The 144,179-nt window shown below is 40.6% G+C and overlaps 1 protein-coding gene and 1 long non-coding RNA gene across 8 annotated transcripts; one reads left to right on the top strand and one right to left on the bottom strand.

Moving 5' to 3' along the window:
- Positions 1-25,718: 25,718 nt before the first annotated feature.
- On the top strand, positions 25,719-30,290 carry LOC141747312 (uncharacterized). Of its 2 annotated transcripts, none has more exons than XR_012588667.1 (2): positions 25,719-26,028; positions 28,591-30,290. It is a non-coding gene; the product is annotated as an uncharacterized LOC141747312 (long non-coding RNA). The 2 variants fall into 2 exon arrangements; XR_012588668.1 differs by having other exon boundaries at positions 25,808-26,024.
- A 38,754-nt stretch (positions 30,291-69,044) lies between these two features.
- Positions 69,045-136,184, bottom strand: NECTIN3 (nectin cell adhesion molecule 3). 6 transcript variants are annotated; one of them, XM_074597360.1, is made up of 10 exons: positions 135,685-136,154; positions 108,636-108,974; positions 103,803-104,099; positions 100,921-101,038; positions 97,905-98,056; positions 84,953-85,091; positions 83,601-83,682; positions 72,637-72,699; positions 71,916-72,086; positions 69,045-71,007 (listed from the first exon to the last, which is right to left on the bottom strand). In XM_074597360.1, the coding sequence occupies exons 1-10, from the start codon at positions 135,908-135,910 to the stop codon at positions 70,945-70,947; spliced, it is 1,650 nt and encodes a 549-aa protein (XP_074453461.1). In that variant the 5' UTR covers positions 135,911-136,154; the 3' UTR covers positions 69,045-70,944. The 6 variants fall into 6 exon arrangements, with proteins under 6 accessions (XP_074453461.1, XP_074453469.1, XP_074453478.1 ...); XM_074597368.1 differs by having other exon boundaries at positions 84,953-85,052; XM_074597377.1 differs by having other exon boundaries at positions 69,045-72,086.
- Positions 136,185-144,179: the final 7,995 nt, after the last annotated feature.

Below are 144,179 nucleotides of genomic sequence, written 5' to 3'. Positions count from 1 at the left end.
TTGTTCAGTAGCAAACCCGCAACAAAATTTTAGCAAGAAATAGCTTAGTTCTATGTAAAGAATTGAACACTAGAAATTCAGATAATAGATTTGAAACACTGTTGCTTTGCTGTTACCTTTTCAAGTGAAAAAAATAATGCTATAGCAACAAAACCTAGACATTTAGAGACAAGAAAAGGGGAAATCATGTGAGAGAAAAATCAGAGATAAAGAGAAAATCAGCTTATATTAAAGCTTAGCAGTCCCTACGGGTATCGTGAAGGCTTCTGAATGGATGAAGCATTTCTAGTCATTACAATGAATCAAACAAATGTTGTCAACTTCAGATATGCTGCAAAATATCTTTTAAAAAAGGACAACAGAATTTTTAATGTTTTATTTTTACTGAAACTAAGTTGTTGTCTCATTTAAGTGGTTAGGATCTGCCTACCACAAAAGCTTTTTGCATGGGATTTTCAACACTTAAAAAAATAAAACTGTTTTTTTTTGGGGGGGGGGGCTGGGGGGGTGGGTTTTTTTGGGTTTCTTTGGTTTTGGTTTGGTTTTTTTTAAACACAAAGCAACCTATTCCCTTCCTCCTCAATCAACACAGATGAGAAGTTTTGTAGATGAGCCACAGAGCACCAGAAAAACCAATATCAATATTGAAACTACCTTCTTTAAAAGCAAATCCACCGGAGGAGGTCAGATAGAGTTCAAAGACTCATCATTCTTGGACAAGTTCAAATTTCCCTCTAAGGTTCACAGTAAGACTTAAACACTGTCCCTGCAGAGGGGTCCAGACTCCACTTCCCCTTTGTTTCTCTTTAACCACATATTTTAGCAATTAATTGATGCTGAGGCATCAGACTTCTTCCTGCTCTTCCAGCAGAGGTCACTGAACAGCTGTGATGGTTTTGGCTGAGATAGAGTTGACTGTCTTACTGGCAGGTGGCATAGTGCTGTATTTTGGATTTGGGATGAGACTAGTAAACACTGCTGGTTTTGGTTGTTGCTAAGCACTCAAGGCCTTTTCTGCTCCTCATGCCGCCAGCAATTAGGCTGGGAGTGGACAAAAAGTTGGGAGGAGATATGGCTGGGACAGCTGACCCCAGCTGACCAAAGGGATATTCCATACCGAATGACGTCATGCTCAGTGTAGAAAGCTGGTGGAAGAAAAAGGAAGGGGGACATGTTCAGAGTGATGGCATTTGTCTTCCCAAGGCACCATTACGCGTGATGGAGCCCTGCTTTCCTGGGGACGGCTGAACACCCGCCTGCCGATGGGAAGCAGTGAATGAATTCCTGTTTTGCTTTGCCTGCGCATACGGCTTTTGCTTTACTTATTAAATTGCCTTTATCTCAACCCATGAGTTCTCTCACTTTTACTCTTCTGATTCTCTACCCCATCTTGCCATGGGGGAGTGAGCGAGCGGCTGCGTGATGCTTTGTTGCTGTCTGGGGTTAAACCACAACAAGAGCCCAGGGACACAAAGGCCTACAGGACGCTATGGCTGTAGAGGTCCCAAATCCACAAAACAAAGATTGTACAGATAAAAGGCATAGATGGGACCAGAGAAGGCAATGATAAAGTTGGGACCCTCCTCCTTATCCAACACCACAGAGCAGCTCTAGACTTCAACTTGCCTGACTTCTTGCCCACCTTCCAGAAAACATGGTCATAGCTGAAGGTATCTCCTCAATGTACTTAACTACTCCAATGTTTGGTTTTGTTCTGGTCTGAAAAAGAACTGAATTAAGAATTATAAATCATGGCAAAAAGGACATTTGAAAGCAGCACTTACCAAAATTTCAAAAGCGCAAAGGACGCATCTTGAATTAAGGCCACAACACCAATCCTTCCAGGAGATAATCCAAAGCAGCCTTCAGCTTCTTCATATCAATGCAATATGAGAAACTTATTCATAAGTGGCACAGGACTAGTTAATTTTGCAGTTGTGTTTTCCTCAAATGAGGGTTTGAGGAACCCAGAGGTCAAAGATTTATCTGACCGAGAAGCCATCAAGCTGGTGACAGCTTTACAAAGGAAAATGCTGAATTTTCTGTTAAAAACTGACTCCATCACAGGAGGAAAAAAAAAATCAAGTCAAGAGTCTTATTATATGACTCCATTAAGATTTTTTAATCAATACATGGTATACAGTCCACATAACTCAATTTGAGAACATTTTAACTAAATTATATCTTGGCAAGAAGACCTTATAGGTCACTTTAAACTCAATTTTTATCTGTCCAAATAATGAACTCTAGAAGGTTAAGAGATTAGCACTTCAGAGTATGTTTTAGTGCAATCAAAGCTTTCCTGAGAGAAGGCTATTGTACTGAAATTGTCAAAATCTTGTCTGGATTATCATATAGACAAGAAAAACCCCAAGAATTAATATCTGCCAGTTTCCCCTGGCAAGATAAACTAAAGCACAGACAAGGTGCTAAAATAAATGCAGCAGTCATTTCCATTAATGAAAGAGCTTACCCCAAAGTGGCTGAAGGAATCCTAAAAGAAAAAAAAAAAGTAACCAATCCCCCAATACAAAACTATGAAGTAAAGATGATATAAATGTGTAAGATGTTATTTAAAATGTAATTAAATATCTTCTTTTCCACAAGTAATTCTTGACTCTTCATTCTTTTCAGTCCTAAATGACTGCTACCTTCCTTTGGATTTTATTCTTTTCTGTGTACATCAAAACCATGCCCCAAGTTTTACTCTGCTTTTTTGTTTTCAGCTTTTGGGCACACTAGCACGTGTAAATTCCAGCATTTTGTTCCCTTTTGTACTTCCACGCACAGAAAGCAGGGGGAGGAAGAGAATTAAGAGGCAGCCTGACATCCTGCCCTGCCAGAAGGGAGGCTCCCATCATATCTGCATCATGTTTGACAGACTTGTGTCTCACACCCTCTTTGGGAACCACCAGCAGCTGAAATGCCACCAGGTCCCCAGGCCGTCTGTCCCCAAGCTTCACCACCTTTCAGCACAGAAGTTTTTTTCTTACTTCCAGACCAGGGAAACCCATTACATTTTGTCCCTTCCCAGGAGGATGGGGAGAATTGAGCATCTTCTCACCGCCGCTGTCCTTCACCAACCGACAGGCCACCGTGTCCCCACTTTCAGTAATCCATGCCGGCTTCTTCCAGCCCTTCCCAATGCTCTCCAGTTCCTGATCACTCCATAGACACAGGAAAAGCTGCCTTGCATAATGCTGCCCCACCTCTGAGGCCCCACGCCCATGGTGTGAGCCCAGGGACACACGCAGAAGCCAGGCTGCTGGCTTCAACAGGCGTGTTGGGCAGGGAGCAGCTGCTGCGACAGGACCACCAGCGCCTTGTCCCAGTGGGAGACAGGGCATCCTGGCTGTGCACTTCACGTGAGCTGGGTAGTGCTGCAGCTCACAGCTCTGACCCCAGAGGAGACTGCTGTCCGTCACTGCAGCAAAACGACATCATTCGTCAGCCCTGCCCATCAGTGACGACTGAAGGCTGATGGACACACCAGCTGCTGGGGAACAGCCTCATAGGGCTCCTCGGAGAGCCACAGCCCTGCGGCTTACGCTCAAGTCAGCAAGAACTAAGATCCAAGAGCCCTTAACAGAGATAAAATACCACCCATGAACTGTCTGGCTTTATCTGGCACTTGAGAAATGCAAGCTGCTCCAGAGCTGGCATGCTGGATAAGGAAATGCCTACAGGAGCCTGGGGAGAAAGATGGCTGTATTTCTGCAGGGACTCTGGAAGGAAAACTCAAAAAACATTAAAAAGAAGAAATGGTGGTATAATCCCTCTCTGTTATGGAAAGCACTACAGCCTGCATTTACTATGAATGTTGGATCCAGCTGCAATAAGTCTCTTTTGCTAGTGCCAAGAGATGAAGGCTTGCCTATGTGTCATCTTTGGCCATCAGCCTCATTACTGTTTCTGGAGGGTATGTTTTCTTACTGCCTGGTACAGTTGCATGTGACATGCTTACATTTTCTATACTTTGGTTATCGGGGTAATTAAAAATAACATGAGGCTAACCAGACAGAGATAAGTGAATACTAAAGCATCTGACCAGGCCAGGTGCTTGAAGATATCACTGAAAAGGTCTTCAAGTAAAAAAAACAAATTACCACCCTGACAGATTATTAAATGTTTAAAGCTTCTGGCAATAAGAGCTGCTAATAAAGAAACAGTGTAAACCAGAAGACAACAGCAGCAATAGTAATTATGCAGCAGAATGATTAAAAAGCATGCAGCTATAATGACTCTAATCTATTTTATGAGAGGAAGTCAAAGATTCAGCATTCAAAAAAAAATCAATTAGGGAGCAAGAGAGACGTAAAAAAACCCACCTATTCAAACCGATTTTCTACAATCAAGTGATAAATCAGTCATGGGTAATTGTAGGAATCGCTGCAGCTCACTGTGTTTTGATAACACTGGCTACTCCACCAGAGACTGAAGAAGAACTGCTCAGTTTCTCAGCATCCAAAGGGAACTCCGCAGAGTAATCTGTGAGAAATTGTTGTGCCTGACAAATTGTGCTGCTTGGCTGGAAGAATATCCAGAACGACCGAAATTAAGAAGCTTGCTTTGGACAACTTTTCTCATATCCATAGCAGCAAAGCTAATTTCAGTTCGGTGGCACCTAGGAGGCTCCTTGAGTCTTAACTACTTATAGATATTGTGTTTCATTTCCTTTTCCAGCTCTTCCTTTACGTTTTTCCTCTCCCAGATATGAGGTTTTCAGCTATCAGCTTCTCACAGTGATGCTTGCCAAGAAAAAGTCATTCTTGGACATCTGCCATGCCCTCCCCTCCTCTGTAGAAGCCAGAGAGTTGAAGGGAAGAACAGGACGAAGACGTGTGGGAAAACCTGAGGCGATTCCCCTTCTCTCAAAAAGCCTCGTTTCCTTACAATGGGACCCATGTGCTTGGACGTGATGTTTTACACGCTCCCTCATGTTCATGGCCAGGCAGGATCCTACCCCTCATCACCTCCTCTCTCCTTATCTGATAAACGTGGACAGCTTCTGGCTGGGGGCCCGGTTCCTCCAGGGGACCCTTGTGTGCCTGGGTCTGAGAGGTCCCAGAAGTCAAAAGCCAGCTCTTCCCCAGCCGCCTGTTCACACTCTCAAGCAGCGATGCTCCTTGTTGGATAAAGGAAGAGTTTCAGGTCATACACCCTGGGATCCAGCATGGGGTGGTCACTGAGTGGCACAAGCCCAGTGCCCTCACCAGCCAGAGAAGACCTGACAGCTTCCTTGCATCACATCAGTCCCGCTCCCCCATAACTGCACTGACATTCATGGTCACCTACCGCTCTGAAAAACTGCCTTCAGCAAGGAGATTGTTTTCACCATGCTCTTGCCGGATCCTGGACCTATTGGCAGGGAAGCTGTGGGAAAGAGAGTCAAGGACTGGCATTGGCAACAGCCTGGATTTGTGTCAGATTGAGTGTGCAAATTAAAAAAACAACTTGTATGGAAAACTTTCTACACCAGATTAAACAGGCCTGCGTTATTCTAAAGGTAAAATTACGTTAGCCCGTTCCTCTATTTATCTCTTCCTTGCTCATTCTAGTGAGATTATTTTACATATTAAAAATCAGGACCTTTCTAAAGCTTTTGTTTTCATTCCTGTAGCTCTTTCCTTCACCCTCCCATTTGCAAAAATATTTTTGAAACATAGAAAACAAAACTTGATGCTGTTAGATATCCACCTTACAAATATCAGAGAAAAAAACCCCAACAGCTCCCACCCACCAAACGTCGGTATGTCTATATGAAAGAGATCTTTCACACGGGCTTATTTTGTCAGGGTGGTGTTAGACACTTGGTCTGACGCACCTTGTTTGCTATAACCCCATTCAAGGTCTGTGTGTGCCAGGACGAGGTCCTTGCCCCTCCACCTCACTCAGAAGATGCAGAAGTGCCTCTGAGAGCAGAGGACTGGATTGGACTAAGCACTCCAGACGCAAGGGCTAAATTTGAATGATAACTAGCGAGAAAGTGGATCAGGACACAGGAAAAAAACCTGTCTGTGTGCTCAGATAAAATGTAATTTCTCATTTACTGCTTTTCTATGTAATTCCTCTTTTTAAATTTAAAACGCATCCATTAAAAAACATTAATATCACAATTGCATGCCTCTACTTTCTGTAGAGTAAGTATTATACCCTCAACTATCAAATATAAAACAAAGTCAATTTTCAGCAGAATGTGGGCGATAAACTCCAGTAAGGATTTACTTGTGCCAAAGCGGCTTTGCTTCTCAACATTTCCCTGGAAAAAATAAGCATTGCTCATTGTCACTATACCATCCCTCTCAACATGCTTACTGCTCAAATTTCAGAGTGGGATGCAATTAATTAATATGGGTTTACATGTGTTATGTTTTTAGACTTAGACATTATTGACAGCCACTTGACATTAATTATTTGTAATATTGATGTCTTCACACTGTTAAAAGCTCGCTGGAGAAGAGCTTGGGAACATGGCAGAGGTGGGGAGGAACCGTTGTCGAAGGCAGGTAGGGAGACGGTGCTGTTACACATGTGCAGACCAGGGAAGCAGGTTTTGCAGCACACCGAGCTCAGGGTGCTTTAGGTATTGCTATTGTTTCCATTAGTGCGGCTCGCAATGGAAGAAAAGCAGCCTCGGTTGTTTTAAATCCTCGCTTCAAAATGTTTAGGCCCAGCGTGACCCTACCTAGCTTTGGGATGTGACGGTGGCACAACAACAGTCAGAAAGAGACCTCCCCTCGCCACATACACACACGTGAAAAAGCAATTTAGCTGACCCCAGCTAGGCGCTCATGGGCAGGCCACCTGAAAGTTAAGCCAGTCCCTGAGGTTTCCAACAGAGAAGCATATGCATAAAATTGGCGAATAAAGGAGTCAAGTTCTATGCAGAGCATTAAACTTCAGAAACGGCACCAGAGAGGCGAAGCTCATATTGTATGGGTGCTTTGCTAGTGTTTTGTTAATGTCTAGGATTGTGGTTTATATTATTGATATTGACCCTGAACATGTATTTCACTTATTGTTCTTTAATTACATTTTTAAAAATTGTAAATCAAATTATTTGGTCCTGATTTGATTTAACCACGTAATTTGGACAGCTTTTTTCCTGAGAGAGTGAGCAAAATAAATGACACACATTACGTAGTGAGGAATGACGGTGTCAGAGAAACGAACTGCCCAGAGGAAAGATTTCCTGCCCACCTGTAGGTGTTGAAGTTGGGGTGAGCACCCACCTGATGCGCAGACGCTGCTGAGAGCTTGTGAGGTGAAGGCAAGTAGGATGGCCACGTGTTTTTCCCTTTTGCCCAGAGCAGGCAATAGTCCAAAAAGAAGATTCAAATAAGAGAGGATTAAAACATTTCCACTCAGGGAAAAGTTCTCCCCTTAATTACATGAGCAACAATAAAGAATTTAGCTTTTTTTACCTCTCTATGATGTGCTTTATATCATATAGGAATTTTTAGGGAGGTACAAACAGAGGAGACATAATACCAGTATGGGGTGCTGCTTCACAGCCAGCAGCACATCCCCAGAGGTCACCAGCCACGACTGCGGGTACCACCGCGCTCCAGGTTAGAGGAAGACACACCCATATTTTCAGAACTGGCGGCTTCTTCTGCGAGTCTACAGCAGAAAACAGGAAGCAAATGCAGCTCAAATGGGTATTTCATGATACATTACCTTATTAGCAATCACTAGAACAGATTTAAAAGCTTCATGCTTCAACAACTGCCCTTAATCATTTATCAATTACATCCCAAGAAACGCAGCAGCAGAGCTTTTGTCTCCTCCCCACCAGACGACTCTCACTTTGTAGGTGTTTTTTCCTCATCATGGTTGGATCACAGCTCCCTCCTCCTCCTCTTGTTTTGTTTTAAACGCAGGATACAGCTCCCAGAGGTCTGCTGTTATCCTCTGTACCCCAAAGACGACCTCAAAAGCTCCCTCTAAGATTGAAACCCATGTTCGTCTCTGGTGGCCTCGCTCCATTTTGCAGCGTGCTCCGATTGCTAGAGCAGCCAACTGGGGCAGTAAGTCAGAGAAAGATGTTGTTCCCATAGTAACTCATTTCCTCTACCCACTCATTAGATTAACACATTTCAGATCAAAGGTAGAAATGAAAATATCTAAGAAACGATAGTCTGAGGCGTTACTTAAATATAAGCTAAATCCTCCACGCTATCTCAGAAAGAGCACTGTTTAATATCAGAACATACATCTATAGCTGCAATGCTTGATACGCTGTCTGCCTGAAAGTCATCAAAAGCATCTTGGGTAGTTCATTTTGTTGCTAGTTTGCAGAAAATTTCTTAAGTACTGAAACAAATGGGAACTCCCCATGATCAGCTCAGAGGTCTGCAACAAAGCAGAGAAGTTCACCGTCTCTGTGAGCAGCGCTTTCGGTGCACTCAACATTCGGGTAACATTTGCAACTTTGCCGCAGAAAAGGTCTGATCCACGCTCCCAGTAGCAGCAAATCTCTTATCAGTTTCACCTTCCCCAAATTAAATTTTGTTACATTTCTAGTGCTCCAGCATGAGTTGACTTAATGGAAGTTTGAGCCGAAGGAAGAAATTCGTGCATTGACCCCCTGTGTCCAGAAAATATGAAAAGCCTTCAGGCTGCTGCTGCTCCATCATCATCATACAGGAACTGGGCCATGCACAGAAAGCGCAAGAGAAGCCCTGAAAACTGCACAGACCCTTTGCCACTGAAGGTTTCCAAGAACACCTTCTGGTAAAGCACGCAGGACAAGGGTGCAAGGGACAAGAAACTTTTCCCGGCTTTTGTCACGCTTTCCCTGGAGCTTTAGATAAGTGTTTCATTTTTCTTAAGGATAGCTCCCCATATGGAAAATGAGCCATTTCTTTTGATTCCCTTCTCTCGCCATTTGTCTCTCCGAACTGATTATAAGGTTCTCAGAGGGTCTTACTACATCTATTTACACACATATATATACACATACACCATACCTTCGATGCCTGTGAAAACTGCAGTTGATAGAAGAGGTCCTGAACATGCCTCTAAATGCTACTGTAATGCAAGCAGTAACAGTGAGCTTGCTAAAAACCCTACTCCCAACCCTTTGCCAAGACCTGGGAAAAGCCTATTTGCACCTAACAACATAATTCAGAGACTGACTCTCGCTGGCATTTTCATGTCAGTGTCCCCTGTCCATTTATACCTGAGAAACAGGATTTTCCCAGTGGCAGACTGCAATTTCACCAGTCTGTTAGAATTACCAGGAATTGAACTTTGTTCTTTTAGTTTTTCCTCTACACCTCTCCTTGTCAGAAATCTCATTTGTCGGCGCACAGCCTTCCTGCGCCAGCTCACCCCACCAACACCTCGCCTATCTTTTCCTCAGCACAGGTCCTCACAAAAGTGCAATTTGCAGGTGGCAAAAAATAATTCTCATCTCAGAAAATTGCCCTAGAGTTCCTGCAAAAATTCATACAAAAGGTGTGATGTATATTAAGAACTTAGAAGAGCCAATGCTGTTCATAATTTCTGATGGCAGAGTCAGTGCAACCCTTTGTTCAGTGAGGTGGGGGAAACACATTATGTGTGTCCCAATTAAGCTCTCTCACATCAGATATTGTAATACCCTCTTCTAATAGCTTCACGGTATCGACTCCTTTTAATTCTTTCTTCATTTTCATTTCCTTTTGTCTCATTGGCTCTCTGACTGTCCTGCCCTTCTCTGTTTTACTCCTACAAAGAAAGATATCACTGGATTCTTGCAAAATAACTCGTGTTGACTCCACAGTGCCAGATGGTGCATGACTGGGTCTTTGCTTTTGTATTGGAGACTCTCCGCTGTTTTCTGTTACCTGGGGAGACAGAAATTTGGTCCTAGTTTTGAAGTAAACCACAGATGAAAGAGACACTGCCTGCTTTGTTGTGCTATAACCTTAGGCTACAGCTTTAAAATATATATGATTTTGGTCATTAAAAAACCTGTTGCCTTTTTCCTGTCATTTATGTTCTCTATACTTCGTGCCTCATTAGAAACATGAGAGGAATACAGGCACTCGAACATGATGGCAAGGCCAGACAGCAGCTAGTACATTTTGAGCGTTAAAATGCACACAGTAAAATGGTAACTGAATGTAAAGAACAATCCGTTTTTCTCTTAACTTCTATTATTTTCTGCACTTAAAGTATAGTAGTCAGAATAAAATCACAGACTTTAAAATCAACAAAAGGCAGCTGAATGGTAAAGCTGGCCATGAATTTCCTAAATTACTGCTACTTAATAACTGTAGCCCACTGTGATTCTTCACAACAAAATACATGTCGGTCACGTCGCTACCCAGGGAATAATCATTCTCTGACACTCATCTCCTTACTTCGTTTTATTGGCAGAGGATAACGGGTTAAGCTGCCTTGTTTCTACAGGGAAAAATTAAATCCTCTGCTCTCCAAAGGCAGGCAGGCAGCCCCAGGTCTGTGTGGCCACATGGGGAGCCAAGGGGCATTTCCAGCTCTGAACTAAGTGCCGTTCACTTGGGAAATGGTTGCTGCCTTTCTCAGGGGACAGGAGAGGGGGAACATAGCTTTGATCGTCGGATACCAAGGTAACATTGACTGGTTTTCCCCTTTCTCAACTCCGATATGTTGTTTTCCTCATTTTAAGCACCTGAAAGCGAGAGAAGAAAGACGATTGGTTTCCCCAGAAGAGAAGTCTGCAAGCACTTGCGCTCGTGTGAACTGCTTCCCTTACCTCTTCTCACGAAAGGAGATGGCCAGCAATTAGAAGGCAGGCAGCACTTCGGGAATAATTTTGCAATTCTCTTTCTTTTGGCATTTCAGAAGCTTCTGCTCAGTTAAATTCCCCACAAACAGCAGATGATTATCCTTTCAAGTCTACCTCTGGACCAGACTTGGTGTCATTCATGCCTGTGAATAAGTGGTGCTTTGTATTTTGCAGTTAGGAAGTAACCTACTATGTAGACTTTCAAGGTTAACAGAGCTCTTCTGGAACCCTGAGATTTTACCACAGAAGGCTGAAGTCCTCTGCTATACGGCACGTTACAGACTGAGAGGGAGGATAACCTTCCCTGGTGTTTCTGGGGTGGTCATCTTTCAACTCTTGCCCAAGATGCTAGTGGGGCAAGCTGGCACTCCAACCCCATAAGAGCTCCATCTTCCTCACTACTCCATACCACTGCAAATACAAAGAAAACTCCAGCCACCTTCTCCTTTTAAGTCTCTTGCCCCAACTCCTGCAGCAGGGACACCTTTCTATCCTGTGAGCCAAGTGATTTTAGAGCTGACAGGAGCAATGTTCCCGGTGGGAATGGTGCTGCGCTGAGCAGGCTGCACTGCGTAGCCATGGTGTTTGCAAAAACTTACTTGAGTGTCTAGCTTGTACTACCACTTTGCATTTACTAGAACTTTACTTCAAAGTGCTCTCAGTCCTCTCACAGGCTACTAATTTGTACCCTACATTTAAACCACATATAACTTCTAAGCAATAACCAGCATATGGGTTTTTTTTGGGTGCAATTTTCTTTTTAAGTAGACATTACCCCAGCTGCTCCCAATAGTTAAACCTGTCTCTGATTAAAATGTCATACTCTGGTACACGATGTTCATGTTCACCCCCTGGGATCCATCCACAAAGCCGATCAATGCGCCGTGCAGAGCACAGATTACAAGAGGTGCCACCCAGCCACCTTTGTGCACGCAGTTGCTCTCTCTCTCTCGCTGGCAGCTTTCCCAGCAGCGCTGCAGCCGGCAGGCACAGCACAACGGAGAGCAAAAGTAGTTTGTTGGCAGAGATGCGCACTGTCACACAAATTGCAGGCAGCTGCCCTAACACATCCTGACAAGGAAGCTCTGATTGGGCTTGACAGCGACATGATATACAACTCTGCGACTTGTATACAGGTCCTAGGGGAGCCCACTGGAGACCTGTTCCCCAGGAGAGACGTGGGCTAACATGCCAGGATTTAGCCGGCGCTGCTGTTCCCTTGTTAAGGTAAGCAGCGGCAACTTGCTTTCAGGAAGAAGGCACAAATTGACCTTCACTGTCTGGCAGTCGGCGGTGTTAAATCCAGCAAGAAGCACGGCACAATACCTTACAAGACTCAGAAGGGTTTTTAAAAAGGGCTGGAATGTAACAGCTGCCTCCCCACCGATATCTCAATTCAGCCTGCGTCTGTGGCTGTTACGTGTTTCCTCGCTAACCTTCTGTGGCAATTGCTCCAGCTGCTCGATGCCTGAGGGCTGTGTCAACTGCACAGCGAGGGCCCCGGAGGCACACGCGAAGTACGAAGTGACGCCACACAACAGGGCACACAGCAGCGCTCCTTGAACGTACGTGTGTCCACTGCCCAGCTGAATGCCTTCGCTTCCCTGATGCTGCCAAGCGTTGCTTAGCCAAAGGGCTCAGCAAACTGTTACTCTCGTAAGAGAGCAGCCAAGCGCAACACGAGGGAGCTAGCCCTGCAGATCAAGCAGAAAGATGCTGGTGGCTTCAGCGAGGCAAGGATTGCAGCAGAGCAGGTGGCACTGGTAGCAGTAAATGCCTGGCTGACAGCCTGCCAGCGTGTTGAGCTGCTCACCAAGCATCGTCGCAAAGGAGTGAAGCAATCCTGGAAGAATACACTCCCAGCGAACTTTCAGACAGTGATTCACTTCTCTGAACTCAAAAAAACTTTATAAAGGAAGCGCTTAAATTTTAGTTACCCACTTATTAAAAGCGGTTCGAGCAGGGTGAGTGGTTTCAGGAGATTTCAGGTCGTTGCAGTGGTTGCAGCATCTGAAGGTGTTCCGGACCTTGGCGTTGCTTCCCTCCCCTCTTCTGACAACCAGCATTTCCTCTGTAAAGGTTAGCTCTAACCTATCAGCTGGTTTTCGTCTTTGTCTGCTAGCAGTCATGACATAAGAAAACATATTCATAGGTTTTGACATTTCTTCTCCAAACAGCCAACTGCTGACCCATCCCTGCTCCTCCACAATTTTTTTGGATGAGACTGGGCTTCTTAGAATGTTGCAGATCAGCTTCATCAGCTGATACCAGCCTTCTTCTCAAGCAACAGATTAAGATATTTTTTTTAAGCTGTAAATCAATAGCGCACAATGCGTGACAGTGCCAGGTATTGTAATAATACTGTAATAATTCTCCAAACCGCTCTCCCATCTTGGAGACTATTTCTGAGTTGGCTGGTGAGAAGTGCCCCATTAGGGACCTCGACCAGTGCAGCGGGCTGCAAGGCTCTGCTCTGGCCACGTCTCCTCAGAGGAGCCTGGCCTCTGTCCACCACAGAAAAATGCAGCATCCCCACCCTGTGACCCAGCTGACAGAACAGCTTCCTCCGGTGAGATACCTTAATCGCGCTTCTCAAGTTCGGTTTAACAGCTGGTAACACATGCAGGCACATTTTACATTCACCTTCCACTTAGGGCTGAGAGAAACCTGAAGTTTGATACAAACTACAGGTACCACCAGCACAAGCCATCAGCCAGACAGTGTTTTTATTCCAAGTTACCCAACACACAGCACCTTAGAAAAAGCCTGTGGTTTAGGTCTAAATACTTATACAGAAAAGCAGTCACTTCAGTCAAGTACCCGGTTGGAGTTTTGTTTAGTTTAATTTCGATTTTTGGGTGAATGGAGGGAAAAAGGGATAGACAGGCACACGTAAAAAGAGTATTAGGAAGCTGTCAGCTTCCCTTCACTACCGTTCATGTCATTCTGAGACACAAGGTAAAATCTTACACTGAAGAGTAATACAGCAAACCAAGATCTGCTGTACAAAGTCATATATTTTTGCTCTTCTGCTGCTTCTCAAGTGACAGTCACTTAATAAAGAAAATCTCTGGGAGCTCTCTGAACACGTGCACTAAATGTGCAATTATGTTTCATTTTATTTCCAGTCCGGTCACATCCACGCCATTGTTCTCAAGGCTACTCATCACAACGGGAACAAGCAACTTCAGGTATGTGCTAATATGTTATCATTGGCTACCTGTTAAATAAATCATACATAGGAAGGCAGCTTTTGGGTCAGATTCAGTCATTCAACTTCAGAACAGGAAATTCCATTACCTAAAATACATTTCAAGGTAAAGCTAAGGTTGAAAAAATATAAATTATTTTGATGGTCACTTGGCCAGGTCTGCAGTACATTTTTAAACTAAAGTCAGGGGACCTATCAATCTTCACAACTTATTGTATATCAATCACCAGAAAGAATATATATGTGATCCAAAAAGCACTTATTCAGCCTTAACCCTGCGGTTTGCCATAATTAAACTTTTGGAAAGCATCCTGAAGAAACCACCCAGGGAATCTGGAATAAATACTTTGAAAGAAGGAACTCACTGTAGCCTCATTAAACGTTTTAAAACCCCATTTTCAATTGAGTACATTTAAATAGGATTTTACCCAGCTGAAAGAGTAAATTTTAATTGGCTACTGAAGACTCACTGCCTTAGACCAGTTTCATGACTCCTCTATTTCAGGTACAGCATACATTTGCATGTTGTGGCATTGGAGGTTTCAGAAGAGCACCTAAAATGCCGCAGGAGACTGAAATTTTTGTCAGGTAGGTTAGACTTTTGAAGTTCTCCACTATACTATGGAACCATCCAGATAAACTGCAGTGGAGAACAAGATCGTTCCTTCCCCCGCCCCCTGCCCTTCAAAATGTGCAAACACAAACACCAAATATCCCCCTGACCCTTAACAAAAGACAAACAGTAAGAAAACCCTCGACTGCCGTTGCCCCCATGGAAAGGGAGGAGAGCCCAGTTATATTCCACATGGGGAGCTGCCTCTCGACGGCATGGCTGTGGGGCTGTGCATCTCCATTTCACACCCGGCTCAGCCCCTGACCTTCGGGGCAGCCTGGGACACACAGCTCGCTCTCAAGTTTTCAAAGCAATGTAGGAGTTGATGTCCCTTACTAGAGAAGCAACTTTTAGTCGGTTCTCAAAGAGTGTCTGTTTCAGCATTTGGAAAACAAGAGTTCGCATCTCTGCCAGGCTGATAAGCCCTGCCAGGCTAAACTCTTTAAAGAGACCGAGGTGTTCGCTGCAATAAAGGCTGCTATATAACATAAGACAGAAAAAGCCCCTCTCTACCACCAACTGCCTTTTCAGGGCCAACCTGCCACACTCAAGAAGCCCAGCTGCCACTTACCACTGCTCGAGCGCAGTGCTGAGCCTGTACCTTCGCCTGCGCCTGGACCTACCTTCTGCAAGGGAATATGGGGAAAGCTGCGATCTCAGGCTGTCGCTGAAAGGTTAAGGAATTGTCATTGCTCCAAATCAACTCTTGCCCCATCTGCTTCCCTAGCATCTGTTCCCATAGCAGTTCCTGACTCCCCCCAGCAAAGGAAATTGCTCTGCTGCACGCTGTCAGTACTGAAAGGATAGGAAAGGAAGAGGCAAAATTGGCGCCATACCAAGCCCGTAAGTATTGCGCAGGCCCTGTTGCACAAATCTGTTCTGCACAGGGAACAAATCACTGGCAATGATGGAATTTTTGCCTGCCTCCAAGATCCCTCTGGAAGTGCCAAGCATGATTCTCACTTCTCCGGTTCCTGGATAGGGTAGCAATGATACGTGACTAAGTTGGGAGGAATAGTCATCTACTGTCATTTGAGAATAGAGTTATATGTGACTTACTAAAGAGCTTGAGACGTTTTGATAAGGTCTAATACCCTAACTACCTTAGCAGATGCCATAAGTACGTCTGTAGGGAAAAAGGGCAGAAATGTGGGGATGTATATGAACGGCAATAAAGGGCAGGGTGGAAAATGTAGGAAGAAGCAACTAATTTACTAGGAATGGAAATGAAGGAAATAATAGGGAAGAATTTAAAATATAAAATTGAACAACTCAATTGTAATCAGAAGCCAGATCATGTTTTTCAAAGGTAGGCAAATTTACAAATGCAGACATGGATTAATAGCGTCAAGATTGCACTATGAGAATGACAAGAAAGCGCAGAACAAAGTCCAAGTCCCACACTTCCATTCTGCTCACCAGAGCAAATATAATGTCCTGACACTCACTAGGAAGCTCAGGTGAGTGGGATCACAGCGATGCCCTTGCAAAGCCAGGGGATCAACTGAGACATTCAGAGAAGTAGGCAGCAGCAGCAGTAGCAGACAGAGTTCAAACATCTGAGCAACCCCCTCTTTCTTATTAGTCTGCTGGAGGTCTGGACCTGTAATTCGCCAAATCACCATTAAATAATTTAGTCTTTCCTTTGAATCCTGAACGAGGAGTCCAGGCACAGCATTTAATTAGTGTCTCAATTATCATTTAAATGTTTGCTCATCAGGTTCAATAAAGATCAAGCGGCTGAATTTTGAGACAAGTAGCTGTGTCATCAATGAACTCCCAAGGGGTGACTTATTTGAAGGTTCGCAATTCAAGCAGAGGGTTCTAAAAAAGCAGTTAATCGGTATAAATACTTTTGGCTGCAGACGCTGCCCCTGCGAGCAAGTGCCCAATTCATTTGATCTTAATGGACTAGGATGTATTTTACATGACACAGCAACAGACCGGTCCTAAGCTGCAGTCACCAGGTTCAGAGAGGTCATATCCCTCTAAACAGTATTTTCTATCTAGTAAGTCACAACTGAGCTGTAGAAAATTAGCAAGTGATTCCCTAAAATAGCCTAACTACACCAGATGCCGAAAGAAAGAGGTAGAAAGGTGTGCAGTTGTGACTTCAAGTAAGTGTTCTAGTGGCTAGAAGTCTGCTTCTCAAAAGAAACAGTCTTAGATTTGCACCATCTCCTTTCAGCCATCTGTCATCAGCCTGTTTCATGAAACATTTGTTTCTGATCGCTGGAAGGGAAGGAGAAAAGAGAGCAATTAAAAAAAAATCCCCAAACTTATCACGTCTTTTTAGACAAAGCTGCATCATCTTTGTTTCTCTCTCTTGTCGGGCTGCAAAGTCTCCAGCTTGCAGAAAATGTAAGAATTTTCCTTCAGCTTAGGCATTTGCAGGGGCTTTGGAGATGAAGAGAGCAGAGTTTTGATCTTGGATGTCACAAGCAAAATACATAAGTAAGTCTTCCCACAAAGCAGACACTTTATTTGTAAACCAAGCAAGTGCTAGAAGGACAATGTCAAAATATTCCAAAAGGTTGCCTAGAAGTGAAATCTGTAAAAAAACCCTCTTCTCTGCTCTGTACATCCCTCAACAGACTCCCGGACAATAGTCACACTTGATGAGCAAATATAGGTAAGCCTTCCAGAACATTTTTCCATGCAAGGAGGGGAAGGGAGGACTAAAATCATTAGTCAGTCCACAAGACTGAATCGCTGGAGGTCAGAGGCAAAGGCAGGACATGGCACAGGGCCAACAATGAGTAGATCAAACACTCCCATCTGATCCCAATGCAGGAGACATACCATGCCGCAGAAGAAATCAATAACCCCAAAGATGACTGTCAGGCCAGCCTAGCAGGAAACCCCTCCGTAGCCCTAGTCTCTCAGTCTGACGCAGAGTCCCTGAGCTGCAGTTTATTCTGGGTACAGCTGCAGAACTGAAGGGAAGGGATACTTTGCAGTTTGAAGCCACTATTTTTCTCGACAGCATCCCATCTCCAGCCACAGCCAATGCATAGTGTTTCAGCGGAAGGTCTACATTGGGGAATTACCTCCTGAAGGCAAGTACTTGAAACCCTGAGCTTGGGACACCTGACCCTCACCTTAATGAAGTGATCCAATAGGTAAAAACATAAGAAAGTGCAACCATAAAAGCCTGCTCCACTTGCAGCCATGAAATAAAGGGACCTTCAGCCGCTGGATTTCCTTGCACTCTGACATCAGACCTCTCACCATCTTCCAATGATGGCACTGAATGACTTGTCAAGTCTCATTGGGAAGTTTATCATGCCACCCTAAGTTATCTACAGCACTGTTGGGCTGTCTAATACAACCAGAACACTGAACCACAGTCTGGCTAGCTGGGCAAAAAGCCTTCCTTTTTCTTTCAGAAGGTGGAACCATCTTCCTCGGTGTTTCTCTTTCTTTTTATAAATCCTTCCAGCCTCTAGTTGTCACAGACATTCCTCAAGAGCTCCAGCTAGGAAAGCACTCTCCAAGCTCCTTCTGTCTTCTAGCCAACTGCTTTCCAAGAAAGTTAAGCTGTTAAACAAAACCTTGCTCTCAGTTCCTACATGTACATATCACCTTGCTTTTGGCTAAATTTAGAGGTGCATCACCAGAGCACAACCATACAAGTAGGCAATCTTGATTAGTGCCTCAGTAACCTCATCTTTAATGTTTGTTACTCTGCCATTTACAAGTTATATATTGCTCAGATTTCAAATCATTGGCAAAATGTCAGAAATATTCAGCAACACTGAATCAGGAAAATATCCATCGCTAAGAACTCACAAACGTCCTCCCATTGACAAGTACGTTGAGGTATGCCAGTAAACAGATCAGTTCTGAATTTATCCTTTTTCTGTTAACACGGTATATAGAATATAAATCATAAAATTGCTTAGGTTGGAAAAGACCTTTAAGACCATCAAGTACAACTGTTAATCTAGCATTGCCAAGTTCACCACTAAACCATGTCCCTGAGCAGGGACCTGCTCTGAGAAGGTTATTTTTGTTCTGGAGTTTTTTGTTGAGGACAAAAGTCCAATAGTATATGGCATTCATGGCCAAATGTCTCAGAGGAACCCAAGAAAACTGTATCAGTTAAATTTCTTCTGTTCATCAGATATGCAATCCTACAAAGAGACAAACTTTGTGTGACCAAGGCCATCAATGCATGCAGAGTTGCTATGATGGTTTTTATCCAAGCCTTTGTGAACAGAGTTCTAAATTAACTGTTTCATTAAATTGTTCATCTGCTGAACTAGCCAATCTACAGTTTCCACTCACCATTTTAAATTCATTTACTATTACAAGCTTTACCTGTTACAGGCAGAGATTTGTTTAGCTGTCTGCAATCAATTAAATTTATTGGAAGCTTCTGTCATAGTCTTTTTCCGCAGACCTTTGCCAATTACAAAAGAGGTTTAAAAATCAGCAAACCCTAGACTAATATAGCTAAGATTGCACTCTGTGCTAATGAAATTGATCTAAAACTGCTTGGCAGCAACAGTAATGATGATATGAAATAGGGCTACACAAATAATTGATTTCTCAGTTTGGTTACTAATTTAAGGAAAAATATTTTTTTTTGCCCTAATTAGAATGATTATTGTTTTGGTTTTTTGTTGTTTGGGTTTTTGGTTGGTTTTGGTTTTTTGGTTTTTTTTAAATAAGACAAACAAGTTAGTTCTGTTTGCGCTGAAACACACTGCTCTGTTTCCATGTTTCGAAACCCATACAATGCAATTAAAATTCCATGAGCATTATTCAACAAAGAAAGGAAAGAGAAGAAGTTGAAGCCTGATGCCCTTTCTCCCCTCTCCAGTCAGGCTTTGAAGGACTCAGTGGGAAACATGGGAGCCCTTCTGCTGCATGCTGAAGAGGATATGAATTGAGGCCTCCCCTTGACAAGGGAGCCAGAGCTAGAGCTATCGCTCAATCCCCACGGATGATTACAGCACCCTGCTCCATCAGCACTGCCTCCTCCTTCCCCAAGGCTCTGGGCTGGGAAGGGACCATGTCCTTGTTTCGGCTGGGGTAGAGTTAATTTTCTTACTAGCAGCTGGAATAGTGCTGTGTTTTGGATTTAGGATGAGAATAATGTTGATAACACACTAATATTTTAGTTGTTGCTAAGCAGTCACAGACTTTTCAGCTTCTTATACTGGCCTGCCAACAAGAAGGTGGGGGGGGACACCCATGAAGCTGGGACGGGACACAGCTGGGACAGCTGACCCCAACTCACCAAAGGGATATTCCATGCCATATGACATCATGCTTAGCATGGAAAACTGAGGGAAGAAGGAAGGGCAGACATTCGGAGTGATGGTGTTTGTCTTCCCAAGTGAGCATTACGCGTGGTTTCCTGCTTTCCTGGAGATGGCTGAACACCTGCCTGCTGATGGGATGTAGTGAATGAATTCCTTCTTTTGTTTTGCTTGTGTGCGCAGCTTTGGCTTTACCTATTAAACTGTCTTTATCTCAACCCACAGGTTCTCTCACTTTTCTGATTCACTGCCCCATCCCACGGAGGGGTGGGGGGTGCAGGATGGGGACTGGGGGAGGGGCCGTGTGGTGCTTAATTGCCAGCTGGGGTTAAACCATGACAGAATGTTTTGCTACCGCGGCACTTTGTTGCATTGTCTGCTCTAATTTCTAGGAGACTCGGTTCGGGATCAGTAACTTCTGAACTGGATGAAGGACTGTGAAGTGATGGGCTATGGCACATCTCCAGCTCAGGCAATTTTTACCAGCTGGCATAAGTGTGTATGGGGGAGGAGAGGAAGCTTTTCCAAGGTGAAAAGCAGCACATCAGGGCTCTCAACGTCATCTCACGGAACAGCCTGGGTCTCCAACTCTTTTTTTTTTTTGTGTTTGTTTGTCCAGTGATTTGAGTCATGGATCCATCACGAGTCGGTTCCCAAACATTTCAGGTCAAGGTTATCATTGAATCATAGCCATTGTGAAATGCCTTGTCTCATTTTTTATGCGGCATTTTTCTTTCCTACTGTTGTTTGTATTGTTGCCTGAGTGTTGCAAGCAAGCCATACAATACAGGAGCGGTTTAACTTTCCCACCTCTCACTGCATATAAATAATTCCGCCTCCCCTCATCCCCAGGCTTAGTGCATTAACTTACAGCTCATTCAAGACTGACAGCTTCCCACTTTAAGTCAGGGAGTACTGCAGAGTTGGTGGAAATATACAGTGCAGTAGTTAGAAGGGAAGGAATACAGGCAGCATGAGCTAACCCCTGCAAGGCAAATATTCTGACATCACAATCCTTAACGCTGTCAGAGATGGCATTTGAAAATGAAATAAAATAATTGTGGTAAGAAAACAGGGTGAAACGCTCTTCTCAGCTTCCCCATGCTACCTCTTACCTCTCCGCCTACCCCTTGAAAAATGCTCTTACCTAAGCAGACATGCCACAAAGAAACTCCCAGAAGCCAAAATCAATCTGCAGCCTGCGGGAGGGGAGAAAAGGAGTGCTCTGTTTGGGTGCAGCCTGGCTTTCCCTTATCAAATGGTCTATGCACACAGTCCTCTCATTGCTTTTGTTTTGCATCTGGGTAATTAAGCCTATTACCCCCACATAACAATGCAGGAGTAGGTATGCAAACTATCCAACACCTCTTTAGCAAGAGAAGAGGCTTATCTTTGCTGTATTTGCTCTAAGGGCCGGCAACAGAGTTTCAGTGGTAGCCATGAGATATTTCCATCTCACCCTGGCATCAACTGTGAAGCATTTTTGTCATCACAGTCCAGCCAGGTTCAAGCCTTTAAACTATGTTTAAGAAGGAAGATAAGAAATAGTGCAACATCCACACCTGCAACTCTCTGTAATTCAACTGCTAGAAGAATATGTGTGTTTAGGAGTTGAAACCAGCATCAGGGAGACTTAACTCCTATGAAGACCTTTAACGTGGGGTACTGGCATTTTGTGATAACAGACACTAAACTCCTAAAGGAAAAGGCAAAGTGCAGGCATGCCAACCCACCTGTTCATTCAAAATTACTTTTGAACAGAAGACTGACTGCCACAAAAATCTCACCCTAAATCAGGAGGAAAATAATTATCTTGATTAGACACACATTGGAAGGGTGAATACTGGTCTCTAGTTTAATGCATCCTCCCTGTCATTATTGTTCTGTACTACTGAAATTACTTTGGTCCTCTATCTTTTATATGTGCATGTATTACCAATGAATAGCTCTGACCTTAGCACATTTCATTCAGTAGAGCTCAAAATATTTGTTCAAATTACGTTGGTTTCAATATCCTCATTTTATGTGTAAGGAAACAGAGCCAGAAGGAAGGGATTACCTCCAGATCTCTCAGCAAATCAGCAGCAAACGTGAAAGAGGGCTTTGGGTCACTCAGCTCTACCCCAGCACTAACCAGGAGGCCAACCCAGTGCTGCCTCAGCCCCAGGGCTGGATGGAGACACCTCTGCCTGTCCACCCACCCTGGGGCAGGGGCCACCCTATGGGCAACAGTAGAGAGCCCTTTCCCAGGCTCCCACCAACCTCATCTGACAGCAGCAGCCCACAGCTGAAAAAGCCAAATATTAGTCTTTGAAAGCAATATAATTTAAAGGGTAGAGAGAACAGATGTCCATGTGTTACAGTTCTAATATAAATATCAAGCCCATTGCTTCTGTTGCCAGGCGTTCGGATTGTGACTTCAGTTTTCCCACAAAGGGAGCACATGAGCAAAGCACAGATGGGGAATTATTAGTTAAACTACAAAAAAAAAAAAAAAAGAGAAGTTATTGCTTTTTTTTTTTTGCAAAAAGAAACAGCATTTCTAGAAAACACAAGTCTAGTTACAAGATAACTGATTAGTATTTTTTTTTACATTCAAATGGAGTGCTGGATCAAATTTGTAATTAGGATTTCAAAGGATGCAAAGTCAAGGCAGCAATCCTTCTGGCTTCTGCAAGGATAATTACTTTTTTTTTTTTAATCTATATATACTTCTACATTCATTAAATATGATGTAATTCCTAGAATTAGCGCTGAACCTGTTCCCACTTTTCTAGAAATATTTAGCACATTACAGAATCACTCTAATAAAATCTAAAGTTCTAAGATTTTTATTTTTTTTTTACTCCATTCCAAGAATGGACAACTGTTTTCCAAAAGATCTCAAGAGAAAAAGTAGGATTTTTCCAGGTACTTTTTTAAACTGATTTTTTTTTTTTTTCTTAACATGAGAATAAGTTCTCTGGAATGCTCAGTCTTCAGGGTGATCTATGTACTGTTAGAAGTCTTCTCAAAATACATCTGGCCACATATAGAAAACTTAAAGGTGGACCCCACAGTACTAGTGAGAATTAAAATCTCTTCTAGTCTGAAGAAAAAAAATGGGACCGTCATACACAAAGGTCTAATCATAGGTAACACAGAGAGATAAGCACTAAAGAAAAAAAAAAAGTAAAAACATGGGGCAAACAACAACACAGTGGCAAAGAAGCAGCTTTAATGAGTTTAACCAAGACAGCTATTTCCTGTATGCTACCAACTCATTTGCAGCCACCAGGCCTTCGAGTTCTGTTTCTCATACATGGAAAAAGTTAAGTTTTACTGTTTCTGTTACCCTACGGCCCTTACCTCACAGAGCAAGAAATGCCCAGCAAAACAAAGGAAATTTATAGCTGTAAGACTGCAGCCCTCAAAGAACAAGTGGAATCAGCAAGCACAGCAACCAAATAAAAGGTTAGGAGTGCAAGGAGAAAAAAAAAAATAAATTTAAAAAAAGCGCCTTTTAAAAGCAAATCAGATCTAAAAAAAAAAAAAAAAGAAAAAATAGCCTCAGCAGTTGCATCAGAATATGTAAGAAGTTTTCAAGATTTTTCACCAAGAGGCAATGAGTGCAAACTGAAATACAGGAGATTACACTTGAACAGAAGAAACAAAATGGCTTTACTGTGAGGGTGGTCAAACACTGGAGCATGTTGCCCAGAGAAGCTGTGGAGTCTCCATCCTTGGAGTTACAGTCCAGGACAACCTTCTCTAACTGACCCTCCATGGGCAGTGGAGTGGACTAAATGGTCTCCAGAGGACCCTTCCAACCTCAACCTTTCCCTGTGTGATTTTGTGTAATGGGCAAAATCATATCCACGTGGCAGCACTGTCGCAGGCTGCCTGCCTTAGTCCAGTGACTCTGGTCCAAGCAACGGAAAGCTACAGCTTTCAAAGCTCATTTGAAGTGCAGCGACTCCCTCCTCATCCCTTGAAAAAGCAGCAAGAAAAGTAACCTTTTACTCACAGATTGCTTAGCAAGGACCTAGAATGACACACAAAACCTCCAATTTCTTCTCAGAGAAGGAATCAAACAGATTTGCAGCACTACCCCTTCCCAAGTCTGGGGCAATGAGCTTTCAAGTCATCAATGTGACAGTTTTACTTCACTAGTCACTAAAAAGCCTTTGTCTACTCTGTGAGATTGCTCAGGAGCAGATTTACTATCACAAAATATAACAATGTTGAAGAGTTTTCACATCACCCCTTAAAAACTTAGCTGGGGCTACAACAGATCACAGGGGTAAAGCAGTAATTACTGTATTTTTCTGCTGACTTGAGCTAGTTTTGGATCACTGACCAACTTGTCATTATTTCCTTTCACAAGCACTAAAAAAAAGAATTAAAAAATAATGGAGTGAAAGGAATCACAAATCACTCTGAAGGTGAAGATAGAACCTGTAAACTATGTTTATCTGAATGTCAAAGATCAGCCACTAGCAGCACATTTTATATCTAGATTTCCTTCAAAAAACTGCCCTCTATTTAAATATGTCCTTGATACCCTAAAGAAATCAACTGATAATATTGTCTGTCTCAGTGGGGAAAAAAATAATGTCAAGAAAACAAAATGTATGTCGTCTAATGATTAAACACTAAAGTCTACAAAAACACAAAAGGGATCCCTTGTCAAATGTCCAGGAGAGAAAATTTTGTTCCTTTAAAACCTTGCTTTTTTATCTAAATAATGGTTTGATGAGTGGGATTTCAAAATACATATCAATTCTCTTATTTCAAGTTTACTTCTAAACATATGAACCGCCAGCAGAAAGGCAGCTCAAGAGGTTTTAAGGATCGGAGCTGAAGCAACTGAGGCAATGACAGCCCATTGCAAATGGGAGCAGTAAAATCAAAGCCTTTGCTTTCTGCTTCATAGCTTGATTGACTTGGCAATTACACAGGCCATTGCTCTGATCTGCTGCAAACTTTCTCCCATAGCATAAAGTCTTATTCTTTAAGGAGTCACGTTCCTGATCAGACTTTTGTTTCAATAAGTACCCCCTTTCAAGGGATGCTTGACATGTAGTAGAATGGGTTAGAAGCAAAGAAAGAGAAATTACGCAGAAGCAAATTAAACGTGTCCAAGAGCAAAACGGCAGTATTTGTTCAGGTGGAAGAAAATCGTACTAAACACTTAGTGTGTTTCAGAACATCAAGGAGTGATGCATTAACATGTTTTATCAAGGTGTTACATCCTATTCGAATCAAAACCATTGACTTCCCATTGTTCATAAACTCAACAGGCAAAATAAGGCATTAGTGGCTAGCTTGGACTGAAAAGCCAGTGACTCGTTTCTGCTGAATTCCTCTGTACGTAGTCCATCTCACCATTCCCTTGGATTGCTATAGCTCCTTTGAAATGACAACTTCTGTATAGATCTTGGATGCCACATATTTGTAATAGATATCTAAGGGTAATTTGCTGAAAGATAGAAACCGAGCAGGGCCGTGACATGATAGAACTACCTTGTGAATTAGAACATCCTGTTTGGCAAGACCTGGCCAGACCACAAGACGCCGAGAAGAAAATTTCTCGACCATTGATGTGGCAACAACTCTAGCTCGCGATAACCTTAGGCCTTATATGGGGTAAACTAAGGGTTTAGAGAACAATGTTGCCATAGAGATAGGGGCCCTTGTGCGACCACATGTGAGCCTAAGAAATTGTTTTGCAAGAAGGAGTGTGTTCAACCTATATCTTCATGTAAATATTAACTAACTTTGTGCTTTAGAAAGAGACACGTACGCGGAAAAGCTAGATGTGCTCAGCAGCCGCGACGTCCGCCCCTGCGAAGATAAAAGGAGGACCCGTGTGCTTTGCAATTTGCGAGCCTGGCGGAGCTGCGACTCCCCGGCCGCCCAGCGCTGCTTTTGCTTTCTTATTCAATAAAAATTGATTAAACTTTTGATTGACTCGACGTGTTTATAACAAATTTGGTGCAGTGACTCGGATCCAGACACCTGGTTTGGAGTGGACTCTGGGAAGGCGCCCCATCTTCGGATGGTCCCAGGGAAAACCCCAGGCTAGATATCTTGGATTTTCCGAACCTGGATAAGAAAGCAAAAAGAATAAAAAAGGACTGCAGTAACCCCGTAATTTTTGTGCACGAAGAGCCGGACGAAGACTCGGGTGTGAGTGAGTATATTGCGGTTCCGTTCGGTCGGGGTTGGGTACCCGGAGTGTGAGTGACTGAGACGTCCACTGGGCGTAGTAGTCCACCGGATGAAGTGAATGTGGACCTCCTAATAGTGCGGTTCCCATTGTCCGCGAGGGCGTGGGCCACGAACGGAGGGAAGTGAGTGAATTTTGAGTGAAAGAAGGCACTTTCGGAAGATGGGACAGAAGAAAAGTAGGACTTCTGGTTCCATGCAGGAGATACGGGGTGGGGGTGGGCTCCCCGATATACCCCAAGATAGCCCATTAGGCCTAATGATTAGATATTGGGATAGTTCCCCTTTTTGAAAAGGAAAGTCCAAGGAGAAATTGGTCTATTATTGTATGGAGATATGGGGAAGAAAACATATAAGAAAAGATTTATATTGGCCAATTCATAGATCCTTAGAGGATTGGATATGTCAACAATTAAAACGTATATGTTAATGGCAAACGACCATTTGATAAGGAGGAGAGTGAATACGCCTTTTTATAGATCCTGAACACGGCTCAGGCCGCTAATTTGTTTCCATTAAAAGAAAAGAAAAAAAATGATAGGAAGAAAAAGTGGGATGTAGACGAACCTTCAGTGTCTCTCCCACTCTATGTCCCCCCCTCCGCAAGGTCCTGAGCAAGATCTCCCTCCAACAGCCCCCACAGAACCTGGGGAAGAGGCTCCTCCTTCTAATCGAAGAATAACTAGAAGTCAAAATAGAGAAAGGAGGAAGGGAAATTTATTGTATCCCTTAAGGGAGACTGCTATGGGGGAACCACAACCCGGAGTTGGATTTGTATCTGTACCCCTCAGCTCCAGGGATGTGAGGGAATTTAAGAAAGAAATGGGACACCTGTTAGAAGACCCATTAGGGGTAGCAGAACGTTTTGATCAATTCCTCGGGCCTAACATTTATACTTGGGACGAGATGGAGTCTATTTTAAAGATCTTGTTCACAAACGAAGAACAAGGAATGATCAGAACGGCAGGCATGAAGCATTGGGATCAGAGGCATCAGCATGGTCCCCCCGGAGATGTAAATTGGCCCTTACAGCGGCCCATTTGGGACAATCAGGACCCGGCGCATAGAAATAACATGGTGAACCTCCGGGAAATGACAATCCAGGGAATACGTGTACTCTGGACTAGACCCCGAAAGCCAGGTGGGCCAGGCATTACTAAAAACACAATTTGTTGCTAAGTCATAGAACGATATCAGGAGAAAGCTAGAAAGAATAGAAGACTGGCAATAAAGGGGGCCAGATGAATTATTAAGAGAGCCAAAAGAAACAGGCTAGAATTCTGCTGGCGGCTGTCAGAGAAGGGCAAAATCAAATCAGACGAGAAAACCCCAGAAGGGGCCCAACCGACCCTAGGAGGAAAGAGCATAACACCCAGGCCGTAGAGTGTTGTTACTGCCATAAGCGGGGACACTTAAAGCGTAACTGCCGAAAAAGGATGCAAGACGAGCAGATTTTTAAAGAAGACTAGGGGGTCAGGGGCTTTATTTGCTGGGGACCCCTAAAATTGCAGAGCCCTTGATAAAACTTAAACTAGGTCCCCAGCATGAGGTATTCGAGTTTCTAGTGGACTTGGGTGCCGAAAGATCAACGGTGCAGAGATTGCCATTAGGGTGTAGTGAGTCGAAAGAGAAACTCCAAGTCATCAGGGCGAAAGGGGAACCGTTTAAGGTCCCAGTAATAAAAGAAGTAGTGATAGAAGCCCCTAATAGAAATGGGATAGGAACGTTTTTACTAGTCCCAGAAGCGGAATATAACCTCCTAGGTAGAGATTTGATGACCGAATTGGGAATCAGTTTGGAAGCAAGAGTTGGTAAATTAACTGTTAAACTATGCGTCCTAACCACAGAAGATGAGACAAAAATCAATCCGGAAGTTTGGTATAACCCTGAATCAGTAGGGAAATTAAATATTAAGCCAATCACTATTTCAATCAAGGAACCTGATCAACCAATTCGGGTAAAGCAATACCCGATTTCGAAAGAAGGCCGGGAGGGCCTGCGGCCAGTTAGTAACCCCCTCATAGCCAAAGGTCTCTTAGAGCCTTGTATGTCACCACACAACACCCCTATATTACCAGTTAAGAAATCAGATGGGTCTTTCCGTCTGGTACAAGACCTACGAGTGGTAAATGCTTGGACGGTTACTCGCTTTTCCGTGGTGGCAAACCCACATACAATCCTAAACCAACTAAGCCCTGAATATAAATGGTACAGTGTTATTGATTTGAAAGATGCCTTCTAGGCCTGTCCTTTAGCAGAAGAATGTAGAGATTACTTTGCCTTTGAATGGAAAGACTCTGTAACGCATAGGAAACAGCAACTACGATGGACGGTCCTGCCACATGACTTTACAGAGTCTCCCAATTTGTTTGGAAGTTACGGAGGAAAGAACTAGCGACACAGAGACCTCCGTTAGGTATCTCTCTCCATCAAATCCAACCTGGGGACCAGGTATTAGTCAAAACTTAGAAAGAAGCTTCTCTGACACCCCGTTGGGAAGGACCTTTTGTTGTTTTACTCACCACAGAAACAGCCATCCGGACAGCAGAGAGGCTGGACTCATGCAAGCCGCGTAAAAGGACCATTAAAAGACTATTCTTGAGAAGTGACAAGCCCACCTAGAGATCTGAAGATTGCCTTCAGGACATTATAAATGGACACATATAACTGTAGTACAAGTGAGCGACTACAGCATATCGGCAGAGTACGGTTACGGTGATACGGGGGGCATAAGAATCAAGTGTGACATTCTGAGCTGTAATTGTTATCCTTTTTATTTGTTTTATTTGTAAAGGGTGTCGAGAACGGAGGAGGACCCATTGCCATTACGAGATACCCCCTCGAGGGGTTTGCCAACCTTGTGGAGACAAAGAGCGTGAGCTCACCAAATTGGCTCTAGACAAAAAAATATTTAATGGTAAAATCCAGGAGCAATCTGGTGAATGGCGGGAGATATTTGCACGGGGTATTAAACCCGAGTATGATTGCTATCACCCTAGCGAACCTGCTCCATTTGTAATTGACATCATTATTAAAGTGTGTTGTCACAAGACACCTAAAGGGGTTCAGTGTGATTCACCTGAAATGCACAGAAGCAAGCGACTAAAAATTGCATTTATTCTCCTGAAGACTACCCCTGCTGCCGAGAAGATGATACCCCTCGTGGCTCGAAGCAACCGGGTCGACGAGCGAGGCAGAGGAGTAAAAAGCTGTGGAGAACAGAACCCAAAAAGTGGGACTGTACAAAGACACTGGGAGGACTGCCTCAGTGTTAACCAAGGGAATCGCACGAAATGCCCCGGGAGGAGTGATAGCACTGAAAAGGACTGGGTAACTGGAGTGAGTGTTCAAACTAAACTTATCAACCGGCCGGGTTTCCACCCTTCTCGCCACATTCTAATTTTAATTTTACTAAATTTTGTAAGTGTACACAGATACTCTCACCAACCATTTAAATGGACATTAAGTAGGTGGGAGGATAATCGCATGATTCAAACTGTCACGAGTCCTGGGGCACGGAACTATAGGTCCATGCGTTCTTAATAAGTTTGTGAGCTTTGTTAAAAGCAGGATGGAAAAAGTACAGTTAATGGTTATAAGGCAGTCAGGATTAGAAATGGAAAATGTTTCCGGAGATCAGTTAGAGCTAGGGAAGGCCTGTGAAGCACTAGCTAGGTTTAATCAGCAAATTACTGATGAACAGAAAAAGAGGGGAGTTGTAATAGATATCTAAGGGTAATTTGCTGAAAGATAGAAACCGAGCAGGGCCGTGACATGATAGAACTACCTTGTGAATTAGAACATCCTGTTTGGCAAGACCTGGCCAGACCACAAGACGCCGAGAAGAAAATTTCTCGACCATTGATGTGGCAACAACTCTAGCTCGCGATAACCTTAGGCCTTATATGGGGTAAACTAAGGGTTTAGAGAACAATGTTGCCATAGAGATAGGGGCCCTTGTGCGACCACGTGTGAGCCTAAGAAATTGTTTTGCAAGAAGGAGTGTGTTCAACCTGTATCTTCATGTAAATATTAACTAACTTTGTGCTTTAGAAAGAGACACGTACGTGGAAAAGCTAGATGTGCTCAGCAGCCGCGACATCCGCCCCTGCGAAGATAAAAGGAGGACCCGTGTGCTTTGCAATTTGCCAGCCTGGCGGAGCTGCGACTCCCCGGCCGCCCAGCGCTGCTTTTGCTTTCTTATTCAATAAAAATTGATCAAACTTTTGATTGACTCGACGTGTTTATAACATATTCAAATGACTGTGCTGCAAGTGAAAAGAGATATACGGAGGCTTTAGCAGCCCAAGTATTGAGGACTGTAGAAATATATTTTTATTCTGCTCATATCGGTGAGGAAAAAAGTTCCTGAGATTCTCCAATAAGAATTGGCAACAAAAATACTCCAAAATTTTGCAACGGTCTACAAAAGAACACATATTTTTTAATGAATCCTACTCATTCACAGCCAAAAGGAATGCCAAAGGATGGGTTTTTTATCAACAAATGAAACAATAGTAGCACCAGGAATAGATAACTTTCACCTTCCCTTGTGGTCCAAGTTGAAGCAATTAGACACCAATGCTTTCTAATAGTGCCTACAATCTCTATACACTCACTGCTCTTGCATGCTTTCACAGCTTGGGATAGGCAGAGTTGAATTTTTTCCTCACTGGGTGAATAAGGAAGGTTTTAATTGCTATGAATGAGATGCCAACTCTTGTTGTAAAGAATAGAATTTAAATTCTCTTCTCAGGAAGAAGAAAAATGAGATGATTCCTGACAATATTTTTCCAATTCCCCCAGTGAGTGAGGAAAGACGCTTCTCAGTTCTAGTTCAGAGGCAGAAATTACTTGGAGCAGTCCACCGGCCGTGACCAGGTTGGCCACTGGCTTTATGCATTTGGACGCACGGGTGGGAGGCCGGAGGCAGGGTGAGGGGCGGAGGGTGAGGCGGGCGCTGTCCGAGGTGCTGAGAGGCCCCGTGCCACCGCCGGCAGCCGCAGCGCTGGCAGGGGCTTGACTCTAGATAAGGCTTAACTTGCAGGGACAGTCTGACAAGACTGTCCCCTCTTCACCTCACACACAGCACACGTACTAGTTTTGTTGCAGGGACCAGCGAAATAAGTGTATGTAATGGACACTTACACCCCTCCTCTCTGTATTCAGGCTGCTTTGTTAACCATCGCACAAGATAAGCGAGAAGGGCAGGAGGGGAAAAGAATCTTGATCCTTGCTTAAAACTAAAACACAAGCATCCAAGCCAGAAACAGTGTTTTTGCTGACTCAAAGGCCGTGGCAGTCAATCCATGCCCAAGAAGGCTGAATATTGTCAGAGTCAGAGGTATGAGTAAGGAACTCCTGAGAGCTCAATGGCCCAGTGACTTGCTGACCTACAGATCCAGTCTATTGCTCAGTTCTGTTCCCATCCAGCTGCAGTGTAGGCAGCCGTGCTGCAGCAGCAGTCGTCTGGCACAGTAGCATCTGGTTTTGGCACACACGTTCTCCCTGTACTTTGTTATTCATAACCACGTCCTGGAGCTGGCTTCTCAAAATCATTTGCTATTTAGGCAGCACCAGGGGAAAAACAGAGGAAAAGCCGGCCTCAGGAGAAAAAAAAAAAAAAAAAAAAAAAAAAAAAAAGGAAAGACAACGTACTATGTAGTTGTGGGTCACATTTACTGCTAAAAGTCTGACTCCATTTTAACTCTTCCTATCATAAGATAGGGTCAACCCTGTCAGACTGCAGGAGCACTGACAAACATTAATTTCTGTGACCTGCCTTTCATCCCTACCCTGGTCCCCATCATGCCCCTAGTCCCCTGCTCTTTTCAAGCCCAGGGACACAATTTTGGTTTGGCCAGGCCCCCAGGCTTGCCCCAAACAGTGCCATGTGGATGCCGGTGCCTGGCCCTGGGCCCTGCTGCCCTGACCAGGCTCCCTGGGCATCATCTTGGGGCCACTGAAGAACCCCACCACTACCCCCAGCTCAGGATCCCCCTCACACTGGGGCAACCCTGCTCCTGCTGCACCCTCAGAGCAAAGTCACTGGTGCTCTCTATGCCTGCCACCAGGTCACTGCATCAGGAGCAGACCATCAGCAGAGAGGGAGACAGCTACTGCTAGACTTCAGGAAGCCCATTTCACTGTCTGGAACATCACACCTTAACATAACTTACTCATCTAGCTGAAATGGGCAGCCTCCCTACGAAAAAATACTTTTTGCTCTTCTGTCACATCAGCCACAACTGATACCACTGTCAGCACATGGCTTTGTTCTGCTTCCAAAATAGTCCCAACCACCTGTCATTTCACATTCTTCTTCCTTCACCTTCCTCGTCTCCCTATTATTTCTTTTGCATCTGACATCTTGTCTTCTTCCTTTATAAAAAAGTACAGCCAAATTGCATAAGCCTATTGCATAAATCCCAACTGTGAAGACCCCAAGATGCCTGTCATGACATTTTGTTTCTGGTATTCCTCTTCCTCACCACTCCCCAGCTCCCTGATATTCTCTAGATTTCTAAGTCTTCAGACAAGAGCTATCTTACTATCTTTTTGCCCTGATGTAATGCTAAAGGACAACTACCTTGCTGGGTTATTAATGGCAATTATTACAATAACAAATTCAAGAATAATTATTTTTCAACTAAATTAAATATCTAAAGTAAGAGCAAGTACAAGTGATTAATGCCTAAGAGCTGTCAGATCCCTGCAATTAGTACCCTATTCAGAGCTAAAAGAAAAGCATCTGAAGCAACACTGAATTCCAGATTTTTATTTTTTTATTACTATTTTTCATTGCAGAATTGGAGAGAGGAAATATCACACCAGAATGACTGACTCCAAGGCTTCTGTGTTCATTCATTACCCAAAATCTGAAACTTCAAAAAAACTTCTTGCAGATTTACTGACCACATTAGAAAACAAGAGTCAGTTTTCATTTCCATTTTGGTCAATTTGTCGGAAAAATCAAAGCAATAAAACCATACAACTCTGCTGCAACCAAATCTGCTTTGTTTTTCCCATCTTCTGTTCCCTTCACCATGTTTAAAGGAAGAACAAAAGGCTTTCAATCCAAGGCTTCATCGTGCACGCCCAACCATGAAAGACAAATACTTCTTTCATCAGCAATGTATTGATGAGAAGACAAAACTATTGTTATATTTCTCCTGCTAAGATGAACTTAAAGCAGTATTTTCATCATGACTGCATACAAGCTCTAAACGGTCAAGGAAGTGGGACCAAAAGCAGCAGCAGACAGGACTCTCCATCTTACGACAAATAGTTAATCCTCAATGATAAAATATTTGTTCAAAATCACATTTGTTTTCTTCCTCCATAGAGGACTTAATAAAAATGTGTTTCAGAGGTTAGTCTTTGCTGAAAGTGCAGCAAGGCAAGTAAACTGAGTTAACAAGAAAGCTCCACGGGCAAGGTCATCCCTACTCAGCAATCTTTACTCCCCTGTTTCACAGTTAAGGCTTTGGAGCTGCACCAGATGGGATGGAAATTTCCCCCCTGGGATGAGAGACATTTGTTCATCAGATGTTTGTGCCAGCACAGAGGAAGCTGTGCCAAGGGAAGACACCATGAGCATTTCATTCTAGCTGCAGTGTTTGTCTCAAGTACAGGCTGCATTTCTTTACCCTCCTGCAAGTACTGTTCAGCAGCACTGTAAGGACTTGCAAATTAGGCAAATACTTCCTATTAAAGGTTGTGCTAATTTTCACACACATCCTTCTGAGCTGGAATCTCAAGCACTGAAAGAGAATTTAAGAGGAGGAGCTGGGATCCCAGATTCTAAGTGTCATCTTTTTAATTCACTTTTCTATACAGTGAAAGAATCATAGAGTATCTTGAGCTGGAATGCACCCATAAAAATTGTCAAATTGAACTATATTTGATATTTCCATTTGATAGATTCAATGCATGTGTACACGCATTTGTACACAAAGAGTTAAGCATATAGTAAAATAAACTATCATCTAAATGATTTTCTGTCTGCAGGGATCTCCTCTGGCTAGCCAGTGTTGGCCATAGTTGGAAAATACACATGCCAGGAAGAAACTAAACAAGAGTATTTAATTAAAAGCAATCCTAAAAGCATAGCTTTTATAATTAAGATGTTATAAAGGAAGCCCAAATCCTTCAGAGATATCAGAAATACTTAAAACTCCAGTGCTGTTTGTCTGCTAGTCAGCTCTCAGCAGAGAATTTTCCTGTCAGCCGGGTTTAAAGGCTCGGGCTCCAGACAAATTGATTGCTCATAAAAAGAATATCAGTTACAACAGAACTTTTGCTGTATGCTGAGCTTTGACAGGTTGGAGAATGGTGTCCCCCACAGAGCCAAAACACGTGTAAGCACAAAGCCCATATGGCTGAGTTACATTGTTCTCTTTCTCACACGCTAAGAGAAAAATCTCCTTTCTCTCATCTCTCTCAACAGATAATTTCTGAGCTCAGGTTTGCTAAGATTTTTAAGCTATAATCAGCCACTAAACAGAAAGAAACCCTGTAAGACTTACCATCTCCAGCCTCACTAGAAGTTCCCTCCACTCACAAACAGCAAATTGGTACCTGGACTCAAAAGACATCTTTCAGGTCACATCTTTTTAACGGAAACTTGGCCTTCTGCAAAAATTATTATACGCTGTCTCATGTTTTTCACCTGTTTATTGTTCAGGTTGTAGGCTTGTTAGCATGAGGACTTCCTACAGGCTTTTATAGCCTGCTAAAACTCCCAGTATGCATTATGGTCTTCACATATTAGAGCTGCATAATACTATTACTAACAGAACATGGAAGGGTAATTTACTGACAAATGACTGTAATTGAACACACACAATCTACTAACAACTTTCTAACAGAAAAAATACATTATATATAACACAGACGTATCATATAAAATTTTAAGAAGGGACTGAAGGCAGCAAGGCAGAGTTAACAACACCTATTAATTATAGATATTCCAGACAGACTCCTTCCTGGTTTGTTTTTTAACTTTCATTAATGTAGACTCCACAGCTATGCCACTGCATGCCACCTTCGCTGAGGCTTTGTTGTCTTTATCATTAGCAAGCTTTACTCAAGTCCATCCCGAATCTCCTGTGTTCAGTATATGTTCCCACCTATCCACTAAGGACACAAAGAAAAAATTACGTATCCCTTTATATGGCAAGATCTTCTTACATATTTGAAGACTACTGTTACATTTCCTCTCAGTCTATTCTTTGAGGTGCTTGTGGGTGACCACAAGTTTCCTAGACCTTGTCTTCTCATTTTCCTCTTCAAGGCTCAATTGGTCCTTCTCTTTCTCAATGTATGATGTTCAAATCTGGATATAGTACTCTTGCTGCACAGCAAGCGGAGAGAGGAGCTAACATCAAACACCTTTATAAATAATACTTCTGGTTACACCATTGAATATTGCACCTTTGTCGCCATTAGTGCAAGTGAAGATACAACAGATGTGTGTAAACTGAAATCAGATCTCACATTATAAAGAGGTAGATTAAAAAGCTTTTACCCTCACACTTTAAAAGGACTCCTGGTATTTCCACAAGCTGATTCATTAATGCTATCTCTTTGTGTTGGAGAGAGATGACTTACAACAGTGAAGACTTCCCAAATTTTGTTCCCACTGGTTGTCACACTATTGGGAGGGAGTTATAAGACGTATGTCTAATTTTTTAATAGTGTGTTCAGCAACTATTTTGAAAGGAAATCCATGTTTTCAAGCATATCTCTGATTTAGCACATCCCCAGAGGTCTCCAAGAATCACAACTATTGCTTGTTTGGCATCTTTATCTTCAGAAAATGAAGTAGGAAAGAGGAGCAGGCACAGAGCGGCTAAGCAAAGCGGTTTCTATTACAATAACAGAATAGTGATTGCTGGAGGAGTAGCAATTGAACTGCGGATAACCAAACTACGCATGTATCACAGACCAGAAGGAATGAATGACAAAAAATGGACAAAGAGCAGAACAGATAACCTCACGTGATCCAGCTTCTCAACAAAAGACCAGGATGTTTAAAAATATCAAAGCTACTTCTATAAAGAACGTCAAAGGCATTTCTGTTAATCCCACCCACCCCTTAGTTACAGCTTCCTCTGACTTCTTGCAGAGTTTGCTACTGAACTCAAACAGACGACACAGCTTCACAGTGATTATGCCGGCACAGCATGCCAGTTTCCCTCTGTCCCCTCACTGATGTGCCAGTAACTGTCATCTGCTGGAATTTAAAGCCAAGGGTCATCCACGTAGTGGAGTGCACTTCATTTCATGTCTTCCAAAACATCATTAGAACATAATCAGTCATCATCCCCAAATAAATCAATGACACCTCCAGGCTGAAGACTTAATGCTATACTTTATGCCTAACCGCCTCCATCTGAAATAGACTCTCTTTCTCCAAGAAAATATCTGCAGGAGGAATATATACCTATATCACACCAGCCTCCAAGTAGTACCAAGCTCATTATTTCCTTTATATTTCCCCATCGTGTTAAACTCCTTCCCCTTGTTTAAATTCACTACACAGCTTATCACGACTCAAAGATTTAAGATATAACCCCCCAAATCATTATGAGAATATATACTGACTTTTCACTTTGGAGTAGAGGCAAGTTTTTTTGTTGTTTCCTGGTTTTTATGTTTGTTTCAATCATTCGTCTCATCTGGGTACAGAAGAATCATTCAATGTCTACCTATAAATTCTAAAAAAATCTGTGAATAATTCATGCAGTGGAGGAGACCAAATTACCACCTACCTGCACCTGTGGATGCCAAAGGATTAATAATCATTTATGAGGTCCCTTTTCTCTTAAACTGCATTCCTGTAGCACCAAATAATGCACTCAATCAGCGTGGCTGTCAACTTTGGAAAGCGAAACAGATGCATTGCTGGAAAGCGAAAGTTCTTTTCTAGATTAAAGAAAATTCATGAGGAGGCCATTCTGCAGATCGTCTCTCCCCAGACTTTGAGGTCAGCACTTCATTTCATAGCAGAAGAAGAGCATGCACTTACTTCACAGCTTTGACCTGAGAGTCCCTCTCTACATTAGGGGAAAAAACAACCAAACAAATAAAAAAATGCATCACCCCCACACCCTCCACCAATGTCATGGAGCTTGGTATAAGGTAAAGGCAAAACAGTATTTTCTTTTTTTGTTACCCGTCACCGAAGCAGGTCTGCCTGACCATGTTCCACACACACTGACCAAAGACTTCTGCGGTCTAGCACAAGGAAGTGCCGGCTCCTGCTGCCAGATCGGATCAATTCCTTTGTGCCTCAGAAAAACGCCTGCTTTGTAGGCAAAGGGGAAAATCTTACATCCTAGCAGCCCTCCTGCTCCAAGAACAGAGCCTGAAGTGTTGTCACAGTTGGGTCTGTGGAGTTCAGGTCACTCTGGCATGCAGGGTGCTGGGACCTGCACGATGCAGAACTCTATCACAGCACAAGGGTCTTTGCCATGTTTTTGTACTAATCACCATTATTCCCGTATGCTCCAGCATACAAATGTTGCGTTTGATCCTGCAGGCTCAGTGTTCAGAAGCACACCAAGATGGCTCCACCCCTCCTGGGTGGACACTGGCATCCCCCATCCCAGGGGAAGTGATGCTCCTGGGGTGTCCCTGCCCTGCCCCAAGCTCAGGGGCTGCCGCTGCAGCCAAGAGAGGGTCTCAGCCCTCCCACCAGCTCCCCAAAGAGACAGACCCAGCTCAGTACTTGGAGTTGCTGCACCCGTCCCTCCTTCTGCATCTCATCCTTCGCCTTGAGCCTTCCTGGCTCAAGATGATACCATGGGAAAGGCCCGGGGACGCTGCCTGCAGCACTATGGCACAGGATTTATCCCGCCCCAGCCTGACATGTGTCCCTGAAACCAAGCTGCTGCCCACCGCGGGACAGCTGAGCGTTGCTCCTCCAGGTCACTCCCAGCTGCACGTGTGGCTTGTCCAACAGTAGCAATGGGGTCTTTTACATCCTGCCCAATGCGCTGCTCGAGAAGAGGCCACCAATGTCTGGAGCATGAGCCTCCCAGGCCAGCACTGAAGCGGGGTCTGAAGCAGTGCTCATGAAGAACATGATCTCAACTTGTTCCCTCTGCACTGACATGCTGTGGAAGAGCCACGGGAGTTTTCTGTACTGTTTCCAATCTCATTTCTCTTCCTGCTTGGCAGCTAGGTCACAGCTTGCTGTTATGCCTCTAGTTTTGCTAACCTTTACTGAAAGCTTGAAGCTGTCAACGCTACTGCACTGCCGTGTGGTTCCTATCCCTGGTAACACGGACAATATTTTCCTGGGGTGAACACAGAAAATGCAGACTGAGCAAATCAAATCATTTAACTTCCCCCCCAAAAAATTGTTTCAAAAGAAACTAAAACAATTAGATACACAAAAAAGCTTTCTTCATGTCACTATGAGGAAAAAACCCTAAAATTTAATTTTAGTTTAACACTTTTTAGAACTGCTAAGATTTTTAGAGAGACAGTATGGAATATATTTTTTTTAACTACGAGCAGCAAGAAAGCGTCCGAGTGTTGATGCAAGTTACAGTCCCAAATTTACCTTTTTCACTTACCAGCAGATTCATTCTCATTAGTTGTCAGGTTATATATGTTTAGTTGTTTACTTTGTCCTTGTTTGAGGTTTGTTTTTGTTGTTGCGTTTATTTAAGTTTATATTCTATGCATGAAACACTCCTCAAATTCCAGATCAGATATTGAGAATATAAGGAATAATTAGTTTCCAAATTTTCCAATGTAAGCAAGTAATCTTTCACCCCCTCTGGCCTTAAGTAACAATCATCAGTTTCCATTAGGCGTCTCAGAGAAAGCCAGTAAAGCTATATAGCATAAAACTAGCTTCTCTGAGAAGCCCAAGGCATTATATTACCTCCAAATAACACGACAGGCTTTGATTGCTGCTTAGGAATTATCACAATACATAGCAATAAATTGTTTGACATAATCGTTTACTCAGTAATTTCAGGTGCCAGCGCTAGGTAAAGACAGATATGTATGACCTAAATCGTTCTAAAATATCATGGCTGCTGGAAGCTGTTTACGATAGGGCTTTCATGAGAAAGATGCACGGCCTGAGAGTTGGAGCACTTCTCAAGGAGGTCAGAAACAACATGTACTGTGCTGGATTGAGTCTCCTTCACATCTCCTTACTGTCTTATTACAGTGTTGTACCTAATCTGTCAGTTGCCTTTGATTAAATTTGTAGCTGGCTCGAGTTGATGCCAGCTTCATGGCAATTTCCCAATTCCATCACATTGCAGAAATTATCCAGCTGGAAAAAAAAATTACCAAGAATAAACTGGGAACGTTAAAGAATCAGACCTTTAGTGCTTCCCCTCCCTGAAAACGGTATGAAGCAAATCAACTGTGAACTAAAGTAAGAGCAGAAATTGGCATGAATTACACAAGCTATCTCAGCTGAACATTTTTTTCCCCTCATCATACCCCTGCTTTACCTAACGCAGGAAAATTCTTTCAGACAGCTGTTACTTTTCTTGGCTTCTTTCATACATCACCAGGAACACCTCCCGCTGGGTTTCTCAGGAGATTGCTAAAATAACAGAAGTAATACAGTGCAAGTATTCTATCATTAGTCATCGGGACAAAGATCATTCTGGCTTTGTCTCTTCCTCTCTGTGATTTCTTTCAGTGCATCAGCACAGTCCTTTGTTTGTTCTCTGCGAACACACTTGTCATTCTTCAATCCTTGCAATACCTACGTGACAAGTTATTACACTCAAAGTCTAATTATGGGCAAAAGGGGAAACCCTTCGTTTCGGAAGCCAAGAATTTATTGTTGGACTAATTAAAATCTTAACAGCCTAACTAAAATACAATAAACTGTTATTACAGAGCAGTTACAACGATGCTAACCTTTGGAGTCCAAATTATCCAAACAATACAATGCACAGCTCAGTCATTCAGTCAAAGATTGCTATACAAAAGCGTTCTCTGGTGTTCTGCTCTCCCTCACCCTGCCCCTCTGGCTCTCAAGCGTGACAGTGAGTCAGCCTCAAGAATCAGCTGGTGGGGGAGAACAGGGAACCAGGGTGGCAACAAGTTGTTAGCATCCCCAGCCTTTTGCTAGGAGGAGCATCTTGCTCCTTGATGGGGTTTCTTCCTCCCGTTTGCTGAGGAGGATGTTGCCAATGGTTTCTTCCTTTTCCCTCCAGGGCCCGCGTTTGAGTGTCTTCATACATTTTCTAACACAATTTTACACTGTAATCTTTCTTCATTGATATGCAATTTGATATTACATTTGATTTGCTATAGGTAAGAGACTCTCTCTCTACATAAGTCTGATACCTGTTGTCTTTGCTCCCACTAAAGATGTTTTTGTCCAACTCTGCAGTTCTTTAACTGAGCGTGGTTAAACTGTCAATAGCCCCAAGGCCTCCAGTATTATCCTTTGCCCCCTTCTGTTATCGTCCCGTGCCTCTACTCCTCTCCACCACATCCCGTGATCTCTTTGGTGTCCTCTACTGTCATACCACGTCTGCATTACCCCACGTTATGTAACGCTATGGCTGTAAATGTTTCATTACAATAACTACGTTACAATTGCCTGTATAAAATTATGGTTATGCAAAATGGAGCAAGAGCAAAAGAAATTAGGCAATAGACTCCTTATCATTAAAAAAAACATTATGATTGCAGCTAAACCAACAAAACTAAAACTCTAGGCTGGCTAAGAGAAATTCAGGCAAAGCCTAATAAGAATCAGTCCTGGGGCCTTACAAAGCGGTTGAGCTCACAAAATAAGCAGGTTACAGGGCTAAAATGACCAAGAGACCCCACTCTTTCCAAAGCTTCAAAACACAAGTCTCAGTGTCCTCAAGTTTTGTGCACAGTTGCAACCACTGAAAAGTAGCGTGCATTTCCCTGTGTTGCTTGCAGTCCCATAAGACCAATTAGATTCCTTCATAGGCAAGGAAAATGCTTGGGAGGTAATTAAAAAATGATTTAGGAAAAAAACCCAACCACTCCACATCTAGCTATAAACAAATGCGAAGGCACCAGGTTTCTTAATTAGCAACATTTGCTCCAGAGAATCATTCGGTTTGGTTTTGTTTCTACAGATGTAGATCCGATTGAAAGTGATGGAGATTGTGAGTTTAGCAGCTGGAAATGGGGAAATTGTGCAACTCCTCAAAAGTAGGTGATCTAGAAACACGGAGTACAAGCCAGTCAGATGTATGCTATTCCTGACTGCGCACCTACTACACTTGTTTGTGAGCCAATTGCACTTTTTTTTTTTTCCTGATGATGGCTGGATTCAAGATCTTGGAAGTTATCGATGCATTTATCATTTGTGCTCATTATGACAAGGATTCATCTACTTCGGTTTTATCACCTCATTGTGGCCTCACTTCACACATGTTTGCAGCCAAATTTCAGTCAAAATTGTCATCAGTTCTGTTGCAATACGCCATGAAAAACTAAACTTCAGCTTTAGTAGAGCACAAAACCAGCCTATGCCTCTTTTCAAGCATCCCCTCAATGTCCATCTTCAAGTTTGAGTGGGAGGGGAAACTGCTGGTACACTTTCCTCTCCTGAATACAACACTTCATGGACAGTAACTGAAGTACGGAAAGTACTTGCAGATTTTTCTCTCTTTTGCCTAGACTAACTGGCTTTCACAGAGACTAAATATAGTGGATTTTAATCTACTAGGCTGTGAAAAAATCAGTCAAGTCCTGACAGCATAAACCAAATGAAACAGGGTTTCTTTTTTCCAAGTATAATGTAGTTTAGAGAAGCAGATGTTACCACCTTCTGGCAGAGAAAAAAACCCACATTTTCAGGCAAAACAGCCCCTTAATACACATTGAAAGGCCTGCACAGTGGAATACTTGGTGAAATCCAGAAAAGTCCAATTTGTGAAAGCAAGTAATTGCCTAAGGCTGTCTTTTGAGACCTCCAAAGAAAGAAAGCCATTGAAGAACATACCCTTCAATGCCCAGCAGGGTCTGCAGTGACACATCCTCATTACGCCAAGCAGCACACAGAGCGCAGCCTGTAGAAGACTGAAGATCACAAGGAGATCCTCTACTGTTACATATATTCACAAACCCAGAACAGTTGCTCTGTTTTGAGCTAATCCGCCTTAATCCAAATTCTACTTGAAGCTGTCCTCATTCAAGCTTAATCCAAATTCTACTTGAAGCTGTCCTCATTCAAGCTTCCATGTCTGACACAACTCAACTCCATTTTCACAGAATTGTTGAGGTGTGAAGGAGGATTTAAGGACCATTTAGTCCAACCCTGCTCAAGCAGGGTCAGCTCGACCAGGTTGCAAAGGACTGTGTCCAGTCAGGGTTTGAATATCTCCAAGAATGGTAACTCCACAGTCCCTCTGAGCAGCCTGTGTCAGTGCTCAGTCACCCAAGCAGTAAAAAAAATTTTCTTATGGAATTGGATGGAATTTTCAGCGTTTCAGTTTGTGCCCACTGCTTCTTGTCCTGCCACTAGGCACCACCGAGAAGTTTGGCTCTGTCTTCTTTACTCCCCCCATCAGATGCAGGAAAGTGAGTCCTCATTCCTGTGAGCACGTGCAGTGAACATCTATACCCAGAAGATTTGCAAATGTCCCATCCAGTTGATGGCACACCATAGCTGGATTAGCAAGTACGTTGTGCTGCAACTGACATTCATTGATCGCCCTTGAGACATTCTGTATAATTTACTTTCCTCCAAAGAGTTGGAAAGCTCTTCAGCACAACTAACTGGCTCAGCCTCCCTTACACCTGACACACTATTCCTATAGTATTCTGTATAATGTTTCCAGTGAGCCTGAAAACACCTGGCTGCCGGCACAGTAGGTTTGTGTGCAATGAATGATTTAGCCTCTTGATCCAGAAGCCGAGAACATGTCTTGAAATTTCCAACAGCAATTGAAACTACCTTGAATCTTGACCTAAGAACCCCCAAGGCCTGGTTTCAGCCAATAACTTACCCGGCTGGTATGGCCTTATGCCGACACTATGCTTATTTCCCGTGCGTCAGGCTCAGATACAACACCAGGCTGACAACATCCATTGCAGACAAAGGACAAAAAACAGGATTACTCACATTTGAACATGCATTTCCATCACTTCTTCAACCTTAAGAACTTTTGAGTACTTGACAAGTTAATTCTCTTTTCTTTTTTATGCAAGTCTTTGCTGAGTCACAGAGGTGGAGGAGGAAAGTAATGAGGGAGACACACATGTTGCAATACTAAAAAGGAGATCCTAGTGCAAACAGCCCAGCTGGAAAAAGAAAACAACAGAAAAGTTATGAAACAGTTTGATCTTAAGTTTCCAGTCGAGCTGTGTGGACCCTCCCACACACAGACAATACTCACCCTCCAAGACTGCTTGCAACCAAGCTGCAATCCACCACATCCCATGAGGTGAGTCCATGCTCCCTGACCCGTGTGCCAGCAGTACCACTCAACAGCAGTCCTTTTTTCAGTTTATCTATCTGAGAGAAAAAAATATCTGTGCTTTCTCTGCATACTGGTTGTGCTGAATCAGAGACACGCAAGGTGGAGCGTTTTAGAGTGGCTTCCTGCTGATGAGCTAACATTTCCAAAGTGGGCTCAGGCAGATGCAGCTATAAAAGTACTGTAATTCCAATTCATTGGCCCCTAGTGGAAATGAAGCAATGAATAAGACAGCTGCTTAACAGTGATCCAAGAAAGACAATTATGATTAACGTTTGTCTTATTGCCTTAACGTCTTCCTTTTTTCTTTATATAAGGCGATGTTTGCTGAATGTAACATTCAAAGGAAGTGGTTTAGTAGTAATTTTTCTTCCTTCTATCTACAAAGCTAAACATCATCTACACCCAACAAATATGCTTCTGACCTATTGAGGCATGTGGCTATCCAATGAGCATGTTTTCTCTCCCTTCAGTGGAGCTCTGGTGTTGAAATTATCACACTTTCCTCCACCCGCAAGTCCTCTGAACCTTTACATTCATATGACATCGAAAGTAATTCCTCCATGGTCTAAAACAATTTGGTAGAAGATGTCATTACTCCTCATCTTCCTCATATAACCCAGTGGTTTGAACGACATGCTATGAAACAGCTACAATAAACCATTGACCCACTTGGTATGTAACCAGTGGGCTGAGCAAGGAAACCTCCCATGGCTTTAGTGCCTACAGTCCTGCTCCATCTGCTGTTTACAGTCACATGTAACGTTTTTTCAAGACTTCAGTCATCATCTATACTGGGGCTACAAGTTCTTCAGGGAATCTTCTCTGCCTTTCAGGAGTGCCAACCTGCGAGCACCAGCCAGCTAATTGCACTCCATGACATCCTCCAGAGCACCCACACTCACATAACTGAGTCATGCTGCTGTGCAGCAGTCAGTGCACAGACACACGCTCTTTCCACAGACAGTTCTTCTGGGATCCTGCCCAAATTCTTCAGCTGCTATAGCTGAGGGAAGAAAGGCTTGGAAATACCACTCTCCAGCAGTAGAAATGGAAGGACAAATTCAGGCAAGTCCCATTCTCTAAACAGAGCTTAAAGGGATGCAACTCTTTTTTCTAGAGTTAAAAGAATCATTGTTCTGTCAAACACTTACCTTGGAATATTTCCTTAAAGCAGAGAGGCTGCTCCGAGCCCTCTTTGAGTCGGGCTGCAGGAATCCTGAGCCCGTGCTAGATAACCTGGGCTAACACATGCTCACAGCAAAGTTTTTCCGCAGCCAAATATTTCTCTTGTAGTCACATAAGCAAAAGTGTGAAGCTACTGTTTGGCAACATTTCCACTTGCCAAGACAGATACAGACACTCACAAGAAACATCATCATATTTTGCAAAGTTTTTAACATTTTCTCTCAGGCACTTCTCACGTACTTTTTAAAGCCCTAAATCTATGTGGAAACCAACCTTCTACTTTACTTTGTTGTCCTTTACAAAGCTGTTGGGTGTAGGCATCTCTTCAAGAATTTGAAATAGAAGTATTTACATGGCTGTTTCTCTTGTGAAATTCACTACGGCTGCAGGGCACTCACCTGATTCTTCTTCCCTCCCCCCACCCCCATTATAACACTTACACATCTATCAGCAGAGCAGCTTGCACAAGGAATAAAATAGGGAACTTGAGAGCTGAAGGCATGACTCCAGGACAGAGCTGTAAGCCATCTTACATCGTTTGTAGATAAGGATCTAAAAGGACACTCCTAATGAATCAAACCACCAAGTTGCAATAGCCTGTAGGAGATATAAACTCAGGTGAATCCAATGAAGGATACCTTATGATTTGAGTAGTTGCCACTCTTTAAATTATTATTTTAAAAAGCCCAGAAAAAACACACTCACGCATTGAGGGTTGGTAAATCACCAAACAAATCATAAGCAGATCTTGTCTTGAAAAGAAAAAGAACTCCTGAAAATGAGATTTGTCTTCACTAGTCATATGGCACCTAGAATGTTGTCTCTGCTGCAATAATGCTGAGGGTTGACAGACAGTAGGAGCATCCAAAGGAACTACGTAACTAACTTTAAGGGCCATTTATTCACTCTGAGTTTCAAGGAAAAAAAAAAAAAAAAGGTTTCCATATAAAGTCCTTAGCTTTTTTGTAAAACATAAAAGAACTGTCACCAAAGGCATCATCTGGATCCACACAACACCCTCACTTAAAATATCGGTAGATAGAGCAAAGTGAATAGATACAGCCCTTTTAGATATATTGATTCCCCTAATGCTTGGTCAGGTTGGCAAATAGAGGTTTTGTTAGAGGAAGGTGCGCATTTCTGTGTTCTAGCCTCTTTCACCAGTTACGGTCCTCCCAGACATGCCCCCCCCTGCCCCCCTGCGTATCTCCCAGCTGGCCCAGCAGTTCAGCTGCTCCTTCTCTCTTAACCAAATTAACATCTGGATTTTGCTTCTTCCAGGCTTCTCCCTTGAATCTTTGCAGCTGGCATTTCTTTCTTCCTCTTTAGCAAGAGACTATCAGGTGGTGCGCAACAGATCCACCAGCAGCCTCCATCTGTAGGACTGTGACCTACAACAGCTGCCTAAGACATCTGTGTACCTGAGTCTTGTCCCTCTGCCACTCTAGGGAGCTGCTGGCCAGATGCAGTGCCCCTTTTAAACATCTAAACCACGCCAAAGCCAATGAGCCCTCCTACAAACTGCTCTTGGCTCTACATCAGATACCATGATAGTGATACGTGCTCTGAGGCTGAGAAGTCTCCGGAAAGAGCCTTCATGCCCCCTTCTATTAATGGACAAAATGAAATAGAAAAGGAGAAGGGGAAGACGACAACTGATTTTTTAAGAATCCAATCTGACCTTCCGCAGTAAAAATAAAACTTCACACACAATAAATACCCTGGCACTAGTGTGCACTGCACAGGTAAAAGAATGCTTGAGTAAGAAGTTCCCAAGTTATTTGTCAGATCAATCACTGCAAGAGGCAACAACAGGGTTTTACTGACATTTTCATATTGCAAACAATTTTTATTACGTTCCCTCATGTATTCCAACAGCTGTGCTAGCAATGCCCTTGGTAATAGCCTTCAGTTTCTCCAATTTCTTTTTATCTGCTATATTTAGATTTGTTGTTCAAACCTCTTGATCTGACTATTGGCATGACTCGTCAATTGTTGGCAGCACATTATTATAACTAATCAGCATCTTACAACTAGAGACAATGGCTTCTGAATAGAATTAGTTGACTGGAACCGTTTTTGAGCCAGTCAGCAGTAGCCATTAGAAAAAAAGCTTTACCATTTCTAATTTTGTGTTATTGATCCAAAAATGCTGGAGATAAAACACTGCTGGAAAACTTCCTGGAGATTATGTCAATACATGCTGAGTATTAATATAATAATTTTTAAGAAGCCAGACACAATGATTCATCCCTTTTAACATGTGCCTGGACTTTGGAATTGCCTGTTATGATTTCCATGTCATTATTTACACTAACTGAAAAGCTTACATTTCTCCCAGAAAATGAGTTCTAAGGTTTAGCAGGAAGATTCATCCTGACCTGAGCAACAGTTCTCTGAATAGTTTCTTTAAGTGTCCAGATCTATTTGACTTTGCAACCACAGAGGCAGCTGCACATATGAACTCCGAGATCTGCATTTTTGGCAAGTTCCCCCACGCTGCACTTTTTGTTCTTGATATAGCTTCGCAACAGAGATCGGTCAAAGCGGTCTCTGGGCTTTGCTGCCTTGGGCACCTCTGCCCAACATGGCCTGTGAGGAGATCAGGGTGACACGCTACACCTGTGGAAGCTGTAGCATTTGGGGAGAGGCAGCAGCCCCCAGCTTTGGTCATGCTCTGAACTCAGGTTAGCTGGGAGCCCTGCCTTCGTTTAGAGGCAACGCAGTGCTCGTTGGCTGCTGAGTGACATTTTGCCTCCCAGAGGCAATCTTTCAGCTTCCAGCGTGGTTCATGGGCATGTTTCACCTATAATTTGGCAAAGCAAAATTTTATCTGGCACACCAAAAAGGTTGCTATCTCCAGGTAGAAGCTATTTTTAGATGCTTTTATGCCAGTATAATTTTCCCTCATTTACACTTCTACCGGGGAATAATTTTTAGCTCAATGAAAAGAAAAATATATCGCTCTGCTATCTTTACAAAATAAGATTATTGAAATGGGAACTAAACCAGCATCTCTATGAAAAAATCGTTGTTTGCAAGCCCAGCATACCAAGCAGTACCTTCTTAGTGCCAGTGAAGTTTAACTGATGGCACCACTTTTCCCAACAAGGCAGGAAACCTTCACAAAAACCGTAGGAAGTCTGAAATATCTCATCTTCCAACAGCTCACATTCGACAGTGTTGATTATTAATGCCCTCCTTTTAACTCCTATTCCTATACTCCAAATTCTCCTAAACGAGGAGAATTTGCTGTTAGCCAGCACTTCATCTACAAGTGTTGCTGTCACTCTCTGGTACCACGACAACCCAGGGCCATCCACAGTCTCCACGCCAACGTGGGTTGTCAGTCTGCAGATCAGCCTCCCCACACCAGTGTCCTGAGACCACATGACTTTTAAATGCCTGCAATAATCAGTCACACTCAAATAACAGCACAGGAGCAACAAGAATATGAAGCCAATGGAGAATACGAATTGCTTTTTTCTTCTTCCCCCTTCAAACTATGTCATTTAAGCTCTTTTTTTCACTCTAGCCTTTGATGGTGCTACAGAACTCAGCAGCAGGGTGATGAAAAAAAGGTATAGCACAATCCTTGACATACCTTGCTGCAATACACAGGAGTACAGAGTACTCCACATTACTCAGCAGGACACCTTCTTGGGGGTTTTACACTGCAATGCCACTTCTGTGAGAGGCTGAACATCTTCCTATTTCGGGAGACCCCTGTCCTCAGAGACTTACCTATACACTACGGAAAATCTATCCCTCCCTTCCCCGCATGCTGACTTAGAAAAAGGAAACAGAATGGACATGGCTGATGCGCGGGGAAAATACATCGCATTAGTCTTAACAAATGGCAGATTCTGAAACAGGCACTTGGGCTGTTAAGATAGTGTTTAAATGAAGAATGAAAAATAAGTCCAGAAAGGCAGTAAATGGACCTATATCAAGTCATAAACAAGCAGAAAACTAGAAAGCAGGTTCAACATTTAGACCAAAAATCGTTTTAACAACTTCACAGTAATAAAGCACCAGACAGCAGGATTCACAACAGCAGCATCAATTTTACCCTGAAAGGCTTTCCTGTCACTCAGTTACCACCAGTACCAGCCAAACCCCAAGCCACGATTGCAAGTATGATCCCAGGGTGAGTTTTCACGCGTCAGGCTTGATCTTTGATAGATACTCTTCTCCTGGCATTTCCATGTAACCATCATAACCATTTTACAAGAATACTGATGCACATGAATTTAGCAAAGCCTCAGTCTTTTGCAGGATCCAACACTTGTAAAATTGGTATTTCCGTTCTGAACCCGACTCTATCGCTCTTCCACGTCATATTTTCCACTTGCTTTACTTATTGGTTCCAAATCTAAGAGGCCAAAGGGGGTGGGAGGGAGAAGACCACCTCTTCCAAAACATCTCCTTTCCAAAGAAGAGCAAGCTGCTTGGATATGGACAATCCGAGCAGTTGCTCAAACTAAACAAAGACAGCTTCCTTGCCTACACGACGGCGCAGGATTTCAAATGGGCAAGTCAGTGCTGGAAGTGAATTGATAATTCGACAGGAGAGATGACAAGCGTGCCATTCAGCTAAATTTTATTTTATCATAAAAGAGAAAGGCGTCACTGGAGATTATGGGAAAACTTTTTGGAGGACAGCTATGCTAGCAGCCAATGATTTGCGCAAGGACTGAGTTAGTTAACCTGTATTTCAGTGCTGTTGACAAAAAGCACCTGTTTACATGCACAGCTGCATGTTCTAAAATGCTGCACTGTTGCCATGAGCACCATCCATGTGGTCCACTATGTCCTGTACAACAGCAATCACGTTCTGGGTTCCCTTGAGTTCAGTGGAGATCGTTCTGCTAAGCTTTGGGAGAGGTAACAACTCTTACAGATTCAAGCCTAAACAAATCAAGTTAATAGATTTGCTTCCTTGGTAGGGAAGGATATTTTAAATCAAACTCACACAGGTAGCAGGCTTATGTTCAAACCCAACGTCTATGCAGCAGAATACATCATCTGGTGACACTACTGTCCTCTAAAGAGCTTTTCTGCAGTTTACAGTGAGCTATTAACAGCTTCTTCATGGGGAATAAATCTCAGCCACTGACATATGCTTAGCTTTTCTGCCACTGACCCCCTATGAGGAAATGAACCAGAACTTCTGAAAGGGTTCAGAACTGCCCATGGAAACTTGTTTTTTCTCTCCATTTCATCATCTTGTTTCCATCTGTCTGTGTGTTGTGCAGTCTCTTCTGTCACTCAGTACAAGGCCTTGTGTTTCCTGGCCAGATTCTCCTCTTGGGTACAGCAACACAAATCCAAACAAACTATTATATCAATGAAGTTTGTTCACTTTGACAAGTGGATCCACTTTTAGCCCCCTAAAGAATTTGCAAAGTATGGAGTATTTTCAAATTCTGTCAGAAATAGAGATTAACTCCTGAAAACTTAACTAAATTAACTAACTAGATTAACTCTATAGACATTTATTGCTCAAGCCCATACTCCACCTCTTTCTATCAATAATTACTGGTCTCCCTAGAAGAAAGATTTCAAGGGCCAGCCGTTCCAATGAGGAGCAATTAATTTGTGTCTGATCTTTGTCAAGAAGCAGCAATGAAATCTCTGCATTTATCCCATTGAAATGATTCTACTAAGCATATATTTTAATTTCCAGGTGAATACAAGGCAGTAGGTTTCAATGGTTAGAGATTTCGGACTGAATATGCCTAATCCAACCCAACAGGAGGCTACTGCCACATGGGTGATCTGTCTCCCCCACTATACCCTTTCCTACTTAAATACTCCCACCGTTTCCCATTGACAGGATTGAGCAACCGTGTGGCTGCAGTGCAAATCTCTGGTCCAGCCAAAAAAACTACATCCCCAAAAAGCAAGCACAATTAGATTGGAGTTGACTCATCTGTCGCTTTTCTGACAGCAATATAAGACGAACATTTGGATTTGACGCATGGTGGAAGCAAGCAGTTGTGAAACTGGTACAGCCTCTTTCAAAAATCAGCCGCTATAGGGTTGAGTTAAAACTATGATTTCGTATTGTCCTAAGTCACCAAATGGAGAGGAAGGGGAAGAGGTTTACAGCTGCTTGTCATAAGGAATTGAGGTCTGGCCGTAGGATTAGTAAAACTATAACCTGATGAAGAAGTTTGCTTGGGTTTTTTTGCTAGGACAGGGAAAGTGGTAGGGTGGAGGCAGAGCAGGAGGATGAAAGAATTTATAACAAGGTGGTTAGTTACAGGGAGAGATGAGCCTGTTAGTTTTAATTTTCGTCTAAGATGTTTACATGAAGTAAAAACAGTGGAGAATACACCTTAGTCCTGAGTGTTTCCATGGAGCTGATCACAATTACATTTGACATATGAGAAATTCTATATTAGAAAACACGGCATTTTTTAAACTTAAAAAATAGCAACTTCTGTATCCCACAGTCAAATGAGATGAAGGTATCTTGTCTTAAATATGCAGAATTTGGAAACAGGATAGACGCATTAATGGGTGAGCATCAGAACTCAGAAATCCGCACTTCATCACAAAGACCTCAGTGCTTCAGATTCAAACTTATTCCCACAACACCTGAGTACCTTTCTTCTCTCTATTGAAGAAGCTTTTTTGATTTTCTTGAAAAGGGGTGAGAAAAAGGTCAATTATACTTAAATTAAAGATGTTACTTGACTATGAAAATGATGTCAAGAACCAAAATAAATCATCTGTTAACGAGGCGGGGGGACAGAAACATCTTTACCTTAACATCTGCATGACTCCACCTGTTCCTGTGAAGAATTTCTTTCTGCTAATACAAACCGGCCCACGATTGTCTTCAGGTTTTCCTACCTGCTGGTACAAATCTACTCTGTGCAGAGAACAATCTTTTAAGAGCATATATGATGCAAGGCCAGATCTAAAGCATACCGGAGGACTTTCAGTTCCCATGGAAGATTTTTGTGAGTGTGCCAGCTGTCTGGACTGCTCTGAGGCAGAAGGTCTCCAGGAGATCTCTCTGGTGTGCAGTGAGACAGCGATGAACTTGTTTTAACCTCAAGAAATCACAGTAGTACAAACCTCTCCGTCTTGTTGGGCAAGACAACAGCAGGGTGTCGTGGATGAAATGTTTGACAAAGTTATGATTTAGCAGCAATTCAAGATTTATTAAGGGTTTGGAGTAGATCAAAAGGTTGAATTTTAGCAGCACTTAATCATTAACCAATTTAAGGGCTAACATGGTGATTTGGTAGTATATGTTATAATTAAAATAGCGACTTAATTACAGGTTCAAAAAATGACAAGATTCACACTAACTTACTTAAAGGGCATCCTCAATCAAAATATATGTATGCACATATATATGACCACAAAACACACACACCCCCCCATTCAAGGAGTTGCACACACACCACCTGAGTCTTTAACTACTGGAACCAATGTCCCTTTGCAGTGGGTGACTCCAGTGAGACGATGGGTGGCCGCTTTCAACTCCACATACACAAAGACAGAAATATTTGGACCCTGTGAAATATATAGGCGCCCACACTTGGGAGGCAATGTGTATATTCAAAAACATAGCTAGGTAGAGAGGTGGATGAGAGAGCCTATCCTATAGCTAAAATTTCCCTCTTCTTGAGTTTAAAGTAAACACAAGGAATCTGCATTCCTCAACGGGAGCTAATTGAGCCTGGAGAAGTTTGACTTCTCCCTGGCCCTTCATTATGCCTGAGGGGCATCACAACTCAGGGCAGATGCTGGTTACAGCCCACTGTGATCCAGGAGAGCTCAAAGGGTCTTGCTTAGGGTTGTTGTTTATAGGGTCTGAGATAATTGACTTTTGTCAGGTACTTTTTCCATTCTGGACCAACTTGGACAATGAAATATTCTGGTACATTCCACCAGCTGTGCAAGCCCAGAACTTGCTTGATTTTGAAGTTCTAGTATCATCCCCCTTTGGTCCACAATCCAGGGATGGGTGTACTGGGCTGTCAGAGGGCAATCGATTGCCATTACTGTTTCCAAGCCACAGGCGATGCGGGAGCCAGGTGCATTAAGGGTAAGCCGTAACAATCTGGTCCATTGCCTTTCACGATTCATGCCTGACTTATGTTAGGTTGGTACGTGACCCAGCTTGGGGGGGAAATTGTGCCAAGCACCAAGTAGCCCAGGAGAGGGTTGTGCCACTGCACAGGGACTGCGACCTCCCTTTGTTACTGTATTATCATGTGGTGCTGTATGACTTTTGGGGCAAGGTTGTGTTCAGCATTTCTATTGCATTTCTATTGCTCTTCTCTATAAGGAGCTCATCTAGGGCAGCTAGCTTTTCCTAGCTTTGAATTCAACAGAGCTATTCTGGCAGCACAAAGGCTATGTTCTCCTCTAGGTACGTGTTTTTCAACACCACCTTATTTGGAACTCTGATTTATTTATTTCATGGTCAACAGAAACACTCGACCCTACCAATTTGGTTTAGCACAGGTGCAACTCTAGTTTCCTCCTTTCCTTATATCTATTAACTTTCATTTCTATGCTAATTTGACTTTTCACTGTTCTTTAACCACAAGCAGCAGCCTCTTGCAGATTTCTTGTGCTGTTATTTATTTATCTGCATAAAAGTGTTGTCTGTGACTAAAACACCCTCAAAGCGTTTCAGTGACTCCACTAGTTTTTTCACTTATTCCCAAGCATCATCCTTCTCGATTTATCATTCTCATTCTCCATTAGGAATGGATACTCTAATACACAAGCTCATGGCTATAGAAGATAAGGACCAGGAATCCTGTGTAAATGAGCTCCCTTTGGCAGGGTTCTCTGCGGCATTGCTGCAACAACTGGGCAAAATAACCAGACAACTATGAGAAACAGGCATCTGCTTTTCTTTTTTTTCTTTTTTTCAATGTCAATGTGATTTATTAGAAGATGACCTACAAAGAGGAAGGTCTGCTGCTCTGCAAATGCCAGCTCTCCTCAAATGCCCCCTTAGCTCGACTTCACTACAAATCCACCAGTTTTTCAAGCCCTGGTATGATGAACAGGCTTGACAAAGCAGCGTTTGCTTCACCAGTTCGAACTGGTGGTTAATCCAGCCCAGTAACTTCACTGCAACAACAGCCAGGTCTTCCCACTGCAGATACGTGCAGAAGCACAACAGGTTTGCCCCCTGAAGCCAGTCACTCTGTGTGCACTCAGTCCTGCCCTCACAACTGCAGCCTAGCAGTGTCCACGCACAGCAGACTTGCCCTCCCTGTTGAATATACTTCCCAAAAAGTTCAAGAGTCTAATCAAGGCACCCGCTAGAGCCATCAGTGAGGACAACATCCTCCTCCTCCCCAAGGTCCAAGTTGTGCCCACAGCAGCCTTCTCCTTATGCTCATAGCAAACACCACCCCCCCGCAGCCACCTTCCCTCCCTCGCCCACCCTGCTGCACCCCTCCTTGCCCGGCCGGGCAGCCCCCCGCTTGCAGAAGGGGGGTGGGAATCACAGCCAAGCCCCTCATTAGAGCTCTGCTTTCCTCCTTAGAGCCAGAGACCTGAGGCAGGCCGGCACTGCTTGTAACGGCACACGCAGCTGGAGACCAGACAGATCTCATTAGGCACGTACAAATCCGCCTTTAGAATTGAAAGTGAAGCTCAAACTCTGAAGCGGCTGCAGAAACGCATCTTTGGCCAGTCTGGGTAAATTCTCAATTTACCCAGCACTTGGAAGAGCTTTATAAGCGTCCTGCTCAACATGCCTTGGCGCTGTGAAGGATTTCCTGCAAGCCTTCTGATTAGTTGAAGTTTTCTTTATTATTCATGGGCCTGGGACCCAGTAATGGGTCTGGACACTTGTTTTCCGGATTCTTCCATGCTGCCAATCCAGGCTCCACTGTAACTACAGGTTGACATTTCCTACTGAGGTGCAGAAGTAGAGATGCAGGGGATATAAACCAGGCCTGGACAAGCACGACGTGCCACTTCAGATTTATACCCAGAAAGGACACATCCCTGCATCCTTCTAAAAAAGCCCAGGTCTTTGCTTCAAAGGCATTTCTGAACATCAGGTCAGAAATGCTCTCTGCCCTTTTCTGCACTGACTGATGAGCTTACACATTCTGAGCTGCACAGAGTACACCAAAAGGGCATCCCAGCTGCCTTCTGACATACTAGCCATACGCTGTTTGTGGCATCTCCCCTTTTCCTCTTCCCTTGGCAAAGCAGGCTGCCTCCTGTGCCTAATTGCTTTCCTTAACAACTGAAAATTCCTTCTCAAGTTGCAAACAACTTGATCTTTTACCTCTTTCTCCAGCCTTTTGAGATTTTTGCTGTGCCCTTGATATGAGACTCAACAGTGTCTTCATGCTACCACAATTCAAAATCCTTAGAATTCACACTTTATATGCAGTTCCCCAAACTAGTTTAACTTCTTTATGCATTTTGTGAACTATTTTTCATCACTTTTAATAGAGTAGCACTTCTATTTAAACATACTGCTCCTTAATAATGCTCTTCAGCAAGCAGCTTAGGACAGGAAGACAGGACTAAGGATTTTCCTAACCAAAACTGAATAGGGTGAGCAAGAAAAAAAAAGGGGGGGAGAACAGTTACGTAGAAATCCTATGGCAATCAGCAAGTTCCCTTCACCAGAGTATCATGTTTAGACCAATAAAATGGCAAACAACAAAATACTTTTTTACATATCTTCAGTTGACACGTTTGTGAACCAAGCACATGCATGTTTCTGGGCATAAAAGGACCTTTTATACACTTTCCTGTGCCCACACATCTGTACAAAAGAAGGCAGAAATCAGATGTGTCTGTTCATTCATGACTAGCTGAGCATCCACATCTTCGGTTACGCATCCATCACTGCCTAACTTTCGTGTGTCACAGTTGATCAGCCAGCACGATGTTATATTGAAGGAAATACTGCTTCCCTGAAAATGGCTATTCGAATTTAATGGTAACTGTTTTATATCCCAGGGGTATTATCACTACTGCAGTCAGATTTCTACAATTAATTAGTCCATTGTCTGCCCTTGATGATTACATGGCACTTCTCCATGGCAACATTGATTTGTGGAGTTTAGTTTCAGAAAGAGAAGAAACCCGCAAACCCTCAGATTTCAACATATCTGGCAGCACCATCAGTGAGAGCGCTCAGGCTGCAAATCCTACGAGACAGTAGCTGTTTGTCTAACTTGTGCTGTGCTTCAGCGACTGGCAGGTTTAGCATCGACCAGTGCTTAGCTGGCCCTCTGCTATGGGGCTTGCAGCTGATTAGTCATGTGTTGACTCATTATTTCAGGCACGCTAGGAAACCAGCCAAAAGTAATGGCATGGGCTTTACAACTTTTCGGGTTCCGTGAGCACCTAACGGATCTGGGCTACTGGGGAGGTGCCATTTCTTTCTCACGTTACAGCAGGATTTGTTTTAAATTTTCCCCATTGCCTGGCTCGACCATGCCTCTGACACCTACTACTTTGTAGTAATAATAGGAAGTAGCACCTAAGCTTTAGACCATTTTCTATGTTGGAAGATCCTAAGACATACTATACTGTACCTTTGGTGAAGCACAGTCAAGACATCTAATAACTTGCTCAGCAGTGAAATATGGACACCTCGGAGTTGCAGAGCAATACGTGCTTGGCAGCAGACAAAGTTGCCACAAAGGACTAAATCGACATAGCAAAATCAGACAGAATTTACCATGACTATATCTGGTCTGGAAAGAGTTATCCATGTTGAAAAAGTTGTCAATTGCCAGTATTTTCTCATTCTTCAATGAGTCAGGGACCTGTTGCTATTTTGTACGAAGGCACAAATCATCTGCAGAATTACTAAGCAAAATGAGAATACGTACCAGGGAGTCAAAAAAGCCAACCCCAAATCTTCACCTTCAAACACTTTTTGCCTCCATTGTACAAGGGTGTTTCAACATGGAGATTAGTAATGCCTACTCAGTCTCTTCTAGTCTGGCGCTCAACATCCCCCACTGAAGTTTTTCTCTTTTGAAAAAGTAATCGGAGCAGGGACAGAAACCTTGCTTGCTGCCCACCAGCTAGCTTAATGAGGATGGTGAATTCTCTCTCCTGCCTAGCAAACACCTCATTATTTGTATAAAAGAACACATCACCAGGAGAAACCTTCCAGTTTCAGAGTGGTCCTTGGCCTTGTGGCTCCTCTCCTGCCCCTGGCAGGGGCAGCCACAGAAACCCTACAGACCGTCCCAGCGCAGGTTATCCCCTGGCTCGTCTCTGGATGTACCTCTACTGTGCAAAATGCTGGGAGGGAAGCGCATTTTGTCCCCCTGTGCCCTGCTAACAGCAGTTCGAGTAAAGCAATAGGGTTAAATGAGTCAGAGTAAAGCAATAGGGTTTCAGCTTCTGCTGCATACTGTTGAAGTAAAGTCTCATCCAAAAGCACTATTATTACTGTTAAAACTACCAGCTTCCCATCCCTGTTGTTGGTGAACACAAAAGTATCTAATTCAGATGCAAAAATCATCAGGCTCTAAAAGCAGCGCAAATCATTAACTAAGCCCCAGGCAGCAGGTCCCTTGCAGGCCGCAGAAGAACGTCAGGCTGGAGCAAACAGGCAATTAGAGTTCCAGCAATGCCTGACTGACTCAAGGTGCTCTGTTCAGCCACCAGCCAGCGACACCAGCAGCGCCCAAAGAGTTCACGGCACTAATTGGTAGAATTTCAAGTGCACTAGAAGTCTGCTCTACAGGACTTCCTGGCCACTCTGATGGAATTAATTTCATCCTAATGCCTCAATGTTCATAATATGTATCCTCAAATATAGCATTTCAAATAATTAAAGCCAGGTTAATTACTCTGCCAGCCACTGGGAACACTTACAATGCCACCACATGTGGCAAAGGAACCACATGCAGCTAAGGAACTCCATGCTGTTTCCCATGTGTCTGGATGGGGAAAAAAAACCCCACACAATTCTTCTACATTTTAATAATTAAAACACTACTAAGACACGGATATTATGTGTGAGATTTGATGGGATATTTGGTACGAGATTTGAAAGCCTAAGTAACAAGTGTTCACAACAAAGCAGGACAGAAGAAAGCTCACTAACTATTCGTCTCTGAGGTGGTGACATCCAATAGTTTAGTATTACCAAAGAGCGCCCAACTTAAACCCAGCCCAGTGAAGGGCAAGGGAGAAATACAGCTACTGTGTACATGTCCTGGTTTCAGGTAAAACAGAACCAATTTTCTGATTTGTAATTTTATTTTTTTAGCTGGGCCTCTTCTGACTAAACTCTGAAATTAACAGCATATTGTTCAGAAACTGTTCACTCTCAGAGTGATAAGTCCTGATTATACCAAGAAATGGTACACACAGAGGCTCTTGCTTATACTTACTGCTATAACAACCAAGGTCAGCTAACTTCGCTGCTTGCGCCGATAGAGGGTCGGAAGCGGAAAAGCATGGAGGGGTCCCCCCTGCAGGGAGGAGTGGACGGGACAGGTGACCCAAAACTGACCAACGGGGTATTCCATCCCATAGGCATCACGCTCAGTATAAAAGCTGAGGGATCAAAGGGGCAAGGCGGCCCTGTCTCGTTTTTCTTCAATGGCTGACGTCTGAGGAGGGACCCTGTCTGTTGAATTGTCTTCAACAGGAATCCGAGCATTCCTGACTCTAGTTCCGGAATTCAGTTCCTGTCTGTCGCTGACTCCAGTCTGGGACTTTCCCTGTGTCTGCTGGTGACGTGATCGTCATCCTGGGAGCTGGGTATGGTTTTGTATATATTGTATACTTTTTTCTTTAATTTTTATTATTCTATTATTATTTACTATTTTCTTATTTATTATTATTTTCATTAAAGTAGTTTAGTTCTTTTTTCTAAACTCATAAATCTCATCTCTTCCTCTCCTCCCTGAGGAGAGAGGCAGGGGGAGGGCCATCTGTCGTTCTGGTTGGTCAATCTGGCCAAAACCACGACAGTACAGATGCACTAAGAGGTGACAATCATGACGTCAGAAAGGAAAAATTCAAAGTGAAGACAATTCAACTTAAGATTAAATAGTATGGGTTTACCAAATATACCTGTAAGCTGGAAATCAGAGGTCCCTAGCCAGCAGGGCTACCAGGTGTTTAAATAGTCTTTCACAAAACAACAGTTTTACAGATGAAGCAATACCAGTCTGTGAAAGCGCATATATAAGAGCAACTAGATGTGACAGCATGGAAGCTTGCTTTCACAGCCTGAGACACCCTTCTAGTCTTACATTTAAGAACTTAAGCGCTCCATATGTCCCAGCAGATTTCACTGGGACATTTTTCACATACCCACCTCCCCCAGTCACCAACGTCTCGGAGCTCAAGCGTTTGTTAAAACAGGGAGATGTTTTGCTTTCCAGGCTTTTGATCTACCCATCATCTAAAACGGGAAGATGAAAGCATTTCAGCTCTCCGGGAAGCATGGCCACTACTTAGGTTTTCAACTGATAAAAATATCCGGGACTACACAAAAAAATTCAGAGTTGCATTAAGCACTCTGTAAGACTTGAGAGATATATAGTGTAAGATCTGTTAAACCTAAAGCAACAAGTAGCCTGTGTCCTCTCTGATTTCATTTATAACTTGGCTAGTTCAGCAGACATGCTTTAATTTGCTGCTGTCAATTCAGACAGCATTTTTCCCCAGGTTCATAAATGGTATGTGAGTGAGTTTTCAACAAAGTCTGTGTGGACATTAGGACATTTAACTAGCAATATAAAATTAATCCTTGTCCCCCTTTCACTGTTCATCACATCATTTACAAGCTTGTTTGCACTGTCAGTATAAGGCAGACTTAGTAAAGTCTGGGAAGAGCCAACTGCCACTGCCAGCATTACAAATGGGATGAAAGTGTCTACTTCAGACTGAGTCACTAACCCTCAGTAGCAAACAGCACTTTCAAACTCTCTTTCCTTGCTGGTCAAGACAGCAGAAAATCAAATCTCGCGTTTTCAGAAACTGCAGAATGGATCAACAGCTAAGGAAAGAATGAAAAGCACAGTTGAAAATTACACAGTTCTGAAGTGGACCGTGTCTCCCCCTTGACTTAATTATTGCTGAAGCCAGATAGTTTACTATTTGTTACCAAACCCCACCATGCTGCTGTCTAGGGTAGTTTTCCGGGACTAGGGTATGGGGGTGTCTGTATGTAGCACATTGCCTTTTTTTTTTAAACTAGACTTGGTGCACATAAAGAGGTACATCAGTCTATATATGTCTATGACAAATAGCAAGCCATGTCCTTTTTCACTCACAATCCTCAACATGACTTCCATAAAACCTGAATCTGGGTGTTCCAGTGACTCAGAGCAAAATCTACCCGTGTCTCAACCTAAACCAGATGACATTCAAGTTGTGTCAATAGGGAAGGATGCTTGCAGGATAGCAGACGGAGTTCACTGTGTCAGGCTACTTTGCCTTTCAAATACCTCTCCCTTCCAGATCTGAACACAACAATAATCCTGCAGATTGCAATATTGCAGTGTGAAAGATCATCTTATTGTACAAGGAGTTTTATATGCCTAGCAAGTCGGGGACAGCTTCCTGAAAACTGGGAAAAGTTGCATGAAAAGTCTTAATTACAAATTAATTACCCAATAAAAACCTGTGATAAAAGCAAAAGACCAGTTGGAGTCATAAATCAATTATCTTTGCTAAACATTATCCTATTATGAAGCTACATGCTACAATAAGCCACGCTATGTGATGATTCTCTCAAGTGATTTTGTCCTTACACGGAATTTAGGAAGAAACAGGAGCAATAAAGTTGACTGCACCATTGCTCCTTTTTCTACCCACAAATAATTAGTTGTTTGGTTTCATCTTTTTTTTTAAAGAAAATGTTTTTGCTGATGATTAAGTAGTATTAAAGGCACTATTAAGAGACTGAGCTCATCTTAAACTGCACCTACCACAACTCTCTGGTTTGCAGATAACCTTTGATTCATCACCATGGCAGCAAAGAGTGAACCACGACCCTGCAGCGTGACAACAATTAAACCACAAACTCACAGTGTGACCAAACACACAAATCGAATCTTCACCTTATAAGAAAGTCAACATTTTTATCAAGGTGGAAATTTAGCAACGACTATCCATCATAACTATAACCGCAGTACGGGTATGTATTAATCCAAGTATATAGTAGGATTCAATCCCTCAGTCACAGAAGCTGAACTTGATCCGTATGTTAAAAAACACAGGAACTGAGAAAGCAGAGAGCAAGCGTTGGCCTCTGCAGAGCGGTATCTGGGGGCCCCGGTGAATAACAACTTGGACATGAGTCAGCAGCGTGCCCTCACATCAATGAAGGCCAGCTGCCTCCTGGGCTGTATGAGTGAGAGTGTAGTCAGCAGGTCAAGGGAAATGATTACTTCCCTCTCTCTGGATTTGTGAAGCCCCATGTGGAGTACTCTGCCTACTCTAGGCCCTCCCACCAGAAGACAGCAGTTGCCAAGCCTCTTGCAGTGACTAGGGCTGACAAAAAGTTCCAGACTGCCAAAATGAAGCAAGTATACAGTTCAAGCTAAAGCAGGACACCTTTTTTCTTTTTTCCAGAAAACTTTCTCCCCATCTGTAAATTCAGTCTATCACTTCAGTCTCCAGAAGCTATTGTGGCACCATATGTAATTCTATCTGAGAAGAGCATCCTATCAGTTTTTCCTGTGTTCACCAAGATGATCTTCATTCTTTTTTAAGCAATTCTTTAAGTATTCAGGGCATTTTTAGCCACTTGGGACAGCAGGCAAGTGCAAAAGAAGTCGTAGTCCTTTAATTACATTCACACGCCATATGGTTAACTTCAATGGCACAGGAGTAGGTTCAGGACTGACAGATAGCCCATCTCAGTGTTTAGCAGGGACTTGTGGGATGAACAATACGCATTCGGTATGGCACACGCTGGTGACATTCTAAGCAACACCACCTGCTGCCCTATCAACTTCATACAGACACACTTACTGGGCTGTCTAACGGCTACTATACGTGTGACAGACCACGCCACACAGAGGAGCATGTTTCAATGCTCAAAGAGTCTATTGCAATACCATTTTCAGCTGCTGGAGGTGTCCAAACCTGATGCAAAAGGCTCACTTTCTTTCCTTGGTTCACCCTTGCATCCCAAGACGCACTCATACAAACAAATGGAGAGAAGCGTTATCAACAAATGTATAACTAACAGGAGATCTATTCTCTGGCTAGACCATTACTTTCATTTATCAGCAAAAAAATCCACTGAAACAAATTCAGAAAAGTTTCTGACTTATTAGGAAATATCACAGCTGAATACATTTCTGAGACACAGCTATTAGAGGCAAAAACACCAGTGAGGGAGGATACTGATGAAGAACACAAATGTGAAGCAGTACAGAAATAAAACTCAAACTTATTTCCCTTCCAGGGCATTTATTTTTCTTGCAATCTGGTTTGCAGAATTTGCACAAGAGCCTGAGATGCAACGAGGCTTCACTTCACAACAAAACTGTGCATCTTCAGATTTCAAAAAGGCTAAAAGTAAGCCTAAGTTCCTTGAAAAAGATTTTAGAATTTCATTTCAAAAAGATTTAGAAAAAGTTGTCTTGAAAAAATTTTAGAATGTCATTTCATTTCAAAAAGATTTGGAAAAAGAAATTAGAATTTCATCAGTGTTTTTTCATAGGCTTGCCGTTTGGGAAACAAAAGGGTATTTCAGTTTGGTCTAAGCAACTTCACAGTACACGCAGTCAGTGTTCTCTCAAATAGGAAAAGGCAGGGAAAAGCTACGCACAAAGTGAGAAAATTCGCTTGAAAGGGTGCAGTAGCATTACATCATGATGGTCACATCATTTTATATTCCTCTATACCTTATAAATGACCACAGAAATGGAAAACTACACGACAGTTATGCCAGACAATCCCAGAGCTAATGAGGGTAGCAGCACTGACCACGTACCTGGCAATAACTGTCAGCTTTCTTTTGTAACTCCCTGTATGGGCCTACAGGGAAAGATACCATAACTGTGTCCTGATATTTATTGTTTTAATTGAAGATGAATAAAACGTACTATAGGTATTAATAGCAATTATCTCCATGTGTTCACTTAACACATTTTGTCAACAACAAGCACTTCAATAACAGCAAAGCAATTCACAGAGGGAACCACACAAAAGCTACCTTTGATGCTTTTTGTCTAAACAGCAGACTTAAGTTTGGGGACTAGTTAGGGGAAATCCACACAGCAGGGCAAACAGCTCACCTGTATTAATGTTCCAACTACTCCGAGTTAAATACATTTTACACTTAGGTTTAATTCCATCTTTTATACCTGGACCAACTGACTTCAAATGGTGACTTTCTAGAATTCCAGCCTTACAGAAAAGCTGGCCTTGCTGGCCTGTGAGTCTGTAAAAATAGCCAGAACTTTTAATTCATCTGCATTTACAAAACAAGTGTGTGCTCATGCTGGTATTAGAGTCCAACATGCATGAAAAAAAATATCTGAGAGGCCATATTATCCTGTTACTTTATTTATAGGAACATTTAGTATTGAAGACAGTTATTTGACAGTTTGCAAAGTTTGGCATATCTATATCTGGGCACACAACGGTAAGTGCCCAGCTTCCCAGACTCTTGTCTAAAATATCCAGAGAGTAACACAGTAAGCATCCATTTAAACTGCATTAACTAAGCATAGCACTTAATGTGGTCATTTCAGATTCAAGTTTACCTGCATATCACCTAGGCGGTTTTGGTTTTCTTCTTCTCTTTACTGAAAGTCTTCTCAGGAACGGGAAAACATGAATTGTATGCATTCAAATTAAGATGTTGACCATTAACTTTGCACTGTGAACTGTAATAAAACATCAACAGCAGAAAAAAAACAAATACCTTTATGACTCCATGTGGCTTCATAAGGAATCGCTTCCTTCTAATGCAAGTCAGGACTATTTCAGACGGTACTTGTCTAATGGTGCTGGAGTAGGTCCAAAGCAGCTCCAGACACTTTCAGGGCATCCATTAGCCTGCTAGTACATAATCATAATCTGGTCTACCATAGTTTCTCTAAAAAACATCTCAGAAGTGCACCAACATCGATTCCTGTAATTCTAGAACATTAGCATTAAAAAAAAAAAAAAATCCCCCAAATACTGCTAGAATTGTTGGCTGGGGGGATGGGGGGAGGGAAGGGGCCAGGCAGAGGGAAGTGCAAAATTAAACGTGGTACCAACTACAACTGCTGGTGTCAAGAGAACCTGAATTGCAGAAGTCCTTCTGCTGAAGTTACTAGGTAGCCTAGTAGAAGAGTTCAGTAAGAGAGATGGAAGTCAAAGGTGCAGTAAGCATCTATAGCATCCATTCACCTCCATCTGCGTGTATCCACTCCCACGGCTTTGTCTTTAGATGCAAAAGGCTGATGACTTTTTTAAACAAAGGGTTGCAAAGTCTTGAATCGTCTTCAGACAAGACCGTTTATATTCTTTCAGAAGAAAGACTTTTATCTGAAACCTGAAGCTTCCACAAGAGGAGCCAATGTCACTCCTTGCTATGGTTATTCAGTTGTAGTTTAAGTGTTTTCTACTTTAAGCTGCCACTTTGTGTTCTGGGATCTTGACAGCAGTTTCTAGCTACAAAGAGGATAGCTGATGTTGAAAAGTTTCCCGTTTTCCACTTCGAAAATTTTTTATAGTTAAACATATACATATACACGTACATACATAACACCACATCCCTCATGCCACTACACAAGATGAAAGAGGAGGAAAAAATTTTATGCAACATTGAATCTCAACCATTTCCGCAGAGTCGAAAATTAGTTAACACTGTCCCTAGAAGCCAGAGAAAGATAAGAGACAAATATGGTACAACATAGAACCTATTCTCCATCTTAGAAATCCATTAGATATTTTCTCCTTAATAAATAATACCTAATGAGGTATATTAGTGGGAAATAATTAGCAAAGAATATATGAGAAATCCTAGGGGAGAGACTGTTGCCTCTCCCTGCTGGAAAAAAGAGATATGAGATGACCAGGCAAAGAACGCTATAGATGTAGGAGCAAAGGTATAGAGAAGGGATCGGAGACAGACAAACTGCAGAACTAACAGAAACAAAGTAGGGTTTTTTAAGGTGGCTGAGACCTTTTCTATATCTGAATTACTTTAATTAATGTAACAGAATGAAACACAGTGTCAATCTGTAAAGCTCCCTTTTAAAGAACAGAAATGAGGTCAGTTCAACATTGCAGAGGGCAGGCAGGAGAACTTGCAGGTTCTCGTTTATGTAAAGGCTAGTCTATCCAGTTATCTGTACGAAGTCAGAGGACACCAGGGGCTGATCAAATGAACAATCCCACAACGAGAGATTCTGGAAAGTAATTTTTCTCTCCAGACATAAGCCTTGATAATGGCCACGCCAACTCTAGAAAATGAGACCGCTCAACTTTGTTGTATGTAGATACATCTGTGCCAGTCCAGCCAGGAAGAGTTCCTCATCTCCAGGGCTGGGGGAATTGTAAAGCAGATGGCTTCACCTGATAGTTAAAGGTAGTGGGACTCTTAGGACCCAATTTATTAGTAGACAATTTTAAAGTGCTTGAAGAGCCAACACAAAACACATGAGACTTTTTGCCTTACCTAATATTTATTATTTGTTATTAATCCAGAGCTTCTAGACATATTCCTGGCCACAGGAAACAGATCCAGCTCTAGTAACCAAGCATTGTACCCAGAAAATGTACAAGTCTTCCTCAGGCAACCTTAAGGTTGCCTTTTGTCCATTTGCTTAGCCCACCTGGATGAACAAATCTACAAATGATGCCTTCCAGTTAATCTGGATTTCAAAGCTACCTGTATCAATACAAAGGCATTTTATTTGCCCATGGGAAGTTCTCTTTCTTTTTAATTCATGTCAAAGAAGGAAAGAACTTGGTTAGTTGTGGAATTAAACTCAGGCAGCTTCAGTTTTTATGCTTAATAGGAGCAGTCACATCAGTAGGTGAAGACTGGTCTTGAAAGAGCCAATTTAGTCAAACAGAATACAGAAACCCAACTGCTCTGTTTGTACCTATCATACTTGACAAAGAATTCAGCTTTTGTCACAAATAATACCTAAAAGTAATTATTACAAAATTACTACAGCGGTTCAGAAAAGTTAGGGAGATCTGCGGATTCTGTTTTTCTTACAAGTACGATACACTATGATGACAGGAGAGAGCACACTTAATCTTTCAACAGGCACCTGCCTCTCCCCTGACCAGTCAGCAGGCAACCAGCAGGACTGAAGCACCTTTTGTTGGGACGCTGCTGTGTTGCATATGATCTAATACAGCATGAAGCCACAAATCATCAAGAAAAGCTTCACTTTCTGAAGTTTGTTATGACCTGAATGGTGTAAACAAACAAATAATGTCCCAAAATACTTTGCTGTCAACTAAGGAGCTGTTCAAGCACAAAATATCTCAAGTCATACAGAGAACTATAGGAAAGTTCCTCGTAGGACAGGCAAGATGAAGTGTCAGGAAGACTGAAAGTGCAAACACACCATCCCTAGAGACAGGATCAAATGCAGAAAGACCACTAGGAGCAAGGTTTCAGAGATCCAATACAGTAATAAATAAAATTGAACATCATGAAAAGGACAAGTGAAAAGACAGCTGAATCCTTTATAGTGTCTCTTAAGACTTTGCTTACAATCCTTAAGTGATACAGCCAGACCATTATTTTCACATAGATGCAAAAATGAAGTTACTTCCCAGCATTCTGTACCCAAGTGACATGGCACTGGATTGGAAGCAGAGGCAAAAAGTGGCAGACAAGGATTTAGCCAAAGACATCTAAACTATCAAGTTACATTAAGAACAGTAAGAGTATCTGATATTCCATCACAGGCATCATGAAAACTCAAAACCCACTAAAGTACTGGAACAGGAACAAATTTGGCTGTGGTGCAACAGCAAATATTTAAACTACTACTTCTGGCAATCAGCATTAAAAAAAGCTCTTTCCTGTAAATCTATGTTAGACTATAATTATAATTTATACCAGTGGAAGGGTACATTTCAAGTTGGAATATAATAAATTTGTGGCTAAACTCAGCCAAATTAAAATGACTTTTTAATATATTTAACATACTCTATGCATTCTGTGTGTAGACCCGCATAGCAAATTCAAATTCATCTAAGCTGGCGAGCAAACTGAAGTCTACTTTGTCTCCAGCTCGGTCTCAAAATAGTGAGCTAAATCCCAATTGTACAGTTTTGATTATCAGTCACACAAAAGACAGAAGAATCACAGCTTGACTTGTAAGCTAAGTAGAATTTATTTTCTGCTGGCAATTGAGGGATCTAGATTTAGATACAGCATAAAATCAACTCAAATAAGATCACAAAACAAGACTAGGAACAGCTGCACTGAGGGGTTGTCAGTGCAGATTAAAATGCCTAACATCTCTACTTGGCTTTCATTGTTTGAATAATTATTTCTAAGATACACAACCTATTTTTTGTGCATTTTCATTCAGTATCATTCAGCTAATGACCAAGAACAATGCCATACTTTTCAGTAAATAGAGAAACATCAAATCTTTACTTTGTCAGAAAGGAACTATGAGGTTTATCGGAATTTTGAACTAGTATTTTGACAGGTAGGCTCCTTTACAAGTCCAGTTTTTGGTTAAGGATCAAATCATAGGCCTCTACTTTTCAAAGCAGCCGGTGATACTAGAGAAGCACAAAGCTGAACAGCATAACCTAAAAGTTGCCTAAACTACAAAAGCCAAAGTTCTTATAGAAAGCACTCTCCAATTAGGTCCTTTCTTAGCAAAGTCACTCCTGTGTAGCAGTTTTTCACTGCTCACAAATATTTTCAAAAGAGATCAGCAACTAAGTGGGGTGGAGTGTGGAGAAGGCTGATAGGTTTTAATGCTGCTGAATTTTCTAAGCCATCTATCTACCTCTGCCTGGCAATAAACAAAAAAATTTATTATGTGTCATTCTGTTGAGATTCAACCTCTCTTCAGGTTTTGCTTTTTATCAGTAGTCACCACCTTATCAGTTCACCATAACTTTTACATAATCTTTTAGCGCTTTATTAACTATTTTTAACCACCTCCACAACAACTGGCCAGGTCTTTCCGTACCAAGTAGGTTCTTTTAAGTTTCACCAGTATTCAAAGATCTACATCATCAGCTGCATGAAACCAGGTAACATAGCTTTGAAACATCACGAAAAATGCAGGCTAGCTTGATTAATCTCAAACTTAATGTTCTGATGACATTGGTAAGGTGGGTTATAATGTTTAATCATCAATAAAGTCTTAGTTTTGCTACTGGAGTGAAACATGTTTCCAAAAGCCAAACCCAGTCTTCCAATACTCTGGACACGTACCACAAGTGGGTAAAATCCCCCAGTCCACCTTCCACCAGGCAACTGAGCAGTTAAGAACTACCAAGGCCATTTTAGGTTTTTTGCCTGGAACTTAGCTCTCCCAGTAATCTCTGAAGTGACCTAAGGTGTCAAAACAATTTCATCTGCTGATTTACTACCTGTTACTACAGCACTCGCATGCAGAGCCTTCAAACAACACAGTGGTTCAGACAGAAACAGTAACTTCCAGTCTGTTGCATCAAAAGAGTCACTATGCTGTATTTTAAGCACTTATCTGTACAACATTACAGCATTTGGCACCCAAATTTGTATCACAGAGAAGGAAACGGTAGTAACACTGCCAAAACGCAGCTGAAGTTAAGAACTCTGAAGGTGAAAACCTTCCCTCCACTCTTCATGAATTATCACACCTTTTTATCGGGCTTTCCTCTAGCTGGATACTCAATACATTTGATCATTTCGTGACCTAACAACAGTAGTCCTTTAATAATCAATTGTTAAGTGTTTCCCTTTTAATTAGTACATTTTCTTAGTTTTCTTTTGTATTACATCCACAAACATTTTGGACATAGCAAAAAACTATTTTCTATAATAAGACTAGCTTGTAGAATTTAAACATACTTGAGCAGAGGATAATTTATATTTATCAAAGCTAGAGATATGAATTACTAATCTTCCCCTCCATTACTATCTCCCTCAACAGCGATTCTGAGTGTTCAGTTTAGGTAAGTGCTGGATTTTCACAAAATATTATATGCCCCTCAAATGAAACAAGTGTTGAATGGACATCTCATTTCAGCATCCAACACCAAGATATTCGAGAAAGGGGTACTGTTAGGAAAAAATCACATGCTCTGCATATACAACCAGAGAGGAAGACACATATCACCAAGAAACTGGATGCACTTCCCGTACCTTAAGCGATCTTAAACCTAAAGAACATATGAAAAGTTTCTGTTTTGAATGTTTTTATTCCAATCAATATACAAATACAAACATTTGCAGATGTACAAAAATAAAAAAAGGGCATTTTCTACACCTTAAAAAAGCAGATCAAACTTACTTCTATACGTGTATTCCTTTCTGTGGGAAATCCTAATCAGCAGACATTTCTGTTCTCTTCAGAGCATTCTATGCCAAATCCCCTCCCCCAAAACCCAGCCGCACTTACGACTACAAGTAACATTTCAAAAAACCTAACGCTCTAAATGTCCCTGAACAGATTACACAAAAACCATTTCTCACAGTTAATAACCATGATAACATATTTCCTTAATGACTTTAGGGCAAACTATGTGCTGATGGATAGTTTGCAATTCAAGCTTTCTGTAGTTTGTTGATATATAACATGGGCATAGTTGGACTACATATTTTTTTTAAGCTATTTTTACAAATTCCAAAAAGCAATTATAGCTTTGTTGATAGCATTCTTCCTTCCTCTCTCCTTCCCCCAAAGCTTCAACTACTCAAACAAAAAATCTGCAAATAAGAATAAAAAGCAGTAGAAGAGGTCTGAACCCAAAATAATTGGTTTTTACATCATCTGCCAACATAATAGGAACTGAAATGATCATCTGCTCAATATCACACTGTACTAATGAATGTAGGGGAAGCATTATCACAATAACACTGTTTTGAACCACCCTGTAGCACATAACTAAATATTTTTTGTATGAAGTTTTGCTCAGTGATATTGATCGAATTATCTCAAGCAGCATAATTCACCTCAATGTTCTGTCATTCTATGTGCTTTAACATTTGGCCAAGACATTGTTTTCTTTTCATGTTCTGGCAATATATGTTTTTTGGAGCTGCAGCAACTTAAGGATAGGTGAGGCAACGCTTGTGGAAAGAGGTAGCTGCTTAAACTGATAATACTGGAAGATGTATTTTTGGGGCACACAAGCCCTTCTTTAAGTCTCCAATACAGTGGAAGGCTTTAAAATTGAAAACAGTTGCTCAGTTTACATAAATGTGCTCAGTCCCTAAGAAAAAAAAGCAAGTATACAGTGGTTCAAAGAAAGCTCCTGAGAAACAGGTTCTCTCCAACCTTTTTCTTTGCCATTCCTTCTGCCATCAACTTCATTCACATTATATAACAGAAAGTTGCTTAGCAAGAGAACAGTTAATGTCTACTTGCACAGTGCCCAGAACATGGGCACCTAAGCCACAATCTTCTAGCTGCTACCTGTAACAAACCAGAAATACTTTTACCTAAGCCCTATTGTGGATAAGGATCTCATTAACTTTACTACAAGGGAGATGAATGACGGTTGCATATAGATTTTATAACAGCATCCTGCCTGCAGCACACTTAACTGTACTAGCTTTCAATTCTATTGCTTCTACAACTATGACTCTTCCCTCTGTCTGAAAAATCCAATCATCTGTAAAGAAAACACTAATACTGCAGAAGTGATGTTTAATTCTGTAGCAATAGCTAGTTCAGTATGACATAGCCGATCTTCTCAATATTTTGTCTTAAGGTCATCTGACTGAAAATCATTATTCTGTACTTATGTGTACAGAATACACATAAGTTCAGTCTCTCCACCAAGTTTTAGTCTGTGTCTTATTTCCTGCTGTCTTAAAATATTTTAAGATTGTCCTGTGAGCTCACTTCAGCACTAATACATGACAATTTTTTTTTTTTTTACTTGCTAAATATTTCTTTTTTTACTCCATAGGAAAACTTATTTTTCTAAAAAGATCCTGAGTACATTTTTTAACCATTACCCCACACTCAAAAGTTCACGTGGAATACTTTTAGAACTGGTAACATCAGAACATTCTCCAGTGACTTCACACTCCTGGTTAAGATTAAAGGACAGCGCTGAAAACTACCTGAGGTCTACTGAAGCTTTCCTTTTCTTGTTAAGGCATAAGAACTTATCACAGGCAGTTTTATGGCAAACTGAGAAGAAAAAAAAAAGAACATGAAATGTATTTATTACTAAGCAAGACAAACTCTGTGACACTTAACATGGGAGCCATACTTGGAAAAATGGCTAAACAGCAATTTGTAGGTAAGATGTAGCTACACATGACATTTTCAAGAAGTTTTGCCTGTCTAGTCATCTACTTCCTGCAATTAAGTTTCTTACAGGCCTACTGTGAAACTACATCCAGCTAGTACATCAACTGACAGCCAGGATCAATATAAACCAAAAAGTTTCTGATGTAAGGAAATTACTTTAGTTTTAACAAGGTGGGAAGACATACAACATACGTTATGAAACAGCAAGTCAGTATTTGAGAGGTAGTCTGGTTGCTCATTTGACTGGGAGAGGTAGAGCTAGTTGAGAAATCGATAGCTAGGGCCAGTCAAAATGATAATTATCCGAAGTTTTCTAAGATGCAAAAAAATTACTCTCAGCCTGAGACTGCCTATGTCACCACGGATTCAGTTGTCTTGTTCATATTTACTCACATTTACATAGGTAAGGCTATTGTAAAATATCCATTCAGGGAGAGAATGCTCCCAGAAATAACCAGGGAAATAGCGTAACTACATTTTGGCATAAGTCAACCAATTCATCATTTATACATCTTACAACTATGAAGGTTAATAAAGCTAAATGGCTCTCCTCTTTTGGCAGGTCGATATAACTACAAAAACAAATACATACCAAAGACTAGAAGCAAGTTAAGTCTCAAATTCCATAGGGTTTACCTATACAAAATCCTCCATGCAATTTCTTCCCACAAGAAAAAAAGATCAATTATTTTAGAGAGGAAAGCCAAGGCATATTGGTAATACAGTCAACGGGTATTAAAACCTTTGTATTTTAAAAGTTAAAACATTTGGGTACAGAATCATACATAATGTTCCCTTGGATTGATGTAGACTCTTCCAGGTCCTGAGTTTTGCGGGTATCTGCTGCTCCAATTTTTGTAGTATGTTTGCTGATAAACCGGATACATATGCTGAAGACTTTCTTGTTCCTGTGGGTCTTCAGCCTCACAAGTAAGTTGCCTTCCATTCACAGCTTTCTAAATACACACAAGAAGTAATCAGTTTCACAGTTCATGTATAAAGCCTGTAATTCCTATTCTTAAAGCTTTAAGCAAAATAAAAAGGTACATGATCTCCAAAACAGTCCTATGAATCAAGAAACATGAACTTAAAAGTTCCAATCACTAACAGACATATGACAGAAGCATTAGTAACTACTCAGAATTGACCTCAAACTTTTGTTTCAAAGGAACTTAGATTTTAAGGCTGAATAAACCTAAAAAGCAAAATACAAACTATGAAGTAGCCTGTCAGCACTCATGGGCTTTGTTATTTTATTGAACTAGGACTTCAAAGCTCTAGTGTTTATGTATTTAAATTATTCAGAAAAACTACCTGGGAAATACAGGCTATTAAAATGATATCGACACATTCCACTTTATGGATGGCAAACCCACACACCCAACAGTCACTGACTAGGACGGACAAATACTTCACTCTTCATGAAAATCATCCTTATAAGCTTATTTTAAGGAACAAGATGAAATTGAAGTTTCAATCAGCAATTCCAGGCATCGTATTATTTACCATGTGCTGCAAGTTTCCAGTGTCTTTCTCTCTGTACTGGTTTTGCAAAGCAAAATGTTCTTTCTGAAAGAAGAAAAGTTACAGTGGAAACAAGTCAAAATTCAACACTGCATAACAGGTTTGGTTTATACAAAAGTGCTAGTTATCACAAAATACACTCTGTCTTGTGAAGTGTTTTACCTGACTACCATTTAAGAATACTTCTTACAAGGTAATCTCTGTCAGAAATAAGATGCTGCTGTTAATTTAGGAAGTGTTATTTACACATATTTGATTTTGACTTTTTTATTTAAGTATAAGCACGTTTGAGAAAGACTAAAAAGCTTTTTTATTTTAACATGATACTATTTTTAAATAAGCCACAGGTTAAAACCAAAGTAAAATCCAAAAATCAGTGTAAAGTTTTCACAAGCATCATATGAATAAATGCTGAGTCTGATATTGCATAGAAGTATTTAACTGAAAAAGAATTTAACTTTACACTACTGAGAGTCGAAGGGGGTAAACGTTTCTGTTTCTTAATTTAATAAAATTAATCAAAGTACTTCCTACTGAAAAATTAAAAACTTCTAACAAGACTACCCAAAAGAAAGAGAATGCTTTTCAGTAAAGTTAAACTCATTATTAACAAATTGTCTACAAAAGTTTGTTTTGCTGACTGATTTTCTAACTGACAGTCTACACTACCTAGATATTTTACTATCAACATTTTCTGTGAGGCCTAAAACCTACTTCTCAAAGTAGACCTCTCCAAAATATTATTTCAGAGGTCTAGCAAGGCCTGATAGCTAGATGTACATCAGGAACTAATTAGCATTCTCTTCACAGGTCAGGATAAGAGCTAATAGCAAGCAAAATCCTCCCAAACGCGTTTCACATGAACCCTCTAAATTCTCAATGTCAACTTACTGTTCAGCCTGGTTTGATAATAAAAACATAGCCATATACAGCAGTAATGTTCTTCTGTAATTCAAATAGGAGTCCATTGCTTGATTCATTAAGCCCATTAGTCCCTCAGAACATTGGCTATGCTAGAATAAGGGAAAAAAATCCAACTTACCATCTGGCTGGGTCCTGCTACTAGATTCCCTCCTCTACTTGCACAAGTAGCTTTAGAAAGTCAATTTATTCTGCAGTTATTTGCTTTTTGATTGTTCCCAAAGAACAGCCCCACCACCAAGATCAATATAGTTTTAAAGACTGCCTAACACTGAGTTTCTAAACTCATTAGCGCCACATAGCTACTACAGTAACAAAAAAGTCTTAAAGCTGACAGTGATCTGTCATTTGAGAGGTGTCTCTATCACTTAACTCTTCGGTCAGGTCTCCCAGAAACTCCATAATAAAAACAGAGGTTCTCAGGTAGCAGATGGTCATTGCTCTCTGCCCTACCCACACCTCTTACATTTCTTAACAAAACTGTTCCCCTACGTACTGGGGCTCTGTGACAGCTTTATGAGCTCACACATTGAGCCTGAACACACACAGCAAACACTAACATTCCCAACAGAGTGACCATCCTTTGGCCTGACAGAAGTGCTTGCGCTAGCCCTCAATTTGAGAGAACAAATGCATGTCAATAAAATTACAAGTACATAGAAGACGTACATAAAGCAGATGTTACTCCTGTCCATTAGAATATATACAGCTTAAAGACTGAAGACACATAACTTCTAGATAAAAAATAGTATCCTAGAAAGCTTCTCCAGTCTGTCAAGTGTATCACTTCTGGAACAGCTGGTCATTATTAGTACTCCTGATACTGTAAGGAGGACATAGTTGTGGCTTACTTAGTATACATTTCACATATTAATGACAACCAAACCATATTCAAATACACAAATGCTTCATAACCAGCTAGACTGAAACAATCTAACTTTAAGAAATAATATCAGATGGAAATCTTGCCCGTTGTATACACCTGAAGAAAAATGACCTATATGTAGCTTATCTGTACTTAACAATGTATGGTTAACATGCACTTATAGAGGAAGTAACATTTATTGGTAGATCCTGTTGTTAGAAAACCAGCTCTACTGGCATATAAATCAGTACACTTACTGTGCTCTTGAAAGCAAGCTAGAAACACATGGCAGAAAGGAACTTCTGCCAGAGTTCACCCAGACATTTAGTTGAAGTAGAATCACCCGTGCCGATGTCTTGCCTGAACAGTGTATGGAGATACCATTCAAAAGCAGCTTGGATCACAACTAAGTTTCCCAGGCAACTGAATATCTTCTCTGTTCTTCTATTACCAAGCTTTTCTGATACCTAACACAAAAAAACTCATTTCCACAAATAAGTTTTTTTGTTTGGTTTCAGTTTGGGGGTTTTGGGTTTTAGGTTAGTTTTTGTTTGGTTTTTTGTTTGTTTTTTTTTCTTAGACAAAGGAGATCAAGTAGATTTCTGTTCTTCAAAATGGTCCTTCACTTGGTAGGAAGAACACCATGTCTTTCAATATTTCTTTCAGAATGGCTAATTTTTTCCTTCAGTCATTACTCATGTACCAATCACGATAAACATTGTTAAAATGCCCTGAATGCCTTCCAGTACTCTCAGTGCTTAAAGTGGAAATTTGGTCCAATCTCAAAAGGCAAACTACTGCTAAATTCAGCAGCTGCTGGATGACAAGAATAGATGTTTATCTGAGCAATTCACCACACTGATCCAACAGGAGACAAGCATCATCTTGATTTTGCTCAGGTCTCACCCTAGCAGGATCTTGGGACTTTAACTGCTTGACTCGTGACTCACTAGCAGCATTTCTCAACTAAGAAGTTGTTTCCCCACTAACTTAAAGCTTACTCTGTAAAGCTGAAGACCTCTAATCCATTTTCCTCCCTCACACATCTTCTTTCTAAACAAATAATCAACCCTTTACCAACCTCTGGGAATGTTCTGGAAAGGACAGCAAACCTCCTGGAAAACAAATAATTCCTGTTTATGCTGCGTAAAGAAGGTAAGTAAAAGGTTTTCTTCATAGTAACATACAACTAAGTATATCTGGGTCAAGTATAGGGAGACTTCAATGACTAGCCATCAGATTTATTCAGAAAACAGACAACTCAACAGATTAATACTTCTTGTTTTAGCTCCAGTCTGTCACTACCCAATTTCACAGCTTTACCATTGCTTTGCCATCAGCAACCTCAAGGCGACCAATTAAGCAAACAACTGAGTAACATTACAGCAGCTGAAAACAACAGGGTCAGGCCTAGCCAAAGGGAACAAACCTGTACCTTGAGGTTATGTAGTCACTGGTCTAAGATATCAGTGATGACCTGAGAGGAGAAGTTTGATGGACAAGCAGAACACAGTCTTAACAGTTATAAGATAATACAACAGGGAAGACAAAGAGCAGATGGACATATGGTGGCTCTAATTACCTCCAAAAAAAGAGGGCAATTGCACTGCATTAACAGCAACAGCATGAACAAAAATCATCAACCAAGGCTAACCATCATACCAAGAAGAGTTAATTTCTGTAACCAGGTTCATATCAGAACAGAATATGAAGAGTGTACACTTCATAATAAACCTACTCAGACCGAGAATAGTTGGATATATTTTTTTCTTCACTAGTTAAGTCAATTTGCAACCAATTTTCAACACCTGCCCGCAGACAAGAAGTTGCTGAATATTTTCATGCAATTAGTAGTTACAGCACTGATCAGCTTATATACACATCTTGAACATGCAAAAAGTTCAAATTTGGACTAAGCAGGAGAATCTAGGCCTGGATTTTCCCCTAAACAATCAACCAAAGCACAAAACAAGAGTGGAGCACTGCATCCTCAAGAGGACAGGCAATACAAGAACCTTCCAAACAGATCAAAGAGCTAAACTAAAACTCAATTTATTGACAAACCCATTAATTAAAATGCAAGTTGTCATTTTGTGTATGTTTATACACTTACCTCTAATTTTATTGTATCTGGGAGAAAGTCCTACCCATTTCAGGAAGAAATACTTCCTTGCCCTTTTTCTGGGCTCCACCTAGTAAATACACTGCACGCATCACAGAGAGCACACTTGAGTGCATATTTTCAAATCCTAAAGAACTCAGTTCTTTGTTAGGTGTTTACGGTTTTAAACTATTAAAAGTGGTGGAGTATCTAAATGTTGCACTTTTTTTTCCTTCTTAACCTTAGCTTTAAAAAAAAAAAAAACAAACAAAAACTGTACTGCAACTATACATTTACATCTCTGCAAATAAAGGTATTTTTTCCAGGGAAGATTTAGCCAGAGGGGCCAGTTTTGATCCTAACCATTTTATCTGTTATTTAAACCTTTTTGGGAAGTAACACTTCACTAAAACTAGGGTAAACTCAATATTTTTACAGTTACACTAGTGCCTAATGGCACTATGGGGAGGAAACAGAAGAACAGCTATAACTAGCTGTCTTCATTCTAGGCCTTCAGACAAATGAGGCATTACAGATTAGTATTTTTTTCCCCCCTCCTGTTCAGTAGCAAAAGAAGTTCGAATAAGTAAGAGTTTAAAGCCTCAATTCAAGACAAACATAAATAAATCTTTTCCTGAATATTAAATGCAACATCTCAAAATACCTTCTGGTTCAATCTGCAATGTAAACAGAGGTCTGTATGTATTGACCTAATACTGTAGTAGATTGATACATTTATGAAATTTCCAAGAGCCAATACAATTCTCACAAACTTTTCAGAAGTAACACTTTAAGTTAATGTAACACCACAACTTTTAGATTAGACAGAGCTAAATAATATATTGATTTTGTCAGTTATATCAATATATAATATATTGATATAAGTCAGTTACTTAACATGGGATTCAAAACCTCCTTTCCATTCCAAAATTTTTTGTCACCATTATGATGCAGTAATGTTGTTACTGAACTAGGCTAATTCCAAACATGCAGTTAATGACTGAGTTAAAGGATGGAGAGTTTTATTCATACCAAGCAATGCTACCTGAGAATTATGACTTAGGATACAGCTTACACTATGGTATCATCACTCTTAATTAAATTCTTCCCTCTATGCCACACTTAGCTAGTAGCATAGGGGCACAACAGCCTACAGTAATAGCTTCTGCACAATTGCACATTTGCTTCCATTTTGTAGTTTCTGCTTTCCCAACAGCCCCACAGTGACAGCAACAACACAAAGTAGCTAAGTAGCTGGCCTTACAGCAGAAACCCCACCAATCTCAAGTAATGTTTCAATCTTTTCTCCATCTTCCCCTTCACTTACTGCTTTTCCACATTTGTTATTTAGTTCAAGATTTTAAGCGATTTTGAGTTACTTGACTTTTAACATGACCTGCAAATTCACTGCAAAACAAGTTGAAAACTCATCTTTTATACCTTCCTAACTCCTCCAAAAGTTTTTGTACTGTCTTCACAGGCAGTTTGTCAAAGTTTTGTTTGTCATGTTTTCTGTCTTGTAATTATATTGAAAGCATTTTTCCCCCCCTGCTTTAAAAGTCACACTGCTTTTGCTCCTCAATTCTTAGACTGCAACCGGTAGATCAACTCTGAGAATATGCGATTTACCATTTACCAGGAGACACTGCTCTTTCTTCACACCTGAGCAAAAAGCATGAATTCACCACACAAGGAAGCGAAACACATATGGTGAACAAGAACGCTGATATCACCAAAGACTAATGTTCTGTGAGCAAAAAAATCTGCCTGCTCCAGAATTTCTACCAACAATGGATGTAGACATGATTTACACAAACACTGGAAACCAGAACAGGAAATTCCAGTGGGTTCATTTATTCAATTAAAACTAGAGACAAAGGAAATGATCTCACGTGGCATGAAAACACAACACACCCTTGCTAAAAAAGGGAGTTGCACCTTTTACTGCCATGGAGCAAGTGATAGAACTAACATTGTCAGGTTCTGTCAAAGAAAACTGGTGCTGGGCAACAGTGTTTCTACGCAGTTCATCTGGGGTTTTGTGCTTTGATGCTTACAACAGTTTCCATTGTCTTACCTTTACATTTTAGAGAATCATAGACTCAATTAGGTAGGAAAAGACTCTTAAGATCATTGAGTCCAACTGTAAACCTAGCACTGACAAGTTCACCACTAAACCACGTCCCTCACCACCACGTCTACAGATGTTTTAAAAGACCTTCTGGGATGGTGACTCAACCACTTCCCTGGGCAGCCTGTTCCAGTGCTTGGTAATTATAAAAATTAGTAAATAATTTAATTTTTTAAAATTAAAATGAATTAAAAAAATAAAAAATAATAAGTATAAATATTAATAATGAAATGTTTCATAAAAGCATTGAGTTTTACTCTAAACATGCTCCTTCTCAAACAGTCCTTTAAAAGCCTAAATCAACTATCTCACCAACTTCGTCTTACATTTTCACATCCTTTCCAATTTAGAAATCCTATTACAAAAGCATCCACTAATAAAACAAAAAAACACTTGTGCCTCATTCCAGTCCCTATCTGGTTAATTATTTTTTTTTCCATTGTAAGATCCTTCATCAATATAGATGAGTTTATCTATGCACATTTTGTGCTTCCTTCCATTCAGTCTTGTTTGCCTAAACAGCTCTTCAGTCTAAGGCAAATTATAACAATAATGATTCCTTTTTCATCAAGGAAGAGATGTTCCCACATGTATTAAGACCATTAGGAAAAGAACTAGAAGAGCCATAATCTATAAATGAATCAATATTATGCTATGTTTAAGAGTACCGTGGGTGATCTTTTCAAATTTGATCCAGAAATACCATCATTCAGTAAATGGTGTCATATGCTTTTAACCGTGCTAATAGAATTTCACCATCTTCTTTCCCGTTTTTAATAGGAATATAAATATCACCATTAAAGAGCTTTAGTGTTCGACCAGGTTGCTTGGCTAAGTATATGACGTATTCTTACAAGTTGCAAGTCTGAAGTGAGCCTTCTCATGGGTAGAATTACCTGTGGGGCTGTATTTCCCTTCTCCACTTATTTCTGTTACTACAAAAAAAAGCCCTATTAATTTCTGAATGTTTCAAGAACTCTGAACATTCATGCATTGCATTATACAAAACATTTTTTCCTTTCTTTCAGAAGCACCTGTTAAGCTAGACATAACTTCAGTTCCATCACACTGTCAGAGACTGTCCATCTCAGTCGTTTCTAGGCTAGTAAAGAAGTTTTGCTTCTTAGCGATATATTCTTTGAAAGACAGTGAAACTAAACTCTAATGTTTCAAAGGATTGCCTGAATTAGTACCCCTTCTCCCACTCCTTTTATAAATATTACGCAACAGAGGAATTCCTCTTTAAGCCACTGGAATTCTTCCATTGCTCAACTTCCTCTCGATTTGCCTCAAAACTCAGTTGCCAAGCAGAGACCTCTCTCTCACCAAGGACACAACTTTCAGGCTGCTCACTGCGCTTTCGTATTACATGCAAAAAATAGTTTTGGGTAACAAAATAGCACTTCCATTGACAATAATTATTAAAAAAACCACACAGACAAAAGCAATAGCTTTGTTGCTAACGAAGTTGATAAAAGATGAACCTACAGTCTTCACAGTAAATAAAACTATTTTACATTGCCATTTTTCCTTTGTTCCATATAGGATTCCTATGTTTTGGACTTCTGCTTCTCTCTTTTAGGGCCATAAGTGAACTGGTTCTTCTTAAGTGATTCACATGAATACATAAATCGGTATCTGCAAATACCAGTACAGAGAAATTATTATAAGTATACACAGTTACACACTACTTTTACATACATGTAGCTTATTGTTTAATGTTGGCATTTAAATGCTAACGTATACTTAAAGCATACTTAAAGCTTTAAAGTCTGAAGGAGTAACTATGAAAGATATTGGCGACCCAGTATTATCAAACGTCTACAACATCCCCCTTCAATTTCATACCAACACCCATCTATTCAGATATGGGTAAAATCTAGTTAAATATTGACTGCTGGGACACAAACAGGAAAATTTCAGCTTATTCAGTTCCACCTGGAATACTTCACAAGATCCAAAAAAGCTACGGTGCATGATTTGATAAATAACCGTACAGATGATTTAAAAATTTGCATATTATATACAACAATTTACCAGAATCATCTTGAATTGAATCAATCCACTTTTAGTTGTCAGTTATTGTGAGTATGCAGAAGACACCATTTAAGTTCATTCTCCTTTAACTTTACTTTGCACCTCCATGTAGCCTATCATTTCCACCCAGACTGAATTTGACCATCTATTGCTGTTGACAATGCAGCAACACTTCACCTGCAGTTCTTTTCAGCGTAACCAGAAGCTTGCATCAGCATGCTTCTCGTTTATTGACTGGACAATACAGTTCAAACAGCATTTGAAACATAAATTACGTGGCTAGTACAGACTTTTAGTCAAACAGGACAGGACATAGTGACAGGCTGCTTACTTGCTTCTTTTATCTCTTTACAGCTATTGAAGTGTTGGCTTATTACACCAAAACAATGCAACCAAGCACTTCTTGGCTAAAGCTACCATTTTGACACTTATTTCTATTAGACAAAGCAGAAGCTGTTGTCTCAAGCATTACAGAGAGTACAAGTTGATTATAGGCAGTAACAGCTAGAAGGACTCAGCCTCCAGCTCCAGTTCTTTCTCCAAAAGAGAAAAAGAACAGGTACACTGATAATGTTATGCCAACAACCATTTTTTTTAAAATAAAGCATAGTTAACATCTAGCCTTAAAAATAACTAGATCTCTCTGCTCCCTTTCCCAAAACAACTTAAAACTGTATTTATGTTTGAAATATTATTTCAAATTTATGTTTGAATTGAAATGACTATTCAATTCAGCCTGTTTAGGGTCTTTTCTCTATTTACAAAATAGATTTAGACAAAACATTTTATTATGTGTTCAACAAAGACCACAGTCAGCTTCATCTTTTCTTAGTTCTTAAGTATTCACTAACAGAAGCCACACTAAGTGAAACTAAGAATTTAAAGCCAACAGAGTTCAAAAGAACAATAAAAGAACAATAAGGCGTACGCTTTGAGTAGCCCTGTAAAGGATAAATAATCTTGTTGTCATTTTGCCATCTAGCATCACTACAAAGGCACAAATAACAAAGTAGTCTACATCTTCTGATTCTGTATGCAAGATAATCTTTTACCATAATACTTAAAGCATGTATTAGCAGAAGCATGAGTCATCAATATTGCATTTGTTGATTATCATAGCAACAGAAGAAAGAGTTACTACCTAGTTAGCACAGAAAAGCATTGTTTCTTTTGTGTCATCCTAGGTGTTATACCACCTTCAAGGTCAGAAGACAAAAACCTATCATGCTTTTTGCCAATTCTATGTTTTATTCCTTCATATTATAATCATCAGGCTGCTAGTAAAGTTATAGTAGATCTCATAAAAGCTTCTTGCTTCATTCAGCAACAATATTAGCAACTATTACTCAAAGTACTATTTATAATACGCGATATTCTTTTCATGCATTATTTTCATGAGAAAGAGGAAAGCTTTTATTGGCAACTCATATTTGGTGAACTTCAGTAACGAGCAGCCACGTGAAGAAAATCTACAAGAGTATTTTCAGCATTACTCCACCAAAACCCATCTTTTAAGATGGGTGAAGATTTTTTTCCTAGAGCATTTCTCTATCAGAACAAAAAGACTTCTATAGGTCCTTAAAGCTGCAGAGGTACACCAGACTATTAGAAAAACAATATTAGTTATAAACAAAGGATTGCCTCAATTACCTCAGGCTTATAGTTCAGCACATCAGTGGTTTGAACCGCATTATTTATACAAAGTACTGAAATTGGAACAAAAATCCCATTAAGAACAATTACAATTTAATTCTCACTAATACTGATAGGTGATAAAAGTTTTCTTCAGTTGTAAGCAGAAATATAAAGTTCAGACTGACTGATTTAATATATACCAAAAAAAAAAATCACACTATAGTCAGAATCTACAGTTTTCATGAACAGACCAGTTTATTACATGAAATGAAATAAACAATGCTGTTAACTGAAGCTGTCTCCCATAAATGGGACCCCTCTGTGTTGCCTAGCACAAAAGAAGCCTTCTCAATTCACCTGGAGTTTCACAAGCAGCCCAATCCAGTGCAAAGCCATGCTGTAGCTAAGGGCAATCCTATCCTTCCTTGCTTCCCACTTATTTTAACTGACTCATTTGCTAGAATTAGCTGTCCAGCGTATCACCTTTGTGATCCTGTTATATCAGGCTACACTCACACAAACACTAAATGCTGGTAAGGTAGATCACAGCCTATTGCTGTCTTGTTTGGACAGCATTACTTTAGATCACATGAAGCTACCTGTGAAAACGTACTAAAAATTCAATTACTTGTCACAGAATTAGTGCAGAGTCTTTTATTGCTGTTAAAGAAAAATTCAAGAAAAGAGATAAAATTAGAAATTACATAATTGCAAGCTTTTAAAAGTGATTTAGTGATGTTCATTGGGAATCAAAACCATACTTTGGTAAATTAGCCACGCCTAAGCCCAAAACCCAATATATCCCCAACACTCAAACCTTAACAGCTTAAAAGAACGGCAGTTGTAACTAGCAAGGAAGATGATGACACTGAAGTCACTTGTTAAGCTTACCAAGTATATTTGTTCCCCCATGTGAAGATTGTTTTATAAAGCTATGTATATTCTCTTCATCACCACAGAATTTCAACTATAGCTTTTTCTACTTCAGGAGGAGCAAAGTCTGTCAAACACTTAGAGATATGAAAAGGATCTATCTACCAGCTTCCTGACCTTAAGGATGACTTTAACACCAAGGACATGAGATTCAGATATCACGTATGCAGGGAAACCTCTTGGTTTTGAATCAACAATCAAAAACTCCATACATTACCAGGAAATCAAAATCAGACTAAATTAACAAAATAAAGGAAAGTTAACACTTTTCTTACCTCAATTAAGAGATATATATATATATATATATATAAGCACTTACTCACCTGAAGCATAGCTTCTTTCTGCGGTACGGAGAATGCTCTCTCCTCACATGAGGATGGTTTGTGAGTGGGTGGAAGATCAATCCTGTAATAAAGAATGAATGAAATATGACATGCCACGTTTGTGAAGTCCAATTGAATGGTCAGTTAGATATTATTTATTTTAGCTCCCAAATCATCCAACACTCACGCAGGGACACGCACCTTTCAGTCAGCAATGGAGTATTGTAACGTTAATATACCCACCACTGGCAATAATTCAGTCACACACTTTTTGTAGAAAAGCACTGCCTATAATTTATTTGTCCTATAAGGTGTTAAGTAGACTGAACTCCCCGCCTCCTGTGTCATCCCCATCCCTCACCAACTAAGTAGGATTAGAGACTATTAGCATCTATCATTTCTAGGTTATGAGATACAGCTTGAAAAACCTTTGAAAAAGCCTTAGAATTAATTATTACATACAAGACTTCTGTACTGTAACTTTCTCGGTGAAAGCAAATGGTTATAAAAGAATTAAAATGTTTAAGACTATCATGTAAATACACTTCAGCTACAGAATTTAAGAGAAATAAACAAGAAAACAGTATTTCTAACCACATTAGAAATTACTATGTTGTAAGAAAACACTTGACTCGTCTTGCTAGCTCAAGAGATTCAAATGCTAGAAACTTGTTTTATGCCAAATGCTATAAGTCACTTTATTCTACTCCTCATTAAGTATATACAGTCATGACAGACATTTTAATTTCTCATTCAGTTTAAGTGTTAACTGTACACAGCATGTGTGAAAAGACTTCTATTTACAGATATTCAAAGCCATCGTCATTTTTTACGCACGTTCTAAACAGGGTCTAGACATCATCCACTTTAGCTGACACAATCTTTTCAGACTTTTTTTGTTTGCTCGCTTTTATTTGACTGTATCAGATGCTTAGAAAAGCATCATTTTACACACACATCAGGACTTTCTTAGTGCACTTTCACTGTGCAAAGCATGGTCAGTTTGCTCTCATGTTAGACCTACAGTTATGATAAACTAGTAGTCTGTGGCGTCAGTCAAGACGGACCTCTCTCCTGCCTTCCAGTTCAAAGGATGTGCATTTTTCTTTCAAAAAAAAAAAAATCTTCTGAAGAGATAAAGAATTATAACGACTCTGAAGTCACTCTTAGCTTCCTCAATTCTTTTTCAGAAACACAAGTGATTTTACATTTGTCTAATCTTAAAATACAGCCCTGAAATGATGACAGCTGAACAGCTGCTAAGGAAACTGCGACCTTTAAATTCTTGTATAGAACAAACGCTTTCTGCATATTGCCTTCAATTAAAAAAAAAAAATCAAACACATACTTACACTTTGTCAAGATAGGATGGCCTTTTTTTCCTTGGGGTCAGCAGCACTGTCACAAAGATGGTAATGATAAAAAGAGCAAGGACTGCTCCAATCACAGCCCCTGCTACAGCAACAGAAGATGTCTGCTTAAATGGCACATCTGCAATGTGATAGCATAGATTACACCTTTAAGAAGCTCCCAAAACTTCAACACTCAGATAAGCTATTTCAGCATTGTTCTGAGAAATGTTTCTTCCTTCCGTGACGAAACAGAAAGCCTCGTCCCGCACTAGCACTCCTGCAGTCTTGGCTCCAATCAGCCAATTACAAAACTGGTTGAATTATGAGAGCTCACGAACCATTAATATAATTTTAAAAATTTCATTGTCTACTTCTAATAAACACTAGCTGCATGCTTTTATTTTCTATCTCAAGGCAAGATGAAGTTACAGAACACATGCTTTGCACTTACATGAGCAAAAGAGGTGTTAATTCAAAAAACTAGATAACTATGGCTTTATTAGCAATCTTTCTTTATTTTAAAGCCACTGAAGTCTGCAGAAAGGAAAAAGGGAAACTTAAAATTAGGGGAAAAAAGATATACTACGAGGAGCGATGAACACGCAAACTCACTAATCTTCACACTTTAAGCTACAAGAAAAGTCAGTTTTATAAATAATTTTAACAAGAGGAGAGAAAAACTTTGGTTATTTTTTGTTTTTTTCTTTTTTTTTTTTTAAGAAGCATTTTTCTTTTGACCTCAGCATTGTCAAATCTATCGTTTTATAACTTGCAAACTGAATTAACACACTTGCCAGTCTTTGAAAGTCACCCATATCACTATACCAGGTAGTTAAAAAGTTTTAAATCACAAAGTTGTGAAATTTGTTAGCATACTTGAATTCAGTATCATCAATCTCAGTGTTTCAAACTTGCAACAAATGGCTTATCAAATAATTCACATTAGCTTCGCTAAAACGTTTACCTGTAAAATACAGGTAAATTACAGAAATAACCATCTGATCTACATTGATTACCGGATCAGAAAGGTAATAGTAGTTTAAAATTAAACACAGCTCTATGCTACTTGCAACATATTTGTAATGCAGTTTACTTCAGCTATTTTCCTTCAGAAAGAATCATATACTATGTTTATCCAAATGCCAATAACCATCCTCCAATTAATCTCTTACCAGAAGAAATTTTAGGTATTTTCTGCAGCTATGTATTCTATTCACACGTCAAAAACCCAAGACAACTATCAAATCTGTTTTATCAGTTCCTCACAATTCTAATGTTGCTCTGCCTGTATGCTGGACAAAAGCTTTTTTTTCCTCATCCCTTGTTTCAAAAAACAAACAAACAAAAAAAAAACAAACAAAAAACCCCCAACCAACCCCAGACCATCTTGTTTCCATTCTGCTATAGGTATTCCTATACTCTCAGTGCATGTAAAAGACCTGACAGCAATACTCCCCTGGGATCACTCATGCAGGTATGTTTTAAGTAGGTTGAACAAAACTGAAATAAGCATTTTTGTGACTTCCTTAAAAGTTAAGAGATAAAGTCGTAGATTAACAACTTGCAGGAAGATAATTCACTCCGGAAGATCACAATAACTTACCACCTTCAGTGACCATTGTTTTATTTTACAGAACAGCTTTCTTGGCATAAATTGCATTTGTCTGTCAATACCAGTCTACATACATAAGAACCACCATTCCCATATTCTCCTGAAGAATGGGCACATAATTCACTGGAAGGCTCACTGAACTGCTGCATTTTAATTGGCTTAAGTTTAGTTTACTCTGGGTTCCCTCTTGAAGTGAGGAAGTTGTGGGTAACTAATATACACTGTTCGGTCTAGAACTCATGAAGGTGCTTGGTCTTGCGATCACGACTTCACCAGAAGAGTTACTTGACTGTTTCATACTGTAATAACTTTTAAGTGTTGGGGTTTTTTTCTGGTAAATTATGCTATAATATTGAAACATCATAAAGTATTATACTTTCAGTTAAAGTTTTGGGGTGAGATAGCAATAGCTGCCCATTTACGTCTGAACACTAGGAAAAATAGCAATATCCTAGCAACCCTAACAACATACAAGAACTGAGCAGAAATGCAATTACCATGGGGCTCGCTTAATTTGCTTTTTGCAATTGCTTTGGCAAAAATAGTAAGCACAAAAGTTATATCAGTCTAACCAGTCTAATGATCAGAAACACAGACCACCGTACCAAGCTGAACAAGTCAGAGAGCACCTACGACGAATGGTGTCAGCTACACTGCATTCTCACTAGTTGGTGAGAAATAAATTGTAATTGATTCACTCCAAGAAATACATTTATGCAGAGCTACAGCAACTGAAAACAAAAAAATATTTTCTCTTTAAAGAATGTGAATCCTAGACAGTGTATGAGCTGTGCTTAAAGTGAAACTATTTAGACAGCAACTATATCTATTTATTGAGGTCCATACTCTTTAAAATAGTTTCTAAAGATACTTGTTTTATAAGCTTAGGATCTCCAAGAGGAAATGCTAAAAAGCTCATCTTCAACAGCTTAAATACTTTAGCTCCTTCTACCCAGCCTCTGGTTTTATTATGCTTTTTCATCTTCAATTTTAAGAATTTATCTGACAAACATTTTTGAACACTACCTATGTTCCAGAATGTAACAAAAAGTTTATTCACACAACAGCCATTTGTACTTACAATCAATTCTTTTTACAGCAGACATAATGTACAAAACATTGCAACACGCGTAAGCCCTATCCCTATTATCAACTTCAACTCCAAAACATTTCAACTTCTTAACCCATAGGAATTAAATATATATATATAATCTATATTTTTAAAAATCAAAACAAAAAATCCACAGAGACAAAAGCAAGATATCCCATGTGGAGAACAGGTTTATGGTTATGTTTATTTCCAAGTAACACCATCTTTTAAAGATGATATATCAAGTATTTTTTATTTGAAGAGAGGTATTATCTCTTTATTCCAGAAATAATTTGGATCAGAACCTTCTGCTAGAAATTTAACTCCTTTCCTTGTGTTTGCACTCAAACTACAGAGACACACAATATCATTTGCTATTGGTCTTGAGACTTTGGTCAATCATGTATCAGTACTCCATTAATCCAAACATAAACTTAAGTTGTTTGGGGATGCTTTTCCATTTGAATTTCAAATAAAGCTGTTATCTTATTCTGTTTTAAAGACATGCAGTCATATGCAATCACAGTGTATTGTCTACAACGCTCAATACAACTATTTTTGTGAAGCTCTAAATGCTGTAAGCTACCAAAGATCATGAGGATAGAAAAGAACTTCCAGCATGAACGCTCAATGAAGCGGTCATAACTATGCAGCCTATATCATTTTAAAGGTGGCAGAGATTTTTCCCTTTTCAGGTTTCAAATACTAATAGCCTTATCAGCATCATTTTCTTGATCTAAACTCTTAAAAATGGCACTTCAAAGAATCTACTATTCTAATTATGAATTTAGCATTGTTCTGTAATTCATCTAAAGTTATCTCATTCCTCCCTACATTATCATCAGAATTAGTTTGGTGAACCTGCTCAAGACAACTTCAGATGTCAAATGAGATGTCCTACATACGATGTTATTTTAAAGAACAGGAACATGAATATGTTGTTAAATCAGTATTGATTATTTGCAGGGAAAACAAATCCACTGCAGTACGAGACTGCACAATTTATCTAAACTCCTGTTTCATAGATTCTGTAGTTGCACCAGAGAGTGTGTTTTCACTCTATGAAGTAGCAATGCAAGTGTCCACTTCCCTACTAATAATCCGCAATTCTAGTTACCCTCTTCAAAGCAAGCATTGTAACTTAGCCAGAAGCAGGGTAAAACCGCTGTTTTAACTTCTGGTCATAAAAATTCTAGCAAATGCTTTGACACCTCTTAGCATGCTTAATGTTTATTGGCACACAGGAAAATAACCAAATTCACATTAGCTTCCAGCTTTGAAATTATTAGTTTTCTTCCAATTCTACAGCTTTCAAATTCAATGGTAAGATTCCAAAAAAGCTTCAGAAACAGGTCTCTAAAGTTGTACCTTGTGTACTTGCAAAGAGAATCTTGTCTTTGTTAATGGGTTTTGACATCCTGCCAATTACAGGCCTAACAAAATATCTTACTGTATGTATACATATACACACTAGCATAAGGCTTTAGAAATCAATTGACTATAAAAAATAATTTTTCATCTTATTCAAAGATAAACCTTTGACCTGTTTACACAGTTACTCCTCAAAATTTTGTTCATAAGTTAATTTCAGTGCAATGACTTCTTTTAAGTACATAGTTACAAGAAGGCTCATTAAAATGCTAAGAGGTATTAATTTTTGTGCAGAAAAACCTAAAAATAAAGCTTTGATTCTGCTATAACTCATTTTAATCGGCAAAGTATTTGCTATACAGAAGCATTAAGTTTAACACGAATGGTATCTCAATTGGAGTAATTCACAATCTGCAAAGTAAATGCCCCAAGGGATAATATTCGATCATTGCCTTAGGTAAACTTGTTGTTAAATCAGAGAGCCAAGACAGCCACTTTTTATTCTTAAACAATTTTGAATGGCAACTTTAATTTAGCCTTTTTTACCTCTGACATAGACCAATATAAGCACTCTGCATTAAACCTCAAATCTTAAACAGTAGTACAGCATTGCGAAAAAAAGCAGCTCAAATACATTTTCCCCAGATTCAGTATTTCCATTTGTCAAGTCACAATATAAAAACCTTCAAAAAAATATCAGTTTCAAAAAGTTTATTCCTTCTCTTGTGTAAGTATAAACAATCTGAAAGTGATCAGCCAATGAAATGAACTGCAGGTACACATGTAATTTTCAGTGGTTACTACACATACCACTCCCTCCGAGATATTACCGAGCCATCTATGTGAGAAACAAAGTCTTCTTCATTGTCATCATAACATTCACCACCCATATACTTCATTCCCAATGTTCCACCTTCATAGTAATCCATTGGTCTTTCATAACGTTCCTGGTACCTGTTAATATTGTCTATATTGTTCCACTCTGGTTTTTCAGGGTCTTCTAAATAATCTTTAGATATTAAGCTGTTCATTGGATGCTTAATTTCTTTTTTTATACTGCCAGGGTAAGAATCCACATCATCTGACTGAAGAACATCTATTTGAGACTCTTTTTGCATATCTGACGGTGGAATGTAGTTCTTAGCAAAGTAGTCACCACGGAACGTCCGTCTTCTCCTATAGCAGATAACTCCAACCAGAACACTGACAAGTATGAGGAAGAGAGCCCCACCCACCGCACTACCGATGACGGTACCCCAAGTGTCTTCCTGCATTGCTGGCAAGGTTGATGTTGGGAAATCTATTATTCTAGATTCTGTTGCTAAACCTGTGATGCCATCAGTCGAAGGATGCCAGGGAACCGTGGGCAGTCGAGTGGTAGTAGTAGGAGGATCTAATGGAAAGAGCAAAGAAGTAGACAAGACACAGAAAAGGCACAGAATGTCAATGCAAGCTAAATCAGTTAAGGGTTTATAAGAAAGCAAAAGTTGATGGGTATGTTCTACAAGAATAGTTTTTCATTCTCAAGTTCATGGCATTACGAGAAGTCTTACACTTTCCACGGGCTTTGGATGAGCTTCTTTACATGTGGTTTTGAGCTATGCTGCAGCAGGATAGGGAGTATGGGGAGAAAATAGAATAAAAATAATCTTTAAGTAGACATCTTGCTCTCCTCCAAGTAAGGAGATACAGCTTTTCTGTTCAGATGTTCACTGTTTGTAGTTCATTATTTACCTCCCCCATGGAACAATGCTGTCTATCAGGAAAAACTGAAGCAGTCCTCTATGTTTCCACCCAGCAGTTAGGAATACTGGATCAAATTAACCGATTATGCCACAGAGTCAAATTATTCCACATTAAATTCCCACTTCAGAAACTGTTCAGGGCACTGAGTATAAGAATGAAAAACCATGAGTTGTGTGCGCACTCAGCAGCACATGAACTACTGATTTTTAAGCTATTCTCTCCAAAAACACTTGTTGCATTAATACAACTTACTCAGCTTCACCTTGGAATTAGTGAAAGAAGCATAGTTAAAAATGGCATGTATTAATCTCAAAATAACACCTATGTTGTACAAGGAGCTTTCAGGATTTTAAAATAAAAAAACTGGAACATTTGAAGTTAAAGTGATTTCTATGCATTCCTTCTAAAAGCAATTTGATCCCTCATGCACAAAGAGACTTCCATATTCATTCTTCAGTATGAAATATCAACTGATTTCATGCCAGATTATGCAACTAAACAAGAGATTGCCAAATACCAAGCTTCTCCAGCATTCAACTTTTTCCTTTGTTCGTAAGGTCTACTGGAGATGTATGCATCTGTATTGAAGACAAGGTTGCAAGTGATGAGTTGATGACATTGAGAAAGCTTCCTGAGATTATCCCAGTCAATTGCAGTATTATAAGCGACTCCAGTTTTTATTTCTGTGCTGTGCTGAATAAAACCAGCTTTTTGCCTTGCCCAATGCAAGGTAATTTTAAAATCAGTAAAGCAACAAACACTAAACATGTTATTATAGCTTGAATCTTTTAGAGAGAATATTACATGGACAGCCGAGTAGCTCATTATGTCATGTTATTTAGTTAAATGCCCGTAAGCAAGATTCATGGAATTACTACTACCATATTACAGAGGCACCCTAAAGTTACCACCACAAAAAGTAAAACAGATAGAACTGGAAATCTGTCAAGCTTCCAGTTATTTGACAAATCATAACTTTATGAAGATTCATAAATACGATTTTTAATCTTACTACTCACAGACTGACATACAATTCCCTCATACCAGACAGAATTGCCACATTTGTCATGATCACTACAAATTGTACTTTGGACTGCACCTCACTGCTGAACACAGCATTTTAAGCTTGACGTAAGTAAGGTTTTACAGATTTTTAAAGCACATAATTATATTACTTGACTATGTAAAAGTGGTGATTTGTTAGGGAGCTCCACATAAATGAAATTAATTTGACAGAAGACAGGAAACTGAACAAGGAAGATGCACTACCAAAATGAACAAGAGAAATTCAGATTATGATTTTAGTAAAAACTGATCTAAAGTGAGTTTAATAATTTAACAAAGAAATAGAGATATAAGGAATACAAGTTTACCAGTGTTCCCATGTCCCACAAATCCATAGGTCAAGAAGTTAAACTCAAAACCCTCTTCCTTGAAAATGTATTTGCTTTAGACACAAGATTTGTTAGCTTAAAATACAATTTCAGACAGTACCAGTGATATCTTCTTCCAGGATATATATACATTTTGGTTTTTTTAAACTGGCTTTGTAATTGTTCATCTATTTCTCTCTGGTACTGATGTCTTAAGTCTCATCCTCCACATCCACAATATAAAATACACATTCATAAGTATATAGTATTTGCATCCTGGCAAGTTTAATCATTACATACGTGAAATAAATACAGCTGCATTTACACTGTATTATAATATATTAAAATACCAATGTTTTATGAAAAGCTTTTCCTTCAAAACTTGTTTCATCCAGCAGTTATCACACTGTCCGGCTGCATTATCTACAAGCACTAATTAAGATATTATCTTAAATTCATTGCAAATATAGTGTCAATTCAGTATTTGTTTATATGTATACCTACAATACATAACCATGATTACTTCTACCGTCTGTGTCAGTACCTTCTATTGTTGAAGAATGACAAAATTAAAGTCTTCCCTCCTTGTTTATAAGGCCAATTACAATTATGAACATGTGAAGTTAACTTCTAATGTCACCAGGAGCTTTCTGTATGTAAAACTATTTATTTATTTTTTTTTTTTTTACTTCCTGCACCAAGCAAGTTTCTCAAATAGAAAACATTAAGACCAGAAACGCCAGAGTTCCTTACCTCTACTCCATAACATTTTGCTTTCAAATCACATCTCAAACTATCTCCAAATTAAGAAAATACCGCTCTTTTCTGTTGATATGAATTCTTTCATATCAACAAGCTGTTTAATTATAACATTTCACATAATCACCAATACCTGTTTCTTTTGAATTCTTAATGCTTTCCACAAAATATTAAGCACACATCATTTTAAGTTAATTGCTTCATATAGCACTTTATTCAAAAGCATCGATTTCCTACTGATTATTTTCTTAATTTTCCTAGTTTGTTTCAAAGCCTTTGATAGTTTTCTACCAAGAAAAGCAAGATTTGCTCTTTCCTTCAAATTAAACTCTAATACTACTCAAAGCACCATAGTCCTTGTACAGTATGCCCGTTTTTCCCTCTATTACTTATTGTCCAAATGTTTCTGATGAAAGTCAGTACCAACTTTTAACAGCTTCAGTCTGATATTTTTTCTTTTCCCTTAAATGACTATTCTTAATAGAGTCTTCCCAGCTCTTGCAATACAAAACTTACAGGCAGATGAGTTTTTACAGTTGAGTAGAGACATCCAACCATATGACATATCTCATGTCCCCAAACACTGCATCTCCCCCTCAGTCCCCCTGTAGTATATCCTTGTTCAAATGTCCAGAACCCATGGGAATTCAAAGCCAAGAAGCAGCCAAGTGTCAGAGAGATGAATGGGCAAAGAGATGGATGGATCATCCTTAGAACCAGACCATGAGCTTCAAAATCTAAGGTTAAATCCTATCTTGGTATCAACAAGCACACAATCTTAAAAATCTACTAGAGAATACAATATTTTTAAACTACAAACCATTCTGGATTTAGCCCACTATGAAGTATTTCAGGGATAAGGTGATCAGCTCTGTAATAAGGAAGAAGAAAATTCAATACTGGCACACATCTCCTTTGGCTAAAATTTGTCACTTAAGCATTACAGAAACGAAATTTTGGAAGGGAAAGTGCTAGTTGTTGTGTATTAATACAATCAAAGTCCATCTAGTTGCAAAACCCATGATAAAGTCTAGTTGTCCTCATTAGAAAAAAACCAAAACACAAACCCCACATGATTCAAGATCCACACTTCAACTCCCACATCCCTTTCTTTGCCTTCTGCAAGACAAGGACCTGCTATCAGTTACTTACAATCCAAAAGTGAGCTGGCTTTGCAGAAATTATAAGATCGACCTCTCTCTTTTTCCAGTTCTCATTTTACAGAGTGGAAAGTGTGTGCCTGGATATGGATTACATACCATTTGCACAGAGACATATGTACCTCTGCTTCTTGACCTGCTGTTATTTCTAAATTTCCCTTAGATGCTAAGTACTTGATAACTCTATGTAGCTGAGCATTGTAAAAACAGCCCTTTCTTTCAACTGCTGAGAAGCTTATGTTGTAACTCCCTTGTAACAGCAGGGAAAGTAGCCTTTCCATGAAAGAAGGCTTTCTGAATGTCTGAAACTAAATGGCTTTGAAGTTCATCATTGTTTTTCCAACCATTCCCACTCCACAGTCAAGCAGTGGGTAAGGACACTGTGTAACCCTCTCTCCACAAAGTCTTTTGTGTACACAGTTTCCGCAATGGAGTTAAACATTTTCCTTCATATTATCTTCAGTTCGTTCCCTCCTTTCTGGCAGCATGAAAGATAAGACAACTGAGATTAGCCTGAAGCAACCAACAACTTCTTTCATCAATCATCCATTTTCAAAGTTCAGTGTACTTTTGCAGTTTCTAGCTGGGATTTCCCCACACTGAGTAAAAAATTTTGGCATTTCTTTGGGACGTAGAACAACTGTTAGTATTAACATAACCAATCTTGCAAGGAATATTTAGGAACAATGTTGAAAGTTCAAAGCCTGCTATACCAGGCAGCATGCAAGTTAGCAGTAAGGATATTCTGGGACCTCTTTTTCTATACACCAGAAAAAAGCAGCTTATCAATATCCCTTTTAATATATACTTTAGAAAATACAAGAGCATATGGGTGGTGGGTTGACCTCCGCTGGACGCCAAGTGCCCACCAAGCTGCTCTATCACTCCTGCTCCTCAGCTGGACAGGGTGAGAAAAATACAATAAAAGGCTCATGGGTCAAGATAAGGACAGGGAGATCACTCGGCAATTACCAAGACAGGCAAAACACACTCTACTTGGAGAAATTAATTTATTACCAATCAAATCAGAGCAGGATAATAATAAAATCAAATCTTGGAACACTTTCCACCCACCCCTCCCCTTCTTCCCAGGCTCAACTTCACTCCCGATTTCCCTGCCTCCTCCCACTGAGCAGTGCAGGGGGACAGGGAATGAGCGTTGAGGTCAGTTTAATCACACATTGTCTCTGCCACTAAGCGTTCCTCCTCTTGCTCTTCTCCTGCTCCAGCATGGGGTTCCACCCAGAGGAGACAGTCCTCTATGACCTGTTCCAGCTTGTCTTTTCCTTGGGGTGGACAAGGACTGCTCCAGTATGGGTCCCCCACGGGGTCACAAGTCCTGTCAGCAAACCTGCTCCAGCATGGGCTCCTCTCTCCAGGGGTCCACAGGTTCTGTGAGGAGCCTGCTCCAGTGAGGTCTTCCAAGAGGGTCACAGCCTCCTTTGGGCATCCACCTGCTCCAGTGTGGGGTCCTCCACGGCCTGCGGGAGGCAGCCTGCCTCCCCATAGTCTTCACCTTGGGCTCCAGTGCCTGGAACACCCCCTCCCCCTCCTTCTTCACTGACCTTGGTGTCTGCAGAGTTGTGGCTCTCACATATTCTCATTGCTCTCTCCTGCCTGCAACATTTTTTTTTCCCACCCTTCTTAAATATGTTCTCACAGAGGCTGATGGGCTCAGCCTTGGCCAGCGGCGGGTCCGTCTTGGAGTCAGCTGGCACTGGGTCTATCAGGCATGGGGGAAGCTTCTAGCAGCTTCTCACAGAAGCCACCCCTGTAGCTCCCCCACTACCAAAACCTTGCTACACAAACCCAATACAGTCTGTATTCACAATGCTCTCTTAGAAAACAGGTCTATATATGAAGAAACAAAAGCAAAAATGATGACCAAGCTCTGCTATGTTAACCATGACAACACCTAGTCTATAAGAAGGTGACTCTGTACTTACAAGTCACATCTTCCTAGAATTGCTAGGATTGTTGGCTAACAAAGTCTGGCTTTACTTTTAACAAAAAGTAGTGTCTTCTGAAGGCAGTAATTTTAAAAGATGACAGAGGAAGCAAATATGTCCCTATCTGAATGTGAGTCTTGTAGGTCACCTCTCTTGCAAATGGAGAAAGAGAAGCTGTGGTAAAGAGAATATAGGTGAGGGGACACAGAGCCAAGAAAATAAAGTTCAATGCCTTGTGTAAAAAACTGAGTAAATCTCTATTACAAGATCAATTGCTTAATACATCAAGCCAACAGCTTGTTTTGGAAAACCTGTTGCTGCAGGACTAAGTCAGGAACTTGAATAACACTTGATCACCTCCAAACTCCATGAGAAGCATGACTTGCTTTTGCTGGACGACTATACTTTACATCAGTGAACAAATAAGAAATAGTGAAGATGTGTGACTCAGTCTTTTGACAGCTTCATAAACCTCAACCTAATTTTATGTGACTTGATACATCCTGAAATGTGACACTCCTCATAACTGTTTTGAGACTGTTACAGAGCCATGAGTTCTCCATAAAGGAAGCATTAGAACCAAGCATCCAAAAATAACTTCTCACATCAGTGACTTTTGTGATAATTTACAGCACTGGAGTCTTTTAATAGCTAGAATTTTATGTAATTTTAAAGTTCTGTTTACATAGAACTCCACTGTCTTGGAGTATTCATAAGTTTCCAGTTAACTTGCTTATTAACTAATCAATTAATTACAACTTACTAACTTTTCCCACAATGGCCTGCAGATCAGTTTTGTCAGACTGACTGAAACACCATTCCTTTTCCTAAATATGCAAGTAACTACCAAATACAAATTGACAGATGTGGCTTCAAATGTCCCATACCTTCAGTTTCAGTCCTAGGTTTTCCTTGTCATCTCAAGCCTTAAGTGTTCATATTTAGTTTTAAGTTATTATGAAGAAGTCATCTATGTTTCTTTCCATGTAACTGGCCAACATGCCCTCTGATGCTTATTCACATTATGGAATAACTGAGGTCAAGAACTTAAAGAGCCACAGTACCATACAACAGAATGAACTTTTAATTTTCATGTCTGTTATTATTTTCCTTACAAAATTAAAATAGATGAGCACTTACTGATCAAGCTAGGATTAGCTAATTTAGCTAATCCATCACAGAAATTTAGAGAGCTTTTTCACACTTGTACAGCACTGTTCACATATACCCTAAGTCATGCTGTTCTTTCACAAGGAAAGTGTCATAGTAAAACTTTAATCACATTGCGTTAATAGATATGAGGACATTTTCCAACGGCAGAGATGCTAAAACAGACACAAATTTGCCATATTACACTAAGGAGATCAGTAAGTGCTCTGCATGAGATACTTTATGATTACTGGATATCTGCATCCCGAGAAAAGATGACAACAAGTAACTGGAGTACAATGCATGCGTTCAGAACATAACCCTAACTTCCTTAAAGTAGAGCATCTTTGACTTTCCTAAATATAGTTGCTCCCCTCCCACTAATATCTGTTTTTTCAATTTATTACAGACAAGGTACTGTTTATTGCAGTGAATGTGTCTTGCCAAAACACAGGTTAACACTGGAAAAACAGAGTTCACCTACCAAGAGAAAGTAATCATCTCAGAAGCACTACAAAAACTACTTCAACCTTAAGAATTTCCACTGTATGTTGCTGTTATTGAAAAGTCAGTTTAATTGCAAGTTATACTGTAGCTCTCAACTCCCTACTTTCAGTTGCTTTTCATACAATTAAAAGACTTAAGTATTTTATGCACCAAATGGCTCTTTAGTTTGCTATTTCAACTATTGACCAAATAAATTCTGAGGTAACATACTGTCTATGCTGTGAAGTAAGGCTTACCTAGTATGTAGATAGTCTTCTGATCACTTCTCTGACCAAGGGAATTAGTCACTTTACAGACGTAAGTCCCAGTATAGTTGTAAGTCAATGGGCTGCTGAACTGCAGAGTATTGTTGACAGATAGCAATCCTTCAGGCCATTGTCCATCCAATCTAAAACAAAACCGTTAGTTATATTTCAACTGTGAATCTTTACAACTAAAGTTTAAATATAAGTAGTTTAAATAATATTTGCAAATAGTGAAAAGTTCACTCTCCAGACTGTGCTCTGATGTTGTCAGTGGGCTTTCATTGGATATTCTCAGTGTCCACCTGAACTTTTAATATTCAATTTCTGTGTCAAGTCCTTTAAATGTCAAATCTGCTGGCACTAGCAAGCTGTCTACAAAAAAGTTACTACAACTAAGAAAATATTATCTCAAAAGAACTTGGAGGAACAATTCAACTCAAACTCTAAGAACTAACAGTCAAACTAAGATGCACTTATACTGTTGTCAGGATTATCTGCCTGTTCTTTTGCATCAAGTTGAGCTATCACAATAAATTTTTGTTTCCTGTCAGTACGCACTTATTTTACAGGACATTTTGACTAGGATTTCCAAGCAAGAGTTCAAGCAGCTGCTTCTCTCTCAACCTGCCTTTTCTTATCTCCCATCACTTTTCCATCTAAATTACAGCACTGAAACCAAATTTGCTGCTTAGTGATACATTTGGGGAAACTGGTTAAAAATTGTTTCCAATGAACTGGCTTTTCCAAATCTACCATTTCCCTGTAGCATTCTACATGTGATTGCAGTAACAACTGTGTAAGCACAGGGAAAGGGGAAAGGGCAGAGGCACTGGAACTGCCCATTAAACACCTGTATAATTTCATGCCATTGCATCCCATTTTGTTTTTATCTATTAACACCTAAGCAGAACTAAATCAATATTCAAACACATGATCACCAGATCTCAGTCTCTTGGAAATACTTAGCAAGTGCGATTTTATAAATAGTGTCAAACAAAAAAGCCACTCCTGACACTTCAAAATAGGAACTCCAATGGGAAAAACACCCACAGTTAACAGTAAACATGATCTTCAACAAATGTAGGTTCAAGACAACATTCCCATTGCTTTGCTGACAGTGATTATTGCCCATAATTTCTTCAGCCATATGAAGTTTGTAAGTGATTAAGCATATACTTCATAATTCACAGTACCAGAACTATTTATTTCAAGAAACATTATAATATAGTCGATTTGTTTTAAGGCTCTATTCTAATGAATTTCTCATATGCACAACATTTAAAATATTATTGACCATGAAAATATTAGTATCTTAGCAAATACAGAGCCACCTTTGCTTCCAAGGGATAAAGATTTTTTTGGTGTAGTAGTTCTAGAAGCTATTATCATTTGAAACCGTTAAAGATAGCACACAGTTTCAATACAGCTAGCTCCCATTTCCTTAAACATTCAAGTACCCTCATTTTGCATCGAATTTTTCCCCTCTCGAAGTTCATAATTCACCAGTATTACAGCTTCTTGGATGGGTTTTGTTGTTGCTCAAACAAAAAATTACACTAGCTTTATTCCAGAAAATTAAGCTTTTCTTGTAAAAGTTGGTTCAGTTTTAACGTTAGGAAGTTTAAAAGTAACCTCTGAAGCTTGAAGTGCTTTGAGTATATTTAAATATGTATATTTCTTCTGGAATTGGAAATAGAAGTTGTATTGATTAGTTCTTACATATGTCTCAAATTCAACTCAGAGAAGTGAGAACCCAGTTTATCTGAAGAAACAAGCAGTAATGCTGTTGAGAGCCTGGCATGCTTTTTCAAACACAGGAAGTTTTGTGTGTTGAAATCTCATCACACTGAATTTGAGCTAAGCATGGGATGGGGATGACAGCCTACTGTAGCACATAAGTAAAGCATAAATTTTACTAAACGTACTTTAGTGTAGCCATGCTATTCTGACCAGAGTTAGCTACAATACTGACTTAAGATTTCAATGTCTGCTTTTAGGATTGAGTCAGTTATAGTAATGTTTTGTTTCCCTGTGAAACTGCCATCAAACAATTCCAAACTCATCAATACAGCATTTTCAAACCACATTATGACTACTGTTCCTATATGCTAAATTGTATCTACCATTCGTAAAGTAGGGAAATGGATTCCAGCTTCACATCAGTGAATATTCCTGTGATTTTACCAACAGAAGCACTGTAACATAACTACATAACTTTCCTAGTGACACTGTAAATTTTTATTTCCTTTGTTTCTACAGGCAACAAATCAATTTAAATCCAGGTATTTTATTTAATTTCTTTTTTCTTCACAGGACAGATTTTGATCTACACTTGCTTTTATTGTCTTTCTCTGTCTCTTGCCCAAACTACAGCCTTGGCTGAAAAAGCCAAGTAAATTTGAGTAGGGCCCACCCAATCCATATATTCATGAAATGTGTCTGTTATGTAAGAAATTTTTGTGGATTTTTTTTTTTTAGGCATATATTCAAGACCTAGTTTCCATCACTACATTTATCTGTCTTGGCAACTACTTGAGCACTTTTGAAAAACATGACAAATTCTATAATTCAGTAAGCAGTATTTGCCATCTCAACTGTAATTTCCAGATTTTAAAATGCAGATACAGAAAAGTCTGTTCAAGTGTTTACAATATACTTCACATACTAATAAAACAGACCTAATGAAATGATAGTTGGATCTCTACTACACTTATTAGGCTTTGCTCTCTACTGCAACACACAGAGTTTAGTCTACTTAATAAAGTAACTACAAAAGATTTTATCCTGAGAGTAATGACAAACAGTTCAGGCTTGTAAATTTACAAGATATCCACTCACCCATACTCATACATACACATATCTAGAATCCCCCTTTTAAAAGGCTGGATAATACCATTACAACCCAATACAAGTCCCATACTCCCTGTTTTCAAACCAGGTGTTTACTGCGAGATATGAGATTATACCACTTTAATCATGTGGCAAGCCCCTTTTTATAAATATTTACCTGGTCCATGTAAATTCCATAGGTAATGGATTTGCATCAGCATTACATCTGAGCTGAACATTCTCTCTTCCAATAAACCAGTTTCCATCATAGCCAGTTACTGAAACCTCTGGGGCATCTAACAAAAAAAGATTTAACCTATCAACAACCACAATATTTTATTTGAACATGAGCTGTGTGCAATGGTCAACCCAGTGGAACAGAAGGTGTTTTTTGGTTTAAAGTTTTGTTTTGTTTTAATTTAAAAACAGCAACAAAATACACAGAGAACACCAATACAGTACCAAGCTATAGCATAATATGCAGTAGTGGATTAGATGGGGAAGAGTAAGTTGTTTTAATTGGTGCAACTGTCCCACTGTGTGGTTTCAGCAAATATACAGCACTTTGGACAAGTGAAAGGACTACAGAAGGAAAGAATCAGTTTGATATTTTTTGGAAGTGAGGAATGGTAATTTAGAGCTACTTCTCACTAACAAAATACATCAAAGGATCAGAAACAGCGTTTTGAGAAGGCAGGTAATTAGGAAGTCATCAAAACCTTCACAGATGCCAGTTAAGAAGGTTAACAATTACCCACTGGCATCATAATGTAGAATTATGTTCTTATGGCTCTAAAAAGCAAGGAGGCCACTTAAGATAAGCCAGAGAGACCTAGCTGAAATATTCAGAACCCAGAGAACAGAACCACGAGTATGATCTGGTATAGTCTCCAGCAGATACGGAGTAGGTGCAAAAGCTGTAAGCATAAGGGAAGACTAAAGGAAGACTAGGAGAACACAGACATAGAATCTCTGCGTCTCACTTGCTGCAGTGTTTTTTACTCTACAATTTTGTTAAAAGTTCTGAAACATGCCTTAGCACTACTTTCATATAAAAATAAGTTTAAGACCAACTCGCGCCCTCATTTCACTTTAAATATAGAACTTCGTTCTCTTATTCACTGTTTGAGACAATAATGGGAACAAGTAATCTTTACTTCTATTTCCGTATCAACAGCATTTTGGTCTAGAACATCATTTCAACATTGACAAAATAAACCAGCATCAATCACTATTTTATGCCCAAATATGTGATTCTTTACCAAACAGACCAAAATCAAACCCACAAGAGATTCTACTCAAAACAAAATAGCAAAGTTTACTTTTTCCAGCCACTACATTTCTTCTAATTGAATTGACAGACTTCTATGATTTAGGAAATTTAAAGCAGCACACAGATGAGAGAATATTAAAGGAAGAAATTAAAAATACCTCATTTTGGTCATGTATGCATTGTCTAACAAAAAATAATTACATGCCTAAAGCTTACTTGTCTTAACTGGTTTTAGCTAAGCAGCACTGTAAGTCATCTCACTTCCTATTCAGGTGTTTTAAAGTCACAAATTTGTTGAACAAGCCTGGTAAAGGTTTGAATGTTCAGCAATCTGAAGCTGAACAACAAATGTTAGGAATGTATATATTCTATTCTTGTTTCCTTATGCAAATTAGACTGGAAAAAGCTTAGCAAGTAATTTGAAAATAACTTACTGACCCCCATAAGACCTACTTTCAACTTGTCAACTCAAACATCAATCTTCATTAGAATTCTTTTTTAATACTGCTGAAATTGTAAGACGCTATAATCAGTTTATGGATCAACTGAGTTTGTTATTTTGTCTGTAATCTTTTCAAGGTTATATATAAAAATGAAGAATGCTTACATATGAGCCAATACCCAAAACAAATCGTAGAAATATAATGGTATTCCAGCTTTGTGATTAGATGTAACCAAGCCATGTGGTGTGGCTGACAATGCTGGAGGGTAGGGATGCCATCCAGAGGGACCTGGACAGGCTTGAGAGGCTGGCCCATGCAATCCTCATTAAGTTCAACAAGGCCAAGTAGAAGGTCCCACACATGGGTCATGGCACTCCCAGGCATAAATACAGGCTGGGTGGGGAATGGATTGAGAGCAGCCCTGAGGAGAAGGATTTGGGGCTGTCGGTAGATGAGAAGCTCAACATGAGCTGTCAATGTGCACTTGCAGCCCAGAAAGCCAACCACATCCCAGGTTGTATCAAAAGCTGCGTGGCCAGCAGGTCAAGGGAGGTGATTTTACTCCTCTGCTCCTCACTGGTGAGACCTCACCTGGAGTACTGCATCCAGCTCTGGAGTCCCCAACATGAGGACATGGGCCTGTTGGAGCAATTGCAGAGGCCCACAAAGGTGATCAGAGGGCTGGAGCACCTCTCCTATGAGGACAGGCTGAGAGAGCTTGGGTTGTTCAGCCTGCAGAAGAGAAGGCTCCGGGGAGACCTTACAGCAGCCTTCAAGTACCTAAAGGGGCCTACAGGAAAGATGGGGAGGGACTCTTTGTCAGGGAATGTAGCAATAGGGCAAAGGATAACGCTTTTAAACTGGAAGAGGGGAGATTTAGATTAGATATTAGAAAGAAACTCTTTACCGTAAGTGTGGTGAGGCACTGGAACAGGTTGCCCAGAGAAGCTGTGGAGGCCCCATCCCTGGAGGTGTTCAAGGCCAGGCTGGATGGGGCTTTGAGCAGCCTGGTCTAGTGGGAGGTGTTCCCGCCCATGGCAGGGGGGTTGGAACTAGATGATCTTTAAGGTCCCTTCCAATCTAAATCATTCTGTGATTTTATGGGGGGGGGTTTGGTGCATTTTTTTGGTTTGCCCCCCCCCTTTTTTTTTTTAAATACAGAGACGCTAGGATTCTACTCATGCCTGACTTATCTCTTATCACATGCTTTCCCATACAGTTTTAATTTCCCTTTTTTTCATGAAGGACTAAGTGATTATCTTGCTCCTGTGGAAGGTAACCACCCTCTTTATCAGTGTATATAAGATATATACCAAGTTAATAACTACTCTACAGAATACTTACACTGTATGTCCAACACATGAGGGTATCTTATCTCCTTTTCCAAAGCAGGGTGCCTCACAATACAAGTTATACGCCTTCCTCTTGCAAATCGTGTTGGGACAATCATATACTGACTTACAACTGTCACCGTTTCATTTGGAAACAAAGTAGAGCTGGATTCCATTTCACCAAGACCTCCTTCCCAGTCAATCTCTGCAGCAGGTTTTCCAGTGGCTGCTGTACAAGTGGCTGCTATTGTCCTATTTGCACCATCTATTAGAGGGTTTGGTCCTTTCGTTAAGCTCACAACAGGTTCAACTAGGGAGGAAAAAAAAAAAGTAAATTTAAACAAGAAAGACTCCATATCTTTGAAACTGTTCTTATGTAAAAGAGTTAGACAAGATCTAATCCACTTGCAAAAGCTCGTGATAATCAGATATCCTAGAAATAAGATCACGTCATGTATCAGAGATGTTAGCTCTGCAAAGCTTTGGCCTGCTGATACTGTTCACCTTTGTCCACTCATTAAAGTTTAATGCTGCTCATTCACTCATCAATGAGTTGACAGGGAATTCCAATATGTTTAGGTTCAAAACGCCAACTACAGTGCTCCAGTTGCAGTGTCTGACAACAGACAGCTTAACATATTTGGTTGAAACTATACTGTGATTTTTTTTAAAAAAAAGCTTAGATTCTGCTGCACTTTCAAGCGTTACACTTAAAGTATTAATCTATACTTTCAGTTTGTGTCATTTAAAAGCCACTTAATTCTGTGCTTTAAGACCCAACATTAAGAGTTCAAGCTTATGTTGATCAGTACAATACAAATTGATTCCACACTGAAAAGGGCAGTTAACGTCTAAAAAAAGGTACTTATATACACACATAATAAAAAAATCTAATACGTACACACAAACATACATAATATACATAATTTTTATATAAAATTTGTGTATGATTTTGATATACAAATAAATTGTTTCTATATATAAATAAAATTATGTCTATATATATTCTTGTAGATGAATCTGTATAGAAGTAAAAAATTTGAACTCAATACTATGTCCAAGACTCAAGAAATCTGCAAGTGGAAGGATGTGACCTCCTTGTAAACCCATTGCTCACCTCAATTTTAGAGGCCTAGAGAACACGCTGTCTTCTAAAAGGAAGCTGACTTCCTGATGCACAAGTCTACTGTTGAGGCCTATAGACTGAAAATCTTTAAAAAAAATTCCTTCTTATTTAAGAAATCTGTTTCGGCCCTGTACAAGCCACCCACTACTTGCAGCTTAAGTCAGAAATGCCACCTGGTGCTTCAGACACAAACCAAGCTTTTGCTTTCTAGGATGGCCTATCATCAATACTAGAAGACATGTGTTTCCGAGTAGCATACTAGCCTATTCCATAATCCTTGTCTTTTGATCTAATAAGGCTATCAGAGTCCTCCATAGTGAAGTCATCAGTACACACCATAATACTTCAGAATTCACCTCTGTGGACCAGCCCTCACTAATCACAAAGCAGACAACTCTCAAAACTTCTGTGCCTTTCAGTATCCTACAAGGAGGAGAAGTTTAGTTCACAGAACTTCTTTCCAAGAAGTTGAACGTTACCCACATATCTTGAAATGAAATAGAGCAGAGTGCACAATACCTGGCAAGATACTTCTCCAGCTACCTATACAATAAAGAGATAACTGAGCAACAAATATTTTCAGCTTGAGTGAATTCAGAGCCAGAATCAGATTTTGATTGCTTTCTGCCTAGTCTAACACTGGTCGTGTCTGAAGAAAGCTGTTTATTTGCTCAATTACACTAAAAAGGAAGGCAACTGCTAAATGGATAACCTTAAAAAAAAAGTATTTTCTGTTCAATGCTTAAAGAATATACCTCGTTACCAAAGTGAGGGTTCGTTTTTTTGGGGCAGCTACTGAGAGTGGATTATTTTCTATTTTGTTTCTCTGAATGACTACCCTCTGTGATTCGTCAGTGACCCTACTGTACATAAACCAACAGCAGGGTTTTTCCACCAAGTCCTACATCCAATCTTCTAGACCTGAAGCATCTAACAGAGCTTCTTTCAACATTTGATTCCCTGCTTTTCAACACTAGCAACAACTAAAGCTTTCTGCAATAAACTTGGATATTTGAACTGGTGTACATATGAATTATTCTATCATCCAAAAAAAAAAAGCCTTTGAAACCTAGCATGGAGAACCTGGCATTATGTAGCTTTATTATTTGACCCACAATTTAGTTCCCTCAATTTAACATAAACATTACTGCCTTGTTCCCCCCAGATCACTAGCAGTAACCTTTCAAAGGCTTCTGTGGTATTCATGAAATGCAGAAGTAAACACCCAAATATATACTTAGATAAAGACAGTTATTTTTCCTGTATCCCCCCTCGATCTCCATTGCAGTGAAATCAATTAAATTAGCAGCTATCATTAGCTTTTCATGACAGAACTTATAGACCCAAAACACTTCAGTTGGAAATAATTTCATATTCTATTCCTTTGAATTTTCGTCTGAAAAAAAAATACACAACTCCAGAATTTTTCCTCTACTCCTTCGTGAAGGGATACATAATTCAACAAGAGGTCTTAAATAAGGTAGCAGAGATGTCCAGACCCAAAGCAGACTACTCAAGTACACTGCTTCACTTACTGTGCTTTTAGAAAAAAAATGTCTTGAAGTATAAGTGATAGTAGCCAGATAACAGAATATGGACTCACATTTGTCACAAAGATACAAAGCTGAACTATTCCACACTAATCAACTTTATGAAATATACTTATTACCAGTTAATGTGTTTTGGTGCTTTAGGGTTTTTTGGGTGTGGTTTTGTTTGGTTTGGGGTTTTTTGGGGTTGGTTTTTTTTTTGTTCACAAATGGTTAGACTTCTACATCACATCTTCCCATAAATCATGATTCTTGGACTACACACCAACTACAACATAACCAAATAGCCACATAGTAAAAAGTGGAAAGCTATTGCTGTTATGATACTTATTTCTACAGCATATCCTTCAGGATTACTTTGTCCCAGCAATTGAAGCAAAACCAGCAGAAACCCATCTACTTGTTCTCCAGCCTCTCTAGCTGTCTCATTCATGGATTAAAATAAAGATATCTCGTGATTGAATCCCTAATTACAAAGGGCCATTGGCATCTCACCTTTCACATTGGGAAACAGTTTTTAGAAGGACAGAAAACGCTCTCCTTAGGCCACAGAATATAGATAAGTCCAACAGAAGGTTGGCTACCCAGATGTATGTGCAAGCCAAGCAGCTGCTAACTAGGACAGAAAGGCATCACTGCAAGTAGTAGTTGGGTTTTGCAATTCAGAGATTGATATCAAGTCACTGAGAGGCTTACAACTATCAGAAGCATCTACATCACCAACTATGAAGAGACCTATGATCAGGACCACTGTATGCCTGACATACTTTATCTATTCCAACTGGAGTTTTTGACAATATGAATCTTATCAAGCAAGTTGCAGTCCTTCTACATTTTCAAATGCAGAATACTAAACACACAGGCCATACATTTGCTTTCCAAGTTCCTCCTCATGTTCTCCATAAACCTTAAATTTGAAGGGCAAAATAGATCCAACTACTAGTGTGATCTGAAAAACAACATATTCTAGAAATAGGGACTGACTAGAAGAGATAAGGAAAAGCAGTAAGAACCTCCCACTGTATGCTGATAAAGCACAATAGCTGAAGCCTGAAGTCAAAAGACTGCTACAATAGCCACTTGTAGTACAGGCAGAAGACAGGTGGAAGAGAGCCATAAGGCTATATGCTTTGTATATCACATTGAACTTCTCTGGTCAAGTTACTTGTTTCAAATTGGATTAAGCCACTTATTTTGATGCGTTTATTTTGCCCCACCTTGTGGTGAAAACCAGTTTACATACTGTGCTAAAGCCACCTGATTAATCTCATAGTATTCTGCTACTGTAGAAAGCAGATATCAAAGACCAAGAAGATCCTAAAAAGAACATTTGTTTACACAAATAGAGTCATTGAGAACCACCTCATCTGTAGAAAATATCACTTGACTACTTGCAGTGGATATAGAAGTAGCTTACTTTCTTATAAGAAGGTATAATACTGTAAGGATGGGGCAAGCCTATGTGGTTTCAGGACAGAGTAATTTTACCTCATACTACACTACCACCTAAGTCTACCTGTGCTTCAGTACTAGTCCTTTTTGACAGCAATACTGAACAACCTCAACAAGATAGACAAAATTATTTTAGGTGAAAAACGGAGTTTATATAAGCTTCACATTACAACTACCCACTAGCAGTCAAGGGCTTAAATTGTCTCTTTCTTCCTACAACTCCCAGTAGCAGCCTGGGCAGTTTTGCTTTACATTTATACTGTGCAAAGAACAATTTACATCACCAGCTCCAAGCAGCTACATTAACTTGTATTAGCAACAAATTTATGAGGGAATTTAGGCAAGGTGAAGGCTAAAGCTGTGTTTGGCAGCTTCACAGAACACACACAGAGGTCCCTAGTATCAACATTGCCAGGTACAAGTTCTAAAGCACTGTCCACATGTTTAGATTACCACAATGACTAAACAGGAAGTGCTTATTTATTTTTAGTATCTGGAAAAATCAAAGAGCAAGTTCTAAAGAAGCAAGACACAAAAGAAAACTCAATTAAGTTAGTAATAATACCAAGACATGTGTTACGAAAGACCGGTGAATACACTTTTTTTTGTACTGTCACTGAGTTAAAAGGTAAAACGCAACGTATTAGTAAGTTTGCAGAATTTCACTAACAAACTTGTGCCATTAATGTCACTTTCTTTCATAAAGAAGTTGACTTACCTAGTACTGTTACAGTTGTTGATGACTGAGTATTTCCAAGTGGGAATGTAACTGCCTTGCAAATATATTCTCCTGCATCAGAAAAGCTTACATTTTTCAAGATGATTGTTGCATCAGTAAGTGAGTAGTTTTTAAATGACACTCTTCCTTGGTATTCTCCTTGAACAGATATTCCATATTCGGGATGATGAACAGCAATAGTCTGTGAACTTTTACCGTGTATCTTCTCCCAAGAAACTTGTGCTATTGTTTCATTTACATCAATTATGCATTTCAGTGCAACCTTCTTCCCCCAAACTGCTGTCACATGTGGATCAACAATTGGTCCAGCTAAGGCACCTAAAAATAAAGCAATTATTAGTTGGTACACAAGAAGGTTATGCCTTTAAGTCTTCACATTGAGCCTTCTTCAGTAATTAGCTTGCCTTTCCTCAAAGAGAATTCTTACTTTCTTCTGAATAACCGCATTCAAGCTTATTCACAGCAGTGTGGAAATATTATAAAAGCATGCTTTAAGCAGAAACATCAAAGCTAGGTGTAGATCAACCATTCTTCAGAGAATACTGCCACTAATACATAACTTCCTACAAAAGTGACCTGATAACTGTGTAACTGGTGTATCAATCTTTTGGGAATTTAACTAGATATGAGCATTGTGTGCACTGAGATTTATTGGAAAAAAGTCAGACATAGCACTTTAGCACTCTTATTACTGATCCAGAGCATCAGGTAAAAATTTAAGTTAAATTACGGCACTTATTTCTACTTTCAAAAGATAAAGACTACTAGTCAAGTTAATTTAAGGAGAAATGCTTAAATGAAACTTCTATCACTTACCATACCAGTAACTACATAAAAAGCAGAGCAACAATTAAAAAAACCACAGACCTCAAACCCCCACGTACTCCTCCATCTTCACAGTGACAGACAATCTAAGAATTCAGTATCCCAGTTTGCAAAAAAGACATGTACCATCATACATATGCAATCTTTGTTTAACACAGTAAATACGCAAAAGTAGGTATAAGCCAAATGTTTGCTTAAGATCCAATGTATTCCCTTTTAATACCTAAAACACTTTCCACAGCAGCAACTGCATTCTGAGCTCAACATTTTACACCACCTCCTTTCGAGAAAGGAAACCCACCAGAACAAAGCAGTTCATTAAACCACAGGATCACAATTTGTTTTGCCAAATAGATGCTCCATCAACTTCAATAATTTGTTCTCTTAGAGTAAACTAACATGATGAAAAAGAATCAAAGTCTTAGTCCACACCGTATTACTTTTTCTGTGCTTAAGTTTTAACACAGCCATTTCAACTGCTCTGATTTTCTCTTCAGTTATCAAATCAGTACTCAAGCTGTTACTGAGGAAGTTCACCCATGGAACAATATTCAAGTCTAAGTTTTAGTAGCCCCATTTTCAAATGCACGAAAAGGTCATTCAGCTTGAGACATTAACTGCCTTTTCAGTCAACAAGTTCCCACAAAGGGGAAACCATGTGTTCAGGAAAAAAATTCAATATATGCTTTTATGTACGAGTCCATTGTTGAAAGCTCTCCATTTCCCATGAACTGATTTTTTCAGTGTTCAAACTATAACTAAGTCAATGAATTCACCTAAACAAGTGATTGAAAGATTCAGCTATGGATTTCCTCAGTATAAAACTACCGACTCATGCCAATAGTATAAAAACATTCAATTGCACAAATAAATCAAACTAAGCCAGAACTTTATACCAAGATTGGTGATATGCCAGTCACCGAGAGGTGAGGGGGGAAAAATAGCCAGAAGACTAAAAATTGAATGAATACGTAAGTTTCATATACAGAATATCTACCATAACTAAACCACAAGTAATGAAAGAACACTGTCTAGTCTTCTCATGCCTCTTCAAGTAATATGTACTGTTGAAAAAGACTGGAAAGAGGGCAGCCATTTGAAGACTAACTGAAATGCACAGAATTCTGACCAAACTTTGTCTCCACTTGCCATTGCTACATTTAAGCATGAGGTAGAATGCTCCTTAAAAAGTACTTAACTATTGCCTTCTACCTTATATCTAAATAAGGCTCACTAGTTACATTTCTGCACTGTATTTCAGAATATAAAGAATATACATATTCTGTGATGTCGTTTAAGTAAAATACCTTACCTTTGTTCATAAATCGGCAATTTGCAATATTTAAAGCTACTGAATCTTAACCTGTATTGAACTTTAACAAAGTGATCAACCGCATAACTCCAACAAACTTAGTACAGAAAAGCCCTACAAGTAAACTTACGCAAAAGCTGCTTGGACTTCTGGGAAGGTAACAAACTGAACTGGAAAAATCATCCTAGCAAGTGGGACACACAAGCTGTTTTATTTCCTTTTAATTTTTTTTTTTTTGACAACTCAACTTCCGATAATTAGAGGCTTTCGCTACTCAACTAACAGTTATCCCTTTTTTTGAAGATGTGAAAATAAAACATTTTTTTCCACCAACGAATGCTTCTAACAGTTCATTTGTACCATGAGAACATTGTGTTCTCAAATGAATTGCATGAATATTTTGAGAAGTCAAACTTTTTTATTGCTGATACTTTCAAGATTTACAGTTTGAACTGAGTAGGCTTCAAGCATATATAAATATACATACACACACATAACATTTGCAACTATAAAATATTAATCAGTTACATCTTATTGTTCATTCACCTTCTACAATATAGAAAGTAGAGCCAATAGATCATTACACCAAATTTTACACATTTCTCTGATACATGTTCAGACTCCAAAGACAACTCATCTACGCTAATCATTTAACTTGAACTTACATATAGTTTATATAACAATATACATACTTCAAAGTGTTTAAAGTCTTAAAAAATACTTTAAAACTCAAGCGAGAACAACCACATCCTAGATTTGCAATAGCGTCTCTGGTTTTAATCTTCAGCGAATTATCATTATTTAACTAACTTTTGGTTGCTAAATACTGAAGCTAACAGTTCAAACTAGCAAGTTATTTACTATGCTGATATTCAGAGCTCACCAAGACTCAGGACTCAAAGATAGTTATTTCCTTTGACATAGGCACTTCCACTCAAGAGTGAGTATTTTGCTCTAAGATTGTACTTGAATAATGAGTAACAGCTACATGTCTACTCCAAAATAAAGCTTTGGAGGCTTGCATGCCTCCAAATGCATAAGATTCTAAAGAACAAGACATTTCAAGGCCACATTATTCACTTGCTTAACTGATCCAAGGTACTGATGTGTAGGACACATTTATGGTTTTAATAAAGCCTAGCTCTCCTCTTGAAATCTAATACGGAAATATGACCTTTGCTTGCATTGTCACAATACTGAAGTCCTTGCTTACCATTCTCAACATCCCTTAAGGAAACAATTTGTATTCACTTACTAATCAAGATCTTGTTTTGTAACTTCTCAAGGCAAAGACAGCATCATGGAGTTTTCTTACATTTTTCTTTAGATTCGACAAAGTTTTTTGGATCTATTTTCCCTTTATTTTTTACTTACTTGGAAGACAGAAAAAAACGCTTATGTCTTTCCTCTCATTTCCTCGCTCATGTGTGCTCTAACAGATTATATGTTCCAACGTGTCTTTGAAACATGGAATGAGGTTCTCACACATGCCACTTAAATTGAGGACACTGTCAGATGACTTTTACTGGTGAATTACAATAGTTTGAGTATCATGTTGTGATATGGCACCCCATCTCATTCATTTCCTTTGAACTTAACTATCATTCAGCCTGTACAAATATTTGAGAAGTCCTTGTCTGTACCAGCCAGCCAGTCCTCCTCCTTTAATGAAACAGTTCATACTACTGGTCAGACTGCACAGGCAGACAGGGGATTTACCTTGGATCTTTACCAAGACCTTTAGCCCATCCAGTACTGTTTCATATGCAACCTGGTATTCTTGCCACCTCCAGTACCTTTAGATGTTTCAGTTTTACCGAAGTCCCTACACACTAACTGATGTTTTGATCACACAGTGATAACACTGTTAGTTGCATGCAGACACTGACTGTCCACATCTCAGCTTCTCCAACTTCGACAGTTCCTCTCTATCTCTTAATTTTACCAACTTCGAGAACTTAAAAGCAGTCATTTACTCTTCATGGCTCCACACTTGCTTATTAATGCTGTGAGACTGCCCTACCTGAACTGAAAGTATTAAGATAGAATAATTTCAAAGCTGAAAACGGATTCTCTCATTTGAATGCGCAAGCAGGGAAAGCATAACCTTCTTGTTCTAATGGTTTTGGTAAAACACCTTCCAGAGGGTCACATTTTTGGCCCTTTAAGTTCCAACACCCCCTGCTCCTTCACAGAAATGAGCTGCAGTATCTCTTAATTTTCCCCACCCATCCTTCACATCACCACACAGACCAGATTTCAAGGCCCAGTACTGCAAATGTATTTCAGTCCAAATTGTACAAGCTATTGCTTTATTTCAGATTACTAGATCCCAACATTTTTTCAAACAAAAATTTATCAGATTTACATTGTGTTCACTAACTCTCCAGTTTCAGACTATTGCAAGAATCTTATTTAAAACAGCAACATTTACCATTATCACTTAGCTTGTCAAAAAGCAGTTTGAAGAGTAAACAAAACAGCAGGGGGGAAGCCCTAAAACTCACAACTAGCATTAAAAGCCACAGAACTAGGCGCTATCAAATATTGTCTGTGGTAACAGAAGTTGTTCACTAGTAGTTCTTAGCCAAACTTCTCACTAACTGAAAAAGAGATACTGAGGAAATACAGGATCTTGAAAATATAATGACCTTCTTAACACAAAGTGCCTATGCTACAGAATGAGAGAGTAGTCTCCCTATTTCCAGCCTTATTATTTGTTGTAATGAATAGCGGATTTAGAGATTTTCTATATGGAACAGCCATGGACAAGTCTAATTACAAAAGCAATCCATTTTGTTACCTGCTATGGAACCATGGCCTGTTAACAGCACATCACTGGCAAGACAGAGATCACATTGCCACTTCTTAGCCACTTATTTTGCACCAGCGGTCAACCGTTTCCACAAGACAATAAAGCCAAACTGCAGAAAAGCAGAAAACCTGAAGTTTTTCCCTACATCAGCAAGTTATTCAGCTCATGGGTGTATCTGGCCTTAGCACACACTAACACAGGGAACTAACTAACACAGTTCCAATCAAGAGCAGAGCAGAATAATAAGAACAACTCCATTTTGGTGACATCAAGTTGCTATGTCAGCAGAACTTCCCATGAAACACTCTTAAGGTCAGGCTAGGCCTTATTGTTAGGTCAGTTTAATTTTAGCTGACATCAGAAAGCTTAGACTCATTCTTCCAGCCCTCCCTCTCCTGCATGAGCACTCATCAGGTACCTAAGGGAGAGCCCAACCTACAAAACACTTATTTTCTTCCTGATCTAGCCTTCTCAATTGCTCATTCCCTGTTAAGTCAATCACAAGTGTCAATGCAACAGAGGCAACGAGCACAGTCACATATTCTAGTGGCATTTAAAGATTTGTTTAGCTAGAGAATCAAATCACTTAAGGACACTGTAGAAAACAAGCCTGAAACCTCAACTTGAGGCTTTATAAAAATATATGCTTAAATTACCGGGAAGAAGTCGATGTGTGTCTTTTGAGTACAAGAGCACAATCAAATTACTGTGTCAAAAAAAAGATCAGAACCAAGGAATGGAAGACACTCAAGACTAAGTAGTACAAAATGCTTCAATACTAGCTTCCAATTAGAATTGTTAAGCAAGTACCTAGGAAAAAAACTGCATTTACATCAAAGAGATAGTATTATTACCTAGTGTTGTTCTCGCCTAAGGATCTGCTTTACCACATCCTCGCTTGAAGCGGAGTGCTAGTTTGTCAATGAAGTTTTTTGGGGAAGTGGTCTGGGAGCAGAAATAGGGCCTGAGGTTGGCTTCTATAAGCATTATGTTTACTAGACTCAGCTCAAGTTCCCTTTTTTAATAGGGCATTTGCCTTTTAAAAAGCAAACCAGAGGTATATTTCCAGCTGGAAGGGAGCCTAAAGATCATCAAGTTCCAACCGCCTTCCACTAGACCAGGTTGCTCCAGACCCAATCCAACCTGGCCTTGAACACTTCCAGGGATGGGGCAGCCATTCCTGGAAGTGCAACCCTTCTCTGTGCAACCTGTTCCAGTGCCTCACCACCCTCACAGTAATGAATTTCTTCCTATCTAAATCTCCTCTCTTTCAGTTTAAAAGTGTTACCCCTCACCGTATTGCTCCACTCCCTCCCCATCTCTCCTGTAGGCCCCCTTTAGGTACTTGAAGGCTGCTATAAGGTCTCCCTGGAGCCTTCTCTTCTCCAGGCTGAACAATCCCAACTCTCTCAGCCTGTCTTCATAGGAGAGGTGCTCCAGCCCTCTGATCACCTTCATGGCCCTCCTCTGAACTTGCTCCAACAGGTCCATGTCCTTTTTATGTTGGGGGCTAAAATTCTTAAAGCCTTCTTCAGTGTTTATCACAACCATGTAACAGGCATGCAAAAGGCTACCAGAAAGCAAAAAATCTTGGTGAAATGAGGCGTAGCAATTGAACAGTCTGAAGCTGAGGCTACTGAAATCCTCTTAGATTTTCTATGCATTTGACAGCTATCTCAGGCTGCTTTTTCATTTTATCAATGTTCAAGGGACTCAGTCTTTTGAACCCAGAGGTCAACTTTACCTGATACTAAAAGGAAACAAGGAACATTACAACAACAATTTTTTAAATTATGACATATTGCTAGATTTCTCCTATTGCATTTATGTATCACTACCATGGCTTATGCACATTCATCACTTAAGTGAATCTATTAACTTCTGAATGTTAACTTTTTATACTACAAATGGACCAAAACTAGATTCCAGTCTTAACTTTATCTAACATGTAAGCAGCTTTCCTTTAGGTGACTATAGCCTACATGCTTACAAAGGCTACAGCAAGGGAAACATCGCTGCTAGTTGAAAATTGTAAAAAAAGGTTACACAAAGGTAAAATTTTTAAAGCAACCTAGAAGCTGACCACACCAGCCACAAGAACTGGTTGAGTTTGAGAATACAAGAAAAGGTCAGTCTCTTAGTTTCCGTACTGTCTCAAAAGTTAACTGTTGGTGAAGCAAGGGTTTTACTCAAAACATCAAGCTCAAGACAGACAAATTCTCACTTAAGTGCTATCATAGGATGTTCTGCAGAATTTTTAAGTACTTTGAACCTCCACCTGCTGCTCCTAAGAAGAGGCTCATCCTACTCAACTCCTTCATTCCCCACAGCTGATGGAAGGGAGAGTCAATTATCTTCCTTTAGGTGCTGAATCAACATGTATATTTAAATCTAGGAACACTGATATTTGTGGGGAAGGCTACAGCTACCAGTCACAAGATACTATCCAGAGCGCACAGAGAAAAGATTCATACTGCCCGTTAAAAGGCCAGCTAATGCAATACTGGTCAAAATACTCTCATCCTAACACAGATGAGTCAAGATGACAAAGTATGCAAACCTCTATGGCACCACAATAAACACTTATTATCAGCAAGACAGATGTTTTCATCACAGAAAGCAAGGAAACAAAAAAGTATTTTACTCCAGTGCAACACGAAGTCAAAGAAAAAAAGTAGTTAAACTCAGAGTTTAACATTAACATAGCTTGAGCCCAACTCAGAGTCATGAGTTAGAGGAACAGAGCTTTTTGAAGTCAGGCATGGCTACGACCCACTATTCTTATTTCACAATGCTGCCTTCTTCACACATTAACTAGTGCTTCTGGTCTAGTTTCACTGCCTCCACATAGAAACTGTGCCCCTGCATACTCTGCTTCCTACCATGCTGCACAGACCTTTAGTATCAAGCAGCAGGAAACTTACAATCTAAGACACTAGAGGAAAGTTTAAAAAAAGGTTAGACTCATGATTCAAATTGAATTGTGAAGGACACACTTAGAAAGCCAATTTTATAAGGTTAAAGCTTTACATTTAACTCAACAAGAATGTTCATGAAGTCCCATGAACTTTAAAACTTCATCTGGAATTTCAACTTAAACTATATTAGCATCAGCATCTGTTTTACATGCCCTTATATTATAATCATCTATGTACGTTAACACATAGCAAATTAAGACATTTGTGTTTATCCTGATACTAAGCATTCAGATGTTTACCAGACATGTTGAACTAATAAGTGAAGCAAGCTATGCAGCAGCTGGGAAGTTCTTCTGCAATGAACATTCCAACCTCTGTTTAACCAGAAAAACCTCCCAATCCTACACCCTTTAAAAGGAACCAAGTGAGACAACAAGGTACTCTTTTTCCAACAAATAGGTCATGCTCAAAAGCAGGACTGGAGCAGAACATCTCATCCTTAGTCCCGCTTCCTCAAAAAATTAGTAGTAAGAGTAAACAAGTAGTTCAAAAGTTATCTACAGAAACATACACCGCTTCCTCTCCCTAAACACCACAAAGTGCTTCACATTTCCATTTAAATAAATTTAAATCCCCAAGTACCAGAAGCAATAAGTACAAATACACAAAAAGAAATGCAAGAGAGATCAAGAAAAGCGGTTATTCATGCAACTCAAACCTTCGACTGGAACATTTGTTAAAGAACTCCAGACGATCTTCAAAATGTTTTTAAACACAAAAGATGAGCCAGTAGTTCTGACAAAACAGGAAAAGGTTAAAGTCCTCCCATGTGGCATCCAGTTTAAAGACATAACCAAAATATCTAACAGATGCAGTGGGAGGTCAAAAGGAGCATTGCACCTCTGTTCAGAATCTTAGTGGGGCTGCCAGCTAAGTCCATTAGAGACAGAAAAACAAGTGAAGTTACATATAACAAATCTTTCCCAGTCAGCTTGAAAGAGCTTCAAGTTCTCATGGGTGCAAATTAGAATAGTAGTCAGCAGGAACAAGTATAAGTAGGAGAAACAGGATGTTAAGTAGTTGGTTATAGAGCAAGACTGTTCCAAAAATTACAGCAAGTATATGGTGATTATGTTTAAAGAATTCAAAGTGCCACTCTAGGATATGCTAATATAGAAGTAAACTCTGCTCCAGCCAGTATCAGTGAGGCTTCATCTGGAGTTGTTGAGCTTGAACATCATACTTCAGATATTAGCCACCTAGAGGATCCGAAAGGAAACTAAGTGTGCTCAGAGGCCTAGAAAACATGACCTACAAGGAAGGACTGGAAGAACTCAAAGAAGGCAACCCAATAAAGGTCCTGAAGTACTTACACTGCAAAAAGAGAATGCCTGCATTGATGAATATGCTTGTGGAGGTTAGAAAGGTGATAAACTAAAGCAAGAAAAAAAAAAAAACAACCACCACAAAACCAAGCAACAGCAAAACCCACTGAAATCAAGAAAACCTCATATGCTACAGAAAGTTAATTCCTCAAATGAACACCCTGGTCAAACTAGTAAACTTTCACAACCTTTAGAAAGGTTTGATGTTTAATTATAAAAAAAAAAAACAAGCACCCAAACTAACCTAAGCTGATCCTGCTCTGGGGTAGAGACATGATCTGTTGTTCAAGCATTTTGCCAGCCTAATTACTATAAGATTACTAACAGACATTTTCAGTAAAGTAATAATCTGGTCTTCCTTCAAATTCTTGTTAGCTGATATAACACACATGCTGATGGACTTAATTACAAGCTCTCCTTTCATGTGCTTATTTGCAACAATCCATTCCATACACTTATACCACTTACTCTCATGACCATTTGGTTCACCCAGACCTCACTACTCCAAGAAGATTTCAAAGCTATATTGGTTTTAGAAGTCTTCCCATCCCCAGTCCTCTTTCTAGCTAACTGTTGATTCACATTTTTTCCACCTTTTTCAAGACTATCCTCACTTGCTTTGCAAATCAAGGAACTAAGAGTTATACATAAAGGAATTACCTAAAACAGAAAGAAGAAATTAACTCACCAGACATCTAGGATGGCCAATTCATTTCATTTTTAATGTTCAGTTATAGCACTTCAAAAAAATAATTATAAAACCAAATGTTCTGTATTCAAGAGCACCAGTGCTTTTATCCAGCACATATTAAGACAGAGTACTTTCAACTACTTATTTCATCCTCAGGTCTACTGCATTTGGGGTTTAACTTGGAATGTTATGTTCAATCTGTTCAATTAGAGAACTGTTTTCTCACCAAATGTTTTTCACCATTTGCTGCTTCTATTTGTATCCTTTCCAGATACTCTTTTCAGTAAAGGTTTTCTTCTTCATCAGAGGGACAGCCAGCTTCCCAGCAGGTAATGAGTCTTCTCTATTACTTATTTCTTGTATTCTGATCCACAAGCAGATATTCAGCTTTTGTCATATTTTTTTTTTAAAATCTTTTAACTCTTCAGAGCTGCACACATGAATCCACATGAAATCTCTATTAGAACCAGTTTGTCCTCAAGTGAGTCACTGTGACATATCCAAATCACTCCTTGGAGTCTAGTTTTCTCATTCTCAACCACAAATAAGACTTGGAGAAACAACAGACAGCCTTCAGCTTTGAGAAAAGTAACTCATTCTGAGTATGTTCATTAATAAGTTGTTATAAGCTGATGTTTAGACACATGTTTAGTGTTGCTTGCTGAAAATTTATTTTAAAAGTTACATTTCTTCATTTATTTGCAGGGCTGTGAATTCAAGGTGATGACAGAAATTCCACTCAGGAGATACAGAGTCAGTATCAGTCCTAATCAGTCAGCTAGTGCTTCAGGCTTTTCTGCCTTCTATAAATCAAGTAGACAGAATTTCATTTGCTTTGAAGTCAGTCCCATCACCTACTAACAACTGCCTTTCATGACACAAACAGACAACTACGTACATTACACAAGAATTGACATTTTCTGGACATTAGTTCATTCTTCGAATGAAATTCAATTGAAACCTTTTGGTTTCAATTCTAGTATGCTCTTCAGGGCTAAGTCTAGAAGTTACAAAACTGGCATACTATGTTTTTAAGTTCAAAGCAGATGCCAACATAATATCAAGACAGAGGACATGCTTCAAAAGAATACACTAGCTAGTTCATACCTTCTATGTGCAGCTGCCTTCATGCAAGACCTCTGGCAAAGACAGTCATCTTCCCTCTTAAGAACATAAAACTGAGAAGACAATACAGTTTCCAGTCCACAGTCCAAACTTCAGAGATAAGCATGAGACATTCAAGCTGCTATAAATCACCATTATTCTACCACATTCAGAACTGCACATGAGATGCCCAGCTGTGCCAGTGAAGAACAATCCAGTGGAGGCAAGGCTTACTGGGGGATTTTCCTTCAGGTGAGAGCAGCACTTAGGGCAAAGACACACCTGACTTCAGCAGGATTGCCTATACAATTGACTGTATGGATGAAAAGAAGGCATCAAAAGATTGATATCTGACTACAAAATAGATGTGTGACCTGAATATTTTACATACATTACTGTAAACTGGGGCAGGGTGGGCTAGTCACTGATACCATCTCTGTAGCCTCACCTTTCAATAATTCTTAGATAAAATGCTTCAGTAAGGGAAGATGCTTTGATCAACATGGCAGTTCTAGATTGAAATTCCTTCCCTGCGCCCCACGTTACTTCCCCATCACCTGTAAACCTAATGGCATAACTTGTCATAATAAGGATTTGTGCTCCCACCAAGGAAAAAATTACCAAGACTAGTCACATGCAAAAATAGAGGCAATAACATGCACGGAGGCATTTTTTCAGGACAAACATTTACTCCTAGTACTTTCAGCTGTCCCAAGCCTGATCTGACCTATCAGCTTAGCCCTCAGCTGATTTTTAAGTACTGATCCATTTCCTGTTGACTTCACAACCTTTCTGCATCCACAGCATCCTCTGAGAAAGAGTGCCAGCAATCTTGCCAGTAGTTCTAAAAACACTTTCTTTGCTTGCAACTTGCCTCCTTTTAGCTTCTTTTGATGAGCACATGCTTCTTGCCCTGTAAGAGTGTATACATACACATTGTTGACATCACCCATGATTTCAGATTCCACCATATTCCTCCCTCTATTCTCCTTCTCCCAAGAAATTGTCTCTTTTCTCAACTGAGAAATCTTAGCTGACTTCACATAGAAGCCCACTTTCATACTTTTGATCCTTGCTGCCTTCCTCTGAACCTACTTCAACCCTAAGGTTTTTTTTGGGTGGTTTTTTTTTTGTTTGCTTTTAAGATCCTGGGACCAAAACTGAACAGAGTATTGGAAGAACAGGCAAGCAACCTAATTACACATTAGCACGGTATATTTTCTTTTTGTTCTCCAGCACTTGATTTGCCCACTACACCCTTTTGAAGTAACACAGAAAATAACAGTGCATGGAACTGACCATCACATACCCATGGCCTTGTTTCCAGGTATACAAACAGTCAGCTCAGAGGCAATAATATATATATGCTCACACACACATATATATGAAGTTTACTCCTCCCCTCCGTAAAGGGGGCCTCATGGGTATCAGTGAACATTTACCTACACTTCAGCTTGTTTCATTATTCAATCACTCAGTTTCATAAGGTCCTCCATAACTCTAATTCATCTTTATTCCAACTTGCTATCAGCAACAAGTAGTTATGTTTAATTAGGGCATCTCATATTCCAGGAAATGCAATTGACAAGGTTCTACTACCCTCCAGCACCACCCAGAACTATAGCTTCCACTATATGAATTCTCTCCAGAAAAAGGTCCTAGCAAGACCACAGTGACTGCTAACTGAAGGTTTGGGCAGTTAAATACCCTCCCATACTTCCCTCCAGACTCCAAATGTCTCTATTACTTATTTGGAAAGGGAATTTAATGCTTTCAAAACACCTGCCAGCATTTTATTTATTTTTTTTTAGAGTAAGAGGAAAATTAGGGGTGGGGGGTTGGGCACTAAACATCACAGAAGTCTGAAGAGTTAGTACGCATCACTCCTGCTTCATTTCAAAATCTGAGATATCAACAACATAGCAGCATGGCCTCTTCCACTTAGCCACAAACTTGCAAAAATGAGGGTTGGTATTCCAGGAGACACACATGAAGTACAACAGATTCCCTTCCAATTTATACAGCTGTCATTTCTTCATAATGCATTTCTCACTGGCAAAGGCACACAAGATCTAAGATTTAGAGAATAATGATTTCACATAGGTAAGAGGCAAGGGACCTCTAGAGGCCACCCAGTCCTGCTCAAAGTAGGTCCAATTGTATCAGACTGCATGGAGACTCATCCAGTCAAGTTTTGACTACTGCCATAGAATGAGATTGATTCCTTAACCACCTTGGGCACCTGCTCCAGTGTCTGATCTTTCTCACAGGGAAGTATTTTTTCCTTGCATTGACTCTGAATTTCCCACACTCCATCTTGTTCCTATTCCCTCGTGCTGCATCTCTGAAGAAAGCTTTGCTCCACCTTCTTGACATGCTCCCATCAGGCAGCAATAAAGTCTCCTTCCCCTCAGCCTTCCCTTCTCCATGCTGATCTTGCAACCCATCCTCACACACCCTGTGCTCCAGCCCCCAACCAACATAGTGGCCCACCACTGGGCTTGCTCCAGTACCTCAGTGTCTCTCTGGTACCGGGGAGCCCCAAACTGGAAGCAGTGTTCCAATGCAAAGCAGAGGTGAAGGATCCCTTCCCTCAACCTGCTGTCACGCTTAACAGAGCCCAGGACAAGATCATCTTCCTTTGCTGCAAGGGCAAACAGCTTGATACATGTTCAATTTGTTGTTCACCAGGACCCCATATCTGTGCCTGCCAAGCTGCCTTCCAGCCCACTGGACCACAGCTCAGGCTGTTGCATTGGGTTATTTCAGTACAGACGTGGGACTTCACACTTGCCATTGCTGAACTCCATAACATTCCACCCAGCCTGTTTCTCCAGCACATTCAAGTCCCTCAAAGTAGCAGTCCTGCCTCCTAGTGTATCAGCTGTACTCGTTTGGTATAACGAACGAGCTTACTGAGTGCACTATATCCTGACAAAGACATGAAACTATACTTGCCACAGTATCAGTTGACAATTAGCCAACAGTTGGCCTCTGTACAACTGAATTCCATCCTTCAAGATGCTCCCAACCACCTATTTTTGCCCTTTATGTGCCTGGAGAAGGCCTAGAGGAGGATTTGCTCCATAATCTCTCCAGGGACTGAGGCAAACCTGACCAGGCCGTAGTTCCCTGGTTACTCCTTTCTTGCAGATGGGTGTGAGGTCTGCCTTCTTCCACTCATCAGGAACCTCCTCCAGTCACTATGACTTTTCAAAGGCGACAGAACGTGAGATCAGCCAACACACTCAGCACTCTTGGAAGCATCTTTTTTCATCCGTGGTTTTGAATATATCCAATGGTTTAAGTACTCTCAAACTGTATCTTTCTTTTCTGCTGGTAATGCTTCATCACACAGATTGTCCTAGTAGACTCAAGGAACTGGGAAGCCACAGGGCAGACTTCACCAGTGAAAATCAAAGCAAACACTGGATATTGTACATATCTTCTTCTATGTCCTTCCTCACTAGGTGCCCTGCCCCACTCAGCAGTGGGCACACATTTTCTTTAGTTTTTCTTTTGCTGGCAGTGTAGTTACAGCAGCCTTTCCTGTCACTCTTAACATCCCTTACTTGTTCCAGCTGCAGCTGAGCTTGAGCTTTCCCAGTTGTATACCTACTGTCTCGGATACTGTCTCTATGTTCCTCCTCCTTCAACCTTCTGTAGACTTCCTTTGTGCATTTGAGGCTCAGTGAGGAATTCCCTGTTCTTCCATGCTGATCTTCTGGACTTCCTGCACATCGCATGGAACATTTATTGTAGTTTGAAGAGATCTCTTTGAAGATCAGTCAGCTGTCCTCAGCTTATTTGCCCACCAGAACAGTTTCCCCATGAGAACATTACAAGCAGATCCACAAAAAAGGTGAAGTCTTTTCTTCTACAATCCAGGGTTAAGATTCTACTATCAGTCCTAACCACTTTTCTCAGTATTTCAAACTCCACTGCTACATCTTCAATCCATTCTTCTTTGTTTATGCATAACAGATCAAGTAGGGAATCTTCCTTTGTCAGCCCATGATCACCTGCATCAACAAATTGTCTTTAACACACTCCAGATATCTCCTGGATGGTTTGTGTCCAGCCCTATCGCTCCAGTATTGACAAGCTGAAATGATGGCCATCTAAAGGTGTGTCATACTGAAAAGCAGTGCACATTTAAATTCTTATTAAACTTAACTAAGAATGAAGTTTTAAGCACAAATAACTTCTCCTGACTTAGACTCACTTAAAAAAACCCGCATAGGGTATTTACGCTATTTTGGGGGGAACAAGACCAATGGAAAAATACTGTTATATTAACATGTTTATTCCTACATTAACATTAATTAATATATTAACATGTTTATTAGTTGTCTTTAATAGGATGTTACTTTTGCATAGGAAGATTAAAGTAAAAATTTGTGTCAAGCAGAAATGGATGTTGCTCCAACTTTAAATGGAGAAAGGAACATGGCACACACAGAGATTGCTCAATGCATTTGGCGTTGCCAGTGTACACAGTCCTTACAGAAAGCTCTGGGATAAGCTAGGAAAAAATTCTGTGCAAGTAAAAACTCTGAATTTCTTGAAATAAGCACCCAGGTATCGGGATTTTGCAAGGGTTGCTTTTCGTGAAATTAATTTTAAGGAAGAATTTGAAATTCTGCTAAGCATACAGCAACAGTTGTAAGCATCAGCATTCCCTGTCCCCACAACTGTACCTCCTACACTGAAATTAGAAAACTATTAGGTCAGGAACACTGACATGTGTCATGTCCTATGCGAAGGAACAAGCCCGTAAATCCCAAGGAAAGCCCCTGTCCCCTTAAACTGGGCACTCCTCTACTTTTTATATCTTGTCTTCCCATGTACCACCTACTCTAGGAAGAACTGATGTCTGCGGGAGGAGAAGGGAGGTTGTACTTTGCACTACATAAAGTAGCAAAGTCTCTTAAGTTCAGGAAGACAGCTAAACATTAACCCCACAGTTTCAATTACTTGTAAAGTTTGAATGTTACCTGTCAATATTTAACAACTGCAGCCATATTATAAAATATAAAATGAACATATTTTGTCAGGAGCAGCAAATCATAAAACATGATGCCTAAATCTCAGCTGTCCATGACAAGATCTGATGAGATAACACTTACATTACAAAGTTATGCAGATGCCTGCTGCCCCCTGCATTGCTGGCTTTTTTTGTTTTTAGCTCTTAAGGCCACCCTCCACTACAAGCTACTCCAGCAAGTTAACCCTTTTTGTCCAGGAACTGCATCAGGACAGTAAGCCTAGGTAACTGAACAGCTAAGCATATTAATGCTGTGTAATAGCTGCTCTATTTACTGACAAACTACATTTTCAGTATTTGTCACACTGCCACTCAGCTCTGTGCTGTAAGGGACTGGTTTTACTGGCTACTTACTGAAGTAACAGAAGACATGCAGGCAAGTCTTTCTTTAAGCTTTCTAAAAGCTATTACTTAACATTAGGAGGTAACAATGGGATCCAATTTTAAAGTGAGACTTTAGCAGTCAAATTTCTTTATCCTAAATCTTGTTTCAGATTTTACTTAGGCATTTTAATCTTAATAGAAAAAGACTTACAACCACTTCTACTTTTCTTCCAGGGACAGCAACTATAGTATACTAGCTCCTGCCTACCCATGCACAAAATGAGGGTCATTTAGACTGAAAGGGACTTATGGAGGTTATCCAATCTGATCCCCAACTGAAAGCAGGGCCAACTTTGAAGGCGGATCAGGTTGCTCAGGGTCATACCATAGCCAGGTTCTGAATAGTTTCAAGTACAGAGATTCCACAACCTGTTTCAGTGCTTCATTCTCCATGTAGGAAAAAATATTGCTAACACTTTATTAGAATTTCCCGTGTTGTAGCTTGTGTCTGTTACCTTTTATCCTTTCCCTGTGTGTATCTAAGGAGAGCCTGTCTTCATTTTCTCTCTCACCTCCTATCAAACAGTCAGAGACAGCAATTAGGCTCTCCCACTTTAGACGACTTTTTTTTTTTTGAAAGCCAAAAAACCTCACTTCTCAGCCCCTCTTAATACATCACCTGCTGCCAACTTCCATTATTTTAGTGGCCTTCCACAGATACCTAAGCATCTGCCTCGTATTTGGAAGCACAAAACTGGGCACAGTATCCAGATGCAGTCTCACGAGCTCCAAATAGCAGAGACTAATTGCTTGCTTCAACTGGCTGACCATGTCCAATAGTTCTTCACCTTTTACACCACAAAAGCACATATTGACCCATAAGGGCCCCTAGGTTCTCTCCTGTAAAGCTGCTTTTCACCCATTAGCACCACTTCTATGCTGCTGCCTGGGGTCATTCTGCCCCAGAAAGACTTGCTATTTGCTTTTGTTGAGTTTCATGAGGTTTCTGCCAGCTATTTCTCCAGCCCACATTCGCCCCACCCAATTAGCCCTAATCTCCAGCATACTAATTACCCCTCACAATCTGATAGCATCCATAAACTTGCTGAAAGTACAATACTGACCTGGAAGAGGGTTTGAAATGCAGGGAAACTGCCCCTGTGCAGATCCTTTAAGACACACCACCAGTAAAAGCCTCCAGGTGGACTTCGTACAGCTGATCACAACCTCCAGCAGTACACACAATTTTTCACCTACTTAGTAATCCACTTACCATATCTCAAAACCACAAAACCATATCTCACCGGTTTGGCTACAAGGACATTTTTAGGAAAAGCCTCTCAAGCTTAATAACACTCACTGTTCCTCCTTTATCCACAGTCTTGTCCTATGTGCTTAACAGCAATCAATTCAGGACCTCTTTTCAGAGAAGTCTCAAACTGTGGAGACACCCCAACTCTTTTTCCTCACTTACTTCAGTTTTTACCTTATTTGCAGCCACATCAATTTATCACACCTAAGCCATGCGTCTTGAATTGTGGAAAACACAGCTGTAAAGTAGCTCTCAAAACACGTCACCAAGGGAACTTTGACTAACAATTCCATAGTCCTCACCTCTTTCTGTAAGGCAGAACACTCTCAGCAGAATCTTTAAAAGACCTTACACGAAGCTTACACAAAACTATCTGTTGACAATTGATTACGTTCTGATTTGTCATAAGGTAATGTGTTATTGAATGTTATGTGAAAACACTGATGCATCATCTGTGACAATTAATCTGGTTATAGTTAAAAACCTTACTGTTTTGTAGTAATTGAACTTAACAGTTATCTTACACATATAGAATCATGGAATAGTTTGGGTTGGAAGGGACCTTAAATATCATCTAGTTCCAACTCCCTGCCATGTAAGTTACACATCAGAGGTAGTTCAAGCCTCTACACCACAAACTGCTGAAACACTGCTATGCAGAACTTGGTATACTTCTTCCTAAACAGGATATCCTGGATAAAGGGGTATATTGCACTTGATAATTACCGGAGGTAGACTATTTTATGCTACCTCAGCTACCAACAACACATGGAAACTTTCAACAGGATGCACTTAAATCTCCTAAGTGATTAATGCGATGGTCACAGTCATCAAATTCTCATGGTTGATTTCTTTAGATCTATAGTGCCTCTTTAAATGTTAAGGTACCTTAATGAAATCATAACATTGCTTCAAAAGACAAACTTTCTTGAAACAGAAGTCAAAAATGCACTGAAGTGTTTAACACGCAAAAGTAGCATCGCTGGTGAAGGGCCAAGCAGTGCGTTTTTATAATGCAAATAGTATCAATCTTTACAAATATGTTAAAAAATGGAACTAAGCTTAACAGCTCTTGATCTTTGCATCTCCAACCTCTAATAACCATCTTTAGCAGAGTTGACTAAGTATAGTTTTATTGTGGCAAGGGCCAATAGACAATGTAGGAGAAATTAAAGAAGGAATTTTGGGGAAAAAAAAATCCTCAAGTAAGAAGTTTGGCCCCTCAATTACTTTTATTATGAAGAAGTTCCTTGAGTTTGATGTAGTTTAACTTAAGATTGACTAAACTTACTATTGTTCTACCAGATTATGTACACTGAAAATAAATTAAGTAAAACTAGTTACTCATTTTGAATGTAATCTCAACTTTTTCACACCTTATCTCCAGCATCCCTTCATCCAATAGGCTGTTCTTAAGAGTGCTTGTCCCAGCAATAATTAGTTTTCAGCTTAACCACACACAGCATGAGTGGTATTGCAAGTAAAAAAGCAGCAACAGAAGTGGGCAAAGAATGCCCACACAAGACAGGATTAAGAAAAATTTAAATCAAAGACTAATTTGTAATCTTCTAGCTCAAGGGCTAGTGAAAATAACAGATCCCTAAGTAACTACAAATTCATCAGGCTAGCTCAGTTTGTTTCTTCCACTCATCTGTACATATATCAACTGCAGAGACCTGTTTGACTAGCCTTTACTCACCTTTTAGCAAGTAAGTTTTTTTGGCAGGAGATTGCCATTTCAATGGCTTCAAATTCTGCACGCGCCACTGCATTACAGTGATAGCACTAGCACCTTTTAAGTATTTAGAACAACAGTTACTTAAGGAAAACATTCTGTTCTGTTCAAACTAATCCCAGGAAGATACTAAGAACAAGTTTAAAACCTATCATGTTATACCAGCCTTGACTAATAGAAAAGGAGAAAACAACGATCCCCTGTAGACATACAAAGGTATCTTAAATGCCAGATAATGAAAATCTGATGGGGGGGCGGTGGTGGAAATCAGCAAGAGACATCTACTGCTGCAGGTAATCCTAGTAAACCGGTCACAACGAGCTACACTTGACTAGCCTTCACATTGAAAATGCAAAAACATGCTATTTTAAGGCATTACAAAAATTGCTTTTCCTTCTGTACACTACTTGAAAAATGAAGCAAAAGACAATGAACAGAAGAATGCAGTATGATTAAAGAGGACCGTCTGGAAGCTTGTTACTTTTCACTACCTGAACTAATAGTGACCTTCTTGACAACATGCTGATGTTAAACTTTACCTGCTCAGTCCCCCACACTTCGGAACACACAGGTGAGAGGATAGAGGACAGAGACTGAAGTTTCCAGACTTTGAAAGTTTTTTTTACTTTTGCTGCTAATTTTGTTCTATTGATAATTCATGGACAGAAAGACCAATTTTTGAGTTCACATTCGAAACAGTCCCAAGTCTAAAAGTTAATTACCTGAAAAGAATGAGGAGAAGAATAACTCCCAAAGCATTAATCTACTACTGGATAACAAAAAAGTCTGGTGTTTTTACTATGACTTGTAATTCATTGTGCTATGCCTCAAAGCTCTTCACCACGAGCCTGCGTACTAAATTCTGTAGTAAGCAACAAACAGCATTTCCAAAACCCAGATAAATAGCGGCCATAAGCCTCCTCAAGAATCTTACTCAGACATACCTACACTTCATTTTAACCCACTATTTTACACATTCACTGTCTTTTCACATCCAGGGGAGTAAGACAAGCTCCCACCTAACAGTTTTTTCTTATCTCCTCACTTTATAGACAGAAACACAATAATCCCTGACACTGTCTTTACTGCACATCTCACTTTTTCATTGCTTCTCATCTATCTCCTTGTATTTTATACTCATTCAGCTGTTCACATCTTTTCTTTCTTAGCTATTCTTGGGATTTCTTCCCATACTTATATGATACATACTCTTTTCTAGGGAATTCATCTGCTTTCTAACCAGGAATAGAGAATACCATTAACGACTCCTTTACCTCTAACAAGAAAGCTTGATCAACCTATCTCATACCTAATCCAATAACTCATCATCTTCTCCATCCTCTCAATAAAAGCACATTACTGCATTTCAAATAGTTGATCTCTGAGGCACTGAATACAACTATCCTTCAAATGAGTACTTTTCAAAAATCTTGTTTTAGATAGACTAACTCCACCAAAAAAACCACGCATCCAAAACCCTACATTGAACCATAGAATGGTTTGGGTTACGATCATCCACCTCTTCAAACAACAATAACAAAAACCAACACCACCAAATAATAAAAGTTAAATAATTACGCCTATAGCTACTCTTTACACAACTAAGAAAATCTGGCCATTCAGTTAGTATCCAATTATCAGGTCCCTAAGAAAATTCCTCACAGGAACTCCTGCATTAGTATCTATATACTAGTCAGTATAGCAGCCATACGGTTAAGTAAAGTGTTCAAATAATCCTGATTAAATACAACACATCCATTCAAACTTGGAAACACGAAGTCCAGATACAAACAAACAGTGCTAGAGCAAAGTAATCTGTCATCACAGAGCTCATTTTTAAGAGGCAACATACCAGGACTTCACAGCAAGCAGGCAACACAAGCAATCTCAGTGCTTTCACTTCTTAGCAGACTTATCTAACCAATCTGTAGCCATACGTTCTGATAAAGAAATCTGTTTGGACAAGCTGCATTCAACCACAGGACAGCTGGTCAAGCTACCTCCACAGCAACAATCTGGTGTAACACAGGATGGAAAGTAATGCTCTTCAAGTTTATTGCTCTTCAACAGATAACTGAATCAATATTAAAAAAGGATAACATTTACTAATAGCACTGCAGGTAGCTGGCACTTAAGATTACCTTCTACCAGTTCGCATACCAGGTTTTGTATTTCTCTTACCCTACTTCCATTCACTACTGATTTGTTTCTTAAAAAAAAATAAAAAAATTGAGATTTAGACTTTTGATTCTAGAGCTTTAACTCAATTTTTCTTTGAGTTCCACAAATGCTACTCATTAGCCCCACACACTGCTAACTCAAGCAACACACCCCCAATTCCTTTTCCCAGCAGATACACCTGTGATTTTGCATACTTTAAAAGCTCTACCACCAGCACCTGAAGGGTAATTGGCTGGTACAGATGCTCTGTAAAGGCAACATATTTTTGCTTCTCCTGCAACAGAACAGTCCTTTGTTTCCCCAATATCATCCTGGGAGCAATACTACTAGTGGAAAAGAGAACCTAGATTTGACCATATTTCTAAACAGGATATTTGACTCTGTAACCTTACAAGAAATAAATCTTGATAGAGCCTTCTTTCGTTCAATATCAAACAATCTACTTATTCCATGACAGATTAAGCTATTTAAGGAAGCGAGAGAAACACATTGTTTAAATCAAGAAACTATTCAACCTTTATGTAGCATAAGTGCCTAAACAATCATCACAATTCTTTTATAACACTCAAAGCATTCAGATCTTAACAACTTAAATAACATTACATTTCACTTCCATATATATGTGAGTTCTTGCACACCAGCAGCCAAAACATTAGTTGGCATCCTCACTTTTCATTCATCCTAAAATGTATGATTACTGTAACCTGCTTTCTCCCTATGCGTGCAAGTTTTATAATTTTTTTGCTTCTTTCAAAGCACCTTCTACTATTTCCATGCAATGCTACAGATAAATTGAATTTGTCTTGTCTAATATTTAAATAGTTCAGTCAAGAATTATAAGCCTATACAATATATTTTATTAGATTTTTAGCATCTACATTTTGTTATTTTGTATTTATTTTACATGAGCACCACAGTTTAACAGTCATCTCGAACACGACAGACCTACCACAATGAAAAAGAACTAAGAACTGTTCCAAACCTGCACACCATGTATTATATTGAGTTATCCTGAAGTATGGGCTTAGTGATCTTCTGGCTTCGTTCTTTTTGCCGATTATCAAACAATCCAGGTTTAACTCTCCCTTTATTTGAAACTACTCTGTTATTTCCACCTGTGTAGTTACTCTGTTTCTTCACACAACAGTTTGATACACTGCCCTACCTACTACGTAATTCACCAACATTTCATTATCTCCAACTTTTTAAATATCTTCTATAGTATTCCTACTCCTTCTCTCACTGTTGCCATATTGGCTCAACTAATGTCTACTTAAAAGTGTACTTCTCTCCATACCATTTTCAAAAAATAAATGCATATTCAGACATGAATGTCTACATTATCACCATTGCCTTTTACATATGATGAGTAAAAAAAATTCATTCTGTTGTCTTTTTGAACACTCAACTACACTTTCCCATTTCAAAGGTAGTAACCTGGTCTGCTTTGATGTCATATTTTTGCAATGACCTAACCTGAAAACGATAAAAAAAAGTTTCTAGTCAAATAGGCTGTTTTGGTCAATAGTTACTTTGGATTTCCTTTTTTTAATTTGCAACTCCATGTTTGAATGTTGCACACCGTATACTTATCTTTATCCACATCTTTATAATCCAACCCTTCCAGCTCCACTACAGTCTGTAGTTCTGTACTCCAGGCTGCTTTTAAGAAAAAAAACCCATGCAATGGAAATTAAAAAAACATATACCCGACAAACACTTATGTTTCTAGCCTTACTGAGAAGCTTAACACAATCAATAATTCACATTGGAATCCATGAAAAATGCATCTTGTACATTTTTCCTTTCTATTCACCTCACTTTACAATTTTGCTTAGTTTTTAACTCACGCTTACATTCCAACAAACTTTGCACAAAACTTATCACCTTGTGCAAACTAATGAGGCAATGAAATCATGAGGAATTCATTATTTAGTAGCACACAGGTCCTCATACACAGCATAGCTGAAAAATATTTGCCACAAGGCATACTAAGTTATTTTATAGATTAAAGGCTATAACAATGTTCCTTATGGATGCCATACATCTCCCCTAGTTCACAGATACACTAAACTTGATCATGTTAGTTTAGTACATACTTCATTGCATGACGCACTGTTTGACTGAGAAGTGGAAGAATTACTTGTATATGTAAGCTGAACCCAATACTCTCACTTTCCTAAGAGCAGCAGTATTTATTAAAGCAGGTTTATTTTTATTCAAACGTATACAAGTTGCTGTTATTTCATATTCCACATATATTTCCTCTCTTCCTTCCCCCTTCAATTTTTGGGTTGAGTGTTGGTGTTTTCTTTGGTAATATTTCTCTGAGGAATTATAGACCAAATAAATCATCATTTCCAGCTCTCAGTCAAAATGACTGCATAAAAACTGATTTGATTTTATACTGAAGTTTTTCTACCAGGGCTTTTTTTTTGTGTGTGTGTGGTGCTATTTTCAATTCTTCCTTTTGCTAGCATTATCAGAGTTGACCAACTACTAGGAAGTATGCTGATTAAAAGTAGTCAGCAGTTTTGGGTTCTGTCAACACCAAATCATGCTCAAAATGTATTTACCAGCACTCTTAAAAGCTACAATAATTACATTGTTTTCCCTTCACACTCACCTTTGACAGTTACAGAGGTCAGGAAAACAATTGTGAGAAATTTCAGGGGCAAAGTAGTAACGTAAAAACTTAGATAGTGACCAAAAACCATCTTCCCACACTTCTTACCTCACAGTCCAAAAGTCACACTAGTAGTTTAAGTTTCCCCTCTTATCCACACACTTTGCTTCAAAACTTTGTGCTTGAAAAAGAACATTATTTCAACACAACATTCCCACTTCCATTGTGGCAAACGTCCTGAAGCATTATCAGTACAGTTCACATCTCGAATCTGGGAAGACTGACATCTGAATTACACTCATCAAGACTAAAATAGTAAGGCACACCATGGCTCGGTACACGGATGCTCTTAACTTCATTGTTACTATTATCTTCAGATTTACACGTAAAAATAGCTTGGCAAGGCCATGTCAAGTCTGCAACTTCACCTTTTTAATCGCAAAAGAGCAGAACCCCCCCTGAACAGAGGGAGGGGAAAAAAACAGCTAGTACAAGAAGTTTGCCAACCCTATGAAAACTAAGCCTTCAAGCCTTAAGGTTTTGAAATGTGTTGCCTTCTTAATATTGAAAAAGTCGATGTACCACAAATAAAGCCAAATACTGTCTAATAAGTGTTTGCTATTAACTAAGCTCTCCAAAGTTTTATGTGTTGGAAATTAGACTGTTGGATGTATTTTAAAGAGGAGAACAGACAGGTCTTTAATACTTTTTAAAACATTCAGCCAAGTAGCTCTAGAGAACACACATGCAAGAAGTCAACAGATGTGGTCTCAGTTATTTCAACAGCAACTTAGTTTAATAGCTGATGATCTATTAAAAAAATAAGAAAGCCGCCAATTTAGAGACTTAATCCTGTGGCCAGGACATACTCTATGCAACACAGAAAAATTTCTGCAGAAGGAATTCAACTTTTAGACCGCTTCTTTAACATACAGTTAATCTCCTCTAAAGAAGCATCGCAGTAATCTCTGGCTAAGGAGACAGTCACCTAGTCCCGCAGAACTCTTGTGCTAAGTGTTGCAGTTCCTATTCAGCTTCACTAGGACCAAATCTGTCCTCTGAACAAAATTTATGTCAGCACACTAGCTCTCACTAAATTGAAACAGTAACAGGTTCACCGTCAAAACAAGGAATGATGGCAAACTACTCTTCCTCCTCCGAAATAAACCCCAGGTACATGAAGGTCCACCCTTCTGTCTTTCCCGTAGTTGCCTTTCTTTAGGGACAGCTAGAATGTATGCAATTTAACGGGGGGGGTGGGGTGTCAGCAAATGCATGTGTTTTAAGCTTAAATTAGTAACAATCATCTTTTCTGAAAGCTACATCATTGCCAGAGGGGGGAGACTATTACATACAAGAGCACAATCTTACAGCAGCAGTGCCTCAACTCCCTCCCTGAAAAAGGATTTCTCAGATACAACTCCTTTATGGTGGTATGGCTTGCAAGTTCCTTGGTATTTTTATCACATGAACCTCCAGAGACTACCTCCTCTAACTTGTTCAAGAGGGAAAGGACACGGTATATCCTATAATAAAATATCCTTGCCAACTATTCATTACTGCATTGGGAATACAACAGCAGGATGATGGCTTTCGATGTGTTCTTGCCCAAGTCCACTTTTTTTTCCCCCCTCATCTTCCGCTGCTGTAAAAATGACACTACACACACGGCATTGCATGCAGTAAAAAAAAAAAAAAGAAACACCACTAAAATCCCGCTCTGATTTAGTTTCCAACTGCTCCGTCGCTTCCTTTTTTTCCACAGGAAAACGCACGGGTGGGTGGTGGTGGTGCTGGTATTTCCCTACGAGGGGTCGGTCACACGAAGCCTGCGGTGTCCCCGCACGGCAGTGTCCCCAGCAGCAGCTGCTCAGGATCAGGGTGATGCAGAGCACACAAACCCACTCTCCCAAAAAGAGACCGGCGACCTAAAACCATAAGCCTACCGCAACCAGCACCGATTTCACCCTAATTCAGGGGAAACGACGACGCAAGCCAGCAGCACCAGAAGCAAAAAGCGAAGTACGCCCGGAGAACACCAAGACCCACCCTTCTGTCCTTCCCGATGGCTAGAGACGGGGGTGGGGGAGGGATGGGGGTGGAAACAGCCGCGAATTTCCGCAAACAAGCGAAAACCCGCCGTTCAGGACGGGAATTACGGCGGATAACCTGCCGCCCGCCGGGGGTGGGTGGAGGGGAAAGCCTCAGCCCCGCCACCGGCGGTCAAACTTCCCCCGCCCCGGGCTGCGGCCGCCCCGAGAAACTTGGCGGAGGCGCGCGGCGGGGCGGCTCCCGCCACCGGACCCTCCGCGCGAGTAACGGTCCCCGCCGCGGCCAACGAACCCAACGGCCGGCGCAACGGCCCTCCCCGCCCCCGCCGCGGCCTCCCGGGACGGCCGGCACCCGCTCCGGCCGGCGGCCTCCAGGCGTCTGCGCGTCCCGGCGGCGGCGCTAGCGGGGGGTAGGGGGATTCTCGGGATCGAGGCGGGGGAAACTGCCCAGGGCTCTCCCGGGATCCGGCTCCCCCTCGTTCCCAGGGGAAGCTCCCGCGATCCCGGCCGCCTCCCACCCCGCCTTCCCATCGGCAGGGAGGCCGGCGGGCAGGCGACCGCCACCCCGCCCCGCCGGGCGCGCACACAAAGTTTCCCCCAACTCGGCCGAGTCTCCCGGCGTTGCCGGGGCTCGGGTTTCTCTCCTCCTCCACCCGCCCCCTTGCCCTGCCCCGGCCGCCAACGGGAAAAAGTTTCACTTACTGCAGCAGAAGCGAGAGAAAACCAGCCCCAGCAGCCCCAGCCCCGGCCCGGGCGGCACCGCCGAGCGGAACCGCCGCTGCTGCTGCTGCCTCCGCCGCTGCCACCACCACCACCAGCGGGGGGAAGCACCGCCGCCGGCCACTGGAAAAAGTTCCCGGCGGGAGTGAGGAGCCGGCGAAGGGGAGAAACCAGCGGCAGCCTCCGCAGCGGCTTCAGCCCCTGCCATGCTCCGGGCTCGGCTCCCAGTCGCCGCCGCTACGACGCCCGCCCGTCTCCCGCTCCCCGACCAGCCGCCGCCGCCCCGCACCGGGTGCGTGTGTCACTGAGCGGGGAGGCGCTGCGCGCCGCTCCCCGCCCTCCTCAGAGCGGGCCACACCACCCCGCCGCGGGGAGGGGGGGACAGGGAAGCGTGCACCGTGCGCGTCTTCCTCGACCCCCGCCCTACCCACCCCTCTTCTTCCACCCGCCCCGGAGCGAGTCGCCTCCTCCCCCCGCCTCTCCCGGCCCGCTCTGTGGACTCGCAGACGCGCCCCGCGGGGGGGTTCCCCTTGGCAACGCGGGCGGTGCGGGGAGCTGGTGGGAGGGGGTACCTCAGTGTCCTCCCCTCGGGGGACGGGGGACTGTTGGTACGTCCCGCCCCGCCCCCCTCTCCCCGCCCCGCCACCGCCCCCGGCGTGGTCGGGGGCGCCGCGCGCCCTGCCGGCCCGGCCCGGCTGCCTGCCCGCCCCCGCTCCCGCCTCCGGCCCCGCCGGCCGCAGCCGCCTCTCCCAGGGAAGGGAGGCTCCGCCACGCGTCCTCCCGGCCGCTGCCCGGCGCACGCCGGCCGCGGGCTCCGCTGAGGCAGTGGGGAAGCTGGTGGGAGAGGGGAGCGGGGCGGCCGGGCCGGACGGCGGCCGCCCCGCGGCCTGGGGATCGGTCAGCAGCGTGTCCCCCGCGGGGTGGCGGGGGACTGGCCGCAGCCGGCTTCGCCAGGCGCCAGGCGCGGTCACTGGCGTTCCCGTTCGGGGAGAGTCCGGGAGGGATGCCTGGAGCGGCGGGGGCCGGCCGGCACGGTGGCCTCCACGGGGGCGGCCGCCCGGATCCTGCTCTGGGCCGCTGGCGGCATTCGGCCCCGTGGTTTTACCGACAGCAAACTTTGCCGCCGTTGTCCCCTCGTCCCTTACTCTGCCGTTGGCGAACCCCTCGAGAGGGGCATGTAACGCCCCAGCCGGTCACCACCCAGGTGCCGGGCAGGGGCACCGGCATCCACCCCGCCTCCCGGCGTGGCTGGTGCGGGCGTCCCGGCAGCCTGCCGGAGGGGAGCGGGAAGCGCAGGGGTAGGAGAAGATGCGGGCCCCATCCTAAGCCCCGCAAGAGGCGGACACATCCGAATGCCGGCGCTGACAGAACCGAGGTGTCCGAAACCGTCTGTGAGCAGTGCGAGCCCTGGGCAGAAACCACCGAGGAATACCAAATATGGCCCGGTGCGGCCCTGGCAGAGGGGCCTGCGGGGTCCGGGGGGCGGCTGGGAGGGGTTCTGTCACGCTAACGCCTTGCAGGCATTCTTGGCTGTGGCACAGCACATAGCTTTGCTCTGGGTAAGGCTGTCACCCGGGAGGGCAGAGCCGCTCCGCCGGGAGCGATGGTGCCCCAGACACAGGCAGAGACCGATGCTGAGAGCAAGGCGGGTGGGCAAGGCGGCCGCTCTGGAGGTGAAGAGGGGATTTGGGTGGGCAAGGCAGCCGCGCTGCAGGCGAAGAGGGGATTCGTGCCTCTGCCCGACGTCCCAGCTAAGGGCTGTCTCAGAATTAGAGCACGCTTGTAACCAGGTCACAAAATTAAAGGTGACTTTTTTTAGGAAATGACAGTTTCTTTGCTGCATCTCAGCACCAATCTGAACCTCAATGTTGTGGGCACAGTGTCAATGGATGTATCCTCAAATCAGATTTTTGACAGCATAATACAGAAGCTGGAAAGAATCACGTTTTGAGTCTTGCTGCTTTACAATCTAGGTGTGCTTTTTCATTTCAGGTGCACTATCCTTGCAAAACTTCAACGAAAATACTGAATAGCTGTCTATACCATACCTGCTGCTGAGACATCTACTGGGAGCAGGTTTCATATGAGCCCCACATTTTCTGCAAAATAGGGTAATACTTGATAATTTCCTTCAATGGTGGACATGAACAGCAGTTTGTCTCAAAGCTACGCATGGATAAGTTTATCAGATGCTCACAATAGTATGTTCATCCGGTCTTCAGCTACACTGAATGTTTGCCAATTAACTGGCCTCATTAATTTGTAACTGTGAAACAAAACAGAATTCAACAGAAGAGTTACTAGGCGCAAAGTGCTAGCCATGATGGACATTCAACGTTCATGAACATTTTGCTATGTGAAGCAACATAACTGAGAGGACTCTCAAAGTTTTGTGAAATCAATGTAATTCCGTAAGTCTAATCCTCAGCTAGTACAAAACTGTTCTCATGCCAATTTGCTCAGGGGTTGGGGCTCAGGATTGCTCAGGTGGTTCACAGGATCTTGTCCAAAAGTGCATAAACAGATTTATATGACGCTTTGTTTAAAGGAAAAAAAGAGGTTTTCCCACTCTGCTGATACTTTTGAAGCCTGCTTCTTTACTCTGTTGTTAGACTCTTTGTCGTTTTGATTCTGTGGAAACCAATATATTCCACCATGGCAATAAACCTGGATAAATATAATACTGACTTAATCATTATAGCCCAATTTTTAGTTATGCTAAGAGCCTTTTTACTCAGGAAAATTGATGAACATAATTGTAGTAAAATAACTTATACTGGTATGGCTTTGCTGATGTAACATTCCAGGTAGATGTTTTAATTGGGTGTAATTATTCCATTTCCCTGTACAGATGAGTCCTATATAGATAAATCCCCCTTTGTAGTTAACAGTCAAAGCAAATTACATCTCATAATTACATTTACACCGAGTTTAAGGCACTCTTAGGATGGGCAGGAAATATAATGGGGCCATAGAGTAATTGAGAGTGCAACCCTTAAAATCCTATTTGTGACAACTATAATCAAATTGTCATCTGCTATAATATTTTAATTTCTTCTCATTCCAAGACAACAAAAGGTATTAAGTCTGTTTAAAATAAAATGTTTTGAAAGTCTAGCACCAAAATATGTACATCGATTCATGCAGGCTAAGGAAACAAATGCAGTTTGTCATATTTAAACAGAACTGTGCCCAGTCTGTAGGTAACATCTTCCAGTGCCAGATTCAGCACTGTTGTAATCAGGCATCCTGGGGACTCTGTGATACAAAAGGAAATTTGACTTCATGATATCAAGGCTAAATTTGGCTCCCCAATGCTTAGAACACTCCTGAAGGCATATGATGCTCCAAACAATTAATCTTGCATAATGTTGAATAAATGCGTATAGGACACACTGGCTCAGTTCTTGTAAATCCGTTGTTACTGGCATATTTTTTCCATAAAAAGATGGTTTTCCACAGTTGGCAGCAGTCCTGGTCAAAAGCATCTTTGAGCTGTAGAAATACAAAAGACTGTACTTTATTTCCAGTCTGTATCTTCCTCTCTTTCTGGCCATTGTCCACCCACCTGCCCTTCCCCCTCCTGAAAAAACAGCCCTTACCCTTAATTTAGACCCGGGTGTTTGGCAAGCGTTTACTTCTCCCTTCTTAACCCTTTTGGTCATTTGAAAACAAAGTCCTGAAGCAGTGTGAAATTAACTTATATGCATAACATTTGAAGTGACGGCACAAATTCCCGCTGGAATGAAGGGCTATTCAGTTCAGTGGGAATCGGCAAATAGATCTGTAGCAGAACAATGTGCTTTTTCTGAAAACTCTCGCTTCCATTCGAATGGATGGGACAGGGCCTCCCTGGCGATGCTTGCGCACCACCACCCGTTATGACCCTTTAAAATAAAACCACACCAAACGAACCCCAAACAAAACCAGCCTTTCTTTTTCCACGCGCTTCCAGCTAGATGAGATGTTAGCCCGTTATTACACAGAGTTTCTGCGGTTTGCTAACAGGTGGTTGCGTTTCCACAGCGAGTGACATCGTTGCTGCGGCGTTCCTGCAGCTGAAGTTGGAATTTGCCTCAGCAAAACTGCAACCAGAGTTGCTGTTTTCCATGCTGTATGGAGAAAGGTGCCTGTCCAATTCCTCCTTGAGAAACGCGTGCAAAAGCATCTCTGTAGGCTGTGCGGCGGGCATGATTGACAGTGGTTCCGTCAGGACCAAAGAACGTGGGCTGCATATTTATGTGCGCGCATCCCCTCTCCCAGCAGTGGACTCGGTGCTCTGATCGTTGATGGTCATGTTTGTGAAGGGCTCAGGCAACACCCCACAATGCACAGAGGTTGGCTTATCGCTGGTAAATTATGGTTTTCATAGTGTTGGATACACTTAGGCGTTTGGGGCGAGGCGGGGAAGGATGATCTGTAACCATGACCGTTGTCAAGAAATGACTAAGATTAAGAATATATTGTAAAGTTGGATTATTCTCATGTTTCCCAGCTCTTTGCATACAGTATAATGCAAAATGATCTGGGTTGTCATCTCATAGAAAAATCTATCATAATATTTTGATTCAGATCATAAGCAAGCTTAGCCAAGAATAACATACATACAGTCGCATGATATATGATATTTTTAAAATCCATTTGCCCAATGCCTTGCTTATTAAAGATGACATACTTAAATCTTGTTTTAATCAAGGACTATCCCTTTAAGGAGAAATCTGAGTGACCGACTCCCTCTTCATTGCAAATTAAAATGAGAAAACTGTGGTTCTCTTGCACGCAGAGTGGCTCTGCTCTCGCATGCTTGTGTGAGAACCTTCACGTGTCTCAGCAAAGTGCCAAAGCTCATGCTTTTTTTCCACAAAATAGTAATGTGGTTACTGACAATAATCACCTTCGACATTATGTTTCATACCCATGGTCAGGAGTACATATCATCCAGTCTACAATGCAACCAAGATTCGCCTTGTCTCCGCCAAGAGGTTTAAGACTCCCAGCCAACTGAGTAAATTCCTTATGCATGTCTGACAGACAAAAAAATAATAGGCGAGGAAATGGTATGGTTTCCAGTTAGATCTCTCCAATTGCCACTTACCTCATTGGAAAAGAGGACAGAAACCTTAAGGATTCCTCTTGGAAGAATATTTGCAAGACAGACAATGCTTCCTCTGTTCTCTTTCTGCTCTGCATCTCTTTACTGTAGTCTCTTGCTGTCCTTCTGTATGCCGGTGTTCTTGCCTTTCTCTCTTCAACTATTTAGCCATACTTATCTAGAATTGTGATATTATATACTAATAAATACAAAACACCCTTGGTTCATATGTATCTGTATGGACAAAGGCACAGTTTGTGTATTTTGTTCTAGAGCTGTTACATTTCTTTCTAGGCACACGCATTAGATACTTAAGCAAAAAGAGAGCACGGAAAGGCGAGAGAGAGAAACATGAAGGGGTAGAGAAGAGCGTGCCAATCCACTTGGGTGCCAACTGGACGTCCCTGTACTGCAGTCCCACTTCCCTGCCCTTGGCAGCGGTCTCTCCAGTAGCCACAAAGACCCCTCCAGCCCCATCTCTACGGTCTGACTGATTTCCCTACACGAGAGAGAGCCACTGACCTGCCTCTATGTGGCTGAGCTTCGTCCATCCCCTGCATGGGACAGTGGTGGAGAAGAGATAGTTACTGAAGATAGTCCTGGCTCACCCCTGTAAGAGGATTCTTGCTGTCCCGGTAGATGTTTTTCTAGTGACTAAAGAAAACCGAAATGAATGTGCTTTTCTACAGCGTCAAAAAGAACAAATACGAGTTCTTGAAAAAAAAAAAATGTATATCCCAATGAGGTCGCAATTTTGTATTGCATACCTACATTTCGCAGTGATATTTTCATTGCCCCAATTCACTGACACAATCCCAGCCCCAGCAGGAGGTTAGTTCTTGATTCAAGGAAAAGTGAGTTTTAACATTCATTTTAATAGGAACCTTTATTCATTTTTAGTATCAGTGCTGTTACACTGGCTTCACTTAATTATGGGAGAAGAAGCAGGTTTAGAATCCCCTGGAGGAACTTGCTGGTTTTTCTTCTCAGCCTTACTCTCTTCATCTTCTCAACTGCTCCTCCCTTAGTCTTTTCATTTTCCTTGAGAGCGCTTATTCTTATCCTTAGAAATGAGCACATCTTGGCGAGATCATTTAACTACTATAAATGGCGTAATCTTTTTTTTTCTTTTTTTTTTTTTTTACTTTTCGTGGTTTCCACTGTCTTTTCCTTTGTGGATTCGTTGTCAAATGCAGCAGGTTTTCCACAGCATGATGAGTGGAATACACGCACCCAAAGGCTGTGCCTGCCTGTGTCCTAGGGACACAGCTTGGATATGTAATAGATGAAAGATGCATCAGGGTAAAGTCACAAGGTAACTGCAGTAACATGCTATATTCCTCCTGCTTACGTCATGTTTTGCGCTTGAAACCATATTCTGCGAATTCACAAACCAGCATAAGATTGAAACATGCCATGGTTCACTAAGAAAAAGTCACCTTATTATACTTTAGGTTTCTGCCGTATGAAGCCTGTGTACATTGCAGTTTCTATTATGCCATTTTTGAATGTCTATAAAAATAAGTGTTGGCCTGAAACTAAATGAAAGTTTCAGTCCCTGAATGATTTTTGAGCACATTTTAAGTCGCTTATAGATCAAGCCTTTTAAAACTTTGAGTGGTGAAGAGGAATGCCTATTAATTTTAGACAACTATTTTTACACTTTTAAATGTATAATTGAATTCAGAATTTGCCCTTCTACTTTCAACCTGAAAAGAGCAGCCCAGAATGCACCTACACGCTTTTGATCCTTTGAAAAAAAAAATATTTGTGTTTACAAACGGGGATCTTATTAAACTTTAAAACCAAGTCGCTGTGCACAAAGAGCGCTTCATTTCTATACGGCTTTTTAATAGATGCTGATAGAAGCAGGCAGAAAATCTCTAAAGCTCTGCTTCCACCTGAGCGTTCATTGGTCTGTCCCAAGGCATGTCTTTACACAGACACAAGTGCGCTGGGGCACGTGGAAAGAGTTACTGAGGCCGAAGTCGTCATCTGCATAAATACCTTGCACCATTTCAACTATTCTCATATACAAGAGAAAGCTGCATTTATACGGAAATGAATGCCCTTATTCCTGTAAGGGAAAAGAGCGCCCTTATTGATAATAACTATGCCTAAATCGCGATTATGTAACTGTTTTACCTAGAAATCGCCTCATGATCAAAGTTGTTATATAACAAAGAAAAAAATCTGTGTAGATTAAGGGCATATGAATAGTGGACTTTTATTTATTTTTTTCCTTTGGTCATCCAGCCAAAATATGGGAAAAATGTAATGTCAGTTGAGCCAAAAAAAATATTGCTCAATTTTTTGGCTTTTATAAACATTTCTGACCCCTTCAAATTAGGTCAGTTTCTAAACAAAAGCATCATTTAAATGTGAAGTATCAATGTTTCATTTTGGAAAGACTTACTGTTTCATTGTTTCGGTCCTCCAGAATGAGACATTTTGCCATTTGCTGGAAACTGTCCCAAATTCACAAATGTTTTCAGATTCTGCAAAAACGAGGTTTGGAGCAACATTATTTTTTGTCGGAAGGGGGAGGAGGGGGGAGAACAAGGGTACACCTACACCTTATTTAAGAGTTCACAAGGCCTGAGAATTTTTTTCCCTTAATTTATAGTAATCCACTCAGAAAGGATTAAGTAATCCAAAACAGGCCACCCTGCAACAGAAATACAAAAGTCCTCTTTTCAGCTTACACAAAATAAATCAGTTGAAGGAATATTTTACGTAAGGTGTATAATACTGAAACACATGACATTCTTTTAATGTCATCCTTTTAGCAGACACAATCGAGGAAGAATACAGGCTTAACTGGTAAAACACACGTGTAACTTTAAGTATGAGAAGAACCTAATTAAAAGAAAGAAAACTTGCTCTAAGTTGCATGCACATGTAAATACCTTAAGAAACAAAGGCTGTAAAACATATTTCTTTTTCCCCCAAACTCACTCCTGCTAATGCCGCATAAAATTAGTTGCATCCTCAATACTATCCTTCAACAGCAAGTTCCAAGCCTAATTATATATTTAATTATCTATTTTTTGTCAGCTCATTTACGTCCAAGTATGTTCAACAGCATGTCATCTGGGATCAATTCTTCAGCAGTGATTTTATTATAGTTTCTATATAATGTTACTTTGGTATATCCACCCTGTTCCCGCCCCTGAGCATATGGCATCTCTTTTTTTAATACATCTGAATTAGAGAAAAGTACCAACATTAAATATGAATCTCTTGGCTTTTGACAGTTGCCAATCCTAGAGTTGTTTGCAAATGCTTTTGATATCAATTTCACTTCTGTACCACCAGTGCTTTGTTAACATCTGCCCTGCAGCAGAGGATCATTTTTATTTACTGATTTATTCATGTAACTATA

The sequence above is a fragment of the Larus michahellis genome, chromosome 1, assembly GCF_964199755.1.
Source record: "Larus michahellis chromosome 1, bLarMic1.1, whole genome shotgun sequence".
Classification (NCBI taxonomy): Eukaryota; Metazoa; Chordata; class Aves; order Charadriiformes; family Laridae; genus Larus; species Larus michahellis.
This window is presented reverse-complemented; position numbering and strand designations above follow the sequence as displayed.

Excerpts from the sequence above, each read along its gene's own strand:
- NECTIN3 (XM_074597351.1), bottom strand. The coding sequence starts at position 135,910 with ATGGCAGGGGCTGAAGCCGCTGCGGAGGCTGCCGCTGGTTTCTCCCCT. Across the intron at positions 98,057-100,920 it reads ATGGAATTTACATGGACCAG|ATTGGATGGACAATGGCCTG; the intron begins GTAAATATTTAT and ends GTTTTGTTTTAG. Across the intron at positions 90,419-97,904 it reads GAAGACTATCTACATACTAG|ATCCTCCTACTACTACCACT; the intron begins GTAAGCCTTACT and ends TCTTTCCATTAG.